Here is a 143,678-nt window from a genome sequence, read left to right as displayed (position 1 = left end):
GTGGACAGTCGGATCACCGCTGGATTCCTCATTCAGCGATCATCACCAACGAAATTTGGAAACAATATAATGTCATACAGTCATTTTTTTGACAATTTTCGCTCCCAAACTGAGCAGATTTTATGTGAAACACAATACATTTTGTATACACCTTTCCAGATTCGTAGCACAAACCATCCTGCGCCAACTCCATAAGCAAACTCTTTGGCAATCAACAAGACAACAAGAACAGATCTGCTTAACAAACTCACACGCATGCAATTAAGGGGGCAAAACGGCAAAGCCTGTCCTGTATTCTACAGAGGTAGATCAACAGGCCAGAAGCCAATCTCATTACCTCGTAAATGCTAGATATCAAACTCACCCCAAAAATAGTGTGTACCCAGTTAATAGACATTTGTAATTTTGTACAGAAACAATTTCTTTGGGCTGTGCCCACAAAAAATTAATTCCAAAAAGAAGGAGAAGAGTGAGACATGAAGGAAGAGAACAAAGTGTTAGTTTCGTATTGAAGCCCGGTCGCATACCAAGCCTAAACCAGGCAAACTCCCGAGATCGACAATCTTATCATCATGGGACTGTTCCAGTTGCTGATGTGTTGCTGCAATGCAAGATGATGCCCGCTGGTCCAGGAGATTCTTGGAGTATATTGCTTGTATTGCGGGAGTAACCTGGAGCTGATAGCAGTTAAAAGGTGTGCCATACATACATGCTCCACATCTCTAATCATCTGGATCCATCTCTTCGTCTTGCTCCGAAGATTTATTTGCATCACTTCTGTCAGATTCCTACTGCGTGTCTGGGCTAGAGTCATCTTGAGGCAACTCATCCTTGCAGTCCTCGTTTTGAGGTTCACTATTCTTGGCAGACGCCATTGCCAGGCTGTGTGCAATCCATTCAGGACACTCTTCCTCACCTCCAACCCAAGTCTGGCTTCTGGAAGCCAGATAGGGCCTTGTTTAGTTGCCTGATTTTGGGTGTCCAAAATCACTGTTGTAGCACTGTAGCACACTGTAGCGTTTCGTTTGTATTTGTGAATTATTGTCCAAATATTGACTAATTAGGCTCAAAAGATTCGTCTCGCAAAGTACAACAAAACTGTGCAATTAGTTTTTGATTTTGTCTACATTTAGTACTCCATGCATGTATCGCAAGTTTGATGTGATGGAGAATCTTCTTTTTGCATAGTGTCAAAGTTGGGAGTTTGGGGGAACTAAACAGGCCCCTAGGAATACCGCGCGAGAGCAAGGCCTGAGCTATCTGCCAAAACCAGGCCGGGCCCCATATTGCTTCCTCTCCCAAATGATGATTATTTCCAGCCACTCATCGCGGTTCTCAGTCCTCCCCCCATCGTGAAGCCACCTCTGCCCTCCGGCGACTAGGGCAACCCTCCCCGCCCCAACTCCTGGCCGCCACCGCCCCGCACCCCGCACCCCAACCCATTCTCTCGAATTCAACTGCTTATCTGAGGATATTTTTCTTCTGATCCGGAAAGATTCACCCGGGAAAGATTCGATCTTTTTCGTATTATAAGAAGATCCAAGTCGGAACCGGCCTGTGGTAATGCATCACATTTGTGATATTTGGTCATTAGTTCCTCTCTTGTTATTAACATGACAGTTTGTTGTTCTGTTGCTTTTTTTAAATAAAAAGAACCTTTGGTGAACTGCGGCATCTTTTCCTATGGCGAAGTTTGGAACATATTTCTTGGTACTTTAGAGTTGGGATCAGCATCTGTTGGCTACATTCCTCAAATCCGATGCTGTTTCTCATGTCAATACGTCAAATCTGAACCTTGGACTGAACCCGAGCTTAATTTTTTTGCACCTCGTTTTGTTGGCTCAGTCTTTAGTCTCAGTTGCTACCTAGCCATATATATATGTACTCTGCGAGTTGTGTATTCTTTTTTTTTTGTTTTGTTGGTTTGGTGCCGTGTCTTACATGCCAAGTTCTCTAATTGTGCTTCAAGTGGAATCAGCAAGGGCAAGTTAGTTATTCGTGCAAGTCAGTGACCAGTGAATATCTTTCACTTCTTGTTGAACTGAAACATCTAATTTAGCTTTTGGTTTCTGATTTCATAATTCATATGCATCAGAGTTTCTAGCACCTGGGTTCAACTGGTATGTTATAAAGTTGTTTGGCCCTTCATTTCACATATATCAATCATTGTTACATTTCAGGATTTATGCAGTAAATACAATGTTTTCTATTTGCAGCATATGTTTATGTTTCAGTGGTGTGTGATCCATTTTAGATAGAATGCCTCGTTTTATTTCATGGTCTTCTGAGTCATTGTTTGACCATTGTGTGCCTTGTAGTAATCTTCTTTGGAGCGTAATTCGAGATCAAACTTCCTTGTTTCAAAAAACGCAAGGATGGAATTGAAATTGAAGGCACCTGCCTGTGACAAAGATAATGGTAATGGCAATGATGGATCTATTACAGTGAGAAACAAGTATCCTCGGCAGCCTGCCCCTATTGTTTACCTTACTAAGGACCGCGGTTGGAGTTTCTATGAGAAGGTCGATAACTGTCCATCTGTGTGATATTCCTCTCCCCTTCTATTTTCTTCCTGTTGTGCTGACTCTTGACATTCTCTCTTTCAGTTTCTGTTACAAAGGTACGCTGAGATGGCCAGGTCCGTAGTAAATGACATAATCATCCAAGACCCTACTCCTGAGGTAAGTTACCTTAGAATTCAATTGATGGATCATTCCATTAGTTATGTTATTTAGTTTAATCCTGTAATATATATGGTGCTTCTACTGAAACAATATGTTTAGTGTTGTCATATATGAACCTTTGGATAGGAACATGTGGATTCACATACCTGAATCATGATAGGCTTTAGGTCCCCTTATATTCTCTATTCCCTTGCTGTTGATGCCTCATGTTTGGTTTCATCTCTAGGCTACCACAACTTGCTTGGTTTACAAGGTTCTGTTGTTGTTATCACATATGCACCTCCATAGACAGTTTGTTGAGCTCTTTTATATATATAGCTGATGCCTTTCACCTTTTTCAATTCTAATGGATCCATCTAGTGGGTGTGTAATACATTCTTCGACAAATATGACCAAATGGAGCCCATCCTTGAAAAGGATAGCGCCCAGTGCTTCCTCCAATTTTTCAAGAAATGCGCAGGCAGGGGCATGACATGGAATCTTACCATCACTTCACAAACCTTAACCCACATGATCAGTTTCAATGCCCTGCGGTGTGCAGAAGTTGTATTGGAGGGCAAGGCACCTGAGCTCTCTGGGCTGCATGCCAATCCCAACTGCATAAACAACAATGGATACTTCCCGCTCCACGAAGCTGCTGAAAGGTTCTCTGTTGAGATGATCGAACTGCTCTTACGCCATGGCGCATCAGCCAATGTACGCACAGTTGGCAATGTTGTCATTGAGAACCTACTCCCGCTCCATGTTGCAGTTGAGAATACTTGCCTGCATAAGTATCTGGCGGACAATCTTTCTTCCTGCCGGAACTATCTGGATTACATCTACAAGCTTATCCATCTGCTGTATCTGCCTGAAATGGTTTGTGCCCCCCCCCCCCCCCCATCTGCTGTATCTCGTGTGAACACAAAGTTCTTTTTCCAGCTAGCTGTGATCTTGCCATAGATCCCAGGCAACTGCTAAAATGAATTAGTGATACTATGGACTGAGCACCCTTTCCATCTCGATTTGGCGGAGAAAGTATATAGTTTCCCGTTGTTAAGCTTTTGGCTTACTTCATGTGTCCGTGCATGTCTTCAATAAAATATACACTAAATATTGCTATTACCTTTTTTTTTCCTTGGAGTTTTTCCTTAATCCATATTTACTTTGATAGGAGGAAACAAAGCGATATATAGAAAGTTATTCAGCACAACTTGCTTTCATACAAATGTTAAATGACACTTTAATTGTTGTTCCTTGCTGTTTTACAGAAGATCTTCTTGGATACAACTAGACTGCTTGCAGAAAAGACAAATAATCTACTTGAAGAGGTCTGGATTTACATTGAGGGTGGAAAACTTATCCAGTCTGCAGTTCTACTGCTTGCTGCTCAGGAGCATATCCGTGGGAGCTGCTCCTCCAATATAAATGGCAGTAGTAAGAAAGATGGGTTTGACATTATCAATAAGCGTCTACTGAGGCAATCCATTGCCTTAAGATGGGGAAAAGGCTCAAATGAAATGGCACAGAAGCTTCTGGAGGAAAAGAGAACACTTAATGATTGTGCAAGGCTGCTTGTTGATGTAATTTCCCATGTTGTTGAACCTCTTTCAGCATACATTCAGGCACATTCAGAGGTAGGCGTTTTTCTGTCTATTGCCGCTGCAGTGCCGATGCCTGGTTCTTAGTATTTTATTTTTTTTATTTTACTACAGTTAGCATTGCTGTTAAGAAAATACATGCCCTAATCTTAGTAGCATGAAGAATGTTAATAGTTCTTACGTTGAATGAAAAGATTGATATATATGTTATATTTGACAGACTTGTAATAAGGGTTCGTTCTTTTTAACGGAGCTATACAGAAATGAACTTAACTTTTGCAAAATCACTGGTTGAGTTCATTATTTTTAATGAATCTAAACAGAAATGAACTTAACTTTTGCAAAATCACTGGTTGGTTTGCAACCTGTTGACTCTGGTTGGATTTGCATAGACGGCATAACTTGCTTTGTTCTATTTGGTGGAGTTTCAACTTCGCCTTAGAAACATCTCAATTTTATACTTTCCACAGTGTTGTGGCTTCTCATTAAAGTTTAAGAGAGCCCCTCTTGTGTTGAGAAACTGGAGGTCTTCTCAACTAGTGCTTGGACCATGGGCTTAGCCCAGGAGCAGTCATACCTTCCTAGGTTTGTTCCAATAGTAGTACTCATCCTTAAGATAGAATATATCGTACTCTTGTCTAGTGAGCTAGAGATTGGATTGCATTAGTTATGAGAGTAGATACCATCTATTAGGGGTATTCCATCCCTACAATCTTCCAAGTAAATTTAATATCTGAATTCCAGAGTTGGTATTATATTAATAAGATTGCAACACATTTACTAATCATATTGATATGTGGTACATATGTCACGAGGTTTCTTTGGTATAATTTGGACTATGGAAGTGTTGTATTACGTTGAACATATGCCAATTTCGTTTTAGCCTCTTGCTGCAATGTTTTAAGAGGTGTCTTGCTTAGACCAATGAACTTTTCTTACAGCAAGTATATATGAACTACACCTGTCTTTTTCCATAACTCGGAGAACTACACTTCCAAGCTCAAAATTATCAATGAACTAACTACTACTTCTTCGAACCCTTATCCCAGAACTGTACTTATTGTGCCCATATTTCCGCAAAGATACACATTTTACCTGCTGATGACAACTATGACCCACATGCCATGCACATATGGCTCTACTGACCTCTGAGTGGTTGACATGTGGGCCTAGTATTGCAGCTCATGCTAAAAATAGATGCAGTTTTCTGAAGTGTAGTTTCTGATAATTTAGCAAAGCTCACTGAAATCTATTCATTCTTTCTTGATGTTATAGGTTTGTGAACTCATAATTAGGGAAAAAACATGACGATATGCCTCCATTAAAGTTATTTATCTTGCTCCCTCATTGAATGTCTAAACCACCCATAGTAAGCAATGGACAAAGGAATTAGTCTTGTAAAATTGTCGCTAGCACTAAGGGCTTGTTTGGATGCTGCCTGCCAGGCAGCTTGTCAGCCCAGGCAGCAGCGCCAGCCGCAGGCGTCCGAAATTGGACCCCTGAGATCGCTGCCTGCGCCAGGCAAATTTGGCAAGACTCGAAGCAAACAGGCCCTAAATGAGGTAGTGAATTCTCTTCTTGGAATCATAGAACATCAAATAAAAAGGATCACTTTTCATCTATGGAATTAAAATAATCTAAGGGAGTATGCCTTAAAACTTTCTCTTTTGTTTAATGTAATAAACATGAACTATAAACAGCAAAAACCTCTACAATTTCTGTTGTAAGTCGTAACTTGGCCTCATATATGGAGTAACTACTCCCTCCGTCCCAAATTATAGGTCATTTTGGCTTTTCTAGGTTCATAGGTGTTTGCATGCATCTAATGAAACTTTTATACACCTTGTAACTGATTACTATATAATTATGCCATAGTAGTGAATATATTTTTTAGTTTGTATCAGATGCTATATGTAAGACGGCTAACAAGTCTGTGTTAATCTCATTAATATATTGTTATGAATTCAAGTTATGGCTATGTAGATACAGGTCATTCTATGTTAGGGTACAGATAATGCTGACCTTGTTTGTTTACAAATGAATAGACATATTTATAAAGAGCTTCTGTAACTATGCTGAATGTTCGCAGCTGGTGTTAAGTTTCATATTAGATAGCCGCTTTCTAAAATTTAACATGTTTTCTAAAATGTCTGCCCCACAATTTTGTTCTTGTTAACATTCTTATTATGTAGTTTATAGAACAAGTAGTAAATTGAATGTGATTCTATGTTTGTAACTGTTTTTTGCACGCTGTTCTATTGTCTTCCAACTCTTATTGCAAACAATTCTTTCCATCATCTCTTTGGTACCATTGTTTATATGATCGCTACATTGTATGCACAATAGCTTAGCAACGTATTGCCTTCTCTGTTTATTTTGCTCTACCTTATGCAACAGTTTGTATGTCATGCAGGTGTCCCGAATGGAGGTCTTGGAACATGTTTCATCTATCCTCAAAGACTATGGGTTTCTCCCCACTGAAGAAATCATGGACGCTATAAACCTGTATTACTCTTTGTACTGCTTCACACAATAATTTTCTTGGCAAATACATGTTTATTTTGTTGATTATTTTATTTTGTCTTGGACTTTTTCTTGAAGCCAACCTTATGACTGCAAAATGTCAGACAAAAAGTCACGTCGCAAAGGTGTGTTGGGCGCAAGTGGTTCTTTATCCATTTAACAAAAAATCAGCCCTAACCTTTTTTTTTCATGGACTTGTAGGTGCAAAAAGAGCAGTTATGAAAACGGCTAGTCTGCATGCTGCAGAGGAAAAGGTAAAGATAATTAAATGTTGTTGTATTGGAGAATCTCTATCTTCGCTTCTTGATCTTTTTGCAAACTGCCTTGTTTTGTTGTGAGATGCCGTTCACGAGGTGTTCACATAAACAATATTGTGGGTAATGTAGCATACTATCATCAGATTAGTCACTTGCATGTTTAGTTTGGTATCAAGTTAGATTTGGTTGCTAGTTCATTATTATGGGCTGGTGCTTATAAGTTATTATAAGCCATGACATTTATCTCTTTATTAGAGACGCAAAGCTGTTGTCAATTTCTCATCTGTAGTCTCACCCCCCCCCCCCCAACACACACACACAGAACAAAAAAGATCTTGGCCTTGGCAATGTTTACTCTGTAATGGTCTACATGCTTCAATTCAGTACTTTAAATTTTATTATGGAACAATACAAACTGTTTGAAGTCAGGGATTGTCCTAGAACTTACCCTGTGAACAAATCTGCAAGTAATAGGTAGACTAGATGTTAAATGTATTTGCTTTACTTGCATTATGCTAACATCTATTTTCCCGTTTTTTGGTGTGTGGATGCTTGATCTTGTGATAACTGCTTTTGGTCTTGTTTCAGTTAGAACGGTAATAAGTAATATTGTGGTCGCAAAAAGAAAGAAAGCTACAGGAATTTATGCCTTTTTCCTGTTCCATTTTTTTATTTACATCAACTTCAAAATTACTTAAGGAAAGTTATGTCCCAACTCGACAAACTACATTGTTTTGAATTGCTTCCAAATAGACAAATACACATCATATTGCAATGCCACAGCATTCCAACTACGATTCGTCTCTGCCATGCTAATGTGATGGAGAACGTCAGTCTGGCACATTATTGTTATTTTTAACACCTTAGTGTTGTTGAATAATTTGTTGCATCTGGAATTTGTTTGGTGCCTGTGAGAAAGATGCTGATAAAGGAAAGTGCAGTGCAACCTCTTTCGAGGCAATAACATAAGTATGTTTTGCTTGTTATGTTTGTGCCATGCCTTGTCCTGGTTCAACAGCTTATCATGTGTTATTTGAGCATGCTATTTGATTGTAACTTTATTGAAATATGTTACAGGCTGCAAGAACAGAAGTAGGTGGCGGATGGGATCCCACATATGCAAGGAGAAGTTATTTCCCATATTGGAGATCACTGTTACGAACCCGTTGTCCTGTGAGAGTGTATCCAGCCTATGCAAGCGCAGAGGCTAGGTTCCCAATGGTCAATGGATGTACTCCAATTACAGATCATAAGCTTAGTTCAGTGGGAAGAATCACAGCACTTACAAGCAATCAACCCAAAAGGAGCTTTAGCACTGCTGCTATTGGGGCGTTCAGGCTCTTGAAATTGCTAAAGCATGCATGAGTAGAAAGGTATGCCACAAATTTTGTTTCCCTGTCCCAATTTTTCTGAACATGTCCCACATGACCGCAAGAATTAATGCGGTGAAGTTGCTAGTAAGATCAATCGATAGAACTTCTGTAACTTGCTTGGTAGGGTTAGGTATTCTTTTACCGTGTCTTGTTTTCTGCTGTTTAAGTTTGTATGACACCATGCTCCAACATACCTTTGTGCCACCATGTTTTTGTTTGAGCAGGTGCCTGGTGGCAAATGGGTGTTACAACGTGCAAGTTTCTCCAAGATCGAGCTGGTTGGTCACTGAGTGTTGCGTTTTTTAGTGGATGTTCCCAATTAAATGGCATTGACGTGGCTAAACCTTATGCTACTATGGCCTTTGTGTGTTAATGGCCGTGTAATACTAACTGACTATAATAATTGTGGGTGACCTGGACCTAGACAATGCCCTAGGCTTAATGCAATGGGAAATGTGCTTTTTTTCCCAAACGTGTCGGTTTGTGTCTCAGACTCCAAAATGCGAATTCCACCCGCCTCTGAAATTACATACTATAGGGAAATGTTCATCGTGCCATCAAATTCGTTCGCGAGAGGTGGTTATCAAAGAATAACTAAAATCTTACAAATTTGGCTTCTTTTCTGAACTTCTGTATATGTGCTACGAAACATGTTTAAAGAGGACTAGGATCGTGCCCGTGTGTTGCTACGGGCGGTAAAATTTTGGCAAAATTTTTATTATATTATGATACATTGAGTATTCAATAAGATGATAATAATGTATTAAATAAACAAAAAACTCATAACAATAGTATAAAAATATAGTGCTTTGTTATCATACGATTCTAACAATTTGTTGTTTTTAGCCGTATTGAGATACACAAGGATCAATTCTACATAAGTGTCAAAGCAAATATGAAAACAAATAAACTGGCTCATATATGAGCCTTAACTATCAGATTAAGTGCATAAAGTGTATAGGACTTTAAATAAGAAGGCATGAAGCACTTAACATTTAAGTTCATGCCTGCCATCTGATGCTAACAAACAATTATTTTGCAAAGGAAACTAAGACTAACACACTGATCACTTGAGTGCCATCTTCGACCTTCCCCATGCTGCAATTCTACAGAATTATATTCACCTTTGCCTGTACACGGTTTCTACTAACTCGAGTACTAAAGTAGACATGTAGAATTGCTACAATAGCACTGATTGATCTTCTATATACCTATCTCATCAGCAGCATAAGCTACGAAGAGTATTCATTCTTTTCACTAATCCATACTAAATAATAATGTATAGACCGCATTAGAACACATAAAAGGAAGCAGAGGCAAATAATATGGGACCAATCAATATACTGTAGAAACCCTTGTGACTCCATCGGCTAGGCCTCTGTCTTCCTCTATCGGCAAGGCTTTCATCATCATCGGCCGATCTCTTATAGCTTCATCGGCTAAGCTCTCTGCAACCCCATCAGCCGATTCCACTAGCCGTTGTCTTTCCGCTATGCATCGGCATCTCGGCTTCCGACGCCATTATGTTAAAAAACGGTGTCAACATTATGGTATTGTATCACATATAGCAGGAACTAGATGCCTCAATTTCTGTATTTCTCTTGCATGTTCAGAAAATCCTTTGGCTGTAATAATGGAAACCTTTCACAAAAGGGTATCGTCCAAGCTAGATCTTAGTATTCTGTGAATTAATCTGAAAGCAATTGGTCAGCTAGAGAGAAAATGTCCTATTAAGTTATACTAATATGCACAGACCTATTTTACCTCTTATCTCTCTGTCTGTCTTGTTTAGTCATTTTGATTATAATTTGGAGATGATATATGTGTAATATTTATCAAATCCATTGTTATGACTAATCATATTGCGAATTTGCGATGGCAAAAAGAAAAGAGCAGCCAGAGTATCTGTATTTTGTCCTGATTGGAAATGTTTACATTTTCCTTCATTTCTTTTTTTTTGCAAGGATATTTTTCTTCATTTCGAATCCTGTAAAGAACAGGAAATTTCTAAATTGGCAATGTCATGTCCTCTGCGCACGCCTTTGAATTGCCTTTAAAATCAAGTGGTATATTTGCAATCGCTAGTACTCCAATGACAGATGATTTACATCTGTCAGACTGTCACACACTAATATAGTAGAGAGACTACAATGTTCCCATCTGGCGTTTAACCAAAGAAAAGGGAGAAACAGAATAAAACGTTAAAAGAAAATTAAAGTTGGCTCAGCCATGGCTGAATTGTGTAGATTGTTCAGATTCGCCAAATACATCCAATGTGAGACTTGAAAATGGGGCTCGGTACATTTTGTTTTTCTCTAACTAGCATGATCTTTGACTGCTTTTACTGTTATTGAACAATTTTTGCAATCAGAAAAAATTACTGGGTGCTTGTAAGATAGATCCTGATGAAGCAAACTTGCACTGTGAATAATCATCAGAGGCAATAGCAGAAGCATGTTTCAGTTGCTATGTTATGCATGCAGATTGCTCGTTCAGCAGTGTATCATGTGCCTTGGGCGTGGTAATCAGCTACTATCCTACATTCTGGTAAACACCCTTTGTATCTGATGTTTTATTTTTAAGTAATAATTTTGAGTAGATTATGATATCTTTTGAACTAGTAGTGCAAAATAACATGTATGTACCATTTGAAGTGAGTGTGTTCCTGGCTAGTCGCAAAAATAAGGATGCTATGGGTTTCTAGTTTCTACGATGCTTAATTATTTTTACTGAACTCTGCCACAAGCTGCGCGGAAGAAAATCAGAGGATGGGATCCAACATACAGGAGGAGAAGTTTCTTCCCGTATTGGAGATCGGTGCTGCAAGCCAAGTGCCGTGTGAGGATGTATCCAACCCTATGCATGACGAGAAAACGAAGGCATGTCGGAGCTTTCTCTCGAACAACTCCGTAACGCTTCAAGCAACTCATCAATGGGCAGTGGAAATCGTAATAAAGTTGGCCAGTCGGGAAGAATTCCCCAGCAACTGGCGAGCAAACATCAATCGAGAAGGCTCTTCGGGCACCGCTGCGTTCACTCTATTGAAGGTGCCAAAGAAAGAGTGAATAGTAGAATAATGGTATGTGTTGCGTGGTTTTTTTTTTCCTGGTTGATGATTATGTGCGTTCAAACACAAAGTGCATGAAAGGAAAGCTTTGAAAACATATCATTGAAAGCGAATTGCTGAAGATATAACCTCAGCAAAATCCACGTCGATTGAGAATTCATCAAAGTTTGCTGGCCGAGTGCCTTTTTTTTTCAATTGAACAGATCGACGTGTGAATTGTGGCTTGTTGTACACTTGTACTATTGCTGCTGTTTTTTCTTTTTTGCAGCAATCACCTCGGCTGCACGCAGTGTTTGTGTGTGAGCAGAGAGATGCCTCTGTGCCTGTGGTTATTGGGCAGAGCTGTGTATTATTGGGTACTGCCCCGCCGTACTGGAGCACCGTACTAGGGGAGAATTGTTGGCTTTGATCTGAAGAAGGGTGTCGTTTGGTTTCGTTGCTTATTTTTAGCACGTGTCATATCGAATGTTTAGATACTAATTAGAAGTATTAAATGTAGACTATTTATGAAACCAATTATATAGATGGAGGCTAAATGGCGAGACAAATCTTTTAAGCTTAATTAATCCATCATTAGCAAATATTTACTGTAGCAACACATTGTCAAATCATGAACTAATTAGGTTTAATAGATTCATCTCACCGTTTAGCCTCCACTTATGTAATGGGTTTTGTAAATAGTCTACGTTTAATACTCTTAATTAGTATCTAAACATTCGATGTGACGGGTGCTAAAAATAAGTAAGAGTAACGGCCGAAGTAACATTTTTGTTGCACCTTATCATGCGCAAATCGGCAAATGGTACATGCACGTTGCTGGTCTGCAGAAAACGCTCGAGGCATGACCTGACTGAAACTTTGGACCTGTTTGGTTGCCTGGACGAGGGTAGCCTGGCTCATACCAGCCAGCTAGGCTCCCCGAAGCCAGGTCGAGCGCATGCAACACCTCCTTGTTTGGTTGACTGTGTGCAATGAGCCAGGCTCATCGGAGACGGTGTTTGGTTGCCTGAATGTACTCCAAATTTGAAAAACTAGATGCAGGGAACGGTGTTTGGTTAGTCGCATGCAACAAGTTGAGGTTACCTCCTTCATGCAGTGGTAAGAATACCACTGCCTTGTTTAGCACAAGGAGGTAACCATAACTAAAATGACAGTAACTTGCAAACATGATCGACATTACAACAACTTGCAAACTAAAAAGGCAATGATTACAAACTGAACAACTATAATTACATTTTTAACATTCCATAATTCCATCTTCTTCAGATCAGGTGCAACAGGTTCATGTGATGCAGTTGGCTTGACCTCTTTGTTTTGAAGACCGTAGAAGGCTGCAAATGCTTCTTCACTTGACTTGTACTTCTTGTGGCAAGCACCCTTGTAGCCACTGACCTGAGCATGGGCATCAACCCAATTGGAGTAAACTCCAGGTTATCGGCTAACATGAACAACATACGAGGCCATAGATGTCTACAATTCATGAAACATTAGTAACGTATATAAATATAAAGATGCTGTTGGTGCTAGAAACCAGCCGATTGAATCTCTAGCGTCGGACACACGACCCGGGAGAATTTGCTTAACTCCTGTTCGGATGATCGCCCTGGTGCGATTCGCGCGGTGTGCCAGCCAATCTGACCTGTTGATTGGCAAGGAAGAAACGTGTCAGATCCCAGAGGTTGCGATCGGCTAAGGTTCCGATCTCGAGGTAGCTTATCAGCAAATCAACCGATTTGCTGTAATAAAGAAATCAGCTATAATACAGCCGATTACCAGATAACGTTGGTGGAGAACACTGCTAGAGTAAACTAAACAACGCTACAGTAGCAACGCTAGGGACAGATCTTAATCGGCTATGCAAAAAGTAATAGATTAAGCAACAAGATATAAGTAAGCCGAAAGTCCTAATTCCAAGCTGGATAACTGGTGATAAAACTAGAACAACAGGTAAAACCTAGAATTCTAGTGAATATCGATAACTGGTGAATAAATCTAAACGAAACGACAGCGATGCGCCCGAAGTTAAAGCTTAGATATTACTCGATAAACGAAACTTACAAAATCGGCTGGAGATCAAGCTGATGCAGCCCCGCCAACCCGCACGAACTCGTGAAAGTAAGAAAAGTACTGGCGAAGTCGCCTGAAAGTAAAGTGCGAGGAAATAGTAGGTTGTTGTATTGATTTAATTTATGATTACAGATCTCTAAAGATGGCTATTTATAGCCTGTTACAACCAATCCCTTAACCGATTAGGACTCTATCTCTAAACTTAAACGAAAACAAATATTTACAAGCATAACTCGTATCGGAGTTGGTCATTGCGCTCCCATGGGCCGATCTCCTTTTTATCTTCATAGTCCACTTCAGGTCCATATTGGCCCAATTGCTCCAGCCTCCCAATCGGCCGATCTCCACCAACTCCATCCGCCGAAATACTGCAGCACCAATCGACCGATCTCCAACTGTAGAACCAATCGGCCGACTCCCAATCGTGACCTCCGTGCCTCGCCGCATCAGCTGATTCTTTCCCTTCTTGACGCCGATTCCATACGTGTCAAAATCTGGCGTCAACACATGCCCCCTAGTTTCGGAGTAAAACATAATCTTTACTTCGAAATTCCTTTCAACTTCCCATCCGAAACAAACGCATTAAAAATACCCTTCCGTTTCGCGGTCTTCTGCCTGATGATTGCAATCTTTTCGAAACGGACGCCCACGACAACCACTCCTCCTGAAAAAATCGAACTGCCGGCGTGGTAAAAATCTCACTTTACCCCTTCTCAGACCACCCTTAAATATCAACACATCCCGTACTTCTTTTTCACGAGCCCACGTCTTCCTTCTTTGGCGCACTGATCTCCTTCTTCCTCCGGCGTCTCCTTAGCCTCCAATCTTTCTCTCCGGTGACCTTTTCCATCTACATTCCATCCCATCTCTCCGATGGCGACACCCTCAGGCACTTCACCAACATCCGAAGTCCCGGAGACGACTCCACTAGCAGCGGCTCCAGCGGCAATGGCGGCGGCTCCATCGGCAGGAGCGGGAGCTCCATCGGCGGGAGCGGGAGCCTCGACGGAGGTCCCACCAACGGCTTCAGCACCCGTAGCTCCGCCGGTGATCCCGTCAACCATGATGAGCTTCATACCGGAGGTTTTTACCGAAACTTCTCTTTCTTTAATACCAATGTATTTACGTTAGATCCGTTCTTACTTCCGCCCCCCTTTTTTTTCTTTTTTTTAGGCGGTTAGACACCAGATTACCATCCGCCTTATCGAAACCCCTGGTCTTATCTGCTTTGGTCCCATGGGGAACCCAGATCCAACTGACTTTATCAATTTGGAAACCCATAGAATTCCATTCAAGCAATCAACCATGGACCTAGACCACTGGTCAGGCACTTTCAGATCATGGCCGAATGAAACCCCCGGTTGGAGGGAATGGTACCAACGGATAGCCGCCTCCAAAAGAGTTCAATGGGATGAGCACAAAATCGGCCAGTGCATCGATCTGTCTTTGTCCCAAATGGAAAGGAATGAGCCCTTAGTAATAGCAGCTTCCTACTTCTGGTCCGACGCTCTCAACGCGTTTCTCTTCGGACATGGGCCTATGACTCCCACCTTGGTCGATGTGGTCATGTTGACCGGCCTTGACATTTCCTCCCCTGATACTCCTTTCCGTTACCTGGCCAAAACGTCCCATCGGCTGGAGATGAAAGGAATCGGTGGGTGGAAAGGATTCATCAAGTGCAATAGGAGGGCCGGGACAGTCGCAGAAAGGGAGCATGCGGCATTCCTAATGATGTGGCTAGAGAAACACCTCTTTTGTGGGAGGGCAGCCGGTCCATCTACTAACACACAGGCTCTGGCTGAGGTGCTGTCGATAGGAGCTTCTGTTCCTCTTGGAAAGCATTTACTGGGATCAGTTTATCATATGTTGCACCAGATTGGCGTAAAGCTATCCAAAGGAGAGCCGATTGGAAACCCAGGTGGACCCTGGTGGTTCATCAACTTGTGGCTCAACCTGTATATGAGCAAGATTTCCCAGCAGCGAGTGGAGTACATGACCTTCCCCAACATTGAATCGGCAGAGAATCCTACTGTACGGCGCCGGTGCACTTCCTTCGGCAAAGCAGCATCGGCCTTCCCTGGTTGCCCATATTCTACCTCCAAGGTGGCCGAGTACTTCAGATACTTCTACAATGGCTTCAGTGAAGATGCGACCAGCTGGTTTCCTTATCAAAGGGAGGAACCACTCTTTGAACTCCCCTCTTGCTTTGACTCGACGACCGGTACATTTGATGAGGAGCTCACGGATGAATTGATCAAGCCAGGGATCCTGCCGGCGAACTTCTTTTTGGGGAAGGATGCCCCCACCTATGAGTTCTACAACCCTTCTGTTGCAGCACGACAATTCGGCCTAGGTCAACTGCCGATTTATGCATATTTCGCCGGCTGAGTAAAATTCAGAAACGAGCTCACTAAAGGTCTCGATTACAGTCGGCTGTAGGATCGGATTCCAGACTCCAGTACTATAGACCTGACCGATTGGATAGTGGCTCCTTTTGCCGTCTAGCAATTCAAGCTATGTTGGGCAGAATGGAAACAACATCTATTCTGTGCTTCTGCGGCGATATATTGCAATATCCTGGACCCCGACTACATCGACCCGAACACAGAGGTATTGCTCCTTGTTTAGCCGATTTCCAACCCCCTCCTTTTATATGCTACTGACTCTTATTGTTTCTTTCAGTCTGAGAGCCGTACTCCTCCGAAACGTAGCCGGAGCGGTCGGCCAATAGAGGACCGTTACCCGTACATGGAGTTCCCCCTTATCGGCTATCATGCTCCCTTTGTTGACGACATTGCCAGCCGGTTGAAGCAAACACAGAAGAAAGTTGTCAAGAAAACAAGCCGCCGGGTGCGTGCTCGCACAGAATCGGCCGATCCACCCGCGGCTGTATCGGCGGAAACTTTGGCTGCACCGACCCTCCCGGTCGCTGAAGAAGTTGACCTCCAAGCTGCTACAGAAGCCGGAGCGGCTGCCGCATCATTATTGGTGGAAGCCATTCAGGTAAACTCATCATCTGATCTCTCCTGGTTGTTATTTCAATACTGACCCTTCCTATATTAGGCCGCACAGATTACCTCAGTAGATCCACAGTAATCGGAGATGCCCCAAGCAGAAGTTGAAATACCAGTCCCCCCTCCCGTTGAGGTACATGATCTCTCAACTCAATTCTTTAATATTTGAATGATGATCTTACCAACCTTGATGCAGGTCATCGGCACATTAACTATGCCATCCGACCAGCCACCTGTCAGAGAAGTCCCTCAAGAGGCCGGCCCGAGCAGAACGCCGATCATTGTCGAATCCTCTTCTTCCGATGAGCCAATTGCACCAGTCCCCGAGTTGAGAGTAGCAGTTCCGCAAACACAGATGGAAGAGATCCGCTTCAAAGAAGTAAGAAGTCATTTAAACCGCATTGGCCGATTTGCTACCACCATTGGCTGACTTATTTCCTTTTATTTATCATTTTGCAGGAACAGGATACTCCCAATAATAGCCTCTTCTCATTCGCGGTCGCGCTTTCTGATGATGAGGAAGTCGCTTCTCGACAAGTTACTTTGAGTTCCGTCCCCGATGATGTCCGCGCTAAGCTTGAAAGTATATGGTCCCTTCTTCAAGAAGACATCGGCTGATTGGTGGAGGACGCCTCGCCGATTCAGCAGCTCTTTGGTGACATCAGCGGCCGAGTCCCAGAGGAAGCAGAAGAAGCCTTGGCACCCGCTGCTTATATTGAATCGATGCGGATCCCGGTCTTCAGGGCTCTGCGTCACATGGCCGATCGCGCTAAGCTGGCCAAGACTCGCGAGGAAGAGGACTCGTACAAGCATCGGGCCCAGGAGGTACACCATCGGATTCACTTCCTCGAGAACTCCCGACCCGGACTCGTCAGTACGATAGATCGTCTCAAGCGCCGAAGGGCGGAACTTGCCAAGGAGATGGAGCAAGTAACCAAAGAGATAGCCATTGAAGAGAAGAAGCTTCAGGAACTCCCCTCCGTTATCGCCGATTTAAAGCAGGAGAGGCAGCATCTGGCCCATAAGGCCCTCAGACTTCATCGCCATATGTCAGAAGTTCCAAGGTCGGCAGAGGATGACCAGCGAGTCTTAGACTTGGCCGATCAGATCAGGCGTCGAGCGATCGCGGCCATTAACGCCCTTCTGGGATGATCTGTAAAAGTACTGGCTGTTTTGTAAGAACATTAATGTCTTTTAACCATCCGTCGTGGCGCCCTCTTATTTATTACTCCTTTTACTCTGACGGGATGCATCTTACCAAACCCCCACCCTTTCTCTTCTTATAAATACCGGCCCTGGTTTCGCTCTTGAGAATACCTGCTCCACTTGATTCCCTTCTTCCCGATTACGTTTTTATTGGAACATTCGCAGTCATGCCTTTGTCTTTCTCCTCCTCTTCTGTCAATCAGGTACGAGATCCGTCTCCGCCTCTTTCAGTTTGATTCCTTTAAACCGTCCTAACTTTTAGGGAGTTATATGTTAACCTTTTGAGACAAGGCGCCTTAGCCCCGAACTCGAACGGGCGATCGAACTCATGCACTCTAACGAGCCATTGTCGCAAGAGGACAGGGACTTGATCAAGGCACACCGTGAAGAACTCAGAGATCACGTCCCCGCCGATGTCCAACAGATTTGGGACTTCATTGACGGCAACGGTTACAGGCGACCGCAAGTTGACAGGAGCCACCCACTCCCTCATCCGGTTGTCCTTGAAAATGCCGCAGCGGGGACATCTCGCCCGCTGTTGGATCGGAGCCATCCCCTTCCTCGCCAGGTTGAGGCGGAGGCCGCGATGAGAGATGTGGAAGAACGAAGCACCCGCCTCTTAATAGAATTAGGTCGGATTGAGAGGGAACTCAAGAAGAAACGCAGTTGAGTATTTTTTGTTCTAAGGGCGACTTGTACCGCGTCGGCCATGTAAATCATCGTCCGTACCGAATGATAAATCGGCCAATTTGAACGATTATTTTTCTCCTTTAGGCGATTCCTTTTTCTGCATCGGCCACATGATTATTCAGGAAACAACCGTTCTGTCCTGCCATGCCTCATAATGATTTTTATGCATCGACCCATATACTAGGGTAGTATATTTTCAAGTACCTCCCGTTCAATGCCCTAGTAAATTCTTCCCCTTCGATTATCTCCAGAATGTACGCGTTTCCTGGAGCGCATCGGCCGATTCTATACGGCCCTTCCCAAGTGGGAGACCATTTACCGAATTTAGGATCTTTAGATCCAATCAGCAGCACTAACTTCCATACCAAATCCCCTTGGGAGAACTGCTTGACTTTGACCTTCTTGTCATACCATCTGGCCACTTTCTTTTTATTTTTCTCGATACTGATCAAGGCTCTCAAACGCTGACCCGCCAAATCATCGAGTTCCCTCTTCATGAGCGAGTAATCATCGGCCGTCAGCTGATCTTGAAGCGACGTACGTCTTGATCCTGTTCTCAACTCCCACGGCAATACCGCCTCATGACCGTACACCAGTTGATAAGGAGACACCTCGGTAGCCCCGTGGCAGGCCATCCTGTATGCCCATAGAGCTTTGGTTAGATATAAGTGCCATTTTTTGGGTTGTTCCTCAATCTTCCTTTTGATCAACTTAATTATCCCCTTATTGGAAGATTCGGCCTGGCCATTAGCCTGAGCATAATACGGGGAGGAATTTAGCAGCTTGATCCCCATATCGACCGTGAACTCCTCGAACTCTCCTGATGTGAACATCATCCCTTGATCGGTTGTGATAGTCTAAGGGATGCCGAAACGATAGACAATATGGTCCCTTACGAAATCGACCATAGCGGTCGATGTTACGGCCTTTAATGGAATCGCTTCCACCCATTTGGTGAAATAATCTGTGGCTACCAGAATGAATATATGTCCTTTACTTGACGGATGATAAATTTGTCCGATGAGGTCTATTCCCCAACCTCTGAACGGCCACAGCTTGATAATTGGATTCATAGCCGATGCGGGTGCGCATTGCACGTTCCCATATTTTTAACAATCTTGGCATCCTTTATAATATTTGAAATAGTCCTCAAGGATTGTCGGCTAGTAATATCCATTATTCCTAATCATCCACTTCATCTTATGCGCCGATTGGTGGGCTCCACACACCCCTTCGTGGATTTCTCCCATCAGGGTCTTTGCCTCCTCCGTTCCTAGGCATTTGAGTAGAACACCATCAATCGTCCGATAGAATAAGTCATTTTCCAGTAACACATATTTTGTGGCCTGAAATCGTATTCGCCGATCCACTTTCTTAGACAGGTCTTCTAAATAATCGGTGATCTCTTTTCGCCAGTCGTCAGCCGCGAGTTCCAGAACCATGGCGCCTTGAATCGGCCGATACCCGGACGCGTGCTGGGCAAGCCTGTTGGCCTCTTCATTATAATCCCTGGGGATATGCTCAATAACTGCACTCGGATCTTCCTGTCAACTGGTCCACGATGAGCATGAAATCTCCAAAAATCTCGATGGCGTCATCCTTAATCTCTCTTAGCAATTGTAACCCTTTTAGAACGGCCCGGTACTCCGCCTTGTTATTGGTGGCGGATGCTTCTATCGGCAGAGAGAAATCATAACTTGCCCCCCGAGGCGATATGAGAACGATGCCGATTCCCGATCCGGCCCCACATGACGAGCCATCAAAATATAAGGTCCACGGTACTGGTTCCACGACGGCAATTTCCGGTCCGCAGTGCTGGGCGACGAAATCGGCCATAACCTGACCTTTGATGGCTTTTGCCGATTCGTATCGTAGATCAAACTCTGATAAAGCTAAAATCCACTTTCCGATCCGCCCTTTCAAAATCGGCAATGACAGCATGTACTTCACTACGTCGTCCTTGCATACGACTACGCATTCTGCCGATAATAAGTAGTGCCTGAGCTTGGTGCATGAGAAGTAAAGACATAAGCATAGCCGCTCTACCGGGGGATATCTTGTTTCGGCGTCCAAAAGTCTTCTGCTAACATAATATATTACCCGTTCCTTTCCCTCAAACTCCTGGATTAACGCCGACCCGATAGCTCGCTCATCAGCCGATAAATACAACTTGAACGGCTTACCAGTTTGTGGTGGGACCAACACGGGAGGCGAGGCCAAGTACTGCTTGATGTCTTCTAGAGCTTTGCGTTGCTCTTCTCCCCACACAAATTCCTTGTCGGGTTTTAATTTTAATAACGGTGTGAAGGCCTCGATACGTCCGGACAGGTTGGATATGAATCTTCTGATAAAATTGACCTTGCTGATCAAGGATTGCAACTCGGTTTTGCTCTGCGGGGCCACGACTTTATTGATAGCCGCTATAGTCTTCCGGTTGATCTCTATTCCACGCTCATGAACCATGAAACCCAAGAATTGTCCGGCGGATACGCCGAAAGCACATTTGTTTGGATTCATTTTTAACCCATGCCTTCTCGTGCATTCCAACACTTGCCGCAAATCGGCCAGATGTTCCTGGTGTCCTTTTGATTTGACCACGATGTCGTCGATGTAAATTTCTACCAGTGTGCTGATAAGTTTGTGAAATACGTAATTCATGGCTCGTTGATACGTAGCGCCGGCGTTCTTCAAACCGAAAGTCATTACCACCCATTGGAACAATCCGAGGTGACCTGGGCACCTGAAAGCTGTTTTTGATATGTCCTCTTCGGCCATTAGTATTTGATTGTATCCGACGTTTCCATCCATGAAACTGATAACTTTGTGACCTGCGGCGGCGTCTATTAACACATCGGCCGACGGCATCGGGTATCCATCCATCGGCATAGCCTGATTAAGGTTCCTGAAGTCAATGCACACGCGTAGCTTTCCGTTCTTCTTGTATACGGGCACGATGTTGTACATCCATTCGGCATAACAGCACTGCCGAATAAATTTTGCTTCAATCAGCCTTGTGATTTCGGCCTTTATATCAGGTAAGATTTTAGGATTACATCGTCGCGCAGGTTGCTGATATGGTTGATATCTCGGCTTTATGGGCAACCGGTGTTCGACAATGGACCGGTCTAATCCCCGCATTTCATGATATTCCCAAGCAAAGCAATCCTTAAACTCTTTCAATAAATTTGTCAATTTACATTTGCATTCCGGATCCAAATTAGCACTAATGTACATCGGCCTTGGCTTGGTGCCATCGCCTAAATCTATCATCTCTAATGAATCGCCCGACGTGAACCTGTGCCCTAGCTTCCCGTCTTCCCGGACGAACTGATCCATTTAATCTGAATCTTCGGAGCCGACTGCTCGAATCGGCTGTAGACCAAAATCGGACACCTTCAGGAAATCAGTGTCCCAAATTCTCCTGGATATGCACTTGATGTTCTCGCAGCTCCATTGCTGTGCATCGGCCGCCGTGACGCTGTACGCGGAATCGGCGGTGACCACCTCGATGTTATCGCCGACCCCTTGCACGAGGCATTGGTGCATTGTAGATGGGATGCAACAATTTGCGTGTATCCAATCTCGGCCGAGTAGCGTGTTGTAAGACCCTTTGCCATTGATAATAAAGAAAGTGGTGGGAAGAGTCTTACTGCCGATGGTGAGGTCGACGCAGAGCGCGCCGCGGGCGAGAGACACGTTGCCTTCGAAGTCTTTGAGCATCATGTCCGTCTTGATCAGATCGTCGTCACTTTTTCCTAGCTTCCGGAACATGGCGTATGGCATGATGTTGACAGCAGCTCCTCCATCTACTAGTAATCTGGTGATGGGTCGGCCGTTGACATGTCCTTTGAGGAATAATGCCTTGAGGTGTTGCTATTTTTCATCCTCGGGTTTCTCGAATGTGGCTGTCATTGGCTCCAAAGCCAATTGCGCCATCTGTTCTTCTATCACCGACATGTTATGTCGGTCGGAAGGAGTCATGAATTCCATCGGCAGAATGGACACCATGCTGACATCGGCTGCCGATCCTTGGTTGTCATCGCCCTCCCTGTCGTTTCTTCTGGGGCGCCATACCCGAGGCCTGTCGTTTTTCTTGTTCATCACCTGTTGTTTCTCCTCTTCCTATTGTTCCCATTGGCGGAGGTGCTGGATTCTTCGTTTTTGTGATTTGGTCAATCCGTCAGGACACCACCTGGGGTTTACTGGTTTAGCCGACGGCCTGGCTCGTTCCCATTCTGGTTCCCGTCCCAAGGTATTTTCATCTGATACCTGAGCGTCGGCCATCTCTTCCAGCCGATCGTGTGCGCTGGCTCTGCCCTCTGGTTGGTCATGTCAATCAAATCTGCCCCCCGGCCTATCATTTCATTCACACCTGTCTTCCGACCGATCATATCGGTCACTTCTGTCCCCCAGCCGATCACGCACTGAAAGGCGCCGATCCTCTCGCTCGCGCCAGTTTCTGCTGATCGGTTCTGGCCTTCCATCTCTGGAGCAAGATCTTCTAAATGGCTGATTGTTACGATACGGGCCGTTGCACTCGGGGCAATTGTCGGCCGACGGCAATCTAAGGTTACTTTCCAAGCAGTGGATGAAGAACAGGCATCGCCAGTGATCTTCATGTCGTCGCATCATCTCTTCTCGGAATCTTGAACTTTCTTGTTGCCATTGATACTTGTTGAGCAGAAATTGGGAGGTGATGGGCCGGTGTGGTTCTCCCGATCCTTCGCCTTCATCTTCCATCCGTCGTTTCCCTCTGACGTCTTCGGGCGCCGCTTGATTCCTGGTGTCTACGGCGCCGCTCTTTTTAGCCGATTCCGACGTTAGCACCTTGGTCTGGAGTGAGTTCTTTCCTGTATCAACCATGTTGGTGGGGAAGGGATGCTGATCGATCTTCATCGGCTTTGCTGGCTTTGTCGGGACTTCGAACTTGAGCCTGCCTTGCTCAATGGCCGATTGTATTTGTTGTCAGAAGATTTTACATTCGTTCGTATCATGGGAGGTGGCATTATGCCACTTGCAATATTTCATCTTCTTTAGCTGTTCGACCGACGGGATGGTATGGTATGGTGAGAGCTTGATTTGTCCTTCCTGGAGGAGGAGATCGAAGATTTTATCGGCCTTTGACGTGTCGAAACCGAATGCCTCCGGCTCCTTTTTCCCGAATGGACATGATATCGGCTTCTTCCCTTTAACCCACTCCGCCAGGCCGACTTCTGTTTCTTCTTCGGACTCAGCCCCTTCTAAGTACGCCACCTTTTTCTGAAAATTTCTCTGCGGATCAAAGGGTCGTACTTCCTGACCAGATAATCGATGTACGATTTGGCTCAGGCTCTCGAACTCCTGTGAAGTATATTTCTCTTTGATATGAGGCAGGAGACCCTAGAAGGCTATATCGGCCAATTGTGCATCGGTTAGGACTAGGGTGTAGCATTTGTTCCTGATCTCCCTGAACCTCTACACGTATGTGGACACCGGCTCATCACTCCTCTGTCTGGGGCTGGTTAAGTCTGAAAGCTTCATCTCATGTACCCCCGCGTAGAAGTATTTATGAAACTGCTTCTCCAAGTCGGCCCATGTAATTATGGAGTTGAGTGGCAGTGTAGTAAACCATTGGAAGGCCGACCCGGACAGGGATGACGAGAAGAGGCGTACCCATAGAGCGTCTTGTGCAGCTGCCTCCCCACATTGGATGATGAATCTATTTACGTGTTCCACAACTGAGGTATCATCAAGCCCCGAAAACTTGGTGAAATCAGGAACTTTGTACCGATGGGGAAACGGCAGCAAGTCGTAGGTAGGCGGGTACGGCGTTCTGTATGTGTAGGTTTGCACCTTTGGCTTTAAACTGAATTGCTCTTGAATCACTTCTGGTATCCGTGCCGTCCAGTCTGCTTGTTGTTGATGAACTATCGGCTGGGGAATCGGCACGTGTTGGTAGATCGGCGGTGGGATGACAGGGTGGTGGATGAAGGCATGCGGCGCCTAGGGTGACGCGGTCGGCTGTGCAGTCAGCATCGGCTGTTTCAGTGAACCGGCTGTTTCATCATATAGTACAATCGGCGCAGCGCTCCGAAGTGCTTCCATTGTTTCTGCCCCCCTGCCCATCTCCGGCGCGGCTAGTTGATATTGTGGAATCATCGGCCGTACGGCCGATTGGAAAGGTGCCTGGATCGGAGAGCTTCCATAGCTAGCCGATTGATCTTGGACGGCCATCGCCGATGGTGCCCCCCAAGGCACTGAATTCAGAGAAGACAATTGCGCGGAGGACAACTGAATGGATTGGGGTGGCGCATGTGGCTGGAGATATGGTGCACCGTTATGCCCCAGATGCATTGACGACGAAGGGGCGCTGGTACCCCCAGTTTGAGCTTGGGTCGGCTGAGGAGCCGAGTAGTGTATACTTGGAGAACTCCTGACCGGGGCTGTGATAGGTGGGGCGTACGCCGACCCCTGGTATCCTTGGGACACGCCGTTGGCCAAGGAGCTGATGACGACATTGTATACCGTATTAGTTATCACCGGGGATTGATCGATGAAAGCTTGATAGATGGACTGTTGAACCATCTCGGACATCTTGCCCGAGTCCTCGACGATTGTGATTTGGCGGGGAGTTGGAAAAGGAGCTTTCCTGACAGTTTTCCCGCTCCTGGTACGACTGAAGGATTGTAAGCACGTCTTCCGGTAGTATGCTATCTGCTTCTCTAACTCTTCCTTCTGGTTGTCCTTGAGGTCTGCTTCTGTCACCTTGATGACGTTGTCTTCAGAGATTTCGGTAGCTTTCGACATGGTAGTGGTTGTATTGGTTCCACCGGGCGTGCCAAAAGTGTGTTGGCGCTAGAAACCAGCCGATTGAATCTCTAGCGTCGGACACACGACCCGGGAGAATCTGCTTAACTCCTGTTCAGGTGATCGCCCTGGTGCGGTTTGCGCGGCGTGCCAGCCAATCTGACCTGTTGATTGGCAAGGAAGAAACGTGTCAGATCCCAGAGGTTGCGATTGGCTAAGGTTCCGATCTCGAGGTAGCTTATCAGCGAATCGGCCGATTTGATGTAATAAAGAAATCGGCTATAATACAGCCGATTACCAGATAACGTTGGTGGAGAACACTGCTAGAGTAAACTAAACAACGCTACAGTAGCAACGCTAGGGACAGATCTTAATCGGCTATGCAAAAAGTAATAGATTAAGCAACAAGATATAAGTAAGCCGAAAGTCCTAATTCCAAGCTGGATAACTGGTGATAAAACTAGAACAACAGGTAAAACCTAGAATTCTAGTGAATATCGATAACTGGTGAATAAATCTAAACGAAACGACAGCGATGCGTCCGAAGTTAAAGCTTAGATATTACTCGATAAACAGAACTTACAGAATCGGCCAGAGATCAAGCTGATGCAGCCCCGTCAACCCGCACGAACTCGTGAAAGAAAAGTACTGGCGAAGTCGCCTGAAAGTAAAGTGCGAGTAAATAGTAGGTTGTTGTATTGATTTGATTGATGATTACAGATCTCTGAAGATGGCTATTTATAGCCTGTTACAACCAATCCCTTAACCGATTAGGACTCTATCTCTAAACTTAAACGAAAACAAATATTTACAAGCATAACTCGTATCGGAGTTGGTCATTGCGCTCCCATGGGCCAATCTCCTTTTTATCTTCATAGTCCACTTCAGGCCCATATTGGCCCAACTGCTCCAGCCTCCCAATCGGCTGATCTCCACCAACTCCATCCGCCAAAATACTGCAGCACCAATCGACCGATCTCCAACTGTAGAACCAATCGGCCAATTCCCAATCGTGACCTCCGTGCCTCGCCGCATCAGCTGATTCTTTCCCTTCTTGACGCCGATTCCATATGTGTCAAAATCTAGCGTCAACACATGCGTATGATATCAATGTTAAAAAGTATATCAGGAACATGTGCTCAGACAGACAGAAAGGATCAGGAACAGACCAGAATCAGAGAGCAGGAACCATGAATAGATAGTATCAGGAACAGGCAACATATGAATCAGACAGGAAGCATATTATGAGCAAGGAATCAGGAACTAAAAGCATATCATGAGCAAGGAATCAGGAACTAAAAGCATATCATGAGCAAGGAATCAGGAACTAAAAGCATATCATGAGCAAGGAATCAAGAAGAAGAAGCATATCAATAGCAAGGAATCAAGAAGAAGAAGCATATTAATAGCAAGGAATCAAGAAGAAGAAGCATATCATCATTGGCATGTACATGTGCTTAGACAGACACAATAGGCACAATAGACACATGCTCAGTTTAATATCTCACTCAGACATAATAACATGACTTCATAGTAGGCCAATCTAAGTCAGGCAACTATATGCTACAGTTAGCCATATAGTTAGGAGACAGGATCAAGTCAACTGTCCAAAAGAATGCAGGGTCATGTCAGCTGCACAAAAGACCACCAGATCAGCCAACAGGTATGCACAAAAGAAGCCACAACTGCACCAGATCATCCAAAAGAGTATCACTACACAACTAGACTAGCTCAACCGCCATGCCTAGGCCCTCACATGTAGTAGTTTTTGGCCAAGTAGGTACTCAGCCAAAGAACACGGTGTGAGTCAGACATCTTCACAAAAGCAGATCCCTAGGCCTTATTGTCAAGCAGGTGACCATATGCAATTATTAGAGCTTCCTCACTGAACCCTGGCATGTACATCAGTGCACCATACAAGTCAGGGTGGGAATCCTCAACCTTGGTAGAACGTATAGCATCTGCAACATTGTTCACTGCATCAGTCATGCAAGTGAACACAAGGACATCCTCATCTGACAGCATGGACCTCTTTCTCTTTCTTCCAAAAGGTGGTTCTGACTTGGAAACATAAGCTGCCTCAGTCTTGCCACTCTTAAGCTCCTCAAGCAGTTCATGCTTCATTGGGCTCTCAGCAAAGTCAGAAGGACTACTAAGAGCCTCATTTGACCCCATAGCATACTTGCCTGTTGCCTGACCATTACCAAAGATGACCATCATCTCCTGGTAGTGATGAATTGGCTTGTTCAGGTACTCAGCATCTTTGGGGTGTGCCTGCCATTACAACAACTTAAGTTAGATACTTTAACTGCTGAACATTGAAGAAAGAAAATAGCAACATTAGTACATACCTTGATGTGGCCATTGTAGTGCTCCTCCTCAAGTACAATCATGGAATTGTCCCCATCCCACAAAGCTCCACTCAGCTCTCTCAGCTTTGAGATTTTAACCCACCTCTGCCTCCACTTCCTCAAGTGGTTATACACCTGTGTGCCAGTGACTTCATTGCCACTAAACTCATGCAGAGCCTTGGCAACCTGGTTGAGATGGACTTCTTTGAAACCTTTATCAGTCCTGACACCGGTTGAAATCAGCTGGCACATGCGGCGAAGAATAAATCCAGACATCACATCTGTCCACCTCATAGCAGGTCTCTGCTGAGCACCACCAGGAACAACCCCAACAGCCCCATCAGCCTCAACAGGCCCATCATCCCCATCAGCCCCAACAGCCCCACCAGGGAACACAAGTTCATCAGCAGCAAGGATGTCAGCATTCATCTCCTCAGCCATTCCTATTTCCAGTTGCCACACCCCCACTCAGAAATAGGAACAACATAGTTGGTGAAACATCATTGCATGTGTCATCTGGCCTATGTCATCAATATGCATTGCACTCAAGAGGAAAATAGGAATAAAAATGCATCACTACACATGTGTCATGCCTCAGTTCTAAAGAAGTATCAGGGAAAATAAAATCATCACTGCAAATGTCTCAAGCCTCAGGTCTAGTGTAGTATCAAAATTGGTGTAACATCATTGCACATGTCCAATGCCTTTGCTATATTGTGTAATGAAATAAGTAAAATCATCATTGCAATTGTTCAATGCCTCAGAACACAAATAAACAATAGTGTTCAACATAGATAGAATACAAAACAGATACATCTTAGATGTGAGAGTTGCCCCTATTGGACCACATGTGATTAGCCCATTCATCCCTACTTTGATCCCAAACAGCATTGTCATCCATCTGGACCCCATGTCTAGGACTTGCATTATTGTTGGGCACCCATGAGAACTCAGCAGGAACTACCTCATCAACCCCATGCCCAAGTATCCAATTGTGCAATATGCAACAAGCAAGTACTAACTTCACTTGTGTCTTGTAGGGATGAAATGGTTTATTATCAATGATGCGAAAACGGTTCTTCAACACACCAAAATCCCTTTCAACAGAAACTCTTAGACTTGAATGCCTCAAATTAAACAACTCCCTTGGGTTGGTTGGGTAGTTCCTACCACCATACTGTTTCAGATGGTACCTAGTGCCACGGTAAGGAGGAAGGAATCCAGGACGACAAGCATATCCAGCATCTACTAAGTAGAATTTTCCTATAACAAGTACAGAAATGCATTAAGTCCATTGTTATGAAGTTACAATTTTTATTTAGGTACCCAATTCAGCTAATTACCTGGTGGAACCCTTAACCCATCCTCCCTCTCTAGTGCATCAGGAAGAACAGTAGCATCATGAGCAGACCCTTCCCAACCAGCTAAGACATAAGTAAATTTCAGATCAAAGTCAACAACAGCAAGAACATTTTGGGGTAGTGCTTCCTTCCCCTAAATGCTGCTTGCATCTTGGCTGGCACTCTAGCATATACATGAGTCCCATCTATTGCCCCAACACAGTCCTACATGAAAACCCAATACATGCTTGTTACATGATATGCACCCAAGTATGCAGCAATAACCTACAAACTACATGACAAATTTATTACCTTGAAATATGGGTACCATCTTGGGCTATTGCTTATCTTAACTGGTGTCTCATTAGATGGAGCTCTAATCATTTCTTGCCTAAGTTCCCCAATAGCATACAAGACCTCCTTGAAATATCTATGCACTGTTTCTATTGACCTTCTCCAATGTTGGTGAATAACTCTAAAGCGTTGGTTGTGGCTGACAATATGTAGAAACATTGCTAGTTGCTCTTCAACACAACTATGAAGGCTATCTGTCAGCAAATTCCTTTCCCTAAGCAAGTTGCATAGTGCAAAAAAGGTGCTTTTCTCATGCGAAGCATAGCAACACACTCTATATCATTACAATTGTAAATTTTGTCCAGGTTCTTTTGGTGTTCCTCATCCATGGTGCTCAAAGGGCCATAACTGATCTGTGGCCTTGAACTATGTTGCATTCTTATCCTGCTAAACAAGAATGCATACATAGCCGTGATAAGAGCAGCAGCTCGGGCAATCAGCAAGCGTTGCTGGTCCTCCAAAGCCATCTAAGCAAGCAAGACAATTACCATGACTAACAAAGCAGCAAAATGGTAACAAACATCATTGCCATTTAACACATGCTTAGATTTAAAGGTATAATGAGACAACATCATTGGCATTGAACAAGTGCTCAGATTAAAACAAGCATCAGCATTGGCATGGACATATGCTCAGATTAAAAGAGAGAACATCATTGACTTGGACATAAGCTCAGAAAAAATAGCATTATCAGATCTATAGCGCACGCAATCAGCATCGATAGCACCCGCATTCATCAAAAATGGTGGAGAGGGAGGGGAGGATTGCTTATACCGAACGAGGATGGCAAGCACCCAAACAATGATGCAAAGGAACAAGCAACCGACAACAGATCTACAACCTGGCACCAACAACATGGATTCATACCTTAGAACCCTAAGCAACATGGATTAATACCTTAGGAAAATGATAGAAATAAACAGGAAAATATAACCCTAACCAAGAACATGGATTCTGTAGGGATACGAGGTAGGCTACGCTAGCGCAAATCAAAATTTTCTACCGCGTATAACCAGGAAGAACTGCCGTATAAGGATCACGGGATTACCACTCGACGCACTACTGGTGCGGAAGATGTAGATATGCGTCGGTGCAGAGAAGACGATCACGTAGTCGTACGTAGTCGATCAACGTAGTCGTACGTAATCGATCATGTCCAGCAGCTCCTCAGCAGCTCGTCCACGTGCAGCAAGATCGCCTCCGGTGCCGCGGCTCGTCGTCGGCTCGTCGTGGCTCGTCGGCGGCTCGTCGATGGCTCGTCCAAGTGCTGCAGGCGCAACACCTCCAAGGTATCCACACGTGCAGGGAGGAAGCGTCGCAAGCCGGACTGCTAGATCCGCGAGTTGCAACAGGCGAGGGCGTGGGAGGCGCGGCAAGTGTGTTCAGCCAAAAGGTGTAAACCCTAGGGCGCCCCCACCCCTCTATTTATAGAGGTTCCTGATGGGCCTCTGGATCCGAGGCCCATTAGTACTCCTAAACCTAATCCAACTCGGATCAGATCCGAATTGGGCTTCCAGCCCCTTAAGTGTGTGACCCTATGGGTTCGGATACGTATAGACATGGCCCGAGTACTCCTACTCGGCCCAATAGTCGGTAGCGGCCTCTAGCAAGACGTGCCAACTCCTATATGCATACGAAGATCATATCAGACGAACCATCACAACATAATATACATGCTATTCCCTTTGCCTCACGATATTTGGTCTAGCTTCAAGCCGACCGCTCTTTCTCGATCCTGTGATTCGGAATCCCTTTGTAGGTTAACTCTTAACCGTACGTAGCATGGCCATGCATTTTTGGATCCGATCACTCGAGGGGCCCAGAGATATCACTCTCAATCAGAGAGGGGCAAATCCCATCTTGATTGACCATGTCTCATAGCATGCTTCTTGACAAACCCGAAAGCTACCTTTATAACTACCCTGTTACGGCGTAGCGTTTGATAGCCCCTAAGTAGGTCGATCCACATCTAGAAAACATGCGACAATCTCAGGTCTAAGGACAAAGCGTATATGTTGTTTAAAGAGAGAACTACTTCTCGTGTTGGGTCAGTCCTAACACATGTCTCCACATGTGTCCACATTATTAGTTCAACATCTCCATGTCCATGACTTGTGAAACATAGTCATCAACTAATACATGTGCTAGTCTAATATTCATGTGTGTCCTCACATGAACTCCGACTAGGGACAACTTTAGAATAACCATACAAGTAAAGAGTTTCACATACAATTCACATAATTGCAAATCAATTCAAGTAGCCTTTAATGGATATTCAATGAACACAATATACAAATCATGGATACAAATGGAATATCATCATCTCTATGATTGCCTCTAGGGCATACCTCCAACAGTCTCCCACTTGCACTAGAGTCAATCTAGAAGGTACCTAATACCCATAGCTCTTACATGCGCATCATGCTTAGCCTGCGGGAGTGGTTTTGTCAACGGATCAGAAATGTTCAGATCCGTGTGTATTTTGCATATCTTGATCTCACCCCGGTTAACGAAGTCTCGAATGAGATGAAATCACCGCATTACGTGTTTGTTCTTCTGATGGTTCCTTGGCTCCTTTGCTTGCGCAATTGCCCCATTGTTATCACAGTAGAGATTCAATGGGCTGGACGCATTCGGGAACACACCAAGCTCAATGAGGAAATTCCTTATCCAAACACCTTCCTTCGCGGCTTCCGAAGCCGCGATGTACTCGGCTTCTGTCGTAGAATCGGCCACCGTCTCCTGCTTGGAACTCTTCCAACTAACAGCACCACCATTTAGTGTGAACACAAATCCTGATTGTGACTTTGAGTCATCTCTGTCGGTTTGGAAACTAGCATCGGTGTAACCTGTTACAACGAGCTCCTCCTGACCTCCATAGACGAGGAACATATCTTTAGTCCTTCTCAAGTACTTAAGAATGTTTTTCACCGCTGTCCAGTGACTCTCACCTGGATCAGATTGGTGTCTGCTTGTCATACTTAGTGCATATGAAACATCTGGGCGAGTACTTATCATTGCATACATGATAGATCCAATAGCCGAGGCATATGGCACTCTACTCATGCGATCCCGCTCATCAGCAGTCGAAGGACACTGAGTCTTGCTGAGATGTATGCCATGTGACATAGGCAAGAACCCTTTCTTTGCCTCTTCCATGCTGAACCGCTTCAACACTTTGTCAATATAAGTATCTTGGCTCAAACCTATAAGCCTTCTCGATCTATCTCTATAGATCTTAATGCCCAGAATATATGCCGCTTCTCCCAAGTCCTTCATTGAAAAACTATTTTTCAGTGAAGTCTTTACGGACTCAAGCATAGGAATGTTATTTCCAATCAGTAATATGTCATCCACATATAAGATTAGAAATACTACAGAGCTCCCACTAACCTTCTTGTAAACACAAGACTCTTCTTCGTTCTTGGTGAAGTCAAACCCTTTGACCACTTCATCAAAACGAATGTTCCAACTCCTAGATGCTTGCTTCAATCCATAAATGGATCTCTGAAGCTTGCATACCTTTCCAGCATTTTTCGGATCGACAAAACCCTCGGGCTGTATCATATACACGTCCTCAGCTAGGTTTCCATTCAGGAAAGCTGTCTTGACATCCATCTGCCATATCTCATAATCGAAATATGCAGCTATAGCTAGAATAATCCGAATGGACTTAAGCATCACTACGGGCGAGAAGGTCTCGTCGTAGTCAACTCCTTGAACTTGTCGAAAACCTTTTGCGACAAGTCGTGCTTTATAGATGTGAACATTTCCATCCATGTCCTTTTTCTTCTTATAGATCCACTTGCACTCTATGGCTTTAACACCATCAGGCGGGTCAACCAAGTTCCAAACTTGATTGTCTCCCATGGACTCTATTTCGGATTGCATGGCACTCTGCCATTTTTCGGAGTCTGGGTCCATCATTGCTTCTGCATATGTCGCAGGCTCATCATTGTCCAACAATAATATTTCTCGCATTTCGCGGAGCCTTGCTGACCTTCGTGGTTGTGGCGGTGCTTCTCTTGCCATGGGTATCTCAACTTGTTCTGCTACGTTAGCATCACTCATTGATTCTTGCCCGATTGGCTCATCTTGAACTTCTTCAAGATGCACTGTCTTTCCACTCTTTTCTCCTTTGAGAAAATCTTTCTCTAGGAAAACCCCGTTCCGAGCGACAAACACTTTGCCTTCTGATCAGTTGTAGAAATAATATCCCAAAGTTTCCTTTGGATATCCCACGAAAATGCACTTATCCGACTTGGGTGTGATCTTGTCCGACTGAAGTCGCTTGACAAACACTTCACATCCCCAAATCTTTAGAAAAGACAAACTAGGAACCTTTCCAGTCCACATCTCATATGGTGTCTTAACTACGGATTTAGATGGTACCCTATTAAGTGTGAAAGCTGCTGTTTCTAGAGCGTATCCCCAAAATGACAACGGTAGGTCCGACTGGCTCATCATTGATCGAACCATGTCTAACAAAGTTCGATTACGTCGCTCGGACACACCGTTTCTCTGAGGTGTTCCAGGCGGCGTAAGTTGTGGAACAATTCCGCAACTCTTTAGATGATTGCTAAACTCGTGGCTCAAATACTCGCCTCCATGATCAGATCGTAAGGCCTTAATTTTCTTGCCACGCTGATTTTCAACTTCATTCTGAAATTCCTTGAACTTTTCAAAGGTCTCAGACTTGTGCCTCATCAAGTAGACATAGCCATATCTACTAAAATCATGAGTGAAAGTTATGAAGTATTGGAATCCTCCTCTAGCCGTCGTGCTCATTGGTCCACATACATCACTATGTACGAGTTCCAACAAGTCTACTGCTCTCTCAGGAAATCCTATGAAAGGCGTCTTGGTCATCTTGCCTAGCAAGCAAGCCTCACATGTCTCGTATGATTCAAAATCAAACGAAGTTAGAAGTCCATCAGAATGGAGCTTCTTCATGCGCTTATCACTTATATGACCCAAACGACAATGCCACAAGTAGGTAGGACTCAAATCATTAGGCCGAGGCCTTTTAGCACTTACATTACAGACAGGTGAACCATCAAGATTTAAAACAAACAATCCATTCACAATGGGTGCAAAAGCCATAAACATATTATTCTTAGAGATCACACAACCATTGTTTTCACTCGCAAATGAATAACCATCCTTCATCAAACATGAAGGAGATAAAATGTTTCGACTTAAACTAGGAACAAAATAACAATTATTCAACTCCATAATAAATCCTGACGGGAGGTGGAGTTGCATCGTCCCGACGATCAAAGCAGCAACTCTTGCATTATTGCCCACGCGGAAATCAACTTCTCCTCTTTCCACGCTTCTACTTCTTATCATTCCCTGCATCGAATTGCAAATATGAGCAACCGATCCGGTATCAAATACCTAAGAATTAATAACTGTATCAGCGAGAAATATGTTGTCTATAACATAAACAACAAGCGTACCTGAGGTAGAAGTACTCTTACTTCCGCCGTTCTTCAACGAAGCTAGGTACTGCTTGCAGTTTCTCTTCCAATGACCAAGTTCATGACAGTAAAAGCACTCTTTGTCTGGAGCAGGTCCAGGTCCAGCTTTAACCTTGGGCGGTGGGTTTGGCTTGGACGTTCCAGCCTTGCCCTTCTTCTTCCAAGAATTGCCCTTCTTCTTAAAGCTGGGCTTGTTCTGTATCACCATCACATGGCTGGTACTAGCGCTTTTCTTTATGTCAGCCTCTGCTGTCTTGAGCATACCACACAGCTCATTCAGACCCTTCTCCGTCCCATGCATATGGTAGTTCGAGATGAAGTTCCCATAGCTAGGCGGAAGAGACGAAAGAATGAAATCAGTGGCCAACTCTTGGCCCAGTGGGAAGCCTAGCTTCTCCAACCGTTGAGTGTAACCAACCATCTTGATTACGTGTGGTCCTACTGCTGCGCCTTCTGCTAGCTTGCTCTCAACAAAGGCCTTAGACACATTGAACCTTTCAGTCCTGGCCTGTGTTTGGAACATGTCTCTAAGCGCCACGATCATATCGTGCGCCTCATGGTTTGTTTCAAACTGCATCTGCAGCTCGGGTTCCATGCAAGCAAGCATAAGGCAGCTTACTTCGAGGTTAGCATCACATGCTTTCTTGTAAGCATTCTTAGCAGCAGCGGGTGCATCCTCAGCAGGTTCTTCTGGTAGTGGGTTGTCTAGAACATCTTCCTTTTTCTCAGCCCTGAGAACAATTCTCAGGTTGCGGATCCAATCCGAGTAGTTTGTTCCATTCAACTTGTCCTTCTCAAGGACCGAACGCAAAGCAAACGATGTGGTGGTGTTGCTAGGTGCCATTTAATCTACAACAAAAGTAATGCAAAATACACTAAGACAAACGTATCCATGATAGAGCAAATTACATTAAACTATTTTAACAGAATCTACTCCCACTAAAATCAATATCCCTCTATTGAAACTTAGTGATTCAGGATCCACAACTAACAAGTCTACTAGTGAGCTTTAGCATCACCGCTAGCAAACGAGGTAGATCGGTAAGCAACTTTTGCTAATCATATCACATATGACTCCTGTTGTTGGGTGACATATCTATGTCTCGGCGCCCAACCTTCATGCCCCAAGGTCCTTAACCGTTAAGATATCCTTGTTAAGTAAACCAACCCTTATGCGTGTAAGTGTCCGACACAAACCCGTCTAGTCAAGGAAAACTAGTGGCACCCTAATTTTATAGACCCACCACTAATTGTACAAGACATGGGACGGTGCAAGTTTTAGTTGGGAGGGCATACTAACTTAAACTTTGTGAGGGATCGTTCTACTTCTAACATCACAGCATGCAGAAAGTAAAACATAAACAGAATAGCATTCACATAGTTGTGACACAGTATGGCCCGTTTTCATATGGTGATCTCCATCTCCATAGAACCTGTTCACCATGGTGATCTCCATCTCCATGTTCCATGTGCGCCATCCTCCTGGTGATGAGTCCTCCAAGAACTAGAGCATGCTATTACACCTAATAGCTAGTAAAGAATCTAGTAATGAAGATTACATAGTTGCTTGGATCATCACAGATTGGTACGCAGACCATTAAATACAATAAAGTGACAACACATATGGCTCCTGCCGTGTTGCCGTACGCGTGACACGCAGGTCACGAAATGAGTTACACACATGCATCACATACACAAGGGGGCCATACTGATCACAAGATACATACATACATCCTGCAAAAGAGAGTTAGGCGTCCTAACGTTCCAAACTTCGGAGGCCCGAAACTCCATCTTCCAAGCCGAATTTGGGAAATCTAATTTCGCCGAAAACGGCAAAGCGGTTGAATTTCATGTGTAACTTTTTCTGTAGATCAATTTTCGTATAAAAATCGCCTCGATCCGAGATCGTACCGAAAAGTTACGGCTGATTTACCGAAGCATGCGCATACGGCAAAATCCCGACCCCGGCAGTAGATCACATCTACTATTGCACATCTAATGCGCCTGGCGTATGACCCTGGATCTCGATTCGACCAATCATATTGATCTTCCCTCACTGCAACTGGATTTACGTGTATCACTTAACTCCGATGGCGGAAACCGACCGGTAGGAGTATGTCGTTACACTACCATTGCAGCAAGGGCATGAAATCAGGACATAGATCAAACAGAGAACTCGCATATCTCCATATGCACACATCCCGAATCCAAAACTAAGCAGCTACGGCTCTGATACCACTGTAGGGATACGAGGTAGGCTACGCTAGCGCAAATCAAAATTTTCTACCGCGTATAACCAGGAAGAACTGCCGTATAAGGATCACGGGATTACCACTCGACGCACTACTGGTGCGGAAGATGTAGATATGCGTCGGTGCAGAGAAGACGATCACGTAGTCGTACGTAGTCGATCAACGTAGTCGTACGTAATCGATCACGTCCAGCAGCTCCTCAGCAGCTCGTCCACGTGCAGCAAGATCGCCTCCGGTGCCGCGGCTCGTCGTCGGCTCGTCGTGGCTCGTCGGCGGCTCGTCGATGGCTCGTCCAAGTGCTGCAGGCGCAACACCTCCAAGGTATCCACACGTGCAGGGAGGAAGCGTCGCAAGCCGGACTGCTACATCCGCGAGTTGCAACAGGCGAGGGCGTGGGAGGCGCGGCAAGTGTGTTCAGCCAAAAGGTGTAAACCCTAGGGCGCCCCCACCCCTCTATTTATAGAGGTTCCTGATGGGCCTCTGGATCCGAGACCCATTAGTACTCCTAAACCTAATCCAACTCGGATCAGATCCGAATTGGGCTTCCAGCCCCTTAAGTGTGTGACCCTATGGGTTCGGATACGTATAGACATGGCCCGAGTACTCCTACTCGGCCCAATAGTCGGTATCGGCCTCTAGCAAGACGTGCCAACTCCTATACACATACGAAGATCATATCAGACGAACCATCACAACATAATATACATGCTATTCCCTTTGCCTCACGATATTTGGTCTAGCTTCAAGCCGACCGCTCTTTCTCGATCCTGTGATTTGGAATCCCTTTGTAGGTTAACTCTTAACCGTACGTAGCATGGCCATGCATTTTTGGATCCGATCACTCGAGGGGCCCAGAGATATCACTCTCAATCAGAGAGGGGCAAATCCCATCTTGATTGACCATGTCTCATAGCATGCTTCTTGACAAACCCGAAAGCTACCTTTATAACTACCCTGTTACGGCGTAGCGTTTGATAGCCCTAAGTAGGTCGATCCACATCTAGAAAACATGCGACAATCTCAGGTCTAAGGACAAAGCGTATATGTTGTTTAAAGAGAGAACTACTTCTCGTGTTGGGTCAGTCCTAACACATGTCTCCACATGTGTCCACATTATTAGTTCAACATCTCCATGTCCATGACTTGTGAAACATAGTCATCAACTAATACATGTGCTAGTCTAATATTCATGTGTGTCCTCACATGAACTCCGACTAGGGACAACTTTAGAATAACCATACAAGTAAAGAGTTTCACATACAATTCACATAATTGCAAATCAATTCAAGTAGCCTTTAATGGATATTCAATGAACACAATATACAAATCATGGATACAAATGGAATATCATCATCTCTATGATTGCCTCTAGGGCATACCTCCAACAGATTCGTACCTTGGAACCAAGTGGGGAACACAGATCTGATATCCCTGCATCGATTTGAACAAGAACCAGTGAGAGATGCATCTAGGGTTAGGAGATCAAGAACACAAGGGTGGGAGGGGGAGGCGAACCAGATTACCTGCGCAAGAACTCAGATCCATAGCACCTAGGAAGCAACGAAGGAGGGAGGGGATCAATACAACGTGAATCGATGAACCGAATCAATGAAAACCAGAGGAAGAGAGGAGAGAGGAGCACCTTAGATCTAGCGAAGAAGATGAATGGTGACCGATGGGGAGCGGAGGCAGCGGGGAGGGGGATATATCTGCGGTGAGTGGCGCGAAAGGGCGAGGTAACCCTAGCGAAATGGCGCGAGCTCCCGCTAGCCAACTTTTCACCTCCCGCGCGCCCATCGTCGCACCGCGGGAGCCAGGCCCGGCGGAAACGGCTGCTCACCTCGTATCCACGGAGCCTGGCGCGGGGGGTGTTTTGCATGCGTAGGGCCTGGCTCGCGGGGTCGACCAGGCAACCAAACTAAAGGAGGGTGCATGCGGTGAGCCAAGCTCACGCCGATGCTGTGGTGGATCCACTTCGGATTACCTTGATTAAAGCACAGTTCGGTTGCCTAACATGCAACACTCGTGCCTTAGTCAAGATAATTCGAAATGCCGTCGGATTTCATCCGATTAAACCACTTAACAGGACCGAGTTTAGCAAACTTTGTTGGGATACGAGGTAGGCTACACTAGCACAAATCAAAATTTCTACCACGTAAAACCAGGAAGAATTGCCGTGTAAGGATCACGGGATTACCAATTGACGCACTACTGGTGCGGAAGATGTAGATTTGCATCGATGCAGTGAAGACGATAAACGTAGTCATACGTAGTCGATCAACGTCAACGTCCAGCAGCTTCTCAGCAGCTCGTCCACGTGCAGCAAGATCGTCCTCGTGCCGCGGCTCGTCGGCGGCTCGTCGTGGCTCGTCGGCGGCTCGTCGTGGCTCGTCTGCGGCTCGTCCAAGTGCTGCAGGCGCAACACCTCTAAGGTATCCACACGTGCGGGAGGAAGCGTCGCAAGCCGGACTGCTAGATCCACGAGTTGCAATAGGCGAGGGCGTGGGAGGCGCGGCAGGTGTGTTTCGCCAAAAGATGTAAACCCTAGGGCGCCCCCACCCCTCTATTTATAGAGGTTCCTGACGGGCCTCTGGGTCCGAGGCCCATTAGTACTTCTAAACCTAATCCAACTCGGATCAGATCCGAATTGGGCTTCCAGCCCCTTAAGTGTGTGACCCTATGGGTTCGGATACGTATAGACATGGCCCGAGTACTCCTACTCGGCCCAATAGTCGGTAGCGGCCTCTAGCAAGACGTGCCAACTCCTATACGCACACGAAGATCATATCAGACGAACCATCACATAATATACATGCTATTCCCTTTGCCTCACGATATTTGGTCTAGCTTCAAGCCGACCGCTCTTTCTCGATCCTGTGATTCGGAATCCCTTTGTAGGTTAACTCTTAACCGTACGTAGCATGGCCATGCATTTTTGGATCCGATCACTCGAGGGGCCCAGAGATATCACTCTCAATTAGAGAGGGACAAATCCCATCTTGATTCACCATGTCTCATAGCATGCTTCTTGACAAACCCGAAAGCTACCTTTATAACTACCCTGTTACGGCGTAGCGTTTGATAGCCCCTAAGTAGGTCGATCCACATCTTGAATACATGCGACAATCTCAGGTCTAAGGACAAAGCGTATATGTTGTTTAAAGAGAGAACTACTTCTCCTGTTGGGTCAGTCCTAGCACATGTCTCCACATGTGTCCACATTATTAGTTCAACATCTCCATGTCCATGACTTGTGAAACATAGTCATCAACTAATACATGTGCTAGTCTAATATTCATGTGTGTCCTCACATGAACTCCGACTAGGGACAACTTTAGAATAACCATACAAGTAAAGAGTTTCACATACAATTCACATAATTGCAAATCAATTCAAGTAGCCTTTAATGGATATTCAATGAACACAATATACAAATCATGGATACAAATGGAATATCATCATCTCTATGATTGCCTCTAGGGCATACCTCCAACAAACTCACACGAAGGTGAGTGGTTCCAGAGAATACAACAGATCCACTGAGTTAAACAAGTTTGACCATTTAGTTCGACATCACAACGAAAATCAGAGTTTTACAAGATTCAAAAGCAGCGGAAAGGTAAAGTAGTGGAGGCTAGCGCCGGGGTCGGATGTCCCTGATGAGGCCGATTGGGACATCAGAGATCCCTCTCCTCACCGTCTGAGGAAGGGTCCCACTCAATCGTCCAACCCGGAGGGAGCTGGGGCAGCCAAGTGCCAACGGGAGCAAACTCAGGAGCTGCGGCTTCACCTGAAAAGAAAGCCACAAACAAGGCTGAGCTGCTAAGCTCAACAAGACTTAACCGACCGGTGGTAAAACTACTCCACCACGCCTAGACATGCAAGGCTCGTTGGCTGTGGGGTTTATTTGCCAAAAGCGACTATGTTAGATCCTTGATTTTAAGTTTTAGCTCAAATTCTTCGTTCATTAACCAATCTACGTTGGCATCTTATTCTAAGCAAATATGGATCCAACCTTATGTATATAAACTCATCATCAAGACCATGTCATCATCAGACTCATTTATTACTCAGTGTAGCATAGCGATCAAGCAGTCTCAAACTGTGAGAGGCAGACGAATCGATTCGGGTTTCTTAACCATGCATGGTGAACCTAACCTCACGACATCCACGCACCACTAGGGTCGCTTCCTGTGTTGGTCGTCCCCATCAATTCCCAGGCACGTGTTAGGTCCAAACTTCCCTTGGCATGCAATGCTCCACAGTCCCAGCCTCTACCGTACTGTGACCACACTTGCACCCACATGATGCACCATGGGAACCTCGTTCCAGGGACAGCAGGGGTATAAGCCACGCCCTAGTTCAATCAGGTACTAGGCTTCCCCATCCCATAATAGTTATGAGATTAGTACTTTCAAACACTTGATCACGAACACCACCACTGTCGGGCCTTAACAAGTTCCATAGACAGACGGGATGATCAGCCGACCACCAAAGAGTTAACCAAAACCCTGCCCCGTCCATCGTCCTTATAGTTGTAACAGAAGGGAAACAAACAATTCCTATAACTTGCGAGTGACAGGAAATCACTCAACTTTTACCGCTTTCCTATTTAAGCATAGCGACTACTCGGTCCAACAGCTAGTGTTCAGATCAGGGAACTATGTCATGCATCTAAGGTTGCAAACAACTCCTATACGTAAATGCACAACCACAAGAAAGAAGGCATGCGCAAGTTTGGGGAAAACTTTGGGATTCATGCTCCAGGGCTTGCCTTCAAGCGGAGGGGAGGGAAACGGGTCTTCAGCTGGTGCGACTTGTACTAGGTCGATTATTTCCTTGTTTACACCGGCCAAGGGTCTTCAGTGTACTATCTCTAACTTTAAACAAAAAACGAATATTTACAAGTACGACTTGTACTAGGTCGATTATCGCGCTCTTTATGGGCTGATTCCCTCTTTATCTTCATAATACTCTTTAGGCCCACACCGGCCCAATCGCTCCAGCCTCCTAATCGGCCGATTTCTACTCACTTTATCGGCAAGGGACAGCCAATTAGGGCCCACATGTCGGGGGCTCTGACTACTCTGGCCCTGGGACCTAAGGTCGGGTGAGGCGGAGATGAACCCTTAAAGGGTAATCGGCCGATCCCTGACTGTAGCACCAATCGGCCGATTTCCAACCGTGACCTCTGTATCTTACCGCATCTCCTGATTTCTTCCTTTCCTATCGCCGATTTCACACGTGTCAAAATCTGGCGTCAACACATGCCCCCTAGTTTCAGAGTAAAACATAGTCTTTACTTCGAACTTCTTTTCAACTTCCCTTCCGAAACAAACGCATTGAAAATATCCTTCCGTAACAGGGTAGTTATAAAGGTAGCTTTCAGGTTTGTCAAGAAGCATGCTATGAGACATGGTCAATCAAGATGGGATTTGCCCCTCTCTGATTGAGAGTGATATCTCTAGGCCCCTCGAGTGATCAAATTTTAAAATGCATGGCCATGCTACGTACGGTTAAGAGTTAACCTACAAAGGGATTCCGAATCACAGGATCGAGAAAGAGCGGTCGGCTTGAAGCTAGACCAAATATCGTGAGGCAAAGGGAATAGCATGTATATTATGTTATGATGGTTCGTCTGATATAATCTTCGTGTGCGTATAGGAGTTGGCACATCTTGCTAGAGGCTGGTACCGACTATTGGGCCGAGTAGGAGTACTCGGGCCATGTCTATACGTATCCGAACCCATAGGGTCACACACTTAAGGGGCTGGAAGCCCAATTCGGATCTGATCCGAGTTGGATTAGGTTTAGAAGTACTAATAGGCCTCGGACCCAGAGGCCCGTTAGGAACCTCTATAAATAGAGGGGTGGGGGCGCCCTAGGGTTTACACCTTTTGGCGAAACACATCTGCCACACCTCCCACGCCCTCGCTTGTTGCAACTCGTGGATCTAGCAGTCCGGCTTGCGACGCTTCCTCCCTGCACGTGTGGATACCTTGGAGGTGTTGCGCCTGCAGCACTTGGACGAGCTGCCGACGAGCCGCCGACGAGCCACGACAAGCCGCGGCACGAGGGCGATCTTGCTGCACGTGGACGAGCTGCTGAGGAGCTGCTGGACGTTGACGTGATCGACTACGTACGACTACATTGATCGACTACGTTGATCGTCTTCACTGCACCGACGCAAATCTACATCTTCCGCACCAGTAGTGCGTCGAGTGGTAATCCCGTGATCCTTATACGGCAGTTCTAACTGGTTTTACGCGGTAGAAATTTTGATTTGTGCTAGTGTAGCCTACCTCGTATCCCAACAGTGGTATCAGAGCCGTAGCTGTTTAGTTTTGGATTCGGGATGTGTGCATATGGAGATATGCGAGTTTTCAGTTTGATCTATGTCCTGGTTTCGTGCTCTTGCTGCAATGGTAGTGTAAGGACATACTCCTACCGATCGGTTTCCGCCATCGGAGTTAAGTGATACACGTAAATCCTGTTGCAGTGAGCGAAGATCAATGTGATTGGTCAAATCGAAATCCAGGGTCATACGCCAGGCACATTAGATGTGCAATAGTAGATGAGATCTACTGCCGGGGTCGGGATTTTTGCCGTATGCGTATGCTTCGGTAAATCAGCTGTAACTTTTTGGTACGATCTCGGATCGGGGCGAATTTTATATGAAAATTGATCTACAGAAAAAGTTACACATGAAATTCAACCGCATTGCCGTTTTCGGTGAAATTAGATTTCCCAAATTCGGCTTGGAAGATGGAGTTTCGGGCATCCGAAGTTTCGAACGTTAGGACGCTTAACTCTGTTTTGCAGGATGTATGTATCTTGTGATCAGTATGGCCCTTTGTGTATGTGATGCATGTGTGTAACTCATTCGTGACCTGCGTGTCGCGCGTACGGCAACACGGCAGGAGCCATATGTGTTGTCACTTTATTGTATTTAATGGTCTGCGTACCAATCTGTGATGATCCAAGCAACTATGTAATCTTCATTACTAGCTTCTTTACTAGCTATTAGGCGTAATAGCATGTTCTAGTTCTTGGAGGACTCATCACCAGGAGGATGGTGCACATGGAACATGGAGATGGAGATCACCATGGTGGACATGTTCTATGGAGATGGAGATCGCCATATGAAAACAGGCCATACTGGTCACAACTGTGTGAATGCTATTCTGTTTATGTTTTACTTTCTGCATGCTGTGATGTTAGAAGTAGAATGATCCCTCACAAAGTTAAGTTAGTATGCCCTCCCAACTAAAACTTGCACCATCCCATATCTTGTACAATTAGTGGTGGGTCTATGAAATTAGGGTGCCACTAGTTTTCCTTGATTAGACGGTTTGTGTCGGACACTTACATGCATAAGGGTTGGTTTGCTTAACAAGGTTATCTTAATGGTTAAGGACCTTGGGGCATAAAGGTTGGGTGCCGAGACATGGAGATGTCACCCAACAACAGGAGTCATATGTGATATGATTAGCAAAAGTTGCTTACCGATCTACCTTGTTTGCTAGCGGTGATGCTAAAGCTCACTAGTAGACTTGTTTGTTGTGGATCCTGAATCACTAATTTTCAATAGAGGGATATTGATTTTAGTGGGAGTAGATTCTGTTAAAATAGTTTAATGTGATTTTCTCTATCATGGATACGTTTGTCTTAGTGTATTTTGCATTACTTTTGTTGTAGATTAAATGGCACCTAGCAACACCACCACATCGTTTGCTTTGCGTTCGGTCCTTGAGAAGGACAAGTTGAATGGAACAAACTACTCGGATTGGATCCGTAACCTGAGAATTGTTCTCAGGGCCGATAAAAAGGAAGATGTTCTAGACACCCCACTACCACCAGTACCTGCTGATGATGCATCTGCTGCCATTAAGGCTGCTTACAAGAAGGCATTTGATGCTAATCTTGAGGTAAGCTGCCTTATGCTTGCTTGCATGGAACCCGAGCTGCAGATGCAGTTCGAAACAAATCATGAGGCACACGATATGATCGTGGTGCTCAAGGACATGTTCCAGACCCAGGCTAGGACTGAAAGGTTCAATGTGTCCAAAGCCTTTCTGGAGTGCAAGCTAGCAGAAGGCGCAGCAGTAGGACCACATGTAATCAAGATGGTTGGTTAGACTCAGCGTTTGGAGAAGCTGGGCTTCCCAATGGGCAAAGAGTTGGCCATTGACTTCATTCTTTCATCTCTTCCGCCTAGCTATGGGAACTTCATTTCGAACTACCATATGCATGGGACGGAGAAGGGTCTGAATGAAATGTGTGGTATGCTCAAGACAGTGGAGGTAGACATTAAGAAAAGCGCTAGTACCAGCCATGTGATGGCTATACAGAACAAGCCTAGCTTTAAGAAGAAGGGCAATTCTTGGAAGAAGAAGGGCAAGGCTGGAACGTCCAAGCCAAACCCAACGCCCAAGGTTAAAGCTGGACCTGGACCTGCTCCAGACAAAGAGTGCTTTTACTGTCATGAACTTGGTCACTGGAAGAGAAACTGCAAGCAGTACCTACCTTCGTTGAAGAATGGCGGAAGTAAGAGTACTTCTACCTCAGGTACGCTTGTTGTTAATGTTATAGACAATATTTTTCTCGCTGATACAATTTTTAATTCTTGGGTATTTGATACCGGATCGGTTGCTCATATTTGCAATTCGATGCAGGGAATGATAAGAAGTAGAAGCGTGGAAAGAGGAGAAGTTGATTTCCACGTGGGCAATAATGCAAGAGTTGCTGCGTTGACCGTCGGGACGATGCAACTCCACCTCCCGTCAGGATTTATTATGGAGTTGAATAATTGTTATTTTGTTCCTAGTTTAAGTCGAAACATTTTGTCTCCTTCATGCTTGATGAAGGATGGTTATTCATTTGCGAGTGAAAACAATGGTTGTGTGATCTCTAAGAATAATATGTTTATGGCTTTTGCACCCATTGTGAATGGATTATTTGTTTTAAATCTTGATGGTTCACCTATCTGTAACGTAAGTGCTAAAAGGCCTCGGCCTAATGATTTGAGTCCTACCTACTTGTGGCATTGTCGTTTGGGTCATATAAGTGAAAAGCGCATGAAGAAGCTCCATTCGGATGGACTTCTAACTTCGTTTGATTTTGAATCATACGAGACATGTGAGGCTTGCTTGCTAGGCAAGATGACCAAGACGCCTTTCACAGGATTTCCTGAGAGAGCAGTAGACTTGTTGGAACTCGTACATAGTGATGTATGCGGACCAATGAGCACGACGGCTAGAGGAGGATTCCAATACTTCATAACTTTCACTGATGATTTTAGTAGATATGGCTATGTCTACTTAATGAGGCACAAGTCTGAAACCTTTGAAAAGTTCAAGGAATTTCAGAATGAAGTTGAAAATCAGCGTGGCAAGAAAATTAAGGCCCTACGATCTGATCGTGGAGGCGAGTATTTGAGCCACGAGTTTAGCAATCATCTAAAGAGTTGCGGAATTGTTCCACAACTTATGCTGCCTGGAACACCTCAGAGAAACGGTGTATCCGAGCGACGTAATTAAACTTTGTTAGACATGGTTCGATCAATGATGAGCCAGTCGGACTTACCGTTGTCATTTTGGGGATACGCTCTAGAAACAACAGCTTTCACACTAAATAGGGTACCATCTAAATCCGTAGTTAAGACACCATATGAGATATGGACTGGAAAGATTCCTAGTTTGTCTTTTCTAAAGATTTGGGGATGTGAAGTGTTTGTCAAGCGACTTCAGTCGGACAAGATCACACCCAAGTCGGATAAGTGCATTTTTGTGGGATATCCAAAGGAAACTTTGGGATATTATTTCTACAACCGATCAGAAGGCAAAGTGTTTGTTGCTTGGAATGGGGTTTTCCTAGAGAAAGAGTTTCTCAAAGGAGAAAAGAGTGGAAAGACAGTGCATCTTGAAGAAGTTCAAGATGAGTCGATCGGGCAAGAATCAATGAGTGATGCTAACGTAGCAGAACAAGTTGAGATACCCATGGCATGAGAAGCACCACCACAACCACGAAGGTCGGCAAGGCTCCGCGAAATGCGGGAAATATTATTGTTGGACAATGATGAGCCTGCGACATATGCAGAAGCAATGATGGACCCAGACTCCGAAAAATGGCAGAGTGCCATGCAATCCGAAATAGAGTCCATGGGAGACAATCAAGTTTGGAACTTGGTTGACCCGCCTGATGTTGTTAAAGCCATAGAGTGCAAGTGGATCTATAAGAAGAAAAAGGACATGGATGGAAATGTTCACATTTATAAAGCACGACTTGTCGCAAAAGGTTTTCGACAAGTCCAAGGAGTTGACTACGACGAGACCTTCTCGCTCGTAGTGATGCTTAAGTCCATTCAGATTATTCTAGCTATAGCTGCATATTTCGATTATGAGATATGGCAGATGGATGTCAAGACAGCTTTCCTGAATGGAAACCTAGCTGAGGATGTGTATATGATACAGCCCGAGGGTTTTGTGGATCCAAAAAATGCTGGAAAGGTATGCAAGCTTCAGAGATCCATTTATGGATTGAAGCAAGCATCTAGGAGTTGGAACATTCATTTTGATGAAGTGGTCAAAGGGTTTGGCTTCACCAAGAACGAAGAAGAGTCTTGTGTTTACAAGAAGGTTAGTAGGAGCTCTGTAGTATTTCTAATCTTATATGTGGATGACATATTACTGATTGGAAATAACATTCCTATGCTTGAGTCCGTAAAGACTTCACTGAAAAATAGTTTTTCGATGAAGGACTTAGGGGAAGCGGCATACATTCTGGGCATTAAGATCTATAGAGATAGATCGAGAAGGCTTATAGGTTTAAGCCAAGATACTTACATTGACAAAGTGTTGAAGCGGTTCAGCATGGAAGAGGCAAAGAAAGGGTTCTTGCCTATGTCACATGGCATACATCTCAGCAAGACTCAGTGTCCTTCGACTGCTGATGAGCGGGATCGCATGAGTAGAGTGCCATATGCCTCGGCTATTGGATCTATCATATATACAATGATAAGTACTCGCCCAGATGTTTCATATGCGCTAAGTATGACAAGCAGACACCAGTCTGATCCAGGTGAGAGTCACTGGACAACGGTGAAAAACATTCTTAAGTACTTGAGAAGGACTAAAGATATGTTCCTCGTCTATGGAGGTGAGGAGGAGCTCGTTGTAACAGGTTACACCGATGCTAGTTTCCAAACCGACAGAGATGATTCAAAGTCACAATCAGGATTTGTGTTCACGCTAAATGGTGGTGCTGTTAGTTGGAAGAGTTCCAAGCAGGAGACGGTGGCCGATTCTACGACAGAAGCCGAGTACATCGCGGCTTCGGAAGCCGCGAAGGAGGGTGTTTGGATAAGGAATTTCCTCATTGAGCTTGGTGTGTTCCCGAATGCGTCCAGCCCATTGAATCTCTACTGTGATAACAATGGGGCAATTGCGCAAGCAAAGGAGCCAAGGAACCACCAGAAGAACAAACACGTAATGCAGCGATTTCATCTCATTCGGGACTTCGTTAACCGGGGTGAGATCAAGATATGCAAAATACACACGGATCTGAACATTTCTGATCCGTTGACAAAACCACTCCCGCAGGCTATGCATGATGCGCATGTACGAGCTATGGGTATCCCTTCCGAACTTCTTTTCAACTTCCCTTCCGAAACAAACGCATTGAAAATATCCTTCCGTTACGCGGTCTCTAACTTGATGATTGCAATCTTTTCGAAATGGGCGCCTTCCTCAGCTTCCAGCCTTTTTCCCGGCGTCTCTCTCCATCCTCATGTTGGAGGTATGCTCTAGAGGCAATCATAGAGATGATATTCCAATTGTATCCATGATTTGTATATTGTGTTCATTGAATATCCATTAAAGGCTACTTGAATTGATTTGCAATTATGTGAATTTTATGTGAAACTCTTTACTTGTATGGTTATTCTAAAGTTGTCCCTAGTCGGAGTTCATGTGAGGACACACATAAATATTAGACTAGCACATGTATTAGTTGATGACTATGTTTCACAAGTCATGGACATGGAGATGTTGAACTAATAATGTGGACACATGTGGAGACATGTGCTAGGACTGACCCAACACGAGAAGTAGTTCTCTCTTTAAACAACATATACGCTTTGTCCTTAGACCTGAGATTGTCGCATGTATTCAAGATGTGGATCGACCTGCTTAGGGGCTATCAAACGCTACGCCGTAACAGGGTAGTTATAAAGGTAGCTTTCGGGTTTCTCAAGAAGCATGCTATGAGACATGGTCAATCAAGATGGGATTTGCCCCTCTCTGATTGAGAGTGATATCTCTGGGCCCCTCGAGTGATCGGATCCGAAAATGCATGGCCATGCTACGTACGGTTAAGAGTTAACCTACAAAGGGATTCCGAATCACAGGATCGAGAAAGAGCGGTCGGCTTGAAGCTAGACCAAATATCGTGAGGCAAAGGGAATAGCATGTATATTGTGTTGTGATGGTTCGTCTGATATAATCTTCGTGTGCGTATAGGAGTTGGCACGTCTTGCTAGAGGCCGCTACCGACTATTGGGCCGAGTAGGAGTACTCGGGCCATGTCTATATGTATCTGAACCCATAGGGTCACACACTTAAGGGGCTGGAAGCCCAATTCGGATCTGATCCGAGTTGGATTAGGTTTAGAAGTACTAATGGGCCTCGAACTCAGAGGCCCGTTAGGAACCTCTATAAATAGAGGGGTGGGGGCGCCCTAGGGTTTACACCTTTTGGCGAAACACATCTGTCGCGCCTCCCACGCCCTCGCTTGTTGCAACTCGCGGATCTAGCAGTCCGGCTTGCGACGCTTCCTCCCTGCACGTGTGGATACCTTGAAGGTGTTGCGCCTGGAGCACTTGGATGAGCCGCCGACGAGCCACGACGAGCCGACGACGAGCCGCGGCACGAGGGCGATCGTGCTGCACGTGGACGAGCTGCTGAGGAGCTGCTGGATGTTGACGTGATCGACTACGTACGACTACGTTGATCGACTACGTATGACTACGTTGATCATCTTCACTGCACCGACGCAAATCTACATCTTCCGCACCAGTAGTGCGTCGAGTGGTAATCCCGTGATCCTTATATGGCAGTTCTTCCTGGTTTATGCGGTAGAAATTTTGATTTGCGCTAGTGTAGCCTACCTCGTATCCCAACACCTCATTTCTCCCTACTTCCCCAATGGCGGCACCTTCAGGCACTTCACCAACGCTCGAAGCTTCGGAGATGGCCCCAGCGGCGGAAGTTCCAACGGCAACAGCAGCGGCTCCATCGACGGGAGAAGGAACTCCATCAGCGGGAGCTGGGGCTTCAACCGAAATCCCATTGGCGACTTCATCATCTGCAGTCCCACCAGTGATCCCGCCGACTACGATGAGCTTCATCCCGGAGGTCATTACTGAAACTTTCCTTATCAGTAATGCATTTACTTTAGATCTATTCTTACTTCCGCACCCCCTTTTTCCTTCTTTAGGCGGTTAGGCATCAGATTACCATTCGCCTTACAGAGACTCCCGGCCTTATCTGCCTTGGTCCCATGGGAAACCCAGATCCAACCAAATTAATCAATTTGGAAACCCATAGAATCCCTTTTAAGCAATCAACTATGGACCTAGATCATTGGTCGGGTACCTTCAGGCCATGGCGGAATGAAACCCCTGGCTGGAGGGAATGGTACCAGCGGATAGCCGCTTCTAAGAGGGTCCAATGGGAAGAGCGTAAAATCAGCCAATGCATCGACCTATCTTTGTCCCAAATGGAAAGAAATGAACCATTAGTGATAGCAGCTTCTTACTTCTGGTCGGATGCTCTCAATGCATTCCTCTTTGGACACGGACCCATGACCCCCACCTTGGCCGATGTGGTCTTGTTGACCGGCCTTGACATTTCCTCTCCGGACACCCCTTTCCGCCTTTTGGCACGACATCACATCGGCTGGACACAAAGGGAATCGGCGGATGGAAGGGATTCATCAGATGCAACAAAAGGGCCGGATCAGTTGAGAACAGAGAGCACACGGCTTTCCTGATGATGTGGCTAGAGAAACATTTCTTCTGTGGCAGAGCAGCTGGTCCGTCCACCAACACACAGGCTCTAGCCGAGGTATTATCGACAGGGGCCTCCGTTCCCCTTGGAAAGCACCTACTGGGGGCAGCCTATCATATGCTCCACCAAATTGGCGTTAAATTATCCCAAGGGGAGCCGATTGGAAACCCTGGTGGACCCTGGTGGTTTATCAACTTATGGCTTAACCTGTACATGAGCAAGATTTCTCAGCAGCGAGTGGAGCACATGACATTTCCCAACATTGAATCGGCAGAGAACCCCACTGTCCGACGCCGATGTACATCTTTCGGCGAAGCGGCATCGGCCTTTTCTGGTTGCTCGTACTCTGCCACGAAGGTAGCCGAATACTTCAGGTGTTTTTATAATGGCTTCAGCGAAGATGCAACCAGCTGGTTCCCTTATCAGAGGGATGACCCAATCTTTGAGCTCCCTTCTTGCTTTGACTCAACTACTGGCCGATTTGATGAAGACCTCACAGACGAATTAATCAAATTGGGAATTTTACCGGCAAACTTCTTCTCGGGGAAGGATGCTCCTACTTATGAGTTCTACAACCCCTCCGTCGTAGCACGGCAATTCGGCATGGGTCAATTGCCGACTCAAGCATACTTCGCCGGCCGAGCAAAGTTCAGAGATGAACTCACCAAGGGTCTTGACTGTTGGAGGTATGCCCTAGAGGCAATCATAGAGATGATAATATTCCATTTGTATCCATGATTTGTATATTGTGTTCATTGAATATCCATTAAAGGCTACTTGAATTGATTTGCAATTATGTGAATTGTATGTGAAACTCTTTACTTGTATGGTTATTCTAAAGTTGTCCCTAGTCGGAGTTCATGTGAGGACACACATGAATATTAGACTAGCACATGTATTAGTTGATGACTATGTTTCACAGGTCATGGACATGGAGATGTTGAACTAATAGTGTGGACACATGTGGAGACATGTGCTAGGACTGACCCAACACGAGAAGTAGTTCTCTCTATAAACAACATATACGCTTTGTCCTTAGACCTGAGATTGTCGCATGTATTCTAGATGTGGATCGACCTACTTAGGGGCTATCAAACGCTACGTCGTAACAGGGTAGTTATAAAGGTAGCTTTCGGGTTTGTCAAGAAGCATGCTATGAGACATGGTCAATCAGATGGGATTTGCCCCTCTCTGATTGAGAGAGATATCTCTGGGCCCCTCGAGTGATCGGATCCGAAAATGCATGGCCATGCTACGTACGGTTAAGAGTTAACCTACAAAGGGATTCCGAATCACAGGATCGAGAAAGAGCGGTCGGCTTGAAGCTAGACCAAATATCGTGAGGCAAAGGGAATAGCATGTATATTATGTGATGGTTCGTCTGATATGATCTTCGTGTGCGTATAGGAGTTGGCACATCTTGCTAGAGGCCGCTACCGACTATTGGGCCGAGTAGGAGTACTCGGGCCATGTCTATACGTATCCGAACCCATAGGGTCACACACTTAAGGGGCTGGAAACCCAATTCGGATCTGATCCGAGTTGGATTAGGTTTAGAAGTACTAATGGGCCTCGGACCCAGAGGCCCGTTAGGAACCTCTATAAATAGAGGGGTGGGGGCGCCCTAGCGTTTACACCTTTTGGCGAAACACACCTGCCGCGCCTTCCACGCCCTCGCCTGTTGCAACTCGCGGATCTAGCAGTCCAGCTTGTGACGCTTCCTCCCTACACGTGTGGATACCTTGGAGGTGTTGCGCCTGCAGCACTTGGACGAGCCGCCGACGAGCCGCCGACGAGCCACGACGAGCCGACGACGAGCCGCGGCACGGGAGGCGATCTTGCTGCACGTGGACGAGCTGCTGAGGAGCTGCTGGACGTTGACGTGATCGACTACGTACGACTACGTTGATCGACTATGTACGACTATGTGATCGTCTTCACTGCATCGACGCATATCTACATCTTCCGCACCAGTAGTGCGTCGAGTGGTAATCCCGTGATCCTTATACGGCAGTTCTTCCTGGTTTTACGCGGTAGAAATTTTGATTTGCGCTAGTGTAGCCTACCTCGTATCCCAACATTGACTATAATCGGCTGAGAGACCGGATTCCAGACTCCAGTACCATAGACTTGAATGAATGGATAGTAGCCCCTTTCGCCGTTCAGCAATTCAGGCTATGGTGGGCCGAATGGAAACAATACCTATTCAGCACTTCTGCATCGACATACTGCAACCTCCTGGATCCAGCCAACATCGATCCGAACGCTGAGGTACTCTTCTTTTCCCTGGCCGATTTTCATTTCCCCTTATTATCTTTTACACATATATTCTAACTCTTGCTGTTGACTTAGTCTGAAAGCCGCGTTCCCCCAAAACACAGCCGAAGTGGTCGGCCGATAGAGGACCGTTATCCATATACCACATTCCCCCTCATCGGCTATCATGCCTTTTCTGTGGACGTTATTGCCGGTCGAGCGAAACAGGCGCAGAAGAAAGTTGTCAAGAAGACCAGTCGCCGAGTGCGTGCTCGTATAGAATCGGCCGATCCACCTATGATTACATTGGTAGAACCTTCGGCTGCGGCGACCCTTCCGACTGCTGAAGAAGTAGACATTCAAGTTGCCACAGAAGCCGGAGCAGCCGCCGCGTCATTACTGGTGGAGGCTATGCAGGTAAACCTGTTGTCCGATCTTCCCGATCGCTATCTCCATACTGACTCCTCTTATATTAGACTGCACAGATTACCCTTGTGAACCCTCAGCAATCGGCAGTAACCCAAGCAGTCGATGAAATGCCAACGCTTCCTCCTGCTGAGGTATACTATCCTTCAACCCGATCTTCTAGTATTTGGATGATGCTCTTATTAACTTTGACACAGTTCACCGGCACACTAAACACATTGCCTGATCAACCATTGGCCATCCTTCAAGAAGCTGGCTCGAGCAGAGTGCCAATTGTCGTTGAGTCCTCTTCTTCCGACAAGCCAATGGCACCAGTCCCAGAGTCGAGGGTGACGGTCTCACAAACGCAGCTGGAAGAAATCCGTTTTAAGGAGGTAAGAGGTCTCCCACCCTTAATTGGCCGATTTGTTACTACCATCGGCTGACTTGTTCTCTTTTTATTTACTATTTTGCAGGAACAGGTGTCCCTAATAATAGCCTTTTCTCGTTCGCGGACGCACTTTCTGATGACGAGGAAGTTGCTTCTCGTTAGGTCACTTTGAGCTCCGTCCCTGACGATGTCCGTGCCAAGCTTGAAAGCATACGATCCCTTCTTCAAGAGGACATCGGCCGATTGGTAGAAGATGCCTCGCCGATTCGGCAGCTCTTTGGTGACGTCAGCGGGCGAGTACCGGAAGAGGCAGAAGAAGCCTTGGCGCCGACCGCATATATTGAGTCACTGCGGATTCCGGTCTTCAGGGCTCTGCGTCACATGGCCGATCGCGCCAAACTGACCAAGACTCGTGAAGAAGAAGATTTGTACAAGCGCCAGGCTCAAGAGGTGCATCAACGGATTCATTTTCTGGAGGACTCTCGCCCTGGAATTGTCGGCACGATAGATCGCCTCAAACACCGAAGAGCAGAACTTGCCAAGGAGATGGAGCAAGTGACCAAGGATATAGCCGCCGAAGAGAAGAGGCTTCAGGAACTTCCTTCCGTCATCACCGATTTGAAGCGGGAGAGGCAGCATCTGGCTCACGAAGCCCTTAAACTCCATCGCCACATGTCAGAAATCCCGGGATCGGCAAAGGATGACCAATGGGTCCTGGACTCGGTCGATCAGATCCGGCGTCGAGCGATTGTGGCTATCAATGCCCTTCTGGGTGACCTGTAAAAGTACTGGTAGTTTTGTACGAACATTAATGCCTCCTTTGACCGTCCTTCGTGGCGCTCCCTTATTTATTACCCTTTTTACTTCTGATGCGACGTGTCTTACCAAACATCCACGCCTTCTTCACTTATAAATACCAGCCTTGGTTTCACTTTTGAGAGCACCCATTTAACTCGATTTTCTCTTCCCCTGACTTATTTCCGTCGGCGCGCCCTGCAGTCATGTCTTCTTCATCCTCTTCTTTTTCCTCTGTTAACCAGGTAAGAGACCTGCCTCCGCCTTTTTTCTCAGTTCGATTCCTCCGAAAAAAATCTCATCTTCGGCGGTTACATATTGTCTCTTTTCCCAGCCGCGGCGCCTTAGCCCTGAACTCGAACGAGCCATCGGGCTCGTGTACTCTGACGAACCATTGTCACAAGAAGACAAGGATCTAATCAGGGCTCATCGTGAAGAACTCAAGGAGCACGTCCCTGCCGATGTCCAACGGATCTGGGACTTCCTTGACGGGAACGACCACAGGCGACCTCGAGCCGACAGGAGTCACCCGCTTCCCCGTCAAATCGTTCTTGAAGATGCAGTGGCAGGGACATCACATCCGGCAGTGGACCGGAGTCATCCTCTTCCCCGTCAAGTTGAAGCGGAAGCCGCGATGAAAGATATAGAAGAACGGCACATCCGTCTTCTGATAGAACTAGGTCGGGTCGAGAGAGAACTTAAGAAGAGGCATGGTTAATTGTTTTTTTGTTCTAAGGGCGACTTGTACTGCATCGGCCGTGTAACCCATCGTCCGTATCGAATAATAAATCGGCCGATTTGGACGATTATGTTTTCTTTTTAGGCGATTTTTCTTGTATCAGCTGTGTGTTTGTTTATCATGGTCGATCCTTATGCTCCGACCCATATACTAGGGTAGTACCTTTTCAAGTATCTTCCATTCAAAGCCCTAGTAAACTCTTCTCCTTCGATCGTTTCCAGAATGTAAGCGTTTCCCGAAGCACATTGGCCGATTTTATACGACCCTTCCCACGTAGGGGACCACTTACTGAATTTAGGATCCTTTGACCCGATCGGCAGCACTAACTTCCATACCAGGTCCCCTGGAGAGAACTGTTTGACCTTGACCTTCTTATCATACCATCTGGCCACTTTCTTCTTGTTTTCTTCAATACTGATCAAAGCTCTCAATCGTTGGCCTGCCAAGTCATCAAGCTCCGTTTTCATGAGTGAGGAGTAATCATCGGCCGTCAACTGATCTTGGAGCGAAGTGCGTCTCGATCCCGTCCTCAATTCCCATGGCAGTACTGCCTCGTGACCGTACACCAACTGATAAGGGGACATCTTGGTGGCCCCGTTGCAAGCCATCCTATATGCCCATAAGGCCTCGGTCAAACATAAATGCCACTTTTTCGGCTGTTCTTCTATCTTCCTTTTGATTAACTTAATTATCCCTTTGTTGGAAGATTCGGCCTGACCATTAGCTTGAAAATAGTACGGAGAGGAGTTTAACAATTTGATTCCCATATCGGCCGTGAACTCTTCGAATTCTCCTGATGTAAACATCGTTCCTTGATCGGTCGTGATAGTTTGGGGAATGCCGAAACGGTAGACGATATGGTCCCTTACAAAGTCAACCATAGCGGCCGATGTCACGGCCTTTAGCGGAATCGCTTCCACCCATTTGGTGAAATAATCTGTGGCTACTAGAATGAATTTGTGTCCTTTGCTTGACGGAGGATAAACTTGCCCGATGAGGTCTATTCCCCAACCTCTGAACGGCCACAGTTTGATAATAGGATTCATGGCCGATGCGGGCGCACGTTGGACATTCCCGTATTTCTGACAATCCTGGCATCCTTTATAATATTTGAAGCAGTCTTCGAGGATTGTCGGCCAGTAGTACCCATTATTCCTAACCATCCATTTCATCTTATGCGCCGATTGGTGGGCCCCACACACTCCTTCGTGGATTTCTCCCATCAGAGTCTTCGCCTCCTCTGTTCCTAGACACTTGAGTAGGACGCCATCAATCATTCGGTAGAACAAGTCATCTTCTAGTAACACATATTTTGTAGCCTGAAATCGTATCCGCCAATTCACTTTCTTAGATGGATCTTTCAGGTAATCGGCGATCTCTTTTCGCCAGTCATCGGCCGCGAGTTCTAGAGCCATGGCGCCTTGAATCGGCCAATATTCGGATGCATGTTGGGCGAGCTTGTTGGCATCCTCGTTGTGATTCCTAGGGATGTGCTCAATAACCGTGGACTTGAATTCTTTTAGAAGCTGCAGGCAATCTTCGTAATAAATTCTTAACACATCGTCCTTGCATTCGGACCTTCCTATTAATTGGTCCACGATAAGCATGGAATCCCCAAAAATTTCGACAGCATCAGCCTTGACTTCCCTCAATAATTGTAACCCCTTCAACACAGCTCGGTATTCTGCTTGATTGTTAGTGGAGGATGCTTCTATCGGCAGAGAGAAATCATAGCTTGCCCCCCGAGGCGATATGAGGACTATGTCGATTCCTGATCCGGCCCCACATGACGAACCATCAAAGTATAAGGTCCATGGCACTAGTTCCAAGAAGGTAGCCTCTGGTTCGCAGTGCTGGGCAATGAAATCGGCCATGACCTGACCCTTGACGGCCTTTGCCAATTCATATCGAAGATCGAATTCCGATAAAGCCAAGATCCACTTTCCGATTCGTCCTTTCAAAATCGGCAATGACAGCATGTATTTTACCACGTCGTCTTTGCATACGACTACACACTCTGCCGATAGCAAATAGTGCCTGAGTTTGGTGCATGAGAAGTAAAGGCATAGGCATAGCCGTTCTACTGGGGGATACCTTGTTTCGGCGTCCAGAAGTCTTCTACTGACATAATATATTACCCGTTCCTTTCCCTCGAACTCTTGGACCAGAGCCAACCCGATAGCTCGTTCATCGGCTGATAAATACAGTTTAAACGGCTTACCAGTTTGAGGCGGGACCAATACTGGTGGTGAGACTAAGTACTGCTTGATATCTTCCAGTGCCTTGCGTTGCTCTTCTCCCCATACGAACTCTTGGTCGGGCTTCAACTTTAACAATGGTGTGAAGGCTTGGATACGCCCAGACAGATTAGATATGAACCTTCTGATGAAATTCACCTTGCCGATTAGAGATTGCAACTCAATCTTATTTTGCGGGGCCACGACTTTATTGATGGCCGCTATGGTCTTCCGGTTGATTTCTATTCCCCGCTCATGAACCATGAATCCTAAGAATTGTCCGGTGGATATGCCGAAGGCACACTTATTCGGGTTCATCTTCAACCCATGTTTCTTGGTGCATTCCATCACCTGCCGCAGATCGGCTAGATGCTCCTGGTGTCCTTTTGATTTGACTACGACATCGTCGCTGTAAATTTCTACCAGTATGCCGATAAGTTTATGAAATATGTAATTCATGGCTTGCTGATACGTAGCACCGGCGTTTTTCAAACCGAAAGTCATTACCACCCACTCGAATAAACCAAGGTGACCCGGGCATCTGAAGGCCATTTTGGATATGTCCTCTTCGGCCATTAGTATCTGATTGTATCCAGCGTTTCCATCCATGAAACTAATAACTTTGTGTCCCGCGGCGGCATCTATCAGCACATCGGCCGTCGGCATTGGGTATCCGTCCATTGGCGTGGCCTTATTAAGATTCCTGAAATCGACGCATACGCGGAGCTTTCCGTTCTTCTTGTATACGGGTACAATGATGGAGATCCATTCGGCGTAACAGCATTGCCGAATAAAGTTTGCTTCGATTAGCCGCGTTATTTCGGCCTTTATATCAGGTAGGATTTTAGGATTACACCGCCGTGCAGACTGCTAATATGGCCGATATCCCGGCTTTATGGGTAACTGATGTTCGACAATAGATCGGTCTAATCCGTGCATCTCATGGTATTCCCAAGCAAAGCAATCCTTAAATTCTCTTAATAAATTTGTCAATTTACATTTGTATTCTGGATCCAAATTTGCACTAATATACGTCGGCCTTGGCTTGGTGCCATCGCCTAAATCTATCATTTCTAATGAATCGGCCGACGTAAATCCGTGTCCCAGCTTTCCATCTTCCCGGGCGAACTGATCCATTTAGTCTGAATCTTCTGAGCCGACTGCTCGGATCAGCTGTAGGCCAAAATCGGACACCTACAGGAAATCAGTGTCCCATATTCTCCCGGATATGCACTTGACATTCTCGCAGCTCCACTGTTGCGTGTCGGCCGCCGCGATGCTGTATGCGGAATCGGCGGTGACCACCTCGATGCTGTCGTCGACCCATTGTACGAGGCATTGGTGCATCGTAGACGGGATGCAGCAATTTGCATGTATCCAGTCTCGGCCGAGTAGCATGTTGTAGGACCCTTTGCCATTAATAATAAAGAAAGTAGTAAGAAGGGTCTTACTGCCGATGGTGAGGTCGACGCAGAGTGCGCCGTGGGCGGGGGACACGTTGCCTTCGAAGTCCTTGAGCATCATATCTGTCCTAGTCAGGTCGTCGTCACTCTTCCCTAGCTTCCGGAACATGGCGTACGGCATGATGTTAACCGCAGCTCCTCCGTCTACTAGTAATCTGGTGATGGGTCGTCCGTTGACATGCCCTTTAAGGAACAATGCCTTCAGGTGTTATCGTTTGTCATCTTCGGGCTTCTCGAACGTGGCTGTCATTGGCTCCAAAGCCAATTGTGCCATCTGCTCTTCTATTGCCGACATGCTCTGTCGGTCGGCAGGGGTCATGAATTCCATTGGCAGTATGAAAACCATGCCAATGTCGGCTGCCGATTTGTCGTTTCCCCTGTCGTTTCTTTTGGGACGCCAGACCTATGACCTGCCATTTTTCTCGTCCGCTGTATGCCGTTGCTCTTCTTCCTGCTGTTCCCACTAGCGGAGACGTTGGATTCTTCGTTTTTGAGACTTGGTCAACCCATCAGGGCACCACCTGGGGTTCACTGGTTTGCTTCGTGGTCTGGCGCGTTCCCATTCTGGTTTGCGTCCTAAAGGGTTCTCGTCTGATACCCGAGCATCAACCATCTCTTCAAGTCGATCGTGAACGCTGACCTTGTTTTCTGGCTGGTTGTGTCGATCGAATCTGCCCCCCGGCCTATCGTTCCGCTCGCGCCTATTTTCCGACCGGTCATATCGGTCACTTCTGCCCCTCAGCCGATCACGCACTGGAGGGCGCCGGTCTTCTTGTTCACACCAGTTCTTGCTGATCGGCTCTAGTCTTCCATCTCTGGAGTGAGACCTCCTAAACGGCCGATTGTTACGATACGGGCCATTGCACTCAGGGCAATTATCGGCCGATGGCAACCTGAGGTTGCTTTCCCAACAGTGGATGAAGAACGGGCATCGCCAGTGATCTTCGTGTTGCCGCATCGCCTCTTCCCAGGACCTTGAGCGTTCATGTTGCCGTTGATATTTGTTGAGCAGAAATTTGGAAGTGATGGGCCTGCGTGGTTCTCCCGATCCGTCGTCATCGTCCTCCATCCGCCGTTTCCCCTTGACGTCTTCGGGTGTCGCTTGATTCCTGGGATCTATGGCACCACTTTTCTTAGCTGACTCAGATGTCAGCACCTTGGTCTGGAGCGAGTTCTTCCCTGTGTCAACCATGTTGGTGGGGAAGGGGTGCTAGTCGATCTTCATCGGCTTGGCCGGCTTTGTTAGGACTTCAAACTTGAGTCTGCCTTGCTCGATGGCCGATTGTATCTGTTGTCGGAAGATTTTGCATTCATTTGTATCGTGGGAGGTGGCGTTATGCCACTTGCAATATTTCATCTTCTTCAGCTGGTCGGCAGACGGAATCGTATGGTACGGTGAGTCCTTCCTGGAGGAGAAGGTCAAAGATTTTATCGGCCTTTGATGTGTCAAATCCGAACGTTTCCGGCTCCTTTTTTCCGAATGGACATGATATCGGCTTTTTCCCTTTAATCCATTCCGCAAGGCCGATCTCTGTCTCTTCTTCGGTTTCAACCTCTTCTAAGTATGCTACCTTCTTCTGGAAGTTCCTTCGTGGATCAAAAGGGCGTACTTCTTGACCAGACAGTCGGTGGACGATTTGGCTTAAGCTTTCAAACTCCTGCGAAGCGTATTTTTCTTTGATATGAGGCAGGAGACCCTAGAAGGCTATATCGGCCAATTGCGCATCGGTCAGGGCTAGGGAGTAGCACTTGTTCCTGATCTCCCTGAACCTCTGCACATATGAGGATATCGGCTCGTCGCTTCTCTGTCTGAGGCTGGTTAAATCGGACAGCTTCATCTCATGTATCCTGGCGTAGAAGTATTTGTGAAACTGCCTTTCCAGATCAGCCCACGTAATTATTGAGTTAGGCAGTAATGTAGTGAACCATTGGAAGGCTGACCCAGACAGGGATGACGAGAAAAGGCGCACCCGTAGAGCATCTTGCGCCGCTGCTTCCCCGCATTGGATGATGAATCTGTTCACGTGTTCCACAGTTGAGGTGTCATTCAGCCCCAAAAACTTAGTGAAATCGGGAACTTTGTACCGATGAGGAAACGGCAGTAAGTCATATGTAGGCGGGTATGATGTCTTGTATGTGTAGGTCTGCAACTTCGGTTTTAAACCGAATTGCTCTTGAATCACCTCCGCTATGCGTGCCGTCCAGTCTGGCTGTTGCTGATGGACTATCGGCTGGGGAACCGGCACGTGTTGGTACACTGGCGGCGGGATGACCGGGTGATGGGCAAAAGCGTGTGGCGCCTTATGTGTCGTAGTCAGCTGCGTGGTCGGGGTCGGCTGTTTGAATGAATTGGCCGCTTCGTCATACAGTATGAGCGGTGCAAGGCCCCGAAGTACTTCTGTTGCCTCTGCCCCCCTGCTCATCTCCGACGTGACGGGCTGATACTGTGGCATCGTCGGCCTAACAACAGATTGGAAAGATGCCTGGAGTTGAGGACTTCCATGGCTGGCCAATTGATCCTAGACGGCCGTCACTGTTGGTGCCCCCCAAGGCGCTGAATTCAAAGGAGGAAACTGCGCGGAGGTCAACTGAACGGGATGCGGCCGGAGATATGACGCGCCGTTAGACCCCAGAGGGATTGATGATGAGGAAGCGCTGGGACCTCCAATTGGAATTTGGATCGGCTGAGGAGCCGAATAAGGTGCACTTGAATGACTCCTGGTCGGGGCCGTAATAGGTGGAGCATATGCCGGCCCCTGGTACCCTTGGGATACGCCGTTGGCCAAGGAGCTGATGATGGCATTGTATACCGTATTAGAAATCACCGAGGATTGATCAATGAAAGCTTGATAGACAGATTGTTGAACCATCTCGGACATCTTGTCCGAGTCCTCGGTGATTGTGATCTGGCGGGGAGTTGGAAATGGAGTCTTTTTGACAGTTTCCCCACTCCTGGTACGACTGAAGGATTGTAGACATGTCTTCCGGTAGTATGCCATCTGCTTCTCTAATTCTTCCTTCTGGTCATCCCTAAGGTCCGCTTCTGTCACTTCGATGACATTGTCTTCCGAGACTTCGGCAGCTTTTGACATAGTGGCGGTTGTATTTGTCCCACTGGGCGTGCCAAAAGTGTGTTGGTGCTAGAAATCAGCTAATCGAATTCCAGCGTCGGACACACGACCCGGGAGAATCTGCTTAACTCCTGTTCGGGTGATCGCCCTGGTGCGGTTCACGCGGCGTGCCAGCCAATCTGACCTGTTGATTGGCAGGGAAAGAAACGTGTCAGATCCCAGAGGTTACGATCGGCTAAGGTTCCGATCTTGAGGTAGCTTATCAGCGAATCGACCGATTTGCCGTAATAAAGAAATCGGCTACAATGCAGCCGATTACCGGGCAACGTTGATAAAGAAGACCGCTGGAGTAATCTAAACAACGCTACAGTAGCAACACTAGGAACAGATCTAATCGGCTATGCGTAAAATGAATAGATTAAATGACGAAGTACAAGAAAACCGAAATTTCCAATTCCTAGCTGGATAACTGGTGATAAAACTAGAACAACAGGTAAAACCTAGAACTCTAGTGAATATCGATAACTGGTGAATAAGTCTAAATGAAACGACAACGATACGCCCGAAGTTAAAGCTTAGAAATTATTCGATAAGCGGAACTTACAAGATCGGCCGGAGGTCAAGTTGATGCAGCCCCGCCAACCCGTACGAACTCGTGAAAAAGAAGAAAAGTATTGGCGAAGTCGCCGGCTTGAAAGTAAGTATGAGGAAATAGTAGTTTGTTGTATTGAGTTGATCATGATTACAGATCTACAAGGGTGGCTATTTATAGCCTGTTACAAACGACTCCTTATCCGACTAGAACTCTATCTCTAACTTTAAACAAAAAACGAATATTTACAAGTACGACTTGTACTAGGTCGATTATCGCGCTCTTTATGGGCTGATTCCCTCTTTATCTTCATAATCCTCTTTAGGCCCACACCGGCCCAATCGCTCCAGCCTCCTAATCGGCCAATTTCTACTCACTTTATCGGCAAGGGACAACCGATTAGGGCCCACATGTCGGGGGCTCTGACTATTCCGGCCCTGGGACCTAAGGTCGGGCGAGGCGGAGATGAACCCTTAAAGGGTAATCGGCCGATCCCTGACAGTAGCACCATTCGGCCGATTTCCAACCGTGACCTCTGTATCTTACCGCATCTCCTGATTTCTTCCTTTCCTGTCGCCGATTTCACACGTGTCAAAATCTGGCGTCAACAGCTGGGAAGAAAACCTTGGAATAGCTTGTTCAGATATTCTTCTATTTCCCATGTTGCTTCATCCTCTGTGTGGTTATTCCATAGGATTTTGTACATTTTCACCACTTGTCGTCAGGTGCGTCTCTCCTTATGGTCAAGAATTTTGGCCGGGTACTCAGCATAGGTCAGGTCAGGTTCAACTTGAAGTTGCCCTTGCTCTAAGATCTCGGCTGGGACTTGGACACATTTCTTCAATTGGGAGACATGGAAAACATCATGTATGGCCGAAAGCTGTTCTGGGAGTTGGATCCGGTAAGCAACGGGTCCGCAAATTTCTACAATCTCATAAGGGCCAATGTAACGGGGAGCCAATTTCCCTTTTACTCCAAACTGTTGCACTCCTTTGGTCGGAGAGACTCGAAGATACACATGATCACCAATATCAAACTGCAGGGGTCTTCTTCTCCGGTCGGAGTAACTCTTCTGTCGAGACTGGGCGGCTTTGAGATTCGCTTGAATTATCTTTACTTGTTCTTCTGCTTCTACTACTAAGTCAGGGCCATAGGTTTGTCTTTCGCCAACTTGCGACCAATTCAACAGTGTCCGACATTTCCGACCATATAAGGCTTCAAATGGTGCCATCTTCAAGCTAGTCTGGTAGCTATTGTTATAGGAGAACTCTTCCAATGGTAAACACTTATCCCAATTTTTGTCATAATGGATAACACAAGCTCTCAGCATGTCTTCAAGGATCTGATTTACCCTTTCAGTTTGACCATCGGTTTGAGGGTGATAGGTCGAGCTACGAATGTGCTTGGTGCCCATTGATGCTTGCAGCTGTTCCCAAAAACGCGCTACAAACTGAGCTCCTCGATCAGATATGATCGTCCTAGGCACACCGTGCAGGGAAACAATGCAGTCAAGATACAACTCCGCATATTTCTTGGCCGTGTAGGTGGTGTGAACCGAAAGAAAGTGGGCAGTCTTGGTAAGACGATCCACGATCACCCAAATGGAATCATGCCGCTGAGATGTAAGGGGCAGTCCAACAACAAAGTCCATGCTGATGTCTTCCCATTTCCAAGAGGGAATGGGTAGGGGCTGCAGGGTACCTGCTACCTTTAAATGACTGGCCTTGACACATTGGCAGGTGTCGCATTCTGAAACATACCGTGCAATCTCTGGTTTCATTCCACTCCACCAGAAGATTTGACGGAGATCATGATACATCTTATTGCTGCCGGGGTGGATTGAGAACTTGGAGAGATGGGCTTCATCTAGGATTCGCTCTCTCATATTGGGGTCAGATGGTACAACCAGTCGATTTCCATAATACACTCTCCCATTCTCATCCTGTCGGAATTGCTTATGCCCTTCATCTTTCAAGGAAATCTTATTTTTGATCCGCCTTACTTCCTCATCCTCTAACTGTGCCGTCCCAATTTGGTCCTCCAAAGCAGACTCAAGGGAGACGTGTCCGAGGGTTCCATGGGAAACAATTTCCAAATTAAGTTTTCCCACCTCATGGCACAGAGTTTCTGTGAAGTTGGTTGCCGACAAGCAATTGCAATGGGTCTTGCGGCTAAGAGCATCTGCTACTACGTTGGCCTTGCTGGGGTGATAGTGCACTTCCAAATCATAATCCTTAATCAGCTCTAACCATCTTCTTTGTCTCATATTGAGGTCGGCTTGAGTGAAGATGTATTTGAGGCTCTTGTGATCAGTGTAGATGTTGCAGTGGGTGCCTATCAAATAGTGTCTCCATATTTTTAAGGCATGTATCACTGCTGCCAACTCAAGATCGTGGGTCGGGTAGTTCAGCTCATGAGGTCGTAACGCCCGTGAGGCATAGGCAATGACTCGGTTTCCTTGCATAAGAACACACCCAAGTCCAGTGCCAGAGGCGTCACAGTACACGTCAAGTGGACTAGAAGGGTTAGGTTGAGCCAAAACCGGGGCTGAGGTCAGCAACTGTTTCAGGGCGTTGAAGGCTTCTTCACACTTGTCGTTCCACACAAATTTGACCTCTTTCCTCAGCAGCTCAGTCATCGGCTTAGCTATCTTGGAGAAATCTGGAATGAAGCGCCGATAGTAGCCTGCCAGTCCAAGAAAACTTCAGATCTGGTGAACTGAAGTGGGAGGCTTCCAATCCATGACCTCCTATACCTTGCTGGGGTCAATGGCTATGCCATTCCGAGAGATAGTGTGTCCCACTATCTAGCCAAAACTCACACTTTGAGAACTTGGCATAAAGCTGATGATCCTTCAACCGTTGAAGAACCACATGAAGATGATCGGCATGTTCTTCTTCGTTCTTCGAGTACACTAGGATATCATCAATGAACACCACCACAAACTTGTCCAACTCGGGCATGAACACCGAGTTCATGAGATACATGAAGTAAGCGGGGGCATTGGTGAGTCCAAAAGACATAACCAGGTACTCATAGAGTCCATATCTTGTGGAGAAGGCAGTCTTGGGAATGTCACAGGGTTTGATCTTGATTTGGTGATAACCTGAACGAAGATCAATCTTGGAGAATACTCTTGCTCCAGCTAACTGATCAAACAGGTCATCAATGCGGGGAAGGGGATACTTGTTCTTGATAGTCACCGCATTGAGGGGTCGGTAGTCCACACACATGCATAGACTCCCATCCTTCTTCTTCACAAACAGGGCTGGGCAACCCCAAGGTGAAGTGCTGGGTCGGATAAAGCCTTTTTCCAACAGATCCTTCAGCTGGTCCTTTAACTCGGCCAGCTCAGCGGGTGGCATCCAATAAGGTCTTTTGGAGATAGGGGCGGTGCTAGGAATCAACTCTACGGAAAACTCCACATCTCTATCGGGAGGCATGCCCGGCAAAACATCGGGAAACACGTCGGGGTACTTACAGACTACAGGGATGTCCTTCAATCGGGTTTCCATTACAGGATATGCACAAGAAGTTACATCTTCTTGGCGAGGCAAAAGGACAACAGAGGAGCTTTGGTGGGGTGAGTTGACGTGGATAGCTCGGGCTGGGATATCTAACACAACCTGGTGCCTAGTCATCCAATCCATTCCTAGGATGACATCGATTCCCTCCAGATCGAGAATAACAAGATTCTCCTTAAAAAGGGTTAGGCCTAGCTGGATAGGCACATTGACACTCATCCTATCAGATGTGATCACCCCACCCGGGGTGGATATCCTAAAAGATCCTCTTGTTTGGCATTTCTTTAGCCCCCATGTTTGTCACTAGTCTTTCTTCGAATAAAACTATGTGAGGCTCCTGAGTCAAACAAAACTAAAGTTGGAAGACTGTGAATAGGAAACGTACCCGTCATTATCGGTGCACCTTTAGGAAGCTCTGCTGCGGTGGTGAAGTTCAGTCGACCTTGGCGAACTTGCATCTTGGGCCTCTTCCCTTTATTGAGCATCGCATTGCTCTGCCCCGAGCGCTGATTCTGATTCCTGGGGCAGTCCTTGGCGAAATGCCCCACATCGCCACAGGTGAAGCAGCGGTTACCATTTGCTGGGCGCGGTGGCGGCGGTAGGGTCGGTCGTGGTGCCTAAGGTTGATAACCCTGGAAACGAAGTGCTGCCGAAGGCGGGGGTCGGGCAACCCATCTTCCCGGCTGCTAGGGTCGGCTGGGTGCCTGTGGTGGAACCATTCTGAAACATTGTGAAGGTGGGCTGGGCGTTGGCAGTGGAGCCTTCCTCTTCCTCTCGGCTGCCAGAGCCTTCATGCAGTCCTCTTGTAAGATGGACAAGTTGACCAACTCGTTGTACGTATTCACCCTTATCGGGTTTAACCTTTCCCTGAGCTCCAAGCTTAGCCCTCTGCAAAACCTGTCCCGCTTCTTCTCATCTGTGTCCGCATGGTATCCAGCGTACCGGCACAAATCATTGAAGGCCTGCGCATAGTGCAGGACATCTCAATTTCCTTGGGTAAGGGCCAGGAATTTGTTGAGCTTGCGTTCCAGGAGACCTTCAGGGATATGATGGCTCCTGAACGCTGTCTTAAACTCTTCCCAGTTGACGACGTGGTCGGCCGGCTGCATGGCGTGGTAGTGATCCCACCAAAGGAGGGCAGAACCACGCAGTTGCTGCGCGGTGAACCGAGCCTTGTTCTCCTCCGGGCAATGGGCGGTGAGGAGGGAGAATTTGGATTCGATGGCACGAATCCAGGCGTCAGCGTCGAGCGGGTCTTGTGTCTTCTGGAACAGAGGGGGTTGCGTGCTCAAGAAGTCCTCATAACAAGCAACTTGGGGTGGTTGATGGGCTCTTCCCCCATGGGGCTGCTGTTGTTGTCCTTGTACAATGTGCCTTAGCAGCTCAGTTTGAGCCGCTAGGAGGGCTTCCAGTGAAGGTGGGGGCGGAGGCAGAGGTAGATCCTGCCTCTGCTCGCTACCACTGGGCACCGAGCCAGATCGGGTGCGAGGCGCCATCTGCAAGAGTCAACGTTCCATTAACTCCATATCCTCAGAAGTATTCCAATTAGGTGGGAACGTATAAGTTAAATCCTCGAATGCGACCCTTGCCATCAAGGCAACACAACAACATCTCGTTACTAAAGAGATACACACTTTCTCTTATCATCTTTAATTAGCAACTATCTTAGTTCTGCACACACTTCGGGCAAACCATAACCATGTTCCAGGAGTTCCATCATATCCGATCTTAGGCCAAGGGGTCGGGCTAAGCGAGACAGTGAAACCAGTGGTCGGCGAAGCGAACTGTTCCACACGGGGTCGGGCGAGGCGGAGGGCTGCCTCGAGGAGTCGAGCGCATCCGACCTTGCGACTCGGGGTCGGCCAAACTTTGAACAGACCCACCGAAAGGGTCGTGTGGTTATAGCAAAAACTCCCACCACTTGGCTTCGAAGGCGTGTCACAAAAAGGGTCAAAAGTCAAGTCAAGATCTGATTTCACTAAGAGCATTTCATTGTTGTTCCCCAAAACACAGGAGGAATACTCAACTCAAGGCTAACCTATTACATCACTATCCAAAACTTAGGTTGCCGAGGAGTACAATGAAAGATTAGCTCCCTACAGCTCTCAATCTATGAGGGTACACTGTGAGTCGGAGAAGGGGCGTCGCCATCCTCAATGTCCATGCTGGCTGCTCCCATTACTTCCTCGGGATCTTCTTGTTCGTCCAGCTGCATCTCAAGGGCATGTATAGCATCAAGCTCTGCGTGGTGCTCGCTCAGATGAGCATTAGCAACTGCTAGCTCCATCTCAACCTCCATTTTCTCTTCGGAAAGCTCGATCATGCCATCCACAAGATTCGTCACTTCCCCCTCGAGTTCAGAGATTCGGTCTTGCATGTCATGGATTTGGATGCCTCTCTGGATGAGTTGATAAGTCTGTCCCGCCAAGTCTCTCTTGGCGACGTTGAAGAGCCCTTGGGTATCTATGGCTATCCAAGCCAAGACAGCCATTGCTCGGCCCTGGAGCTCAATCAGCCGATACAAGGCTGACATGCATCTGGTGGTGGTGGAGATGGTAACCAGCGAATGGGAGGCTGCCAACACTTCCATGTTGTTGACACGATCCAGCCACGCTAGGTCTAGCCGATCCCTGGAGGGGAACAAGCCGATTGGGTCCAAGGTGACCTCCAGCGGGTGTAGTTGACAGAACTGGGTGAGGATCTGCAGAGCAGCTGATTCCCACGTATCCTCCAGAGTGTGCCCACAAGTCGAGACTCCAAGCTGGGGCCACTCGGGCTGCACAGGGGGTGGAGGTACCACCACCTGCAGGTTGCACCTCTGTACCCCGTGCTCCTGGTACATCCGTCCCATGTACAAAGGCGGGGACTGATACCCGAACCACCTTAAGGTGTCCCATAGAATAGCAGGAAAGCCCTCAAAGTGTAAGCACGTCGAATGGGAAATGCCATCAGCGCCGTACAGCACGTGTCCTGGAGCAGCCATCTGGAACCAAAACCGAACCGACGTGAGATAGAAACTCTAAGAAGAACAGGTCGGATAGAAAAGTACTCGGATTTGACCAAGCACAAGCTGGAAGGAAGCTAGAAATCCTTAAAACCGAAGAAGGGCTTTAGCCAAGGCAAGGTTTCTTCGAGAGGTGGGTTCAAAGATTACAGCTCATGTTGCATGCACGACCTACTTCGCCCTCTCAACCCAAACAACTGCCAAAACCTTGGCCTTACGCAGTCAGTGCCGGTGGCAAGGCAACAAGTACGTCTCTCCCTATAATATCTAGTCAGTTTCTAGTAGCGTCTCCTAGCGAGCGCAGTTAGTGTACCTGCAGAAAACACAACCACATGAACCTTTCGTGCCAGCACCCACGAGAGCGTCCCCAAGCATTACCATTCACTATAGAAACAGCACCCATGCGTTTAAGGCTGCATGGATAGCGCAACAACCGTGGAAATAGGTCCCTTTTGAATGGAACCGTATAACCCTTCGCATACTCGAGATGCAGAATCAGCGCACGTTTAATAAACGTGGGCGAACAACCGTGATGATAGGCTCGTTGGAATCGAACCATACCACCCTTTGTGTGAATTAACACACGGAACCTGCACACGTGTGATAGACGTGGGCGAAACAACCGCGATGATAGGGTCCTTTGAATAGAACTCCCTATCAACCCTCGCATACTCGTGATGCGGAACTCAGCACACGTATGATACACGTGGCGAAGTGCTGGGGGGTTAGCAAGATAACCAATAAGTATTAGCCACCTAAAAACAACCCCAAAATCCCCTAGGGCCTCTCGTACTAAAGACATCCTTAACGATCGTACGAGATTTTTCAACATTTTTCTTGCAACTTTTATTTAAAAGAAAGTGTTTAGAACCTATTGTTTTCTCTGTGCTAAACCTGCTCTGGTACCAGCTGTGGCGGATCCACTTTGGATTACCTTGATTAAAGCACAGTTCGATTGCCTGACACGCGACACTCGTGCCTTAGTCAAGATAATTCGAAGTGTCGTCGGATTTCATCCGATTAAACCACTTAACAGGACCAAGTTTAGCAAACTCACACGAAGGTGAGTGGTTCCAGAGAATACAACAGATCCACTAAGTTAAACAAGTTTGACCATTTAGTTTGACATCACAACGAAAATCAGAGTTTTACAAGATTCAAAAGCAGCGGAAAGGTAAAGTAGCAGAGGCTAGCGCCAGGGTCGGATGTCCCTGATGAGGCCGATCGAGACATCAGAGATCCCTCTCCTCGCCGTCCGAGGAAGGGTCCCACTCAACCGTCCAACCCGGAGGGAGCTGGGGCGGCCAAGTGCCAACGGGAGCAAACTCAGGAGCTGCGGCTTCACCTGAAAAGAAAGCCACAAACAAGGCTGAGCTGCTAAGCTCAACAAGACTTAACCGACCGGTGGTAAAACTACTCCACCACGCCTAGACATGCAAGGCTCGTTGGCTGTGGGGTTTATTTGCCAAAAGCGACTATGTTAGATCCTTGCTTTCAAGTTTTAGCTCAAATTCTTCGTTCATTAACCAGTCTACGTTGGCATCTTATTCTAAGCAAGCATGGATCCAACCTTATGTATATAAACTCATCATCAAGACCATGTCATCATCAGACTCCTTCATTACTCAGTGTAGCATAGCGATCAAGCAGTCTCAAACTGTGAGAGGCAGACGAATCGATTCGGGTTTCTTAACCATGCATGGTGAACCTAACCTCACGACATCCGTGCACCACCAGGGTCGCTTCCTGTGTCGGCTGTCCCCATCAATTCCCAGGCACGTCCAAACTTCCCTTGGCATGCAATGCTCCACAGTCCCGGCCTCTACCGTACTGTGACCGCACTTGCACCCACATGATGCACCATGGGAACCTCGTTCCAGGGACAGCAGGGGTATAAGCCACGCCCTAGTTCAATCAGGTACTAGGCTTCCCCATCCCATAATAGGTATGAGATTAGTACTTTCAAACACTTGATCACGAACACCACCACTGTCAGGCCTTAACAAGTTCCATAGACAGACGGGACGATCAGCCAACCACCAAAGAGTTAACCAAAACCCTGCCCCGTCCATCGTCCTTATAGTTGTAACAGAAGGGAAACAAACAATTCCTATAACTCGCGAGTGACAGGAAATCACTTAACTTTTTACCACTTTCCTATTTAAGCATAGCGACTACTCGGTCCAACAACTAGTGTTCAGATCAGGGAACTATGTCATGCATCTAAGGTTGCAAACAACTCCTATACGTAAATGCACAACCACAAGAAAGAAGGCATGCGCAAGTTTGGGGAAAACTTTGGGATTCATGCTCCGGGGCTTGCCTTCAAGCGAAGGGGAGGGAAGCGGGTCTTCAGCTGCTGCGACTTTGGCTTCTGGAACTGGTAGCTCAGCTACAGCTTCGTCTTCTAGCACCGGGTGTAGTTCATAGACGCTGTCAGCAAGACGAAACTCTACACGCATGCAATGTAGGGATTAGTGTTTAGACGGTTATTTCAACAGCAACACTTGCAAGTCTTAGCCTAAAAACTTGTAGCAAAGCTACGGAAAGAGTGTGGGGTTTCAAGCTTCAGTGGAGAGAGAACAAGACCAAGGGTCAGATTGGGAGAAACTTATGATCTGACCCTTAAACCTTAAGGAATAACTGTGTTTGGGGTCCTCGGATCTATTATAGAGAAGTCCCCGAAATCTTACACAGATACCCTCGGGTCAAGAAAAAAGATACATCCGAGTCCTCGGGCGAGGCAGATAGGGGTCGGCTAACAGACAGGGTTGGGCGAGACGGAAAGAGGGGTCGGGCGAACAGCTAGGGTCGGGCGAACCGGTAAGGGTCGGTAGCTTATCTTCGGTTTATAGGTGAAGCCTTTTTGGGGTCGGGAAGGAGTAGACGTGGGCGGAAGGTCTTAAGCACTAAGGCTTTGGTGGCGGCGATATCCGGCGGTGCTCCGGCGGCGGCGAAGCTTCTTGTGAACAACAAGGAAGCTCTAGCACAGCGTGGAGGAGCAGGCGGCTGGGTGGATTGGGGAGGTGCGGGTGTCGAGCAGAAAGAGAGTTTCTTAAGAACTTAGGTGGCGGCGCTCAAGCACGAAACAGGGGAAACAAGGCGGCGAGGCAACAATGACGAAGGGGACTCCAGTAGGACTCTGGCATTCCCTTTTATAGTTGCGCGGAGAGAGGGGGAGTTGGAGTAGCATGAAGACCGGAAGAAAAGGATGGAGTGCGCTGCTATGGCGGCGACTGGGCAGCGATGGGCGGCGGAACAGGACTTCGGAGATAGCGTCCTCGGCTATTGGGCACTGGAGACAAGGCGGCGTAGGCGCGGTTTTGCCAGTGGTTGAGATTTGGCGGAGGTGGGCGTCGTCGTGCGGCGGATCTGATGGGTGTGACAGAGGGAACGGCGCGGCAAGCGAGGTTGCACAGGTGACAAGACAGGCGGGCTGCGGCTGCGCGGGCGAGCGCGAAGCAGCGGTTTGCTGGGCACAGTTCTGGCAAGGTGGAAAAGAACTATCGCGGCCGGAGTCGGAGTTGGCGATGGAGGAATCGTCGCGTAGCGCATTCGGGGCGGCGCGACTGTGAAGAGGCGGCGGAAAAGCCGAAAGGCATCGGGCCTTGCAGCAGGGGATCCGGTGAGGTGATGATGGGCACGAGCTGCGAGGCAGTTTGGACGCAGCAGGTGGCAAAGCTCTGCCATAGCGGCGTCAGAGCACCAAGGCGCGGTTGGTGAGGGCGCGAGCGAGACAAGGCGCTGCAGAAAGGGGTGCAGAGGGGCTTCTGCGATGATTGGGGAGAAGGGCGCGGGAAACCATTCGGTCGTGGCTGGTGACTGGGCGAAGCGGCGGGCGTCGGAGAAGCTGAGCCACGCGGCAGGAGAGCTCTGAAGCGATGCAGGCCGCTCGAGTGCGTCTGCCTCGGGAGATCTGGGAAAAAGATTTGCGGGTCCACCCGTCCGTCCACCAGTCATTCTCGGTTTCTCCTCTGCTTAAGACTGAAGGGACACTGCCTTGGGGAACTCAGAAGGAACCGACGGGGTGGGTCGGGGTCTCAGGGGTCAGGACTTAGGAACGGAGGTGGAGCACTCCTGCTCGGGAAGAGCTAAGACAGAGGAATTTGGGGGACTCGGATTAAGATTTACTCGAAAGATTTGCCCAGGGTCGTTACAGATGCAGGACACCAAACACGCCCTTGGGGACTGGATGTGGTATGAGAGTTGGGCTTTGGTAAATGATGGCAATCTTTCCTTACTGAGGCATACTGATCATCCGTCCTGACAAAGAGGCCAACTGATGACGTCTGCCTGAATGTAGGGCTATTGGGTCTTCGCTCCTAGGGTCGATTATCATTCTCTTTTGTACACCAACTAGCCAGATGTCTATCTTCTCCACACTCGAGGCAATTTAAGCCAGTATCACAGGACCTAGTTAGCTTACTCTTTGTCGAACGGTGGTGGAACAAATGGAACCTGATGGTCATTACTGGTGACAGGGTTGTGGTTCCGAGGAAGTGAGGCTGGCTCTGTGATATATTGATGGATATGGATCATGGTTTGAGACATTGCTTATAAAATCAAAGTTTGTGTTGCCATATACTCTAACATCTTGCGTTCGAATGATGCGGCTATAGGTGGAATGTTAAGGTTTCCTTCATTGGCTCTATCTTCATGATTTCCATTGGGACTTCCCATCTTCATCTTTTCTTGGGTTGTCATCAGAGCGAGGTAGGTGGAAGGATAGAAAGCAGCAAGGTGGCAAAGAAACTAGATTAGGGCTTTTTTCCTTCGACTTGCTTCTACTCTGATGGTGGTGGTGGCGATGGCATATGCTTGTTGACATTGGTATCGCCTTCACTTTCTCTCTTGATGTCCGTCAGAATTGGGAAAGGTTACAAGGATGTGGGAGGTACAAGCGGATTCAAAGAGAGAGAAAAATAAAGAGGAGGGAGACAACAAGATTCTTATGGCAGAGTGGATGGTCTTTCATCTTTGCTTGTCGCGAGTAGAATCTCCCTACTTTCTTTATCTTCTTGGTTCTTGTAATCATCATTAGAGTAGGATGGAGATCAGAGTAAAGCCTTCTATTCTTCAACTTGTGTAACACCTCATCCTCCAAAGCCACACCGCCCAGTCCTTTCAAGGGCGGGCACGCGTACACATAGCACCCTGCTTACACTTTCGTCCTCGCTTCGTGTAAAAGGGTTAACCTGAAGGTGCTATGGCTGGTTGACAAAGGCCTATAAGTTGGCTCCACCCTTACTCAACTAGCAAGGTGGTACTAAACATGCGCACCTGCGCTCATGGGCCACACTGGGCCAAACAAATTGGGCCGAGTGTCACAACTTGCTTCTAGTGAGATGGTGGTGGTGATGTTAACTCCTGCTTATTGACGTTGGTGTTGACTTTAGTTCCCTCTTTTCTAATGCCCTCTACTGGCTCGGTTAGAAAGGAATGGATAACAAGGATATGGGAGATTCAAAATAAGAACCCAGCTAAGCAGCTGATGTCATTTTAGGTAGAAGACCCACAATACACCAACAATCATTAAAAAGAAATAAATCAGGCAATTTCATAAAGACAAGCATCATCATGCAAATACAGAACTTCACCAGTCAACACACAGTTAAGGAACGAAGCTAATCATTGTTAGTAAGGCTACAAAGGGGTATTCCTAAGAAGGGGTTGTTTGGTAAGGCTTCAACATTCTTGAAAGGGGCACCCTTTTTCTTGTCCAGCATTGGCTCCAGCTTCTTGGTGCGTGCTTCAGTTGCTACGGCTTGACTTTTGGTGGTGAACTGGTAGCTCCACTAAATCAGATGTAGGTTCCAGTAGAATTGCTCAAAATTATTGCAAAATTTACCAGGTCGTGACTCACTAAATGTTCAAACCAACCCAACTGGAATCATCTCAATCGGAGGTCTAGATCTTAAGATATGAATTAAACAAGCTAACAGTATCAAGTACACTTATCAGATTCTGATTGCTTCACAAACTCGTATGTATATCCCATACAGAATATCCAAAAATTCTGAAAATTTGACAGAAAGTAATCCACGAAATTCTAGAACTAACCCAACTGGTTTCATGTCATTTGGAATTCTGTAGCTCGAGATATGAGCAAAACAGTACTGACTGGTCACATGATGACGAGAACAGATTTGAGCAACACATATCTTGCATGAAAGATGGATATAGATAAATAAATTATCAAGATCAAGCAGTGATCAAGGAGAGAGGAAATAAATAGATAAGGATCGAGGGTCTAACATTTGCAAAACAAGAAGTGCAAATAAAAATGGCTCAAGTTATCAAGGAGGATGACAAAAGAAAGTGATCAAGGAGTGAGAATATTCATCAGAGAGGTAAAGGATAAGGTAGGTGTAGATTTTATATCAAAAGAAATTTTAGAAAATGACCATTGCCATCTAGACTTACGTCCTCCAGTCGAACCTGGCTCTGATACCACTTATGTCACACCCAGTTTTAAAACAAAACTAAGTGCTAACAATATGTATGCCAGGATCAAGTTTCATACATATAGTGACATCATTAGTGAATAACATCAACAGTATCACGTAAAGAAAAACAAATAAAGACTTACGAGTCTATCAGAGATATACAAGTTAATTTCAGAAATGGAGGCTCCAAACTTCATAGGCAATCGACTGGGGGTTGTGTACGCCTAGAACTCAGCACCATCTTCAAAACAACTTCATAGCAGCTTCTTCTTCTGAGCAACGTTGGTTATAGTAAGGGTGAGCACTTGTCGTACTCAGCAAGTATGAGGAGAATATGAATGCAAGGCTTAAACAAGGAAAGGCTGACTGGTTGACTGCATTAAGCATTTTTAGTTGGTCAAATTTTATTAGCACCTATTTACTAAGGTATAAGTATATGCCAACCTACAATTAATATAAACATGGACATAACCATAAGCCATAAGCATATGACAGAACATAATCATAGCATAGATCACGATTTAAATCCATCTTCAAGTATATTAATCAGTGAGGGTCTAGACCGCTCTTAACCGTGAGCACGGCTGATCGATCAGTTTTACACTCTGCAGATGTCGCACATCTTTACCCACAAATCGCGTAAAAGTTTAAAAGAATATTAGACCCAACCATGCTTGTGCTGATCAGGCATAATACCACACTTTCGAGGTGTGATTGCATAGAGACGCTACGAGGCCTTTACAAATATTTATTAGTAAGTGGTAAGCCGCTAAGGTTTCGGTGTCTGGCGTGCACAACCTATCACAGGCCGATGATGCAACGACTCAGTCCCCCCTCTTGCCTCATCACGAGTAAGATTACCCCATACTAAGGTTTCTAATTATTCAGCCAAGACCAGAGCCATTTAGTGTTGTGGTAGCACTGTTTTCCTGGGTGGTCGCTCCATGTTCTAATTAATCACAATGATCTTGTATTGAAAAAAGGTGTAGCATGAATAAAATAAGTTTATCATATTGTTCATTAGGACCACCATAACCTAAGTATTGCAGCTAAGCATAACTACCCAACAGAAAGGTAAACCCAGGTTGACAAGGAATCATCATAAAAACTAGGCAAACCTTAATAGGACCCATCAAATTTAATACAAGCATATGCAATAGTGACTAATAATGTTATTGGGATAGAAGCATAAGGACACACTTGCCTTCCTTTAAGTAGTGTTTCTGCTTAGAATATCTTCAACTTCTTGCTCTTGAATGTCCTCAAAGCATGTTCGTTCTACTCGCATCAAACATCCACGACTTCTAGAGCACGCACATACAAGCAAACCAAAGAACTAAATTAAAAACAGTACACCAATCATCAGAAAAAGGATTGAAAAGTGGTACAAACTACTCTACACATTGAGACAAATGCGTGAGTGAAAGAATCACTCAAAACGGAGTTAAAACGAAGAAGTTATGAGATAAATAAGGTTGCAAGGACCTAGTTGTGATTAATTATAGATTGGGAGGGTTAGAAGGGAAGATTTACATGTCACCAGAAATAGTGCTCGCAAATAACAAAAATAGAAAGGTTAGATCTATAAAAGTGTGAGGCTCGTCTTAGATTGAGAAGAACCGAAAAGATTGAGGGGTTTGATGTAAAGTTACGAAGACACAAGAAAAGGATAACTAATTACCTATTAATTCCGGGATCTATTTGCAAAACTAGCTTGTCTTCTTCCTCCAAACTCCATCACGGATCAAAAACTCAGATTGAAAAGGCAGGGGTCGGCCAGAGGCGTTGCTAGGCGGCGGTGGCTAGGCCACGGGTCAAGGGTGCGGCCGGTGACGGTGTGGCGCAGTGCAGTGCTAGTGGCGGTGCGCGTTAGCTCGCACACGCAGGTGCGCGCAGGTGCAAAGCCACGGGAAGCAGACCGTTATAGTCGTACATAAACAGGTCGTAGAAATATGAAAAGAGAGAAAGAGGGGATAGCTGGAACGAAGTCCGATCTCGCGTATGAACGGCAAAATGGAATGAGAACGACGAGACAAACGAGATGCTGTGCTCACCTTCGACCGAGGATGAACAATGCCGACGGAAAAGCTCGCCGGAGTTTGGGAGGAGCTCGCCAGAATTGGGGAAGATGACGGAGCCGACATTGGATTGGCACAATCCACCACACCACGACGTAGAGCTTGAAGAGAGGAAGTCTGTGATGGTATCGGTTTTCGCCGAAACTCCACGGTTTCTCCGGAAAAACTTGCCGGAGTTTGGTGAAGACTGGACTTTGACTTTAGATCTATGGAGCTAGGAGAGCCAACTCGAAAAAAGATTTTTAGATCTGGAATCTTCGCGTCGAGGTGAACACAGTGATATATATGTAGGCCAAGTTGGGAAAAAGTTATTTTCGAGTTGACTTTTCTATTTTCAGAATTTCTGATTTTATTTATCTGCGCGAAAACAAATCCAGAAATAGATGGACTCATTTTCTAAAGCGAGAAAAATATCTAGAAATTTCTAAAAATTCCGAGATAAATCTCATAGATGGATTGGGATGCAAGGAATCCAAATAAAATACTTGGAGCTCATGAAAAGGATTTTAGAACCTTCCAAAAATTGGATTTAGCTCTAGGAAAAGGAGAATAAATTCCAGAAAAAGCTGAAAAATTCTCAAAAAGATATAGACAATGTCTAAACGTATTTTTAAAACTTTTTACACTCAAAAAACTCCAAGATGCATTAGCATGAATGCACAGACATAGAACATCATTATTTAATTTAGAAAAATAAACAATTATTTTCCTATACTAAATTTCCTGTGAAGGAAAAAAATAAAGGTGGGGAAAATTTTAAAATTATGAGAAAATTATTATTTATTTATTTCTTTTATTCACATCATGAAATTCAAAAATTTCAGGGTGTGACACCGCTCAAAGAGAGATCAAAAATCAAAATTTCATGGATGCGCCTTCATCGATCAAAATTGAAATTTTCAGAAGCCGCGGCCTCCTTCCATCCGGCCTCTGATCCCTAGCCTATATAAACCCCGCCATGGGTTTATGGAAGTCCGTCAGTTCACCCATCGCTAGCAGCTTCCTCCAATCCATGGCCTCACCAGCCCTCGACCTAGACTAAGAGCCACCAGCTAATGATCTAGATCTAAAACATCCCATCCCCATCGATTGGGATGGCATTGAAGAGTGGGATGGTCCTACCCATGAGCTCGGCCTTGACGCGAGCACGGATGGGAGGCGAAGTGAACGGGGCTGGGCGATGCATTGAAGAGGTAGACGGCGTGTGCGCGGAACTTGCGCGATCGGCCCGAGACGGAACAGACTACAACCGGGAATACACAGATCATTCTAGAACACGTTTTATTTTGTTATACACATATCAAATCTGGACTGAGGGAGTACTCTATAACATTTTCATCCATATTTATAATCATTAACTTTTCACTTTGCATCGCATGTATACGCTTGAATTTGTTTAATAGACCCTAAGTTTGAGCTATAATTTTAATATAGAAATCTATATTCTCATCACTTCCTCTACATCTTTATAAATGGTGACACATCATGTGTATATACCTTAATTGTTATATCACATACCAATAGAGTAAGAAATAAATGAATCATATATTGGTGTATACTTTTAATTAATTAAGGTGTTTTGGATTAAAATTTAGAGTTACCTCATGTTATTGTTAGTAATGGCATATATGGGTAATGTAGAAGCAAACTTAAGGGGTTACTTTAATTTATTTTTAAGTATTAGTATCGGGCAATTTAGTTACAAATTTAGGGGGTTATTTTAAATTATTTTTATAATAGTATAGGTGGGTAATTTTGATGAAGATTAGGGGTTACTTTAGTTTATATTATATAATAGCAGAGGTGGGTAATTTAGATATAAATTTAGAGGTTACTTTACGCTATTTTCATAATAGCATAACATAACAGATCCAATAGCTTGATGATTTGAGTCTACCGATTGATAGCTAGATATTTTGTTTTTTTAAGAATTTCTCTCTTTTTTTAAGTGTCCACCGATTGATGGCCAGATATTTTGCTTTTTAAAAAAATTTCTCTCTTTTTTTTAAGTGTCCACCAGGATCTTAGGTGGCTTCAAAAGGAGCTTTTTTAAGTATTAGTATTAGGCAATTTAGTTGCAAATTTAGGGGGTTATTTTATTTTTTTTATAATGGTATAAGTGGGTAATGTTGATGAAGATCAGAAGTTACTTTAGTTTATATTATATAATGACAGACGTTGGTAATTTAGATATAAATTTAAGGAGTTATTTTAGTTGTATGAGCTCTTTAGGCTATTTTCATAGGTTATTTAAAGTTTTAAGTGGCTTCATCTGAGGCTTAAGATAAGATGCGAGCGGGAGCAGCAAGCCGAGCCGGCCGGCCGGCACCTGGTGTTTGGTTGGTGAGGAGATGGCGTCGCCGTCGGCGTCGCGGCGCGTGACCGGAGGCGGCAGCTACATCGCGTCGTGGCTCGTCAAGCTCCTCCTCACCTGGGGCTACGCCGTGAACGCCACCGTCCGTGATCCAGGTGAGTGTTGGCTGCCGCCTCTGCGCGCTGTTGAATCGGGTCGATGTGCAGAGAGTAATGGCGGCGGTGGACGCTGTTTCAGGCGACCCCAAGAACGCCCACCTGGGCCGGCTGGACGGGGCAGCGGGGAACCTGCGCCTGTTCAAGGCCGACATGCTTGACCCCGACGCGCTGGCGACCGCGGTCGCCGGGTGCGAGGGGGTCTTCCATGTCGCGTCTCCCGTGCCCTCGGTTAAGGCTGTCGACCCTGAGGCAAGAACCTATCTGAACTCGGTCCATTTGCTTTCAGACCGTACCTAGTGTTTCCTTCTGAACTAGGATGTGTTGAACTAACTGTTGGTGCAGTCAGTGTACATGAGCCACATTTCGTAGCAGAGTTTTTGTGGCTTTTGACCGTCATAGTTCCCTGATACACTACTGTGAAGATGCAAGTTTCTTACCGGAATTGTGTATCCTATTGAGTTTTACTCATTAAGCATCGGATATTTCTAATTGTTTGCCTTGACCCTTAACAATGCAGTCAGAAGTATTGGCACCAGCTGTTAAAGGCACTTTGAACATTCTTCAGGCTTGCTCAGCTAACAATGTTCAGAAGGTGGTTGTGGTTTCATCCACTTCTGCCGATCATTTTAACCCGAATTGGCCTCAAGGCAAGCCGAAAGATGAAAGTTGCTGGTCAGACAGAGATTTATGCTTGAAGAACAAGGTTAGTTTGTTGGGGCACTGAATTGCTGTCAGTAAAGGAAGTTCACCAGAGCACCACAAAGCACATGCTTGAAGATGAACATCTTGCTTATTAGACAGATGCACCCAATTGATTTTCTAGTTTCTGATTATAAGTATATTTCAGTTAGCACTTCTTGTTACTACTGATTGCTACTAGGGAGGATTAGGCTAATGCTAACCTAGTTCGGCTGGCTGGACTGGTATATGGCTGCCAAGACTCTTGCCGAAGAGACAGCCTTGGAGTATGCAGAGAAAAATGGACTAAATGTTGTTACAGTTTGCCCTTGTCTGGTTTTAGGCCCACTCCTGCAGCCAGCTGTTAGTGCCAGCAATGAATTCTTCATCTATGTTATAAAAGGTTGTGTATGTATTTTTCTGTTACTTACCATTCATTGTTCTTTATTATCAGGATAGCTAGCCCATTAACACATGCTCCTGCACAAACTAATAACTGTAAACTTAGGCCACGTTAGTATTAGAAGTTCATATATAAATTTAGACTCACAGTTAACCAAATTTGTTTATCCTTGTGCTCCTTTTATTTATTTTAACACAATACCCATATAGATACTTTGTAATCTCTATCCGGTTATGATAAGCTTTGGCTACCAATTACTCGGTTCATTATCTTCCCATTCATATTCTTTTTTTCTTCGCATGTTAATTAAGTTGAAACTCTAGTGCTTACTATACCTCTTGTTAAAGAAATCTTTATATATTTTACTAAGAATATGGATTCTAGGTCCTAGACTCACTCTTTGTTACTGTGATAGCATAAACAGGCATCTCAGCCTGCACCACAACGCTTAAGATGTTGGATTTGCTCTATCAAAGAATTATGAGTGTAATGGTATTTTTTTTCTTATAGAAGTATACCATTGAACTAGCAACTAACATAATTTATTGTCATGGAGTACTAATATAATTATATTTAAAATGCATTGCTATAAACTTATAATTATATTTAAGAAACAGTTTTATGATCGCTAAACTATGAAAAATATATTTATCGTTCATGCATCATGTGTATATATGGTCTGAATTGTGAATTGCGGCACATAGCATTACCGGATCAATGGTTGGATGTTTCTGTTTTTTTTTTCATAATTGCTAGGATTTATCTCTTTTTATAATGCATTTTGTGAGGACTAACGTGGAGGCTTTATAAGGAATATCCATTTAGTAATAGTAAGAATACATGTATGTATGGTGATTTCAGTGTCTTTGATTGGAAAACATACTGGTATTAATAACCAAGTGTATGGTTGAAGTTTTAGATGGGATCAGAGTACACTGGCAGTAGTGTTAGTTTCCTCGCTTGAATTACATTGAAGGAAGATCCTTCATGGTATTGTCATCATCTTGGGTTACTGACTTACTGGGGCCTTGAGTACTGGATGGACCCTAGACGCCGACGTGTTCTACACCTACAATGTGTACACAGTTTCTCTCTCATGTAAATTATCAGGAAAAACAATAGTTTATTTCAGAAAAAGTAACCATTCTCTACCTCCTGATTTAAACTTCTAGCATCTGATATCTTTTCAGCAGTGACTGTAGGTATCTCTATTCATTGTTAATTCTAATATTAAATCAAGTATGTTTTTCTTTTCTATTTTGTCGCGGTTCTGCTGAATCATACTCATTCCTCTTAAATGCACGCTAAACTACAATAGTTTACATCGCTTAACTACAGAAGTTTACGTAACACTGCTGGATTCTCTTAGCTTGATTATATCAGGGGGCGTTTGGTTCCTCGAGCTAAAGTTTAGTCCGTGTCGCATCGAATATTCGGAGGCTAATTAGGACTAAATATAAGTTAATTATAAAACTAATTGCACAGATGGAGGCTAAACGACGAGATGAATCTATTAAGTCTAATTAATCCATCATTAGCAAATGTTTACTGTAGCATCACATTGTCAAATCATGGACTAATTAGGTTTAATAGATTCGTCTCGCCGTTTAGCCTCCAGTTGTGTAATGGGTTTTGTAAATAGTCTACATTTAATACTCCTAATTAGTATCTAAACATTCGATGTGACAGGTGCTAAAAATAAGTCAGAGGAACCAAACAACCCCTTAAGGAGGTCCTGCTATAATGAACAACTTGCTGTGGCATGTAATTAATGTCCGTGATGTGGCTGATGCTTTGCTCCTGGTATACAAGAAAGCGGAATCATCTGGGAGATACCTCTGTGCACCAGATCGAGTTAGCACAAAAGATCTACTGAACATTTTGAAGAAAACTCACCCTAACTACAACTGCATAAACTGGTGGATCTCTTGCCATAACTATGTTGTTAGAACTTGACTGCTTATTAGCACTTATTTACATGGCTTACAATTGTCTTCTGCAGTGACAATGATTCGGATCTTAAATCTATAATCACACCAATTACGTCGGAGAAACTGAAGAATCTGGGCTGGAAACCAAGGACAATAGAGGAAAGATTGTCTGATAGCATTGAATACTACGAGAAGGCGGGGCTTCTGCAGGATGTGGAGGGATGTCCTTGCCGTCTTCCTCATCCTTTTCATCTGGATATAGATAAATGAAACAAACTGGCTATTGCTTCTCCTTTTATCTAATTACACAGAACATTGTTGATTGATACATTATATCATACACCAATAATGCATATGTGTTGAGGGACTTGCTCTTTTAATTGTTCACTGTCAGCTAGATGTAGTTGTGTACAACGATTGTTCACATCACCCATTCAATATAGAATGAGTTCTCTGTATGTACTCTATTATCCTTGCTACGGAAATTCTGATTTTGGACTGTCTACTTGTCTCCTGCGTTGTGCTTGTTTTGATACTCACCTTGACTTTTTTTGCTTTGCTAGTTTCTTTCAGTGATTTAATGATCGAAGAAGAAACCTTGGGATACAACAAAAGTAGTAGTCCTAATGTGGCAGACATGCTCATGGAGTCATGGGTGATGTGATTTGGTTTGTCAGTTTTAAAACCTACACAGTCAGTAGTCAATGGTGAACCGTCAAAAACTAAGGTGGTTAGTACGAATATCACAAGTAATTTATTCCTACTTCAAATCACTCTTGGCTACTAAAATTTTCACTTCATTTTCTGTGAGCATATTGAAGGGACACCGTACCTTAAGTATTACTGGGAGTAATTTTGCGCATGGCATGCAAGCTGTTTATGTGTAACGCCGCACTGCTTAACTTGCTATGATACTAAGTAGAGAACTCACCTTCCATGTGTCCCCTTTTATCCCAGTTTAAAGTTGGCCTGTTACTAAAGGCGGGGTGTCACGGTAGGCTGAATTGGTGGGGGGAGGGGGAGTGGAGCTTTAGTCCTGGTTGTAAATACCAACCGGGATTAAAGCCCCCCTTTAGTCCCAGTTGTAACAGCTAGTTTTTTTTCCCACCGATGGTCCTACTTTTGTCCCGGTTGGAAGCTCTAACCGGGACAAAAGGTTTTCTTCTGGTTGATAATTCCAACCGGGACAAAAGGGGGAGGCTTTTGTCCTGGTTGGTGTTTCCAACCGGGAGTAAACTTCCAACCGGGACAAAAGGGGTTTGTTTTTGTCCCGGTTGGAACTTCAGTCCGAGCCACTCCACTCCACAAGATAGAGAGCTTCATCGTCCTCTCCATGGCGCCGAAGCAAGCCTAAGGGAGGTGCTGCCCAAATTTTTTTCCTTATTTTCGTGGGGATTTCACTAATCCAAAATGTTGTGAAGGTTAGTGTTGGCGCTAGAAATCAGTCAACCGAATCCCCAGCGTCTGACACACAACCCGGGAGAATCTGCTTAACTCCTGTTCGGGTGATTGCCCTGGTGCGGTTCGCGCGGCGTGCCAGCCAATCTGACCTGTTGATTGGCAAGGAAGAATACGTGTCAGATCCAAAAGTCACGATCGGCTAGATTTCCGATCTCGAGGGAGCTTATCAGCGGATCGGCCGATTTGCCGTAATAAAGAAATCGGCTATGGGGCAACCGATTACTGTAGCAGTGTGGACGAAAACTATTGGAGTAATCAGTACAGCGCTACAATAGCAACACTAGGAACAGACCTAATTGGCTATGCGTGGAATTAAATAGTAAAATATGAGGAAAGCCGAAACTGCCGATTCCTAGCTGGATAACTGGTGATAAAACTAGAAAAACAGGTAAAACCTATGATTCTAGTAAATATCGATAACTAGTGAATAAATCTAAACGAAACGACAGCGATGCGCCCGAAGTTAGAGCTTAGAATTTACTCGATAAACGGAACTTACAAGATCGGCCGGAGGTCAAGTTGATGCAGCCCCGCCAACCCGTACGAACTCGTGAAAAAGAAGAAAGTATTTGGCGAAGTCGCCTGCTTGAAAGTAAGTACGAGGAAATAGTAATTGGTTGTATTGAGTAGTTGATGATTACGGATCTACAAAGGTGGCTATTTATAGCCCCGTACAGACGACTCCTTATCTGACTAGAACTCTATCTCTAATTTAAACAAAAAACGAATATTTACAAGTACGACTCGTACTAGGTTGGTTATTATACGCTTCATGGGCTGATTTCCTCTTCATCCTTCTGATCCTTCTCAAGCCCATACCAGCCCAATTATTCCAACCTTCTAATCGGCCGATCCTGTACAGTAGCATCGGCCGATCCTGGACTGTAGCACCATTCGGCCGATTTCCAACTGTCACTCCTATATTCTATTGTACCTTCCCATTTCTTTTTCTCCTGACGCCGATTTTACTTGTGACGAAATCTGGCGTCAACAGTTAGCTACTTCATCCTCCTTTCATTTATTGTTATTATGCTTTGTTTTATGCTTTAAAGAGGGAGAAAAAATGGGTTGGTTAAAATGAGGAAGAATGGAGAGGACGTGTGTATGCAAGCAGTGCTAAGGTATGAATTTCTGTACATAGAGATGGCTTCTACTGTTGGAGGTAGTGGCGATGGTGGGGGCGATCGTCATTCTTCTTGCGGCAAAGGGAAAATCATAGTTAGCTCTCATGATAAGCTGAAGAAAATGAGCATGTGGGAGAAAGCAATGCTTCGTTATTTGCAAAGATGTCATGAAGATGCTGTTGCGGCGGGTCAGGAACCTCCTTTTGGTGGTCATTATGCTCCATCGCCAGTTCTAGGTGTTTCACATCTACTTAGTACTACCGTTGCAGGAGGCACAAATAAAGCAAAGGATGAGGCTGGGTTAGCGAAACCTTCGTCTTCGTGGCTCAAGGATGCATAAAGTCCTCTTAGATAGTAGTCAATGGATGGTTTGTCGTAGTATATCATGTTGTTTGGATCTGAAATTTAAATATATATTTAAATATATGTATTTCTATCTATATCTAAACTTTCAGCATCATTTGCACTACAAAGTTTAACATGCTTTCAATCATGATAGCATGCAGATAAGTCGTAGAGCATATCAAATAACCATCAATAGGCACGTAAAGATGAATTTTGATGCGAAATGAAAATGACACACTTATTCGCAACAAGAGAACCTGATATTTGTAATCATAGAAGGATGAAGAAACAATATATTTGACATATAACCTAATATTTATAACGTTGGCAAGATATTAAAGATCTGCATGCGAAAAATCATATTAAAATTAACTGTGTATAACAGAAATAAAAAAGGAAAAATATGTAATCCATTTTCATGCGTAATACGATGCAGATGGACCGGTAATGAATGTATAATGCGGACAGACGGAGCAAGGAGTTTGTTGATGGCTTGCATTATTTTCTCGAAGTGGCCAAAGCGAACAAGCTAGACAACGGGTTCATATGTTGTCCATGCTTCCAATGCAGCAACAAGAATGACTATTCACAGGCTTCCAGGGGACTATTCACAGCCACTTGTTTAGATACGGTTTCATACCTAACTATTTGGTTTGGATCAAGCACGACGAAAGAGGGGTTGTAATGGAAGACGGCGAAGAAGAAGAGGATAATAACAACATTCCGGACTGGGCTGCAGGCCAAGCTTTTGCAGATACTGCAATGGGCGAGGTTGATGAAGATGAGTTTGCAGAAGACGGTCCTACTGATAGCCTTGGTCAGGTGCTACAGGATGCACATAGAGATTGCGAAACTATGAAGGAAAAATCAGAAAAGTTGCAGCACATGATTAATGATAAAAAAAGTATTGTACCAAGATTGCAAGTAGGGTCATAAAAAAATGGGTACTACACTAGAATTTATGCAATGGAAGGCTAAAAATGGTGTGTCCGATAAGGCATTTTAGGGGATGTTAAAAATTGTCAAGAAGATTCTTCTCGAGAATAATGAATTGCCGTCCACAACATATGAAGCTAAACATATTGTTTGCCCTCTTGGATTGGAGGTTCAGAAGATACACGCATGCTCTAATGACTGTATCCTCTATCGTAGTGATGGATACGAGAAATTGGATGCTTGTCCTATGTGCGGAGCGCTTTTGTATAAGATCAGGCGAGATGATCCTGGTGATGCCGAGAGGCAGCCTCCCAAGAAGAGAGTTCCCGCAAAGGTGATGTAGTATTTCCCGCAAAGAGAGTTCCCAAGAAGCTTCCACACGGGTCCCCAATCCGCAGACGCCAAGATTACCCGTGGACGAGCAACGGTTCCCTAAGGATGTCATCATGCAACGCACCTCATGTGCACTGCATAAACCGGTCGACAACATCACCATTAAAGTATACTTATACATAATATTTATGCAATCTTCTCAATCCATTCACGCCTCAGGAGTTTAATAACTTCTTTATTTCTACTATATGTACAAGTGGCGTACGGGAGTGCCTTACCAATCCTACTAGGGCAGACAAGCCAAGGCATGGAGATTCCACCTGGCTATGCCAGTGTCAGCCTAGAGCAGCTCGTTGATAGCTAATATGAAGGCCTAGATCTCGACCTGCTGGGAGCTGACGGGGAAAGGACACTAGGAGATGCGCTTCACGGGATCATTCTATGGCGCAAACGCTACATCATCATCCCAGCATGGAGGCATCACCACTCCCCGTAGATCACTAGCAGCGAACATTCCTCAAAGCTCAAGACCGTCATCTCCACCACGGCCTACTCCAGGACCATCATCTCCAGCACAACCTGCTCCAGGACTGTCGCTTCCTACTCGATCACGGTCTCCATCTCCAGCACATCCTGGTGGTGCGAGCGATGATGACAACAACATCCCTCCCCGATCATCATCGCCGGGACTAAGAGCCGCATCGAGTAAGGAACCTGCAACACCACTTAAGATTGCGACCACCGCCTCCCAAGCCAAGACAGAGAAACAAGAAAACAAAGTAGCCTAAATTGACTCCTGAGGAACGCAGGGATGCAATGACTCATGAGGAACGCTAGACCCAAACCAAAGCAGAATGCAGGGAGTGGTTCAAGAAAATGGTCGAAGAAAGAAAGGCAAAGGCAATGGAGCCACCACCAGTAGATCGAAGACAATTAAATTTTTTTTATAAAGATGTTAGAAGAAGCTAAGAAGACGCTGTCACCACTATCGACCGAATGTTAGTCAAGGCTGATGAGAGGCAAAAAAGGAAAGGAAAGTCATCTTCAAGGGGTACTGTCCCCCACCTCAGCCATATATTAGAAAGAGACGCTCAAAAGATAGCAGCAATACCCTTGGATCAACAAGAACAAGTAGTGAAATTCATCCAAGAAATATGAATGTCCCTTTCTGAATGTCTAGGGCAAAGTGAGCTGCCAACTGCATAGCCAGTTGAACCGAAATGGACCTTTGAGCTAGGCAAGTCTCTGGTATGGCCTGAGTTGGTATGGAAGCTATCAACAAAGATGTACGAATTCCATGAATGGTACATGAAGCAGTCCGCCATTGACAGGGAAATGTTCACCCTTAAGGTAAAACCGATAGATTTTTTTGATGAAGGCGAGAAAGTCCTATGGCTGGAATTCAAGGATATATATGAAGTGTACCATCATGATGCCCTTGACGTCTCTCTCATTAGCACCTGGGCTCTGTAAGTGTCCGTTTATCTATATGTAAATTTTGGCTCATATTATTATTATTTTTGCATGTGTCACCCTACTAACTTCGTCTTCCATTTTATAAAGGATGCTAATTCAGACGTGCGGACGAGAAGCGTACTTCCATGTTGGCTTCATGGATCCATGCCTAGTTAACCAACACCAGATACCAGATTTTTCAGATGTTGGTGGAAGTATACAATTTCCTGGTCAAACTAAATTATAAGAAATGCATACTACTTCCTTGCAACTTCAAGTAAGTGTGTGTATACCATCTATTTTCGTTTTCTTTTTCCTTACCTGATTAATGTTAGTTAGCTCTAACATGAACATTTACGTACGCAGTTTCTACTGGATCCTCCTAATAATTAAGCCGGATAGAAGCCACGTCACTGTCTTTGATTCATTGAGGAAACCTCCGAAAATTACCAAGACATTCAAGACATGCTAGACTTGTAATAATTGTAGACCTTTATCTCTGTGCAAAAATTTATTTCTTAAATTTTCACCTAACACTGTATCATTCATTATTTTAATCTGCAGCGTATAGGGACAATTCATCAGGAAATACAAAGGTCCATTCAAAGAAAAACTTATATGGAACACAGACCTCCCGGTACGTATGAAATTTGCACATTTTGTACATTCTATAGCACAAATATATCATAACTTATTTTTTCCCTACTGAAGTGCTTAAGAAAGGAACCCGGGAATAATCTATGTGGCTACTACGTCTGTAAGCACATGCATAGTTTTGTGGGACCCAAGGGACTAAAGACGACGCTGCACAACTTTAAAGTACGTAAAATAAAACTATTAATAATTAATTATTTTCTAGCTCCTTATATTTAATTGTTCATGTAACATTCACATATTTCCAAACTACATATGCATATAATTCAACAAAGACTCTTGGAGAAGGAAAGAATAAGGGGCAATATGTGAAGGTCTCATAGGATTCCCAGTGGACAAGGTGGTAAATCTACAAGAAGAATTTTATTACGATGGATGAAAATTAGACGCACCAAGCAACACCATAACGGGAAGATCCAACGAATGACTGGGGCAAATTTTTGTATATATATATACTAATTGTATAAATACTATGCTAAGATTTGTATAGTATGCTAAGAATTGTATATATAGTAATTGTATAAATACTAGTTTGATTTTATTATAAAAAAAGTCTTAACTACTAAAGGGTAACTAAAGGGTACGTGATGCATGAAATTATAGGCAGCATGCAGGCAGGCGCTTTCATGCATGCCCTTTAGTCCCGATTGGTTTTTTTAGGGTTTACCCGGTTGGAAAAACCAATCGGAACTAAAGGGTACCAACCGGGACTAAAGGGTGTCTTTAGTCCCGGTTGAGCGATCCGGGACTAAAGACCCCCTTTCATCTCGATTGCTTAATCTTGGATAGATTTTCGGGAGATTTGGTCCCTAACAACTGGGACTGAAGGCGAGTTTTCTACTAGTGTACCTCCAATATCATATTTGGAACATGATCATATGGAAAGGAGAATAGAACCTGTATCATAGAGGCAGATGAAGCACCCAGCGCTTCTTATTCCAAAAGAGTGTCCTTCTGGTTTTTTATTGGCTACACGCGACCTTGCAGGCAAAACTCTCACCCTTTCTTCTTTCTTTACACGATCTTGTAGATCTCTGGCTGCTACTTCTTTATTGAAAGATAAGAACTTTATTATCATAGGACAAAATAATATAGCTGTGAAGCATAAATGGGCAGATCTTGATACAAGGGAATCTCTCGTTCAATGTAATATAACTTATCAGGAGCTGCCTCCAGTACTAGGGATGCCTGGACGCACATGCTATTCTTTAGTTTATGGTTCAGAAATGTTCAAAAGGTCCAAGCTCGTGGTGCGCACATCACTACAAACAATCCGGCCTTTTTATTGCCAATTTGCGATCTGTGACGATCAAAACAGTCCCAAACAGAGTCAAGTCATACCCCTCCTCGTGCCTGACCATCGATCGAGCCAAAGGCGTACGTGAATCTAGAGGAAAACTGCTTTGATTAATTGACTTGACTCGTCGCTGGCGCAGGTAGTAGCTCCTAGCCACTCCTCTGGTGCCCGGTGTTTCCTTTGGAAAACAACGACGGGGCGCGTGTGATCTGCCTTATATCAGCAGCTGCCAGTGGGGCGTGGTTTCTTGCTCACAGCCACAGCCACACCTCGCGGGCACAGCACAGCCCAGCTCATCGACGACGAGCGAGGGCAGCAACTACGCAGGAGCAGGATGGTCGGACGCACGGAGGAGGGCGCTGCCGGGAGCGGGGAGACGGTGTGCGTGACCGGCGCCGGCGGGTACATCGCCTCGTGGCTCGTCAAGCTCCTCCTCGCCCGCGGATACACCGTCCACGGCACCGTCCGCGACCTGGGTAACCTAACTCCCTGATGCTCTGAATACTTATAACGTTTGCTGCCATATTTGCTTGCAGTAGACAGCTTTGCAGCTCGAGAAGAAACGACAGAGACAGCTTGAGAGTTGCTGGTCTTATTTTGTGTATTTCTGTTTCAGGTGAGAAGAAGACCGCCCATTTGAGGCAGTTGGAGAAGGCATCTGAAAACCTGAAGCTTTTCAAGGCCGATCTCCTTGACTATGACGCCATGGCAGCTGCAATCGTCGGATGCCAAGGTGTTTTCCATGTTGCCACTCCAGTTCCTTCAGGGAAAATAACCGATCCAGAGGTAACTTTGCTGTGGGATATTATATTTGTAATAAACTTTTAGTTATTATAGGTGGAGTACATGGGATCTAAATATAATTTTTTTCACGCCTCCTAATCAACTGAAAATCTTGGATAGTTAGTCCATGCCGACAACGAGGGTTAGGATTGTTTTTTTTTCTAGGAGGAATTGTTATCGGGCATGGAAGGGAGATGGATGAAGAAAAAAAAAATTGTGATTGAACTATATATAACATCACCCATATAATTCTTAAAGAGATATGAATGGGTAAATCCTAGAGAGGGCAATAGTACCTACGAATATATCACCATCAGATGACAGCTAGCGATCATGTGAAGATAGCGACATCCTACTGGACAAAAAGAAGGTTGTGTTCTTCATCCTCATGTGTGTTTTTATCTCAAAAACAACTGCATGCAAGAATTCAAGAACTATGCGCACGCATTAATCCGATGTTGAAAACCAAAAATGTTCATTGTCCGACAACGATAGATGTCCATTCCAACTTGCCATAGCTTTCTGCTCCTCTTTTTTCATATTTTCTTCTCCACATATATCACGCCGTGCACAACTTTTCAGCGAGAAATGTTGGGTCCTGCTGTTAATGGCACCACAAACGTACTCAAGGCTGCCTCGGCTGCGAATGTGCGTCGAGTGGTCGTTGTTTCATCCATGGTGGCTGTTGAGATCGACCCGAAAGATTGGCCCAAGGACAAGATCAAAGATGAAGGTTGCTGGTCAGACAAAGAAGCCTGCAGGAATAACGAGGTAACTAGCTAGCACCGTAAACTAGCAGCAGTGATGGAAGCAAGGAACGCCTAAACAACTCATGACCTGATTTTAAAATGCCAACTTGATCAGTCAATATCTAGCAAATTTGAATTCGTCACATCGCCGCGTGTGACTACAGGATTGGTACTCTGTTGCCAAGATCACTTCGGAACAGGCTGCGCTTGAGTATGAGAAGCAAACCGGGCTGGATGTTGTCACGGTCAACCCAGCCGTGGTCTTTGGTCCCCTTCTGCAATCAACGCTTAACACAAGCTGCCAGTTCCTCGTCTACTTCCTGAAAGGTTTCACTCATCACACATGACCTAAATATATGTTGGATTCCTTTTTCTTTAACTAATAAAAAGGAGATCCAGTAGTTGCAGTTTATTGTACTATTGATTTCAGTTGATCATCTTATGCTCACAACTCAGTTACCTTTCCTAGAGTGATAATTACAGCTACACAATCTTTTATCTTCATGCAGGAGGCCCTGATCAAATGAGGAACAAGCTTTGGCACATCGTTGACGTCCGGGACACGGCCGATGCTCTTTTGCTGGTCTATGAGGCACCTGAAGCCTCCGGTAGGCACATTTGCGCACCTCATTTCATCAGTGCCCGTGACCTGCTGGACTTACTGAAGAGCATGTACACTGAATACCCTTTCATGAGCAAGTAAGCTTTCTCTTACGTGACAATTCTCTTGTCCTTTCGTTCTTTTGTATACTGATAAAAGAACCTATTTTTGACGTAAATACTGATAAAGAACCTAGCAAAGTTTAACTTTGACACGATCTGAAATTGGCAGGGAGAGCATCTGTGACATGGATCACCCAGCTCCAATGACGTCTGACAAGCTGAAGAAGCTGGGGTGGAAGGTCAGATCGTTGAAGGAAACTATCGCTGATACAATTGAGTTCTGCAAGAAGGCTGGATTTCTTGAGGACGTGGCGGGGAATCCCTGCCGTTTTCCTGATATTTACAACAAAATCTAGCTTAGCAAAGAATCCAGGACCAGAGGAAGCACATGTATGGGCATCAGTATGGCAACTATTTAGCTTAGCTGCTTGATGCTGATTGTTTAGCAGCAAAAATAATGGTCTTGCCTCAGAAACGCCAATAAAGCCCCCTTCTCTTTTTTCAATATGTTTTTATGTATTCTGATTTAAACTATGAGAAAAGCCTCAGTGTTATCCTATCTGTATCGTGGCTAACTGGTGATGGACATAAACCTAAAAGAAGTAAGTCAAGGTAGGACCAACAAGATCCTCAAACAGAAATCATTTTACTATTATTGTTGCTACTATTACTACTGCATCTTTTTTTTTGCTGTTTTTATCTCTAATCTATCCTAGCTTGCTTGGAACTAGAAGGCTTTGTTGTACAGTATGTTATTTGCATGTGTTCTATTGTTCTTGTTTTATCTTACTATTACTAACTAGAGAGATTTCACATTTATCCTGATGAGATGCAAAAATAGATAAATTTTGGAAATTCTCACAAAAATCATAGACATCTGGACATCAATCTAGTAGACTCTAAACATCATATAGCTAAGATCATGGAGAAAAAATTATGAATAATCTCACTGGTACGGGTCATCCGGCCAGACATTTATAATTGAGAGCTAAACTTTTTCAAAAAAATATTCGTGGTATACTTATATTTGAATCTCTAACAAAATAACTCTTATTGCAAAAAACGTACCACTCGATAATGGAGAGATAAATTACACAATTCACGCTGCATATACTTCGTTATTGACCTCTTGATTAAGACAACCTTATCATGCTATCATCAACAGCAAAGTTAATTGAAATTAAGGTATTTGGTATACAAAGTTGCCTTACTTTTATCTGACGCTCACTCGAACCAAGCAAACCACAAACCAGCAGGGCCTTCATACAAATAAGCATATACATTTTCAGTGCGAAAAATGGTAATCAAGCAAATGGCTGATGTTTAAATTTTTTAGCTATGTTCAGTAAGCAAGCTGAGAAAAAGAAACAATAGATACGAACTTTCATCATGACAGCAAGCACACTTGAAAGAAGCTGTCCGCCCTCTCATGCTAGCAGAATCAAACAGGTTGACAAAATCACCAATTGGCAATGACGATGCCAGTTCCATATACTAGCCTATCAACCCGTGCTCCGGGTTAATGCTTTTAAAAGTTATTGTATTTGAAAATTATTTAGAAATTAAACTTCTAATTAATAGTTAAGATTGTTTACCTATTACTCTCTCATTTTTTAATCCTTCGACATAATACTCATATAGATGTCTACTTATATTTTTCTAGTTGTGATTGATTTTTAATTAATAATTACTCTACACCTTTCATCCAAATCCACACTTTTTCATTTTGTATCGCACCTCCATATATTATGTTTAGCATAAAAATCAATATTTTTCATCACTTCTTCACATACATGTGTAAATGGTCGATATGGTGTCACTCATCATGTGTGTATACCATAAGTTAGTATTTGTATATTAACAATGACATAATAGGTAATTTAGAATCATCTATTATCTTACTTTGGTACATTTATGTATGATGCACATGAAGATAATTAGATTACGATTTACATGCTTACTTTAGATTATTTTTAATAACAACATACGTGGGTAACTTAGATATAAATTTAGAATAACATTTTAAGTTATGCTTTATAATGATATGCATAAGTAAATTAGATTGGAAGAGCTCGGCAATTTATATAAAGGTTTAGTGTTTATTTTAGAATATTTTCATAATGAAAGTGGTGGGTAACTTTTTTAAAGATATAACAGACCAATGATTATGAGTATTAGAGTTTACTGGATTGATGTTTGATGTTTCTAATTGTGAGAATTTTAGGATTTGTCCTTTTTTCTAATGTGTCTCATAGAACTTAGTCTCCAATAGGAAAAAAATTGAGGCCGCATTGCTACAAAACTATTACCTTGATCTACCTCTCATTTGTTAAATATTCGAACACAATAGTTATATAACTATAGATACATACTTATTATCTTTATACGATTGTGATAGATTTTAGTTAGTAATTACATTACCTTGATCTACCTCTTATTTGTTAAATATTCGAACACAATAGTTATATAGATATATACTTATTATCTTTATTCGATTGTGATAGATTTTAGTTAGTAATTATTCTATAATATTTTCATCCACATTTACAATCTTTAAGTTTTCACGTTGCATCGCAGTTATGCGCTTCAATTTTTTTAATAATGGATCCTAAGTTTGAGCCATACTTTTAACATAGAAATCAATATTCTCGTCACTTGCTCCATATCTTTATAAATTATGATACACATCATGCATATGTACCTTAATAATTATATCATATACTAATATTTGATTTAGAACCATATATTGGTCTATATTTCTAATTAAGATGATTTGGATTAAAATTTAGGTTACCTCATATTATTTTTAATAATAACACGTGTGGGTAATATAGATGTACATTTATGGGTTACTTTAAGATATTTTTATTTAAGTATTAGTGGTGGATAATTTTGTTACAAATTTAAAAGGTAATTTTAAATTATTTTTATAATAACATAAGTGAGTAATTTTGATAACGGACCTTGCTAAAGTACACCTCTTACCTAAGACCTGAATTAAATCTAGACCCTTGATTATTAAGAAAAACTAATTAGAAAATAGAAAAAAACTACCAACCCACTTCTTTCCAACTACCGGTGACATACATGCATGCATCCATCTAGTCTTTATCTCTTTAAAGTCCTATCAGCATGCGTGCATAGCATCATAAACATTTTAATTTTTTCCAATAATTTTTTTCTCTACTACCGTGCAACGGCATATAGGTCCCATGTCTGCCATGTCTCATAGTATGATTTTTATTCATCACATCTGCATATGTATGCTATTTCTGATGTTGCTAACAATTTAATCTCATGTCAAAGCAATTTTTTGCTACAATGTTACGTACGATACAATTGTCACGTCCCCTAAAAATTTGACCTGCCACATCTCATTTGAAATATGTTGCATATAACGCAATTATTATTTACCTAAAGAAATAATCTATTAGATGTCAAAAGATATATTTACGTATGTACATTGCAACTCACATACAACAATTAGTATATTTTTTTAAAAAAATAGATTAAGTACATATGTGCATCTGTCACGTAATGGAATTAGATTTGCATAATATTTCTTGAAGTTTTTGTATACATCATGTTAGGGTAGTTAGATTAGAGGTTACTCACATGCAACCATTAGTATATTTTTTTAGAAAAAATAGACCATGTATGTACGTGCATCTGTCACGTAAGAAATTAGATTTACTTACATCTGTTTTGAATTTTTTGTACACATCATGTTAGGGTAAGTTAGATTAGAAGTTACTTTAGTTTATTTTATATAATGGCATGGTGGGTAATTTAGAGGCAGATTTAGGGATTACTTTAGGCTATTTTGATAATGGTATAGGTGGGTAATTTTTTTAGAAAACATAATAGATCCAATAGCTATGATGATTCGAGTCTACAAATTGATGGCTAGATGTTTTACTTTTTTGTGAGAATTTCTAGAATTTCTCTCTTTTTCTAGAGTGTCTACCTATGATCCTAGGTGGCTTCACCTGGAAGCTTCAAAAACAGTCTTCAATTAGTAATAGTAAGATACAATACAAGTGCAGGGCCGGCCCGGGGGGGGGGGGGGGGGGCTGCCCTGGCCCCCCAAATCCTAGGGGCCCCACCCCAGGTGTCAGGTAGCAGGAGGTACTCAAGTGCTTTTGGGCTTTGGGCCGGCCTAAAGCTAAAGGGCAACGCAATTAGCAGCTAATAGGTGGCAGGCTACCGTACCAATTAGTAGTTGGAGTTCTAATTGGAGTTCGGATGATAGGTGCGCCGTGCGCAGCAGATCGCACACGATTAGGCAGGTAGTAGATTGCGTCCTAGCCTCCTGGTACCGCAGCGCCGCCGCCGCACGCGGCACGCCGCACTACCGTAGCGTCGGCCAGGGACGCCACCGCACGCGTGCTGCGCGCCTGCGCCCGCTCTCCCAGCGCATGCACACGCGATCCTTGTCATGACTCGTGCCATCGTGCGCGTGTTCTTCTTGTTCGACTGCATCAGCACATAGGTACACTGCTTGATTACCAATTCCCCAATTCTCCATATCATTAATTATTAATTCACAAGTTATTTAATCTCAACTGATTTATAACTATTGTATATTTATAATAATTTTAGCACTGTGGGAATTGGGATATCATGTCGTCTAGAAAATATGAATCAGGCTGCGAAAAAATGAAAAGGAAAAGACGTGTGGATGAGTTGATAGAATCACACAGAGGAGCTATGGATAAATTTTGCAAGAGTTATCATGGCTCTAAGAGTAATACGGGGGCCTCGACGAACCCAGATGAGTTGGCAATAGTTGTTGCGGATGAACCAACTAATGGGAATCAGGAAGAAAATGTTAACATCAACGTCGATGATAACAATGTAAGTGACTCTCAGACCACAGTAAATGCATCAGGTGCACATGCACAGTCTGCTAGTGTTGATGAGGAACCAATTTACACTTCAGATATTTATGATCCAAGAAATTGGGATAATCTTGATAATAAAGCAAGAGACATATTAGTCGAGAAAGGGCCTATAAGAGAAGAAAATATCAAATTTCCTCTAGATGCTGCCTCAAGACATTTTTCATATGCTCATTATTCTAGAAAATTAAGCAATGGAGAGGTACATGATAGAAAATGGTTAGTTTATTCAAAGCATGTTGACAAAGTTTTTTGTTTCTGCTGTAAGATCTTCAAGTCTAGCACTAGCAAGAGTCCTAGTTCCTTAGCAGGTGATGGGTTAAGAAATTGGAAGCATATCAGTGAGAAGCTTAAAGAACATGAAAATAGTGTTGAGCATATTAGTAACATGAATAGTTGGAATAAATTAAGAGCTAGACTGCGGAAAAAGGAAACAATTGACAAAGAATTGCAGCAGCAAATCACAAAGGAGAAAGAACGGTTGAGGCAAGTTTTGTTAAGAATAATAGCCATTGTGAAATTTCTTGGTAAACGCAATTTGGCTTTCAGAGGAAGTAGTGAGCAGCTTTATAACAATAGTAATGGTAATTTCTTAGCTTGTGTTGAGATGATTGCAGAATTTGACTTGGTAATGCAAGACCACCTTAGACGTATTCAGAACAAAGAAATTCATTATCATTATCTTAGTCACAAAATTCAGAATGAGTTGATCTCTCTTTTAGCTTCTGATATCACAAGTTATATCATAAAGGTTGTTAAAGAGGCCAAGTATTTCTCTGTTATCCTAGATTGTACCCCTGATGTCAGTCATCAAGAACAAATGACTTTATTAGTTCGATGTGTTAATTTGTCTGATGGCAAGATAAAAATTGAGGAGTACTTTTGGGGTTCTTGCAGGTGGATGACACATCTGGTATGGGGCTTTTTAATGTATTGCTTGAATCTATGGAGTCCTTTGGCCTAACTATTAGTGACATAAGGGGTCAAGGATATGACAATGGTTCTAATATGAAAGGAAAATACAAAGGGGTACAAACACGGTTACTTGATATCAATCCAAGAGCATTGTATATGCCATGTGCTTGCCATAGTCTAAATCTTACTCTTTGTGATATGGCAAAATCTAGTGGGAAAGTTGTTTCATTTTTTGGAATTGTTCAACACATATATGTGTTATTTTTTGGTTCTACGAAAAGATGGAATATTTTGCTTAAACATGTTCCTAGTCTAACTGTGAAATCATTATCCAATACTCATTGGGAGAGTCGAATCAAAAGTGTTACAACAATAAGATATCAAGCTACTGAGTTAAGATCCGCTTTGTCTGAGTTACATCATGATTCTGATGTTGAATATAAGGATAGAAGTGATGCAAAAAATTTATTTGATGCACTTGGCAGCTTTGAGTTTCTACTTGGTATGGTTATCTGGCATGATATTTATTTGCTGTAAATAAAGTGAGCAAGAAGCTGCAGTCACCAGCCTTGTGTATTAACTCTACTTTGAAGCAAATACAAGGTATAATGCAATACTTTGAGAATTACAGAAATGAGGGGTTTTCTTCTAGTCTGATCATCACCAAAGGTATTGCAACAGACATGGGTGTGGAGGCATCATTTCCTGAAAAATGTCGTGCTACGAGGAAGAAACAATTTGATGAAAGTAATTGCCAAGAAGAAATTCCTGAAGCTGATAAGGCTTTTGAAGTTGAATATTTTTTTTGTTTTGGTTGATATGGCAATCGCTTCTTTGAAGAACAGATTTGAAGAACTCATGGTGTTTAAAGATATATTTGGATTTTTGATGAGCTCAAGCACTTTGAAGTCATTAAATGATAATGAACTTGAAGAATGTTGCATTAAATTTGCAGAAACCTTTTCTTTTGATGGTTCATCTGATGTTGAGGTATATGATCTTATTTCTGAATTGAAGATTATGAAATTCACTTTGCCAGATGACGTAATGTCTGCTATGGAGATTTTTAAGCATGTCAGAGATGTGGATTGTTATCCTAATGTCTCCATTGCTTACCGACTCTTATTTACTGTGCCTGTGACTGTCGCATCGGCTGAAAGAAGCTTTTCAAAGTTGAAGTTATTGAGGAACTATTTGAGGTCAACAATGACTCAGGAGAGGTTAAATGGTTTGGCAACATTATGCATCGAGAAGAAATTGTTGGATGAGATTGACATAAACTCTATCATAAGTGACTTTGCATCAAGGAATGTTAGAAGAAACTTTTAATGTAATATGTATAAATAATTTAATATGAATATTACTTTTAGATACATTCAATTATTTATTGGTAATATTTTATATATATTTGTATAATGTTTATATTAAAAGGCCCCAAATTTTACTTTCGCCCCGGGCCTCCCAAATCTTAGGACTGGCCCTGTACAGGTGATGTGCAGTAGGAAATGTTATTAAATTGCTTCCAGGTTAGGAGAGAAATTAGCATCATTAAAGTTCAAAACAGTCACATAATAATAGAGTTCCATGTTTTTTTTATACACATGCAAAGTCTTGCAAGCTGCAATGAACTTGACACATAGTTGTAGCGTAGCACCACCAAATACAACAACATTCAAATCAAAGTCGGTACATGTCGTCCATAATAAGAGAAGCAAATTAAAATGCACACAGAATCACGACCGATGCTGTTGCCGAGACTAGATTTTGTTGAATAGAGGAGGGAAATGGCAAGGAGCCTCTCTGTTAGAGTGCGCAGCAGATTCCGGCCCGGCCTGCTGTACCCACGAGCCGGCACCGGAATCCGCTACGCACTCTAACAGATGATATCAGAGTCAAAAGGTCAAGAAACTTGGAACATCTCTTGGGTCACGTGATGACGGGGGAGCTCGTGAACATCTCCGGAGGGTCACACGGGGTTGATGTGACTGGAGAGTTGACTCGGGACCTAGGATGACGTTTTCGGGAGATCGCATGGGTTGTATGTGATGGAAGAGTTGGGCTCGATGTGTGACGGGAAGATTGTTAGGTTTAGTCCCACATTGGAAATTGATGGTGGGGAGCACAACATATAGGTGGGGGCAGCCCTCACCCATCAAGCTAGTCTTTTGGGTTGAGTTAGGCTCAAGACCTTGTTGTTGTGAGCTCCGGTGGACCTAGGCTTTGTGTGGTGCCGGCTTGTGGGTATAGCGGGTCGGGCTGGAAATCCGTTGCGCACTCTAACACTCTTCATCCAGATCCTTAAGAAACCCAGCCTGCTGGCAGAACTCGACCGTGTCCGCGATCGTCTCCTCGAGTAGCCGGCAGCTCCGACCGAGCTTCTTTATTTTCTCAGACGTCATCGGAGCTGGGTGATCCCTATCACATATGCTCTCCCTGCCAATCAATTCCCAAACAGGAACTGGCTCAGATTAGAAACCAAGATTCGGTGTTAAAATTAAAGAAAAGTGGAAGAGCATAGTGCAAATAAGTGTTTTAATTACTTGGTGATGTAAGGGTAACCAGGGTACTTGCTCTTGAGCGGCGATGGAGCCACATACATTTTCGTTACATTTGCTTCCACCCGATGTATATCCTTTACACGGCTGACGATTGATTTCCTTTCCCTTTTGATCAATGGTTGGACAAATCAGAATACACGAGAGTCGGACCGGAGATGAGTGACTCTCCTCCCCTCCCCATGGGTGACGCCCCGTGCATCGCCCCCATCCACCCGCCCCTCCCCAACCAAGCCCCATGGGTAACTCCGACAACCCCCGTCCGGCGGTCGCCGCCACCCTGGCTCCCAGCACGTCCGGTGACGCCACCAACCCACCAAACAACTCCGCTGTTGCCTCCAGCCCCATGGTTGCCTCCGTCCCGCTCGCGGTTGCAGGCGACGTGGGCCCGTCATCCTACCACCGTCGCCAGTGCCGCCCCCTGCCCTCGTGTGGTCCCCATCTTCTCCACCGCGCCATCGGTCAGCCGGACCCCTCGTCCTCAAATTTCGTCTCCCCCCATGACCCTTCCTAGGGCTCGAATGGCAGCGACCTCGATGACCCTAGCCTCTCCCCGGGAGAGGCTTTCCACAACTTCGCGCTCTGGAATTTCCACGCCTATGTCTTCGCTCAGGTGCTCTCGCCCTCACCGCTGCTGGTTCCCTCCCGCCTCTGGGTCTTGCCGTATCCTCGCCTCCCCTCCTACAACTTGGCTTGGGTCCGCAACACCCTCAATTTTTGGCTGGATGGTTCAACCCCCACCGCGCCAGTCCACCAAGTTGCCCCGACCATCTTCTCTATCACTGTTGTACGACCCTCGCTTGCACGGTTCATCCTCACCCTTGGGGACCTCCACCATGGCCACGTTCGTCTTAGGTTCTTCCCTGACTTGGAACGGCTCTCTCCTCCATCCCCTATTCAAATTCGTCTGAGATCCTTTGCGCGGGATCTCCCGTGGGCTTTCCTATTCCAGATGGCCCAGCTGCGGCCCAGCCTGCCTAAATCATGGCTGCCGAGGGCGCGACCTTGACAGGTGGGTGTGGCCGTCCTATCGGCTCTGTCCCGCCAACTTCACACTCCGTGCATCCACGCTCTGCTCCATGCTCGTGGTGTTCTCCACCTACTGGAGACGCCCCCCCTCTGTCCACTTCGCCACTTGGCGAGCATCCGTTCTCTGGCCCTTGCACCGCATGCACCGGTATCCTGCTGTTTCCCCCGGGCGGAATGTAACGCCCATAAAAATCTACCAGTTAAATCACTCGTTAAAAATGCATTCCAAAATTTTTCTGACCGCTGAGCTCCGTCAAATCTTTTCCCTTCCGTCGGACCCGTCGTTCTGGCCCCGACTCGTCAACCCTCTTTTTCCGCTCCCCGTATTTTTTGCCGTGTGCCCGTCCAATCCATCACGCGAGCCATCTAAATCCCGCAACTTTCGCCGAGCTGCCCCTCTCCTTTTTCCCTTTTTCTTCTTCTCCCTCCTCTTCTTCTTCCTTCCTCCTCCTTTCTTTCTCTCTCCTTCCTTTTTCTCCTGCCGCCCCCTTCCTTGCTCCTGGCACTTAGCGTCTGGCTTCTAGCGCCAGGCCGCGCCGCCCGACCCCACCGGCTCGGCCACCCGCGCCCGACCCCCCGCGCCGCCCGACCCCGCCGGCTCGGCCGCCCGCGCCCGAACCCCCCGCGCCGCCCGACCCCACCGGCTCGGTCGCCCGCGCTCGGCTGACTGCGCCCGGCCGACCGCGCCCGGCCACCCGCTTCCGGCCGACCGTGCCCGGCCGACGCCGCCGCACGCGCGCCTGCGCACGTGTTGGTCCGGCGCCGCCGGCCGCGCCGAGCCATCCGCCGGCCGGTCTTCGGCCGTCCCTTCCCGGCGCGCTCCCCCATAAGGTTGCCGCCCCCTGTGCCTCCTCGACGACCACGCCGCCACGCCATCCACGCGCAAGCTCACTCTGGCACACCACCGGCCGGAAAAATCCCGGCCACCATCATTACCACCGGCCGCCTCCCCCCTCGCCGGCCTATAAAAGGGGGCAACACCCCGGCTCTCCACACCACCACCGCCGCTAGCCTCGCCGTCGCCCCTCCCCTGCTCCCTCCCGTGCGCCCAACCGCCACCTCCGCCGTGCGCCGCCGCCCCACACCATTGCCGGCCGCCTCTTCCTCCACCTCCCCATCTCCAAGGTAAGCGGCAAAATGGAGCCTCCACGCCTCCCCCGGCCCCTACTCATCATCAGGGCCCGCTGCCGGCAAGGCCCGGCCGCCCGGCCGGCCACCGTCAGCCAAACCCCCTCCACTTCCTGTAACCGGCCAAAGGAAGAAGAAGGAGCTCCTTCAATTTCAATCTACCCCTCTACTCTCACTTATTTGCAATCCGGCCCTCCCACCTCTCTCAGAAAAGTTTCATAGATATGCCCTTCCACCTTTCAGAAATAATTACAAATAGGTCCCTGGTTCTCGCGGTTTAGCCTTAAACCCTATTTTAAAGCCCCTAATACTCCTTTAACCCGTCATTTCATGCGCCAAACTTCCTCCAATCGATCCCAAATTCGACCACGACCTCCTCTCATATATTTCCGCCGAAGCATATCCAAATTTCATGAAAATACCCCTCCTACCTAATTTCCGTTCATATTTCCTGTTCGGAGCTCAACGGGTAAAATCTTTTTCCTTTTTATCTATTGTGTGCTCGTTTGTGTGTGCCGTAGATCGTGGAGTACCCGAGGAGGAGCGCGAGGAGAAGTTCGACTGCGAGCCCGAGCCCGAGGACCAGTACCGCGAGCAGGAGCTCCTGGAAGGCTTTGAGAACGGCAAGTCCAATCTCACCCTTTGATGCATATTTAATACCCAGTTTTTCAGACACAACCTACTGGCCTGTTTTATAAAATGCATATTGTTTTATCGCAAGACATGGTTGGATAGCCACCCCTTGATTGTTATGATTATTCCTTGCTGACCCATATTTATCTCTAAATATGAGTTGCTCTGTTTAGATGATGAATACTGCTAGAATGCTTAGGAACTCATTATCCAAATTCAATCATGATTACATCTGTTTATTCGGAAAATAAATGTGTGAGTGTGTTCAACCGAGGAGTTGGGTTTTCGGGTGTAAAGACGTGTGGTGGATGAGATGGATGGGCGTTTCTTGTGTGGAATGCCAGATTGTTGGGCTCGTACCTTAGTGGTTGAGCAGAGTTGGGAGATATCCATCTTGTTATGGCTAAGGACCGAGTTGATGTGTCATCTTGCCTAATTCCATCATCGTGCAACCACTCGACCGTTGTATGGGCAACGGCTTAGCATAAACCCCACTAGCTAAACTGCTAGGCTTCAGTTGTGCTGGTGAGCAACGGGAGCCCTTGGAAAAGGACTAAGCTCTTGGTGACTTAGGTCCCGGTTTTGGCCCCGTGGATGGGTTGCTAACCCCTTGGGTGCTTCCGTGTTGACTAGTCAGTGTTGGCTAAGGTGGGTAATGGCTTTGTTAGGATCCGTACCGTCACTAAGGTGATCGTGATACGGTACCCTACTTGTGGGAAAAGTGTACAACCTCTGCAGAGTTAAAACCTATCCGGGTAGCCGTGTCCACGGCATTGGACGAGTTACGGCTTGGTCACACAACTAGCTTTTGGGGGATGACGGGTATTTACGGTGTGTGTGTGTGTGTGGGATTTTGGAAGTGTCCGGCAGTTGTGCCGTGCGCTACGGCGGACGGGGAGTCCAGTAGCGATAAAACTTGGATCCTTTGTGTAGGATCAACCCCACTTGATATATCGTTTATTAAGAAAATGTTTTTTATGAAAAATTCTTTAAAATGAAACCCTGCATATGTCAAAAATTCAGCTTTATTGCAAATAAACCTTAGCTATATCCTTGTTGATTCATATGCATATTCTTGTTGTATCCCCTCCGTGGATGGGGTTGGACTTGCTGAGTACTTTTGTACTCACCCTTGTGTTGTTGCTTCAGAGGAGGATCCGGACTTCGTCGCCGAGGACTTCGAGTAGGAGGTTGCGTCTGCACCCAACGCTGCCTGCGGTGTTGGCCCTTTTGCAGGATGCTTCCGCTGACGCATAGTTCCGATTGCAGCCCGGAGTCCGACTGGACTGCAACTTGGATTTGTATTGTTATCTCTTTAGTCTTGCTTTGGGTGTGGCTTGCCCGCCCGCTCCTTCGGGAGTTGTACGGTTTCTGAACTATCTGTTGAATAAATGTGTTATCAGCCTCCTGGGACTGATAATTGGATCACATTTAGTCTCTACTTATGTGGGGACGCTTTAGGTGGTATCAGAGCCGTCGTTGGCCGTAGGACGTAACCATTAGGACCGTAAAAACCTTTTTGACCATATTAAATGATTTACAAAAATTTCTTGCTACCTCTGCTCATTTGCAAAACTGATTTACACCTCGATTCTTTCCAAATGGCCGAAGAGGGTTGGATCAACAGCCATTGCCTGGAGGAGCCCGGTTTTCCCAGGTTGTTGTTCGCCTGCATGGACCGCCTCGGGATTTACAAGCGTCCGGAGTACTCTAGCCGGGAGTATGAAGACTGTGGGACTCTCCGGTGTGAGATGACCATCTTTGTGGGCAGGAGCAGCCGCTTCCCCGACATTCAGCCTTGGAATGTGTCTGCCATTGGTTTCCGGCGGAAAGACACTTACCAGCCGGCAGCTCGGAAAGCCCTGCGCTACCTGTGCCAAATTTATGAGAGGCACATCAGACGCACACCGATGAGGTTCTACCCGCCTGTCAAGAAGAACCGCCCGGTTTGGCTGGCCCGGGTGAGGACTTTGGAAGGACGTGGACAGCGCGAGGATGACCCCACTGTGCTCCATATGGCTGCCTATCTCCTCACTTTGGATGAACTCTACGATGAGCAGGCCGCCCATATGAAGCAGCAGATCCGCAGAGCCGAGGACGCCGAGGTTATGGTGAGGAGGCTCCAGGTGAGATTGGCAGCAGCTGAAGCCCGAGCCGCGGCCGCCCAAAGCAATGAGGCCCTCGCCATCGAGGCCCTCAAAGAGGCTGAGGACCGGCATGCACAGGCAATGAAGGAATTCCACCACTCGAACCGCACGAGAAGGAAAATGCGGGTCGTGGAGGACGACGAGGCCCCAGTATTGGAGGGAGTCCCTGTTGCCCAGGGGTCCGGAAAGCGGAAGAGCCCCGATGCCCCACCAGCACCACCGCCTTCGGAAAGGGACTCTGAGGTGGCCAATGGAGAAGCCTCGGAACCCCCTCCCGCAGGTGGGACCCTAAGAGACGAGGTGCTGGCCCTCCTTATTCCGCCAGAAGACCACTCCGCGCAGTGTGCAGATTCGTCCCACGAGTAGAGTGCCCCACCTAGAGTTGTACTCCAGAAGCTGTCCCGAGTCTAGATTTGTACCCCCAGTTGTGTTGTTGTACCGGTCGTGTAGCGCGTGTTTTCGCCCTACCCCCAGTGTTGTAACCGCCCCGGCAAAATAATAAAATCATTTGTGCTTGTTGTTTGTTAGTCTGTGTGCTTGTCGACAGGAGGTGGATTCTGTCTCTTCGAAAATTCGAATTAATTAACTAAACATCACCTTAATATCCAAATCCAAGTCTCATGAAAGTTCACTCAATCTGCAGATGCCTCCCAAGCGTGCCACCAGGACCTCCCCGAGTCAAGCACGTGCCACTCCTAGTGCAGAAAGACAGCTGGAAAGGCAGGGACCCCCACCAGTAGTGCACCATGAGGAGCAAGAGGTGAATCAGCCCGAGGGCAGGGGAGAGAGTCAAGTGGGAGCACAGGAGCCACCGCCCCCACCGGTCATTAATTTGGTACAAGTCATGAACAACTAGACCCTTCTGCTGGAAGCTTTGGCCAATGCCATCACTCGCCAAAGGCCCCGCAGACAGGGCATGAATGAGAAACTGACAGACTTCCTCCGGACCAAGCCACCCATTTTTGGCGGGTCCATCAACCCCCTGGATGCAGATGATTGGCTGCGGGTCATTCAGAGGAAGCTAGAGCCATTCGGCTGTGAGAGCAGGGACAAGGTTCTCCTGGCTGCTCATCAACTCACTGGGACTGCTTTAGCTTGGTGGGAGAACTACTGCACAGCCACCTAGGATGCCTCCACTATCACCTGGGATGAGTTTGTGACAGAGTTCCGCCGCTATCACATTCCTGCGGCTACCATGAAGCGCAAGGCGGATGAATTCCGTGAACTGCGCCAAGGCAACAAGTCCGTGGAAGAGTACACCTATCAGTTCATGGAGTTGGCCCGCTATGCTCCAGAAGAAGTAGACAAGGATGAGAAGAAGCAAGACATGTTCAAGAAGGGTTTGAGTGCAGAACTGAGGACCCTGCTTACTCCTCAGATCTACCCCGATTTCAACACTCTGATGAACATGGTCATTCTGACTGAGAGAGCCAAGGCAGATGAAAGGAGGGACAACAAGCGTTGGTTCCTGGACAGCAAGGCCCACCAGCAGGACAGGTTCCAGAAACCCAGGAGCTTTGGTCACCCTATGCCCAGGTCCCAAGCCCCCATGCAGTACCGGACCCAGTCTCAAGCCTCCGGTTCCCATCAGACTAATGCCCCATTCAGAAGCCAGAACCCTATCAAGGCCCCACAGAACAGCGCCAGTCAAGTCACCAACAACGGCAGGGCATGCTTCAACTGCCGTGAGCCAGGGCATTTCATTGCTAACTGCCCCTACGCCAACAAGCCGGCTGCATCGGCCTTCTCCAACGCAGTGACTGGGCCAAGGGCAGCAGTGTCAGGAGCCAACCGTGTTCCCGTCCGCAGCAACAACCCTGGCAACAACAACAACAGCCAGCAGATAAGGCATCCCTAGCAGTCGTTTGGACGAGCCCGCGTCAACCACATCAGCGTGCAAGAGACTCAGGAAGCTCAGGGCGTTGTACTCGGTGAGTTTCTAGTTAGCTCAGTTTTGGCAACAATACTCTTCGATTCTGGAGCATCACATTCATTTATATCATCAAGCTTTGTGGATAAGCACCACATACCTACAGTACTACTAAAGGTACCCCTAATAACCCGGACGCCTGGAGCCGACATCCAGTGTCGACTAGGTTGTTCCCGGGTAAGGATTAATTTAAGTGGGGTAGAATTCCTAGCCGATTTGGTAGTACTTGAGTCTAAGGGGATAGATGTGATCCTTGGAATGGATTGGCTAAGCCTACATGATGGACACATAGGATGTGCTGATAAGGTAGTGCGCCTAATTAACCAGGATGGCGTGCAAGTGACCTGTCACACCTGGGGAAGTGGGCCCAACCCAATGGTTTTTAGCATGGAAGCCAAGGCCATAGAAGGAGTCCCGGTAGTGAGTGAATACCCGGATGTCTTTCCTGAAGAACTACCTGGAATGCCCCCGGACAGGGATATAGAGTTTGTGATCGACCTTATCCCTGGAACCTCCCCTATAGCCAAGAGGCCCTATAGAATGGCAGCATCTGAGTTAGCAGAGCTGAAGAAACAGTTAGGTGAACTGCAACAGAGTGGCTTTATCAGACCTAGCTCATCCCCGTGGGGAGCCCCGGTGCTCTTTGTCAAGAAGAAAGACGGAAGCATGAGGATGTGCGTGGATTATCACGCACTAAATGAGGTCACCATCAAGAATAAATACCCCCTTCCCAGAATAGATGACCTATTTGACCAGTTGAAAGGAGCCAAGTATTTCTCCAAAATAGATTTGAGATCAGGGTACCACCAGCTCAAGATCAAGGAAAGTGATATCCCGAAGACAGCTTTTGTTACCTGATATGGCCAATTTGAATTCACAGTGATGTCTTTTGGACTGACCAATGCTCCTGCTTATTTCATGAATCTCATGAACAAGGTGTTTATGGAGGAGTTAGACAAGTTTGTCGTGGTCTTTATCGACGACATACTTATTTACTCCAAGAGTGTCCAAGAGCATGAGCAACATCTACGAGTAGTGCTGGAGAAATTGAGAGCCCACCGACTTTATGCTAAATTCAGTAAATGTGAATTTTGGCTAGAGAAGGTGGCATTTCTTGGTCACATCTTGGCCGCAGAAGGAGTAGCAGTCGACCCCAAGAAAGTTGAAGCCGTCTCCAACTGGCAGCAACCCACCAATGTTAGTGAAATCAGGAGTTTTCTTGGTTTAGCTGGGTATTATCGGAGGTTTATTGAAGGATTCTCTAAGATAGCCCGACCCATGACAGAGCTACTTAGGAAGGACAAGAAATTCAATTGGACTGAGTCATGTGAGAGGAGTTTTCAGGAACTGAAAAGAAGATTAACAACCGCCCCAGTGTTAACCCTACCGGATATCCAGCGGGACTTCGTCATTTATTGTGATGCTTCCCGACAAGGGTTAGGGTGTGTCCTGATGCAGGATGGGAAGGTAGTAGCATATGCCTCCCGCCAACTTAAGCCCCATGAACAAAATTACCCCACCCATGATTTGGAATTTGCAGCCGTAGTGCATGCTCTCAAGATCTGGAGGCACTACTTAATCGGGAACAAGTGTGAGATTTACACGGACCACAAGAGCCTAAAATATATCTTCACCCAACCGGATCTGAATTTAAGGCAAAGAAGATGGTTAGAGTTGGTCAAGGATTATAATCTGGAAATTCACTACCACCCCGGTAAGGCCAATGTGGTAGCGGATGCGTTAAGCAGGAAATCCTATGGGCAGATTGGACCTAAGGACCCCCACTTACAAGAGGAAATGGCCCGATTAAATGTGCACATCATCCCTCAGAATACCAGCCGCAAGCTGAGTGTTCAGCCCACCCTGGAAGAAAGGATCCGAGAAGCCCAAGGCTCGGACCCGGACCTGGTGAGGATTCGCAGGCAAACTGGAGAAAATAAAGCCCCAGACTTCAGAGTGGATGAAAAGGGAACCTTGTGGTACAAGTATAGGATTTGTGTGCCCAAGGAAGGTGAATTTCGGCAAACCATCATGGATGAGGCCCATAACTCAGCATATTCCATCCACCCGGGATCCACCAAGATGTACATGGACTTAAAGCAGCAGTACTGGTGGAATGGGATGAAAGCAGACATAGCCCAGTTCGTCGCTCATTGCGATATTTGTCAAAGGGTTAAGGCCGAACATCAGAAGCCAGCCGGTTTACTACAACCACTACCCATTCCAGTTTGGAAATGGGACGAGATTGGCATGGATTTTGTAGTGGGATTGCCCAAGACTCAAAAGGGGAATGACTCCATATGGGTGATAGTGGACCGACTCACTAAAGTTGCCCACTACTTACCCGTACGGACCACCTATGGTGGAGAAAAGCTGGCTCGACTCTATGTAGACCACATAGTGAAGCTGCATGGTGTGCCTAGCAGAATTGTTTCGGATAGAGGGACCCAATTTACCTCTAGATTCTGGAAGAGTCTGCATAGGGCTATGGGCACCAAACTGGATTTTAGTTCAGCTTATCACCCCCAAACCGATGGCCAAACAGAGAGAGTAAATCAGATCATGGAAGACATGTTGAGGGCATGTGTCCTTACTTATGGCAAGGACTGGGAACAGAGTCTACCATATGCAGAGTTCTCATATAACAACAGTTACCAAGCCAGCTTAGGCATGTCACCGTTTGAGGCTCTCTATGGGAGAAAGTGCAGGACCCCATTGATGTGGTCGGAAGTAGGAGAGCGCACCCTAGTAGGACCTGCCTTCATTAAAGAAGCAGAAGAACGAGTGGCTAAAATACGAGAGAAGTTGAAAGTAGCACAGTCTAGACAGAAAAGCTACTCAAATAAAAGAAGACGAGAGTTGATTTTCAGTGAGGGGGACTTCGTGTACCTTAAGGTCTCTCCGATTCGAGGTACCCGAAGGTTCCAAGTGCAAGGAAAGTTGGCCCCTCGGTATATTGGACCATACAAGGTGTTAAAAAGAGTTGGAGCGGTAGCATACCGTATTCAGCTGCCCAAAGAAATGTCGGACATCCACCCGGTATTTCATGTGTCCTAGCTAATAAAATGCCTGAGAGTGCCAGAAGAGCAAGTACCGGTGGAAACCATAGATTTGCAGAAGGATCTGCGATATCAGGAGGTACCCGTCAAGATTCTGGACACCGTCACTAGAAGGACAAGGAATTCAGTAGTGCGGATTTGCAGAGTCCAATGGAGTAGGCATGGTGAAGAAGAAGCCACTTGGGAATGCGAGGATGCGTTAAGGAAGGAGTTTCCCCATCTGTTCAGGATTCAGCCGAATCTCGAGGACGAGATTCAATTTAAGTGGGGTAGGTTTGTAACGCCCATAAAAATCTACCAATTAAATCACTCGTTAAAAATGCATTCCAAAATTTTTCCGACCGCTGAGCTCCGTCAAATCTTTTCCCTTCCGTCGGACCCATCATTCTAGCCCCGACTCGTCAACCCTCTTTTTCCGCTCCTCGTATTTTTCACCACGTGCCCGTCCAATCCATCACGCGAGCCATCTAAATCCCGCAACTTTCGCCGAGCTGCCCCTCTCCTTTTTCCCTTTTTCTTCTTCTCCCTCCTCTTCTTCTTCCTTCCTCCTCCTTTCTTTCTCTCTCCTTCCTTTTTCTCCTGCCGCCCCCTTCCTTGCTCCTGGCGCTTAGCGCCTAGCTTCTGGCACCAGGCCGCGCCGGCCGACCCCACCGGCTCGGCCGCCCGCGCCCGACCACCCGCGCTACCCGACCCCGCCGGCTCGGCCGCCCGCGCCCGAACCCCCCGCGCCGCCCGACCCCACCGACTCGGTCGCCCGCGCCCGGCCGACTACGCTTGGCCGACCGCGACCACCCGCTTCCGGCCGACCGCGCCCGGCCGACGCCACCGCACGCGCGCCTGTGCACGTGTTGCTCCGGCGCCGCCGGCCGCGCCGAGCCATCCGCCGGCCGGTCTTCGACCGTCCCTTCCCGGCGCGCTCCCCCATAAGGTCGCCGCCCCCTGTGCCTCCACGACGACCACGCCGCCACGCCATCCACGCGCAAGCTCACTCCGGCCCGCCACCGGCCGGAAAAATCCCGGCCACCATCATTACCACCGGCCGCCTCCCCCCTCGCCGGCCTATAAAAGGGGGCAACACCCCGGCTCTCCACACCACCACCGCCGCTAGCCTCACCGTCGCCCCTCCCCTGCTCCCTCCCGTGCGCCCAACCGCCGCCTCCGCCGTGCGCCGCCGCCCCACACCATTGCCGGCCGCCCCTTCCTCCACCTAGCCATCTCCAAGGTGAGCGGCAAAATGGAGCCTCCACGCCTCCCCCGGCCCCTACTCATCGTCAGGGCCCGCCGCCGGCAAGGCCCGGCCGCCCGGCCGGCCACCGTCGGCCAAACCCCCTCCACTTCCTGTAACCGGCCAAAGGAAGAAGAAGGAGCTCCTTCAATTTCGATCTACCCCTATACTCTCACTTATTTGCAATCCGACCGTCCCACCTCTCTCAGAAAAGTTTTACAGATATACCCTTCCACCTTTCAGAAATAATTACAAATAGGTCCCTGGTTCTCGCGATTTAGCCTTAAACCCTATTTTAAAGCCCCTAATACTCCTTTAACCCGTCATTTCATGCGCCAAACTTCCTCCAATCGATCCCAAATTTGACCACGACCTCCTCTCATATATTTCCGCTGAAGCATATCCAAATTTCATGAAAATACCCCTCCTACCTAATTTCCGTTCATATTTCCTATTCGGAGCTCAACGGGTAAAATCTTTTTCCTTTTTATTTATTGTGTGCTCGTTTGTGTGTGCCGTAGATCGCGGAGTACCCGAGGAGGAGCGTGAGGAGGAGTTCGACCGCGAGCTCGAGCCCGAGGACCAGTACCGCGAGCAGGAGCTCCCGGAAGGCTTTGAGAACGGCAAGTCCAATCTCACGCTTTGATGCATATTTAATACCCAATTTTTCAGACACAACCTACTGGCCTGTTTTATAAAATGCATATTGTTTTATCGCAAGACATGGTTGGATAGCCACCCCTTGATTGTTATGATTATTCCTTGCTGACCCATATTTATCTCTAAATATGAGTTGCTCTGTTTAGATGATGAATACTGCTAGAATGCTTAGGAACTCATTATCCAAATTCAATCATGATTACATCTGTTTATTCGGAAAATAAATGTGTGAGTGTGTTCAACCGAGGAGTTGGGTTTTCGGGTGTAAAGAGGTGTGGTGGATGAGATGGATGGGCGTTTCTTGTGTGGAATGCCGGATTGTTGGGCTCGTACCTTAGTGGTTGAGCAGAGTTGGGAGATATCAATCTTGTCATGGCTAAGGACCGAGTTGATGTGTCATCTTGCCTAATTCCATCATCGTGCAACCACTCGACCGTTGTATGGGCAACGGCTTAGCATAAACCCCACTAGCTAAACTGCTAGGCTTCAGGTGTGCTGGTGAGCAACGGGAGCCCTTGGAAAAGGACTAAGCTCTTGGTGACTTAGGTCATGGTTTCGGCCCCGTGGATGGGTTGCTAACCCCTTGGGTGCTTCCGTGTTGACTAGTCAGTGTTGGCTAAGGTGGGTAATGGCTTTGTTAGGATCCGTACCATCACTAAGGTGATCGTGATACGGTACCCTACTTTTGGGAAAAGTGTACAACCTCTGCAGAGTTAAAATCTATCCGGGTAGCCGTGTCCACGGCATTGGACGAGTTACGGCTCGGTCACACAACTAGCTTTTGGGGGATGACGGGTATTTACGGTGTGTGTGGGGGGGGGATTTTGGAAGTGTCCGGCAGTTGTGCCGTGCGCTACGGCGGACGGGGAGTCCGGTAGCGATAAAACTTGGATCCTTTGTGTAGGATCAACCCCACTTGATATATCGTTTATTAAGAAAATGTTTTTTATGAAAAATTCTTTAAAATGAAACCCTACATATGTCAAAAATTCAGCTTTATTGCAAATAAACCTTAGCTATATCCTTGTTGATTCATATGCATATTCTTGTTGTATCCCCGCCGTGGATGCGGTTGGACTTGCTGAGTACTTTTGTACTCACCCTTGTGTTGTTGCTTCAGAGGAGGATCCAGACTTCATCGCCGAGGACTTCGAGTAGGAGGTTGCGTCTGCACCCAACGCTGCCTGCGGTGTTGGCCCTTTTGCAGGATGCTTCCGCTGACGCATAGTTCTGATTGCAGCCCGGAGTCCGACTGGACTGCAACTTGGATTTGTATTGTTATCGCTTTAGTCTTGCTTTGGGTGTGGCTTGCCCGCCCGCTCCTTCGGGAGTTGTACGGTTTTTGAACTATGAATAAATGTGTTATCAGCCTCCTGGGACTGATAATTGGATCACATTTAGTCTCTACTTATGTGGGGACGCTTCACGGAACCTCTTCCCTCCCCTACCCAGCACTTCTGCTTCTCCCTCCACCATTGCCCAAAAAACCCCAACTCACCCCTCCTTCACCACCGTTGCCTCCTCCCCTGTCAAGTCGCCACCCTCTCGCTCGCCACACCCACCTCGCTCGCTGTCGGGGATAGATCCCCAGTACTCGCAAGGAAGAAAGAAGACAGACTCCTACTAGGTTTCCTCTATAATCCTACTAGGACTCATACCATGCAATCCTACTAGGACTCCTCCTTATAACCGACTAGTAATCCTGCCCCCTGGAATATATAAAGGAGAGCAGAGGTCCCTAGATTGGTAGGCCAAGATCTCATAGAACCACAACAGAGGACCGGCCCGAACCTGTATAAATCTTTGTCTTGTGCCCTCGCTTTTACCATCAAGTTCCAGATCCAGCAATCCCCCACCAGCCAATCTACTACCTTGGGATACCCTTGGTAGGTTGCCGAGTGTAAAACACCGACATTTGGCGCGAGGTGATCGTCGAGATCATCAGGCAAGCTTGAAGGACCTCATCATCCAGATCAATCCAGTCGAAGCGGCACGTTTGTTGTCCTATGCTGACTAGCAAGCAAGATCGGCGAATTGGTCTGCCTCAAACTGGTGGATTTTGCATCGTGGGTAGCGTCAAGTCCAAGATGGAGTTTGATCCGATCAGAGCTCTGAGTACAAATCCTGGTAACCGGCCAACAGTGCGAGGTCAAGCTGATTACCGTGTTGAGTTCGAAAAGGAATAAATCTCACGGAGTACTGTAGCAACTTTGAGTCAGTATCGGTCAACACACACAAGGATCAGACGGAATAACCTCTTCACATTTTTGCTGGCTCCCGTGCCAAGGAAGGAAATTCGTGGAATTATGCTACACGCACACACGGGAGGCCACCAGAAGACTTCAAGTGCTGCGCGGCAATACCAACAATTGGCATCGCCGACTCGCCGATGACTACTTTGACTACTCGCCTCGGCTAGAAAACTAGTCGCGGTAGACTTCTCACCGATGATGACTAGTCAAAATTAACTCCGACTAGTCAGCTTCATCAACAAATTGTCGAGGCTTCATCGACGACCGCCACAGCTTCATCGGCAATCACCCATGAATCAAGCTAAGTCACTTTTTAATAATTATTTTTTCTCTAACTTGTTTTCAGCATGGTTGGCCAATACGCCGACTACCTATCTATGTACGTCTCTCGATAGGAATTACCCTTCAGAGCTACACTTCACCAACTACTCTTGGGGGATATTGACCGATAGCCACGTGCTTGATACACTGAATTACGGAGGCTATGGCCACGGGTTTGGTGCACTAAGTTCCGGAGGCACCTCCACAGGTTTGGTACATTGAATTTTGGAGGCTATGGCCACGAGTTTGATGTACTGAGCGCTGGAGGCTCACATCAACTGCACCCTAAGGAGGCACAAATATTGTACGCGGCAACACGCGCTATCCTCGCCAAAAGGCAGAAAACTCTTAATGACTACTTTAAGCGCAATCGTGCTCTCTTTTTATTGTCACCATGTCGACTACTTATTTTCAATGTCTCCTCTTAGTGGTCGCTAATCTCCTCGAGCAGAACACACCTTAATTAGTGAAAGCCTCGGATCTTTTGTCATGCCTAAACGCTAGGACGCGAGACAAAGATCTCCGTAGCAGCAGTGCCAATACGCGTACACGAGATAAAGATCTCACACACAGTGGCAATGGCTAACCAGGGACTGAGAGCCTAAACGTAATAGGCTAACTACTTAGGAAAAATATGGCTGAAATAAGAGCATGACACACAACATTTATATTATATTCCTCACTGAATAAATTCCAATAGTTCTAAAATTCTACAATATGCTACATAATATATGCATCTTTGTTTTTCAGGTCAAGCTTCGATGACGACTCTCCAGGACGCTCAGCGTACCTCCAATGGCTCAGCTAGTTCCCAAACCCGGGGGCTAAGCACCAATTAGTACTCAGGAATATCTTTAGTGGCTCCGCTAGCTTCCAAGCTCGGGGGCTAAGTACCAATAACTACTCTATATGGCTCCTATGGCTCCCCTTGTGCATAAGCTCAGGGGCTGGACGCTACAAAACTATTTAGACGACGACTGGCGTGAAGGCTAAAGTTCGCTAGACCCTTGAATTGATTATTTAATCATTCCAAGTCTCGGGAGCTGATAAGCTACACCTAACAATTGATCTTTTTCAAAATGAAGAAAGAAGATTCAAGATTTTATTGATCCTCAGCCTGATTCTTCAATTCAACCTAAGATTCGAGGGCAACTCCATATGGAGTGCGACTTCCGCTGCCCTCCATATCAGATTCCAAAGATGAAGATTACAAAATAAAGACGATCAGGGGCTTAGCACACCATAGCCTCATGGCAGCTGTGGCGGAACCGCTCAAATTAACTTAGCTAAAGCACAATTAAGTCACCTAACATGCGATCATGTGCTTTAATCAAGTTAACTCGGCAGTTCGTCAGATTTCATCCGATAAACCACTTCACAGGACCGGAAAAGCATAGCTCACACGAAGGTGAGTGGTTCCAGAGATTACAATAGATCATCCAAATTAAGCAAGTGCAGCAAGATTATTACAATATTGAGTTCGAAATTCAAACATAGTTGTAGAGTTTAAACATCAGAAATAAAAAAATGGAAGCTAACGCCGTTGCCGGACATCATGACGAAGCCGATCAAGACATTAGTGATCCCGGTCCTCGCCATCCGAGGAGGGATCCCACTCGACCGTCCACCCAGGAGGAAGCTGGGGAGGCCAAGTGCCACTTGCGGCAAGCTCAGAGGCGTCAACATCACTTGAAAGAGATATGCCACAACAAGGTTGAGCGACTACGCTCAACAAGACTTAACCGACTGATGGTACTAATCCACCAACACCTAGACATGCAAGCTTTTTGGCGAACTAAACAAATATAGTTTTCAAAACAATTTATGACAAGCATTAATATTAACATCATTATCAAGTTCCATTCTTACTCAGCGTAGAATAGAGATTAAGTAGTCCCAAACTGTGAGAGGTAGACGAATCGATTCAAATTTCTTAACCATGCATGGCGAACCTAATCTCACGACATCCGCGCACCACGAAGGGTCACTTCACTTGTCCGCTATCCCCATCAATTCCCAGACCCATGTTAGGCCCACTTCCCTTGGTACAAGGCTCCATAGACCCAGCCTCTACCGTCCTAAGACCGCACTTGTCACCACATGCGGCCGCAAGGGAACTCCGTTCCAGCGATAGTGGAACAAACCGCTCACGTCCTGGTTCAATCAGGTACTAGGCTTCCCCATCCCATACTAGGTATGAGATTAGTACTTTCAAATACTTGATCACCAACACTATCACATCTCGACCTTAGTCCAATTTCGTGTAGACAGACGGGGCCATCCACCGACCACCAAAATAGTTCACAGAGCCCTGCCCCGTCCATCGTCCTTATGGTTGTAACAAAAGGATAACAAACAACTCCTATAACTCACGAGTGATAGTCAATCACTCGACTTTTACGAGTCCTATTAAGCATTGCAACTACTCGGCCTGTCATACTAGTGTTCCAAATAAAGGGGTACTATGTTCATGCATCTATGGTTTCAATCAAATCCTAGAAACGTAAATGCACAATCAAAGCAACCAAAATATATATTGCAAGTAGTTAAAGATAGGAGTTTTATGCTCCGGGGCTCGCCTTCACGCGGGGAGGTAGCGAACGAGTCTTCGGCGTGCTCGGGTGCGGCTCCAGCGGGCTACAGCTCAGCTACGGCTCCTTCTTCTGGCGCTGGGTGAAGCTCGTAAGTTCTGTCTGCGAGGTTCAGCTCTACACGAAATGCAATGCATCAAGTTAATTCCTCAACTTTTTCATAGGATGTAAACACAAGTTAATGCTGAAGAAGAAGAAGTTATATTAGGACCACATTCACCTAAAAAAGATTTTATACTTTTTTTTTTCTAAGGAGGAAGGTGGGTTGTGGTACAAGCTGAGGGTTTGTTTGATGGAGATTGTGTACATATATACATCTCCACTTTATTAAACTTTAGATCGAAAAGTTATCCTATTTCTGAATGTTCTTTTTTATCTCTTCAAATATTACCTTTATTACCTAAAGGTAGCTTGTATTTAAACAATTTTTATAGCAGCAACCTTAATGAAACTGGTCATGAAATTTCAATAGCAGGTTCCATATGTGGAACAGAGCTTCTCGTGAAATTCTCACAATTTTTAGCGAAGGACATCTTTTTTGATGCATTTACCCTATTTATTCTTCTCTAAATAGGAAAGTGGTACACCTATTTATTTCTGGTGGTTTTCATATTTTTCCCATAATTTACATTACACCACTAACTTAAACCAAAAGGTTTCATATTTTTCTCAGTTCTAGCTTAATTGTTATGCAAAAAGACAAAAACACTCTTAGATTCTCATGGTAAAACTAAAATAGAGATTTAACATCTGAGATGGGCTCCAAAACATTTTTCCAAGCTTCTACTATTTGAAACAGACATTAGAGAGTTGGAGTTAACTTTTTATCATTTTTCTATGATTTGTTATGATTTCAATGGCTTAAACAAGAATTAAAACATATAACATTAATTCCAGTAGTGACATATGCCAAAAGTATTTTATTAGGAACTAAACTTTATACTGAGTCTAGCAAAATTAATTTGACATTTTTTTGAATTTTCTACAAATTTTAGTGAATTTCCAAAGTTAAACATATATTCTGCCGATTTAAAAAGATAAGTCGCGGTGAACTTTCGAACTAGCCCCTAGGTCTAGGGTTTAATCACACAAAGGTCCTAGGTTTTAACACTAAGGCCCCTGATTCAACTTTCCCAATCGCAATTGGGTCCTCGGCGGCGCACAGCGGCGGGTGGGCAAAATCCCGGCGATGCGCCGGCGGCCTAGGGATGTTGAGTGGCCGGGAGGGCTTACGGGTTCACCTTGGGCTGGTTTGAAGCGGTTGGGACGACGGGAAGGCTTGGTTGGGGCAGAACGGTGGAAGGGCGGGAAGCTTTGGGTGGCAGTGAAGTCCAACAGCGGTGGCGCTTTCCGCGGGCAACAAGCAAGCTCTAGAGCTGCGCGAGAGGGTGGCGAAGCGGCTGGTGGTGTTGGCAAGGCACGGGGTTGAGTGGAAAAGGGAGCTCCACGGTGAGCTCGGGCGGCGGCGTGTGAGCGCGGATTAGAGGAGCTTGCGGCGGCGGAGCTTTGGCGAGTAGTGAGGGTCAGGACGGGGTTAGCTGAAGCGGAAAGAGAGGCGAAGGGGAGCGCGGTAGCACCGGCGGGGTTTTTATAGGCGCCGGGGACTCGCGGCTGGCCGGTGGGCCGGAGAAGAGCGGGCGCGTGCTGTCGCAACCATTAATAGAGACGACGCCATTGGTGGACAGAGGGGAAGGAGAGGCGCAGAAGGCGAGGCGACAGGGCGAGCGAAGCGATGCAAGCATGCGCCGGACGAGCGGCTTTGTCGGGGCACGCTGCTGGCGAGGCGGGGGAGGAGTTGTCGCGGCCTGTGCGATGGTTGGCGGAGGCAGCGGCGTTGCGGGGTGCGAGCGGGCAGCACGACTGGTGGTCTTAACGGGAGGGCCGGGAGGCGTTGGGGCGCAGCCGGAGATCCTGGTGGGGCGGATTGTGCGCAGGAGGTGAGATAGCACCGGGCGCGGCGGCAGCCAGCTTCAGCCGTCGAGTGGCTGGGGCGGTGGCAGGGTTGCAGGCAGAGTGCCAGGCGCGGCTGGTGAGGCCTCGGGCGAGACGAGACGGGGCAGAGAGGTGGCAGGACGACGTCACTTGCGACTGCGGTACGGGGCGCGTCGACCCATCCTGTCGCGGTCGGCGACTGGGCGAGGTGGCATTGCCGGTGAGGCCAAGACACACGGCGGCGGCGCTCTGGGCGCACGGCGTGCGTGCTCTGGCACGCCCTGAGCCGACGGATTCGTGGGATCCCTTCGCCGGGCCTATCTTCAAGCGCTTAGATTTCCCGATTCTCGAACCGCACCACATTAACTCCCTTTACAAAAGTTGTAGTACACAGACCAAAGTCCAACTTTTGTCATTGGACTGAGTTCAAAATTGTGGTGGATTCGGAGATTAAAAACTCCAAAGTTTGGAGGAACGCCGGTTTCCGGGACTTAAGAGAAAACGGCGGCTTGGCTGGTTTTTAGGGTGTTTGGCTGAATTGAGCTGCAGTTTTGAAAAGCTTCGGAGGCGAATTGGACCAGGGTCCAATTAACAAAGTTGTTGTAAAAATTTAGTTTTCAAACTCTTATAAAGGATTTTTCTGATGTTCTGTTCAACTTTTGAGAGATAAACCCGCACTAAGGTGCCAGTTCGAGCTGATTTCCAGACTTAGCCTGGATTGCCGAAGAGGCTGGATTGACCAAACTAGGTGACTTTGACCTGGATTTTGAAGGCTTTCAGGGTAGATTTAGAACTTACTCCTTAAAGCAAAGTTGTTAAGGTCCTGAAGTTCTAAAACTTTGGTATAGAGATCAGCTTGAGTTCATATTAGAAATTTCAAAATAGAGAGCCTCAAAGTTTGGGCTTCGCCTCTTTTAAAACAAATTAACACAGATTTGCACTTCGGGTTTTTGAAGGGCTTCTACTCAGATCCAAGCAAAACAACAAAAACAAAAGTTGTTGGGAAAGTTGAATTCTATGACTCTTAGTTGGATAGATTTTTAAGTTCTTAAGCAAAAACTCAAGTTACTAGTTGGGCAGCGTTTAAGCGTGTGAGGGGCAAAAGTGTACTTTCACTTGCCTTTATTATTGTCAAAGTTCTTCTTCTTCAAGCACTAATGACTTGTTTAAGATTTAAATATGGCTTAATTAAGCTAGGTTGTTACAGTAGCTTTGAAGAACTTTGAAAATTCAGCTAGACAAAGTACTCGAGAAGCACTAAACTACTCGGCGAGGTTCTGAAAAGTACTCGAAGACTATGAAGCGCTCGGGGGCTTGTCAAGCATAGATCCCTGGTACCCACAAGGAAGGAAGAAGATGGACTCCTACTAGGTTTACTCTATAATCCTACTAGAACTCATACCATGTAATCCTACTAGGACTCCTCCTTGTAACCAACTAGTAATCCCGCCCCCTAGAGTCAGGCAGTCCCTAGATCGGTAGGCCAAGACCTCATAGAACCACAATAGAGGACCAAATCTTCAACACCAAACAACACCCAAGCGCAGGACGTAATATACAATACCCCAAACATGACATAGGGTATTACGCTACTCTAGTGACCCGAACTTGTATAAATCTGTGTCTTGTGTCCTCGATTTTACCATCAAATTCCAGGTTCGGCGATCCCCAACCAATCAATCTACTACCTCGGGATACCCTCGATAGGTTGCCGGGTATAAAACACCAACACCAGCTGCTCCCCCCGAACCACCGCCACTGCTTCCACTGCCTCGCCTTGGATCACCACCGCACCGCATGTAGGGAGCTAGTGCACTGCTGTTGTTGCTGGGTAATTGAGCACACCCAACGCCACTGCCGCACCTGCCCTCATCCTCTTGCTGATGGTATGCTTGGTCTCCCCTTCGACGGCTCGCCGATGCAGGCAAACCCGCCATCACCTGCGCCGGCCTCGCCGCGGTTGGCCGCCGCCACCTCCAGCTCTGGGTTGCCGACCTTCCCACTGGTCCTTGTCATGCCCATTTTGGCAGAACTCACAACAGATCTGGAGGCGGAAGAGATTCCCCTCTCCGACTCAATTCTGGAGGCCATTGCTAATGCTGAAGACATGGAGGATCCGCAGCGGCCTGACTCGATCAACATCTTCATGCCGCCCATCCACATGGCATGCTTCACCTACCTCGCCTTCGCCGTCGTCGACTTTCCGCTGCCCAATCCTGGTACATCTATCCACGAAGCGCTCATCTCTCAAGGCGGGGACCCTCAGGTCACCCTCACCATTTCTTCCTACGGCGCCGCCCTCGTCACGTTCGAGAGCAATGCCGCCCGGGAGGGTGCCATGCAGCTGGCCTCCTTCCTAGGACGTGAACACGTCATCATGCTGGAACACCATGAGGAGATGCCAAACCGCTTCCACTTCGACCATGAAGCTCTCGTCAGCCTTGCTATGCGCGGCTACCCCATGGAGCACTGGAATCGCGAGCGTATCGTCTTTTCCGCCAGCCCCTACACCAATCCACACTTCATCAACCCCAGTCTCTTTGGTGTGGACTTCTCTGCAACTCTTCTGACTGTCAAGGCTGAGGGCGCCGCTGACATTCCTCTAGAGGAATTCATCAAGAACCACAGCAGCCTCGGCTCCTTCGCCATGATTGAGATCATCCACTCTGAAGACTTAAAGGACTCTAACTCCGACAGGGATGGCTTGCCCTCGCCTGGTCCTAGCTAGATCTTTGGTCCGCCATTACATGGGCCTGCCCACACGCATGGCGGCGGTGGGCCAGCCCCCGCGGTTGGGGAGCCTAGACCCACTGGTTAGGCCAGGTGCTCTTGGAGGGCAGCAGCTGAACCTAACGTTGGTCTGCCACGCCTACCTCGAAGGATCTCCCGACCACGTCATGGCGATGGCAGCATGTCCATCGATGACATCCTGCCCGTGCCGGTCGGGAGGCTCCGTGGTCGGACCATCCTTCCTGACGTTCGTGCTCAGCCCCTCCTCACCAAGCCTGCCAAGGTCGACATCGCCCTACGTCACAAATCCTACTTCGAGATCGTTGCTACAGCTGCTGATGGCACACAAGGCTACTTCAAGGTCCCCGTCCAACCTTTCCGCACAGATGTGCGTGGTGACCGAGGTATACTAGTCAACCTATGCTCCGCCTCTATTGGCTTCCTCCACCAGATCTGCGTCGTCGTCCAAGAGCCCTGCCTGCTTGAATTGGAGTGCGCTGCCGCTCCGTTCATCGACGCTCTTGACTGATGATGCCCAGCTTGGATCACCTGCTCCTCTACACCTTTTTCTCCTCAATTGCGACCTTGTCACCTGTCATGTAATGTATGGCCGTTAGCTTGAACTCTGCCTCACCATTGAATGGGCTAGCATAACTGTGCGCTGCTAGAACTATCGGCTATGGTTGCCACCAGGCACCACTATCAATCCTAGGAGGTGGATCCGCTTCTCCTACTTGTTGGCTTGTGCACTTTTTCTTCTCTCATGGGATTACTCGTGATTCACTCAGGTGGTTTGCTGGTTCCATAATAGCTAACGCTTTAAGGGTTGTATCCATCTTGTCCTGGAACGTGCGTTGCCTAGGTGACAAGATTAAGTGTAACAACATCCAACTTGCCCTCCCTTCTCCTTGCCCTCTATCATTTGCCTACAAGAAACCAAGCATACCACCATTGACTGCTTTAAGGTAGCCACCTTTCTCCTAGCTCCACATTCAACCTCTTTCACCTTCCTCTCCTCCACTAGTGCTGCTAGCGGCATCCTCACCGCTTGGGAGCCCTCCTTCTTCTCCCTCAGGCGCCACTCCACCACCACCCCACACTCCCTAACCACCACCTTCCTAGCCACTACCTTCCTAGCCACTGCCACTAATATGCAATTCACCATTGTTAACTACTACAGCCCTTGTGACCGCCCTAACAAACCAGGATTCCTTGATGAACTAATCGCTCTACATTCCGCAGTTGTAGGTGCTTGGATGCTCTTAGGTGACTTCAACCTTGTACGCTTCCCTGGCGAGCGCTCCAATGACAACTTTGATCACAACAAAGCCCTCCTCTTTAACACGGCCATTGACAACATGGCCTTGCAAGAGCTGTTGTTTCTTGACTGCCGTTTCACTTGGTCCAACCACTAGGAGCTATCGATCATGGTGAAACTGGACCGCTTCCTTGTTAGCACTGAGTGGAGCCTCCTACTGCCAGACTCCATGGTAACCTTGGTGTCAGCTCCTGTTTCGGATCACTGTCAACTGCTGCTCACAGCGACCTCCAAGGTTCCCAAATCCAACATTTTCAGATTCAACAATCATTGGACAAGGATTCCAGGCTGCGCAGCTGTCATTCCGGCCGCTTGGAGTAGCGTCCATGGACAATCTGGCACAGCCAAGCTCGCTCTCAGCCTCAAGCATTGCCGGGCTGATCTCAAGGCTTGGCAACAGTCCTTGCGCTCACCACACGACATCCTTCACAACTGCAACTTGGTGATTTGAATGATGGATCTCCTTGAAGAGGTGCGGCCACTCTACCCAGTGGAGTTTTCTCTTTGCGCCCTGGTCAGAGAAGCAGCTCAGGAGCAAGCAACCCAGCTTGCTTTCTACTAGCAGCAACGTGCCAAAGTGAGGACTTGCATCCTCGGTGATGGCAACACCATTCCATCACCTCACTGCGATCGTCCAAAGGCGCCGCCACCAGATCAAGGTCCTCCAATCGGAGAATGGCACCCTCATCACTGATCATAAGACCAAAGCCGCTCCCTTGCATGCTTTCTACCAGAAGCTCCTTGGACAGACGGATTAGTGCATTCCCCCGCACAACTTGGGTCATTTCTTCACCACCAGCCATCTCTCCCCCATGCAAGCTGCTCTCCTTGTTGAACCATTCACAATGCCCGAAGTAAAGGCCAGCCTTGCAACCATGCGCAAGGAATGTGCTCCAGGCCTGAATGGGTTCCCGCCACTGTTCTATCAATCAAATTGGGATCTCATGAAGGATGACCTGCTCCGCCTACTCACTCACTTCCATAATGGTGCTATTGATTTGGTGCGTATCAACAAGGTATACCTTGCCCACCTGCCCAAGAAGCCTTCCTGCCTCTTACCCAAGGATTACCGCCCCATCTCATTGCAGAATTGTGCAACCAAGCTGTGCACTAAAGGCATGACAATGCGCCTCCAGCCTTTGATGCCGCAGCTAGTACATGTTGATCAAACCGGCTTTCTCAAGGGCAGATGCATCGCTAAAAATTTCCTCTATGCTGCTAAAATTGTAGAATGTTGCCACAAGTGCAGCGCCCTGCTGTGGCCCTCAAGCTTGACTTCCAGAAGGCCTTTGATTCTATTGATTGGATAGTAATGGAAGCCATCCTAGCAGCTAAAGGTTTCCCACCGCTATGGCGCCACTGGATCCACCTCCTCAACATCCCAAGCTAAACTGCAGTGGTGTTGAATGGAGTGCTAGGCGAATGGATTTAGTGCAAGAAAGGATCCGTATCTCTTCATTTTGGTTGCTGACCTCCTCCAATAGATGGTCATTGCCGCCTCAGCTCAAGGCCACCTACACCACCCACTCGTGCCAGATCTGCCATGTCCGGTCCTCCAGTATGCTGACGACATGCTCATTGTACTCAAAGCCGATCATGGTCAATTGCTCCACCTTGAGGCCATCTTGGATGAATTCTCTCTGATTACTGGATTGCACATCAACTTTGACAAGAGCACCTTTGTTCCAATTGGTGTCAGCCTATCACAAGCGGATCTCATGGCTGCCACTCTTAGTTGCGTTGTTGCCATGTTTCCTCAGACCTACCTAGGGCTGCCCCTCTCCATTCACAAGTTACGTCTCGCAGGAATGCAACCCTTGGTCTCTGCTGTGGAAGGTTACATCCGGGCTGGTGTGGGAAGGTCCTCACTCCCAGTGGCCGCACCGTTCTAGCCAACGCTATCCTTGGCGTCCGAGCAGTCTATGCTATGTGCTCCATGTTGCTTCTCAAGGGCACCATTGAAGCTATTGACACTCGTCGTCGGGCATTCATTTGGATAGGTGAATCTTCCTGCAATAGGGGACAATGTAAAGCCACTTGGGAGCTGATCCGTTGGGATAAGCAACGCGGCGGCCTTGGTGTCAAAGATCTTGCAATCCAAAACCAGGGGTTGTTCTCCAAATTCCTCGCTAAATTGCATCAACAACCGTCCACCAATTGGCAGCGTTGGTTCCAACGCTTCTACAGCCCCCCCAGCCAGCCAGGACTTAGGCAACGCCCACTGCCTTGACACGCCTGTATGGTCCTCTTTGTCCAACTCCTGCCGGACTTCCGATCGAGCACTTGTGCTCACCTGCACAATGGTAAGTTCACGGCATTCTGGTTGGATCACTGGATTGGTCCCCAACCTTTGGCGGCGACCTTCCCCGTGCTCTACTCCCACTGCCAACGCGCCAACATGACAGTCTTGGATGCTTGGGATGGCACTACCTGGGTTCTACATCTTCACCAGGGCATCTCTACCGCAGCAACGGCCGAACATAACGTCCTGCAGCAAGCTCTACAAGTGGTTCACCTAGCTCCATTGACCTCAGACATTCGAGGCATTGGTGTTTCCATGATTCCCTTCTCCTCGTCTGCGTTCTACCACTACCATATGGAACAACGACCGCTCAATCTGTTTGCGGACAACATCTGGTACAATACCGCCATCCCCCAATGTAAGCATTTCCTCTAGCTCGTCCACCACCAACGGCTCCCTCGGCTACTCTACTACACCACCGAACATTGTTGATTCACCTCTCTATGCATTCTGCAATGGCCACGAGGACCAAGAGCACATCCTGCTCCGATGTCCTTGCGCAGCAATGGCCTGGAACGCGCTTGGATGGGACTGTTCCCCGTATCTCACCTCTGTCAGTGAACTTTGGACTATGCCGCAGCTACCGGATGACCTCCTGGCCAACCTTCGCTCGGCGATCATCACTGCCATCACCTGGAATATCCGGAAAGGATGGAATGCCATTGTGTTCCAACCAAGCTTCAATCCACCACTAGTGCTCGTTCGCAATGCAGGGGCAGATCTGGCCCTTTGGGCTTATCGTGTGTGCCACGCCCCTCATCGACATCGTCTTCTGTTGTGGAGTAGTTTTACTATGTAATACGACCTAGTTATCTAAGCTCCTCAAAACCCTCCTTTCACAAATCCTGTATACACCACTTCGTATATCAATATAATGTTCAAGCCAGCTCCTTGCTTGCCATAGCACCCTTCAAAAAAAAACTTGCTCTTGAGCAACTGCTGTGGTGTTGTGGAGTAGTGTACTATGTAATACGACCTAGTTATCTAAGCTCCTCAAAACCCTCCTTTCACAAATCTTGTATACACCACTTCGTATATCAATATAGGGGCCGTTTGGTTCCTCAAACTTATTTTTAGCACCTGTCACATCGAATGTTTAGATACTAATTAGGAGTATTAAACGTAGACTATTTACAAAACCCATTACACAGCTGGAGGCTAAACGGCGAGACGAATCTATTAAGCCTAATTAGTCCATGATTTGACAATGTGCTGCTACAATAAACATTTGCTAATGATGGATTAATTAGGCTTAATAGATTCATCTCGTCATTTAGCCTCCATCTGTGCAATTAGTTTTATAATTAACTCATATTTAGTCCTCCTAATTAGCCTCCGAATATTCGATGTGACACAGACTAAACTTTAACTCAAGGTACCAAACGCCCCCGTAATGTTCAGGCCAGCTCCTTGCCGCCATAGCACCCTTAAAAAAAAACTTGCTCTTCAGCAAGTCCAGGAGTTCGTGGACGCTGATGACATGAGGTGCACAGATGTGCCTACCACAGACTTGAGGCACCTCATAGACCAAGAGCAGCGCCTCGGCAAGGTCACGGACGTCGACGATGTGTCACAGCTTGTTCCTCACCTTGTCAGGGCCTCCTGCATATGTCAGTGCTCAAAGATAAGCTCTCGTGTGTTAAAAGAAACTACAATGATCTTTGGAATTTATTTTTTGATTGAGTTGCTGAAAGATGTGTGATGCATGGTCCAAACCTTTCAGTAAGTAGATGAGGAACTGGCTGCTTGCGTTAACAGTCGGCTGCAGCAGGGGACCGAGCACCAATCCGGGATTGACGGACACCACGCCGAGGCCGGTTTGTCGCCCGTATTCGAGCGCCGCCTCTTCTGCTATGATCTTGGCAACCGGGTACCAACTCTGCAGTTAGCGCGGGGTAGAAAAAGTGAGCAGCCCAAATTTGGCAACGAATTATTCGACGTGTGATCAGAGCTTGTCTGTGTGTGTGAGTGTGACGCTTTGGTTCTAGAAGTTAGCAGCACAAGCTACCTCATTACTCCTGCAGAATTCTTCGTCTAACCAGCAGTTCTCATCTCTGAATTTCTGTCGAGCCAACCTTTCGGGTTGATCTCGACGGCAACTATGGATGACACAACCACCAGTCGCTGGGCATTCGCGGCCGAGGCAGCCCTGAGCACGTTCGTGGTGCCGGTAACAGCAGGGCCGGCCCATCGCTCGTCGTCGTTCGATTTGACGGGCCACGAGCCCACCTGACTTGCTCTGCGCGCCATCGGGCTGTCCGACGCTGGGTATGATGATGGATGGATAAAGGATGTCCCGTCCCGTGCGAGTCGCGCACTCACACTGTCGCTGCGCCGCACCAGAACTCCAGAGCTGAGCCGAACGCCATGGCCGCGCGTGCGGAGGAGGGAGCTGAAGCCGCCGCCGCGAGCGGGAGGACGGTGGTGTGCGTGACCGGCGCCGGCGGGTACATCGCCTCGTGGCTCGTCAAGCTCCTCCTCTCCCGCGGCTACGCCGTGCACGCCACCGTCCGCGACCTCAGTACGCAGTCGCACGCATCCCCCCCCTTGCCGTGGCCGATTCCTTGGCCAATTACACGCCGCCGCGGCGAAAAACCCATCCCCTCCTGCCGTCGTTTCAGGTGACGAGAAGACGGCGCACCTGAAGCGGCTGCCGGGCGCCTCTGATCCCCAAGGCCTCAGGCTTTTCAGGGCCGATCTCCTCGACCGCGGCGCCATGGCGGCCGCGATCGCGCGGTGCCAAGGGGTTTTCCACGTCGCGACCCCGGTTCCATCCGGGAACCTGACCGATCCAGAGGCAAGTTTTCTTCTCTGATCCTATGAACACCGTACCTGCAGTAATTCGAGAAGCAGTCTGCGGAACTTGATTCAGCAAAATGAAACATTTTTTTTGTGAAACTGCAAATTAAAACAGTTGCTGGTATGCAACAGTATGGTAAGAGATCAAGTTAATGTAAAATCAAACAACTGTCAAGCAAGATTTGTTAATCTTGGAAACAAATGTAGCAGTACAAGTTTCAGTGACTCCGTTCTGGCAAACCAACTGTTGAGGACCTAGGCAATAATCCTGAATGTGACATAAAAGGCAGATGAATCTGGACCATGTGTTTTGCTGTAGTAGCTAGGAATACATGGACACTTGGACAGCAGAAGATGAAAGGTACTATCAGAAGTCCAGGTTGTGCCGTTGTGGGTATTGGCCAGTTCCATCTGACAAGACAATAAGAGCTACTAATAATGTGCATTTCGATTGTGTATGCACGCGCTAATTGACAGAATTTTAGTGCTTTTTGTTCATTATAAGTTGTTCAGCCCGACCATGGTAACGCGTACAATATTCCATTATTAATCGGACGTTACTATATTGTGACAGCGGGAAATGCTAGATCCTGCTGTTACTGGTACCAAAAATGTACTCGAGGCTGCTTCAGCAGCGAAAGTTCGACGAGTTGTGGTTGTTTCGTCCATGGTCACCGTCGAGATCAACCCGAAAAACTGGCCCAAAGACAAGATCAAGGATGAGAGCTGTTGGTCAGATAAAGAATTCTGCAGGAACAACGAGGTAATTGGCAACATATAACGGGAGTTCGTTTTGTTTTTTTTTCCACCTCTGAAACAGAATGGAGATTCACTGTCTGTAAAATACGCAGGACTGGTATTCAGTAGCAAAGATCACGTCAGAAGAGGTGGCGCTGGAATACGGGCGGCGGATCGGGCTGGACGTCGTGACCATCAACCCGGCGCTGGTGCTTGGTCCCCTGCTGCAGCCGACGTGCAACACCAGCTGCCAATTCCTCATCTACTTCCTGAAAGGTTCTGAACTTTCTGATCAGTGATCACCACGCACCACCTGACAAATGCTCTGCCCCCGCATTCTTCTGATCCTTGGTTCTGGTTCACTTCAATGCTTTGCGGCTGATATCTGAATAAGGCCTGGTTTGGTTAGTTTGCTTATTTTTAAGCACCCGTCACATCGAATGTTTAGATACTAATTAGGAGTATTAAACGTAGACTATTTACAAAATCCATTACATAAGTGGAGGCTAAACGGCGAGACGAATCTATTAAGCCTAATTAGTCCATGATTTGACAATGTGTTGCTACAGTAAACATTTGCTAATGATGGATTAATTAGGCTTAATAGGTTCATCTCGCTGTTTAGCCTCCACTTATGTAATGGGTTTTGTAAATAGCCTACGTTTAATACTCCTAATTAGTATCTAAACATTGATGTGACACTTGCTTAAAAATAAGCAAAGGGAACCAAACGTCCCCTAATGTTCTGAATGCCGATGCAGGGGGGCCTGACCGGATAAGGGACAAGCTCTGGCACATCGTCGACGTCCGCGACGTCGCCGACGCGCTGCTCCTGCTCTACGAGGCGCCCGCAGCCTCCGGCAGGCACATCTGCGCGCCGCATTCCGTCGGCGCTCGTGACCTGCTGCGCTTGTTGAAGCGGATGTACCCTGGCTACCCTTGCGTAAACGAGTACGTACACCTCTCCATCTCTGAAAGAGACTGGAACATCCTTTTGGTGTGCCAACTGCCAAGGTTTCAGATGCTGGAACTCAGGAAAGCTGATGCATAGCTTGTTCGGCGATTGGCAGGGACAGCATCATCGACATGGACAACCATGCTCCGATGACGTCCGACAAGCTGAGGAAGCTGGGGTGGAGCTGCCGGCCGCTGGAGGAGACGATCGCCGACACCGTCGGGTTCTGCGAGCAGGCTGGGTTTCTTTGCGATCTGCAGGGAGCGCACTGCCGTTTCCCTCCCGTTTACAACAAAATCTAAGCTAGCTTCACAAAGGGAGAAGAAGGATCGTAGGCTCTACTTTCATGTTGCAACGCATTCTGCCACGGATGCTTTGATGCCTGCAGATTGTGGTAGTAACAGTAATGAGGTAGAGCTCCTTAGCATAAAAGACAACAGTAAGATGCCATTTCGCTGCCGGAGATTGTGCCAACTCAAAAGGGATGGCTAGAAAGGCCGAATATTTCAGGGTGTAGTACAAAAAATAATAAAATGTCAGAAATCGATCAGATTTATCATGTTTGTGCTAGGCCTCTAGAGCTGTAGAGCACAATATGCTAGCCTCAGTTTAAAGGAGAAGCTTTGACAAAATTTTATCCCAATTTAACACTGATTTTCATTTTTTTCTTAATGCCGTGATTAATGACGTCTAGATCATGGTTTTATTTGTACCAGACGTGCCTGTTTCTGCAACAGGTGCATACCACCATTATTGTTTTGCAAGAAAGAGATGGCGGTAGTTACCATTCAAAATGGCAACGGGTAGAAAATACCCGCAAATCCGCGGATATGAAACCCGATGGGCACGGATATGGGTCAAAGTACGTGCCCGCGGGCACGGATTCGGGCATGACCCTAAACCCAACGGATATTTTCTCGCGGGCGTGAAAAAATGATATCCGCACCCGCAAACCCGCCAAACCCGCTCCAATATCTGACATGTGGCCCCAAGCCAATACTCGGAATCTAGGGTTTCATTTATCTCATAGTCTCACTCTCAATCTCTCTCCCTCGGCCGACCGCACACAGCACACTCGCATCTCTCATTCTCTCGGGCTCCCGGATCCAGCGCCGCCGTCCCCATCTCCCCCACGGATCCAGCGCCGCCGCCGGCCCGCCGCCCCTTACCACCGCCAGCGCCGCCGCCGCCCCCATCTCCCCCCAGCGCCGCCCCCATCTCCCCGGCTCCCCGCAGTGCTGCCGAGTGCAGAGTGCCGCCTGCTAGCGCCGCCCGCCCGCCCCCATCTCCCCCCAGCGCTGCCGGCCCGCCACCATCTCCCCCCAGTCCCGCCGCCAGCCATCTCCCCTTAGCGCCGCCGGCCATCTCCCCCCAGTCCCGCCGCCCCCATCTCCCTCCAGTCCTGCCGCCGGCCATCTCCCCCAGCGCCGCCCCCATCTTCACCTGAAGCATGGAAGGTAAGACTGATGATGTTTGATCTTAGTCTCTTAGATATATATCTAGTGCCTGTAGTTTAGTGTTGTTTCATGAGCAATCTAGAGACATATGAATGATGCAAAATTGTAATTTGTTGAACTGAAAAACTGCATGTTTCTTGTATGTCAAAATTAAAATATATTTGACTTTAGATGGAATTCAAAACAATTCTAATTTGGTACTTGAGATTTAATATTCAGAGTTTCTAAATTTCTAATTTGCATTGTACTTATATGGATCATCTGCACTTGTTTTGCAGTTGCCATGGCTAGTAGCTCGCGTGTGCTACCCTCCCAAACTTCTGGTGCTATTGTGGCTGATACTGGTACTGACGGTGATGATGTTGTGCACATATCATATGGTGAGGAAGAAGCTCGTACTGGTACTGGTTCAAAGAGGAAGCTCACTTCAAAAGTGTGGAATGACTTTGAGAAGGTGTGTGTTGATGGAGTGTGGAAGGCCAGATGCAATCATTGCGGCAAGAAGCTTTCAGCTGTTTCAAGAAACGGTACAACACATCTAAAAACCCATCTGAAATCTTGCATCTACTTCAAAGAGAAGGCAGGAGATAAAATTCAAACTAATTTAAGATTTGGAACCTCTGAAACTGGGGCAGTGAGTGTAGAAAACTATGTGTTTGATCAAGAAGTAGCTAGAAAAGCTCTCTATTCCATGGTCATACTACATGAGTACCCGCTGTCTATTGTTGATCACCATGGCTTTCGTAAGTTTGTTAGTGCACTGCAGCCTTTGTTTAAAATGGGCACTCGAAACACTATTAGAAGGGACATCTTGCATTTCTATGAGGGTGAGAAAAGGAAAGCTAGGATATTCTTGCAGAGGACCAATTGTCGTGTTGCTATGACAACTGATTTGTGGACAGCCGATAATCAAAGAAGAGGCTACATGGCAGTAACTGGACATTTCATTGACGATACATGGACGCTTAAAAGCTGCATTTTGAGGTGACTGTCAATTTTTTCATTTTGTTGCTTGCTGTTCAGATTTGAATTTTCTGTAACTTGGGACTAGAAAAATGGTAACTCAATATGGCAACGGGTAAAATCCGCGCGGATACAAGATTCACAAATTACAGAAAATTCAAATCTGAACACCAAGCAACAAAATGAAAAAATTGACAGTCACCTCAAAATGCAGCTTTTAAGCGTCCATGTGTCGTCAATGAAATGTCCAGTTACTGCCATATAGCCTCTTCTTTGATTATCGGCTGTCCACAAATCAGTTGTAATAGCAACACGACAATTGGTCCTTTGCAAGAATATCCTAGCTTTCCTTTTCTCACCCTCATAGAAATGCAAGATGTCCCTTCTAATAGTGTTTCGAGTGCCCATTTTAAACAAAGGCTGCAGTGCACTAACAAACTTACGAAAGCCATGGTGATCAACAATAGACAGTGGGTACTCATGTAGTATGACCATGGAATAGAGAGCTTTTCTAGCTACTTCTTGATCAAACATATAGTTTTCTACACTCACTACCCCAGTTTCAGAGGTTCCAAATCTTAAATTAGTTTGAATTTTATCTCCTGCCTTCTCTTTGAAGTAGATGCAAGATTTCAGATGGGTTTTTAGATGTGTTGTACCGTTTCTTGAAACAGCTGAAAGCTTCTTGCCGCAGTGATTGCATCTGGCCTTCCACACTCCATCAACACACACCTTCTCAAAGTCATTCCACACTTTTGAAGTGAGCTTCCTCTTTGAACCAGTACCAGTACGAGCTTCTTCCTCACCATCTGATATGTGCACAACATCATCCCCGTCAGTACCAGTATCAGCCACAACAGCACCAGAAGTTTGGGAGGGTAGCACGCGCGAGCTACTAGCCAAGGCAACTGCAAAACAAGTGCAAATGATCCATAAAAGTACAATGCAAATTAGAAATTTAGAAACTCTGAATATTAAATCTGAAGTACCAAATTAGAATTGTTTTGAATTCCATCTAAAGTCAAATATATTTTAATTTTGACATACAAGAAACATGCAGTTGTTCAGTTCAACAAATTACAATTTTGCATCATTCATATGTCTCTAGATTGCTCATGAAACAACACTGAACTACATGCACTAGATATATATCTAAGAGACTAAGATCAAACATCATCAGTCTTACGTTCCATGCTTCAGGTGAAGATAGGGGTGGCGCTGGGGGAGATAGCCGGCGGCAGGACTGGAGGGAGATGGGGGCGGCGGGACTGGGGGAAGATGGCCGGCGGCGCTAGAGGGAGATCAGAGATGGCCGGCGGCGGCGCTGGGGGGAGATGGCCGGCGGCGCTAGGGGGAGATGGCTGGCGGCGGGACTGGGGGGAGATGGCGGCGGGCCGGCGGCGCTGGGGGAGATGGGGGCGGGCGGGTGGCGCGAGCAGGCGGCACTCCGCACTCAGCAGCACTACGGGGAGCCGGGGAGATGGGGGCGGCGCTTGGGGGAGATGGGGGCGGCGGCGGCGCTGGCGGCGGTAAGGGGCGGCGGGCCGGCGGCGGCGCTGGCGGCGGCCGGCCGGCGGCGGCGCTGGATCCATGGGGGAGATGGGGACGGCGGCGCTGGATCCGGGAGCCCGAGAGAATGAGAGATGCGAGTGTGCTGTGTGCGGCCGGCCGAGGGAGAGAGATTGAGAGTAAGACTGTGAGATAAATGAAACCCTAGATTCCGAGTATTGGCCTGGGGCCACATGTCAGATATTGGAGCGGGTTTGGCGGGTTTGCGGGTGCGGATATCATTTTTTCACGCCCGCGAGCAAATATCCGTTGGGTTTAGGGTCATGCCCGAACCCGTGCCCGCGGGCATGTACTTAGACCCATATCCGTACCCATCGGATTTCATATCCGTGGATTTGCGGGTATTTTCTACCCTTTGCTATTTTGAGTCCCAACCGAGAAGAGGGAATCCTTACCCACGATGGGCACATGATTGACAAGTCTTCAGAGCCCCAGCCCAGGTCGGACGGAGGCGGGTTGATGCCGTCTAGAAGCTTCCGCCCACCCCTCGTGGCCCACCGTCAGCCTCAGACTTGGCCCGCCGGGAATCACAGAAATGCCCCTGGCCACCGTTTCTTTCCCCTCTCGCAAGCCAGTGCCGCGGACCGCGAGGGGGTTTAAGAGGAGCGCACGCTTGACGCCGCCGCCGCCCACTAGGGTTTTTCGGACCTCGCCTCCTCTTCCTCCCCGCCGCCCCCTCAAGCCGCCGCCGCCGGAGCCGCGCCAATCTAGAGCGCCTGCCATGGCCTTCGGGGCTCTCGTCGCGTCGAGGCTGGCCAGGTCCAGCCGCACCCTCGCCTCCGCCGTTGCCCAGGTCCGCGCCACCTCTGTTCCCCTGCACCTGACCGTGCCCCTTTGGCCGAGGCCAAGTTCCAATCTTTCGAGATTCTTGCAATTTTTTGGTGGTGTGCTTTCGTCTGATGATGTTTTGGGTTGATCCGATGTGCTGATCTGTTCTGCTTGTGCGATCTGATTAGGCTCCCGTGGCCCAGCGAACGGCGCCTCCTCTGCTCTCCAGGCTTGGAGCTGTAGCTCGTGCTCTCAGGTAATTAGGAATTGGAGATGCCATATCATCAACCATCAACCGTTCTTCATCCATGACATTTTGGTTCTTCACTTTTCGGATGTCTGAGTGAGTGTTCTATGTGCAGCACAAAGCTGGCGGCGGCAGATGTCATCGGGATCGATCTGGGCACAACGAATTCCTGCGTCTCCGTCATGGAGGGAAAGGTGTGTTTTTTCCCCTGTTCACCAAGAAATTCGCAACGTTCTGTTCTTTGTAAGTCGGTTGCTGTATCTATCTGTAATAAATGTCATGACTTGAATGGCTGCAATTGGTTAAAGTCATTTTCTGTATCAGTCTGTAATCAATATTATGTCTTGAAATTGCTGGAATAGGAGTACGTGTTCAATTGGTAGTTGGTTGTGGTACTGGTAGTCAGGATGTGATGGATGAATTTGCTTGTGCAGACGCCACGGGTGATTGAAAATGCCGAGGGTGCGAGGACAACGCCATCCATTGTCGCCAAGAATCAGAATGGTGACCTGCTAATCGGTATCACTGCGAGCCGGCAGGCAGTGACCAACGCCCAGAACACAATTCGTGGGTCAAAGCGTCTGATCGGTAGGACCTTTGATGACCCGCAGACTCAGAAGGAGATGAAGATGGTGACTTACAAGATTGTCAGGGCACCGAACGGTGATGCCTGGGTGGAGATGGGTGGCCAGAAGTACTCCCCTAGCCAGATTGGTGCATTTGTTCTCACCAAGATGAAGGAAACTGCAGAGTCTTACCTTGGCAAGACCGTCTCCAAGGCTGTTATTACCGTCCCAGCCTATTTTAATGATGCTCAGCGCCAGGCTACCAAGGATGCTGGTAGGATTGCTGGACTGGAGGTGATGAGGATTATCAACGAGCCCACGGCTGCAGCTCTGTCATATGGAATGAACAACAAGGAGGGCCTTATCGCTGTATTTGACCTGGGTGGTGGCACATTTGATGTGTCAATCCTTGAGATATCAAATGGAGTTTTTGAGGTAATTTTCTTCTCACATCTTTTCCAGATTCTGTATGCAGATGTTGAAATAGGTGTTCTGATTCTTAATTCTGACACCTTGTTCAGGTCAAGGCAACCAATGGTGATACTTTCCTTGGTGGTGAGGACTTTGATAGTGCACTGCTTGAGTATCTGGTTGCTGAGTTCAAGAAGTCTGACGGCATTGATCTGAGCATGGACAAGTTAGCGCTGCAAAGGCTCAGGGAAGCTGCTGAGAAGGCCAAGGTCGAGCTTTCCTCCACTATGCAGACTGAAATCAACCTTCCCTTTATCACTGCTGATACCTCTGGTGCGAAGCACTTCAACATTACCTTGACCAGATCGAAGTTTGAGTCTCTTGCGAGCAATCTCATTGAGAGGACTCGGATCCCTTGTGTGAACTGCCTCAAGGATGCTGGCATCTCCGCAAAGGAGATTGACGAGGTTCTACTGGTTGGTGGTATGACAAGGGTGCCAAAGGTCCAGGAGGTTGTTTCTCAGATATTCAACAAGCCACCAAGCAAGGGTGTCAATCCAGATGAGGCTGTCGCCATGGGTGCTGCTATTCAGGGTGGCATCTTGAGGGGTGATGTGAAGGAGCTCCTGTTGCTGGATGTCACGCCCCTCTCCCTCGGCATTGAGACTCTTGGTGGCATCTTCACAAGGTTGATTAACCGGAACACCACAATTCCAACCAAGAAGAGCCAGGTCTTCTCCACCGCTGCAGATAACCAGACACAGGTTGGAATCAAGGTTCTTCAGGGTGAGAGGGAGATGGCCACAGATAACAAACTTCTTGGCGAATTCCAGCTTGAAGGCATTCCACCAGCTCCAAGAGGCATGCCCCAGATTGAGGTCACCTTTGATATTGATGCCAATGGCATTGTGAAGGTGTCAGCGAAGGACAAATCCACTGGCAAAGAACAAGAAATCACGATCAAGTCTTCTGGTGGTTTGTCGGAGGGTGATATCGAGAAGATGGTGAGGGAGGCTGAGCTGCATGCTCAGAAGGATCAGGAAAAGAAGGCCCTGATTGATCTCAAGAACTCTGCAGATACCACAATCTACAGCATCGAAAAGAGTGTCAGTGAGTACAAGGACAAGGTCCCTGCTGAAGTCACCAAGGAGATCGAGTCTGCTGTCTCTGATCTGAGGGCGGCTATGGCCGAGGACGATCTGGACAAGATCAAGCAGAAGCTGGAAGCTGCAAACAAGGCAGTGTCGAAGATTGGAGAGCACATGCAGCAAGGAGGCGGTGGCAGCGCAGGCAGTGGTGGCACCAGCAGTGGAGACCAGACTCCTGAAGCTGAGTACCAGGACGCAAAGGAAGCCAAGATGTAGACTGAACCTGCATCAAGTCTCCACTTTTACATGTACCATTTAGGAAGTTAACTAGAAAACCTGCCTGCGCGCACCTAATTGCCATGGTTTTTATATTATTTGGGGCTCGTTATTATTTTGATGTTGATGATTGGAGAGGTTATACAACAGAATAATCTGGAGTTTCGATCTGGTGCTGTGCTAATGGGAAGGTTCAGCTCACAGATCGACTTCGCTGGACTTTGCTTTCTTCTTGTCTTGGTAGTGCATAGCCGTATCCCATTGTATGCCCACTCGTCATCTTTCTGTGCATCAAGACCCAAACAAAATAATACGTGCACTTCTATACATATAAGATTCAGGATGTCACCTTAGAATATAATATTTTGAAGTCTAAAGTGCTTAACTCAAGATAATACACAGGTTCCCTCACTGGAAAGTATGCATGTTCATTACAGGTTTGATGAGAAATAAAAAAAACAAAGACATGCAGTTATAAAAGAGTTGTAGGACATATCATTTCATCCATAACACACGAGTAATTGATATATATAAGTTTCAGTTAGTTATAGATTGTACAATAGCTTATGACTTTAGGAATTTAATAAACTCTCTTGTCCAATATAATAACATAAGATTACATTTGTTTTTAGATTTATCAAGAGCTCCTAATCTTAAATGTGTAGAGAAGCTCTTGATCAAACTGGGTCATATGTATACCAAAAGATCAGCCATGGAGTTAAAGTTTCTACTGGTTCGCATATGTATACAAAAAGAGTAACTATGTGGGTAACTTCCCACATGGAATGATCAGCCATGGAGTTAAGTAATCCCTGGTTCATATGTGCACCAAAAGCGTAACAATGGTGTTAACTTTCCACATATGTATACAAAAAATCAGCCATGGAGTTAACTTTTCTCTAGTGCACCAAAAGAGTAACCATAGAGTTGACTTTCCATTTCTCCATCTTGTGTTTTGTTTTTATTGGTACTGACCTAAAAAAATAAATATGAGTAGCACCTTATTATGTTAAAATTGAACATGAACACAAGTTCAACGTGAAAATGACAGTAATGCTATAAGAGTAAATTGCACGTACCATACAACTTGTTATGTGGGTGCAGATTGGTCCAACAACTTGTAAAATGCTCAATCTAACACAGTAACTAATCATGTGGGTGCAGATTAGTCAAACAACTTGTAAAATACTCAATCTAGTGCAATAACTTGACATGTGGATGCAGATTGGTCCAAGAACCTGTAAAATGCTAAACTTAGTGTAATAACTTGATAAATTGGCACATCTACAACCCAAATGTTATAACTAACAACATATTTACTAATGTCGGGTTAGCATATATTCGCGTTAGAACAAACTATTTAACATTATTTGACTATTGATATTCGCGTCGCAATAACAATTTATTTGACGAAGACTAGAACCTTCAATGTTTTAGAAAATTAACGTTATGTCTTCATATTAGTTATCCTTTTATACAATGATTTAAATTTTATTAGTAATATTTAATTTCATATTCAATATTGATAAGTTCACCCTCCCATTTTTTACATGTTTGATTATATGCATTATTCAACTAAAAAATCAATATGTTAATACATACTAACATTATATTTTAGGAGTTTGGCATATATATTTTTAAATCCTCATGCACTTTTTTATAAAAGGAAAATAAGATAAACTAATAGAAACAAATATGTTTTGATACGCTTGTTGAATATATGAGAAGAAGCGTAAAAAAACATAAAGTCCTAGGGTATTTCTTATGGACTTCAATCTTTCGGTAATGCCAATGGCGTAATTTTAAAATTTGATTCAATTTTAACGAATGAACAAATAAGTTATGTAGACAGTTAAGAAGCAAAACCCTGACCATCACGATCAACAATTTTTATTGATAAAAATTAAGAATTATTGAACGGAAGAACACATGTTCATCTACTTACGCACACGATCAACAATTTTTTATTGATAAAAATTAAGAATTATTGAATGGAAGAAATTCACATGTTCATCTACTTTGCGTAATACGTTGTTATTGTAATATTTGGACTGTAGGTGCAATAATTTTCCAAGTTATTGCACTAAATTTAACATTTAACAAGTTGTCGGACCAATCTGCACCCACCTATCAAGTTATTGTACTAAATTAAGCATTTTACAAGTTGTTGGACCAATTTGCACCCACTTGCCAAGTTGTTGTATGGTGGGTGCAATTTGCTCATGCTATAAATACCTCAATGCTTAGCTCGTCCTTGTGAACCTCCTCTTTTCTTATGTTGAGTGTCATCGTAGGCTTCATCATTAATCTCCTGTTAATATTTCTTTTATGCTTAGCAAATAGGATAAAGGATAACAGGGCATAGGCCAATCGATGGAAAATAGATGACAATCTCATCACAATATATGCGTTAAAGTAGAACATATCTGTCATAAAAGATTGAAAGAGGCTGAACCTTCTTTTATATAACTGTTTTTTTAATTCAGCTTGTTTTGATTTTTTATCAACAATGATAATGAGTATGTAATCTTAGTGTTTTCTAGCGCGGTGTTTTAAAACAAGCACTACTAATTGTATACTGAGCCATGCAGAGAAGAAAAAAAGGAGGCTGTCACAGTAGAGCTACAGGTTGCTAATAAGATCTTCGACTCTGAATATATCAGAAAATATTTACGAATTTCATTAATAATAAATTTTCAAGATCTATCTGAAAGTTGAATATACTTGCATTACCGGTAACTACTAAGAGTCCAAGTTAAAGCTGTATGCAGTATAGGACTCACACACCAATTAATCGCAGGAAAGAAAAGCAACAGAGAAGGGTGGATGTTATGATGCAGACTCACAGAGGCAACAGGGGACAGGAGTATGACCACCATTATATTATAAATAAATTGCAGAGCAGGTGCTCATGGGAAAGGACCTGGACTGGAAGAGCACAAACTAGCTACTGCACAGTAGAATCCATCCCATGGCATTCAGCCTATACCAGTTCGAGTACAAGACAAAGCATAGAATATTCAATTGACAACCATTTAGGATGGGATTGCTTTAATGTTGTTTATGGAGCAGTCTAGTATGCTTTGGACAGTGCTATGCTAAAATTGGCATACACTATGGTCGATTGCCTTTGCCCAAAGAAAATTCAGTTCAGCATCCCACAAATGAAATGAAATCTAGATGCTTGGAGCTGGAATGGTACGATGTAGTAAAGGCTACAAACCAATACTTTGTCCCATTCCAAATTTTAGGTGATGCTAATGTATAGAAGCATTTCACCAAACACCTACCGATCAAGATCCCAAAACAACATTAGGAACAACCAACTTATAAATTCCAATGGACAGAGGCCACAACCTTTCTCATCAAAAGCAGAGCAGGGAATTGAGAAGCTTTTAGTGACGATTCAATCAATCAAGTAGAGAAAGCGAGGTACAGGCTGACCTGCACTCAGCGTACCGTGGTCCGCTCCCTGCTGTAGCTCGTTGCTGCTGCCCCTTGCCATCCCGCGCCGGTGCGGCGAGCCCCCCTCGTTCGCCTAGCACCAGGGAGACACGGGCGGCGCTGCAGACCGAGCAAGGTGTGGGCGGCAGGGCAAGCGAATGGCGCCGTCACGGGCTTAGTCCGGCAGCCGCCGGCTAGAGCATATCGAGGCGGGCGGCGCAAGGGGAAGCGGCGAGGTTTCGGCGGGTGTGGCAGCGTAGCCTAGCGACGACGATGGATCGTGAAGTGTCGAGAAGATGGCGACGGACAGCCCGCGCCTACGCTGCTTTCCGTAGATCGGTAGATGCCTGATCCGGCGGCTGGGCTTTTGCAGGCGACGTGGACCAATCCGGTGCCCGATCTTGGAGGCAGGATTCGGTGTTTAGAGATATCTTTACCTGCCTCCAGTTCCATAGTTTTCTGTGAGGGTTACGAGAACTGTAATATTTCTTTTGTCAAATTTTGGCTGCTAGATAAATTGTGAGGGGGAACAAACTCATCTGTCAACTGAGCCATTCACGTAACATGGTCGAATCCATTCTGATATTTTGTCGGGTTTGTTAATCAAGCTTCTACAGCGATGCCTTGCGCTGAATTGATTCTCTGCTTACAACGGTGGTTTGCCCGCTGCTGCCACTTGTGAGATAAGCTAGATCATGTGATTCTTTTTTGCTTATTGAGGAGCCTGATTGCTGCAGCAGTGAGCTTTCGAAAGTTTTTATAATATGAATCTTTTCTTCTGTTCTCATTAGGGAAGGGCACTATGGCTACCAAACAAAGATGGTTTATATTGACACCTGACAGACAGATCAAGCTCTCTCATACATACTGAAGGTAGATGGCAAATATCATCCACTTAATGTTTGTGTTTTTTGTGTGAGCTGGTAATTCCCAGTTACTTCTGTAACGAACCAAAAACTAATGGCTATCAATAAAAGCATAGTACATCTCCTTTCAGAAAAGAAAAAAAAAATCATCCACTAAAAGTCTCAACACTCTTCGGAAATCCTCCCCCATTCAAGACATTTGTCAATCATCAGAAGATGTGCAATCATGCGATCCACTGGAAGGGCCAAACAATGGAAAACTGAACGCAGGAACTGCTAACTGCTTCGGTTCACAGTAGATTTTGTCAATGCCTGAAGGCCGAGGACGGTTTGGACAAGGTCAAGCAGAAGCTGGGAGCCGCAAAAAGGCGGCTTCCTAAGATTGGAGAGCACATGCAGGCAGAAGGTGGTGAAGGCCAGACCCCTGAATCTGAGACCAGGACGCAAAGGAAGCAAGATGTAGGCTGAATCTACATCAAGTTTTTACATTTTTCATGTACCCATTCAGGAAGCTAATATCTTTGC

At 46.1% G+C, this 143,678-nt stretch overlaps 6 protein-coding genes, 1 long non-coding RNA gene and 1 pseudogene across 10 annotated transcripts in view; 5 read left to right on the top strand and 3 right to left on the bottom strand.

The window, feature by feature from the left end:
- Positions 1 to 8,889, top strand: part of LOC117842536 (uncharacterized) — a 10,524-nt gene extending 1,635 nt beyond the window's left edge. Inside the window, exons 2-10 of one of the 2 annotated variants that reach the window (XM_034723010.2) lie at positions 2,319 to 2,522; positions 2,607 to 2,681; positions 3,045 to 3,542; positions 3,935 to 4,300; positions 6,678 to 6,769; positions 6,866 to 6,912; positions 6,989 to 7,041; positions 8,122 to 8,417; positions 8,642 to 8,889. In XM_034723010.2, coding sequence (XP_034578901.1) covers positions 2,376 to 2,522; positions 2,607 to 2,681; positions 3,045 to 3,542; positions 3,935 to 4,300; positions 6,678 to 6,769; positions 6,866 to 6,912; positions 6,989 to 7,041; positions 8,122 to 8,409 — 1,566 coding nt within the window. In that variant the 5' untranslated portion in view covers positions 2,319 to 2,375 and the 3' untranslated portion in view covers positions 8,410 to 8,417; positions 8,642 to 8,889. Of the gene's footprint in view, positions 1 to 1,479; positions 2,523 to 2,606; positions 2,682 to 3,044; positions 3,543 to 3,934; positions 4,301 to 6,677; positions 6,770 to 6,865; positions 6,913 to 6,988; positions 7,042 to 8,121; positions 8,418 to 8,641 lie in introns of those variants that run through there. The other variant, XM_034723011.2, reaches the window with a different exon arrangement.
- Positions 8,890 to 27,080: 18,191 nt separating this feature from the next.
- Positions 27,081 to 28,039, bottom strand: LOC117844315 (uncharacterized). Its single transcript, XM_034725050.1, has 2 exons — positions 27,599 to 28,039; positions 27,081 to 27,521 (listed from the first exon to the last, which is right to left on the bottom strand). Exons 1-2 carry the CDS (start codon positions 28,037 to 28,039, stop codon positions 27,081 to 27,083), a joined length of 882 nt encoding a protein of 293 aa, XP_034580941.1.
- A 52,354-nt stretch (positions 28,040 to 80,393) lies between these two features.
- Positions 80,394 to 83,958, top strand: LOC117846393 (cinnamoyl-CoA reductase 1). 2 transcript variants are annotated; one of them, XR_004638292.2, is made up of 5 exons: positions 80,394 to 80,563; positions 80,646 to 80,815; positions 81,084 to 81,269; positions 83,337 to 83,566; positions 83,650 to 83,692. XR_004638292.2 is itself a non-coding variant. In XM_034727548.2 (5 exons), the coding sequence occupies exons 1-5, from the start codon at positions 80,446 to 80,448 to the stop codon at positions 83,846 to 83,848; spliced, it is 780 nt and encodes a 259-aa protein (XP_034583439.1). In that variant the 5' UTR covers positions 80,394 to 80,445; the 3' UTR covers positions 83,849 to 83,958. The 2 variants fall into 2 exon arrangements, 1 of the variants encoding a protein (XP_034583439.1); XM_034727548.2 differs by having other exon boundaries at positions 83,460 to 83,566; positions 83,650 to 83,958.
- Positions 83,959 to 91,203: 7,245 nt separating this feature from the next.
- On the top strand, positions 91,204 to 94,048 carry LOC117845746 (cinnamoyl-CoA reductase 1). The gene is made up of 6 exons (XM_034726813.2): positions 91,204 to 91,659; positions 91,800 to 91,969; positions 92,549 to 92,737; positions 92,880 to 93,042; positions 93,225 to 93,414; positions 93,548 to 94,048. Exons 1-6 carry the CDS (start codon positions 91,518 to 91,520, stop codon positions 93,732 to 93,734), a joined length of 1,041 nt encoding a protein of 346 aa, XP_034582704.1. The 5' UTR covers positions 91,204 to 91,517; the 3' UTR covers positions 93,735 to 94,048.
- A 7,268-nt stretch (positions 94,049 to 101,316) lies between these two features.
- LOC117845747 (cinnamoyl-CoA reductase 1-like) lies at positions 101,317 to 129,256 on the bottom strand (annotated as a pseudogene).
- A 61-nt stretch (positions 129,257 to 129,317) lies between these two features.
- On the top strand, positions 129,318 to 132,048 carry LOC117845745 (cinnamoyl-CoA reductase 1). The gene is made up of 6 exons (XM_034726812.2): positions 129,318 to 129,527; positions 129,628 to 129,803; positions 130,380 to 130,568; positions 130,657 to 130,819; positions 131,305 to 131,494; positions 131,614 to 132,048. Exons 1-6 carry the CDS (start codon positions 129,374 to 129,376, stop codon positions 131,798 to 131,800), a joined length of 1,059 nt encoding a protein of 352 aa, XP_034582703.1. The 5' UTR covers positions 129,318 to 129,373; the 3' UTR covers positions 131,801 to 132,048.
- A 4,032-nt stretch (positions 132,049 to 136,080) lies between these two features.
- On the top strand, positions 136,081 to 139,071 carry LOC117844678 (heat shock 70 kDa protein, mitochondrial). Its single transcript, XM_034725431.2, has 5 exons — positions 136,081 to 136,280; positions 136,444 to 136,511; positions 136,618 to 136,696; positions 136,937 to 137,503; positions 137,590 to 139,071. The coding sequence occupies exons 1-5, from the start codon at positions 136,209 to 136,211 to the stop codon at positions 138,841 to 138,843; spliced, it is 2,040 nt and encodes a 679-aa protein (XP_034581322.1). The 5' UTR covers positions 136,081 to 136,208; the 3' UTR covers positions 138,844 to 139,071.
- Positions 139,072 to 139,341: 270 nt separating this feature from the next.
- On the bottom strand, positions 139,342 to 142,646 carry LOC117844680 (uncharacterized). 2 transcript variants are annotated; one of them, XR_004637908.2, is made up of 2 exons: positions 142,288 to 142,646; positions 139,342 to 141,154 (listed from the first exon to the last, which is right to left on the bottom strand). It is a non-coding gene; the product is annotated as an uncharacterized lncRNA (long non-coding RNA). The 2 variants fall into 2 exon arrangements; XR_004637909.2 differs by having other exon boundaries at positions 142,303 to 142,646.
- Between the last annotated feature and the right edge of the window lie 1,032 nt (positions 142,647 to 143,678).

Source organism: Setaria viridis, chromosome 2 (assembly GCF_005286985.2).
Source record: "Setaria viridis chromosome 2, Setaria_viridis_v4.0, whole genome shotgun sequence".
NCBI lineage: Eukaryota > Viridiplantae > Streptophyta > Magnoliopsida > Poales > Poaceae > Setaria > Setaria viridis.
This window is presented reverse-complemented; position numbering and strand designations above follow the sequence as displayed.

What these genes read in the sequence shown, in the direction of transcription:
- LOC117845745 (XM_034726812.2), top strand. Translation starts at nt 129,374, where the DNA reads ATGGCCGCGCGTGCGGAGGAGGGAGCTGAAGCCGCCGCCGCGAGCGGG. An exon ending in CGCCACCGTCCGCGACCTCA is followed by an intron (nt 129,528 to 129,627) that starts GTACGCAGTCGC and finishes CCGTCGTTTCAG; the next exon opens with GTGACGAGAAGACGGCGCAC. An exon ending in AATTCTGCAGGAACAACGAG is followed by an intron (nt 130,569 to 130,656) that starts GTAATTGGCAAC and finishes TAAAATACGCAG; the next exon opens with GACTGGTATTCAGTAGCAAA.
- LOC117844315 (XM_034725050.1), bottom strand. Translation starts at nt 28,039, where the DNA reads ATGGCTGAGGAGATGAATGCTGACATCCTTGCTGCTGATGAACTTGTG. An exon ending in ACTACAATGGCCACATCAAG is followed by an intron (nt 27,522 to 27,598) that starts GTATGTACTAAT and finishes TTGTAATGGCAG; the next exon opens with GCACACCCCAAAGATGCTGA.
- LOC117845746 (XM_034726813.2), top strand. Translation starts at nt 91,518, where the DNA reads ATGGTCGGACGCACGGAGGAGGGCGCTGCCGGGAGCGGGGAGACGGTG. An exon ending in CGGCACCGTCCGCGACCTGG is followed by an intron (nt 91,660 to 91,799) that starts GTAACCTAACTC and finishes TTTCTGTTTCAG; the next exon opens with GTGAGAAGAAGACCGCCCAT. An exon ending in GGAAAATAACCGATCCAGAG is followed by an intron (nt 91,970 to 92,548) that starts GTAACTTTGCTG and finishes ACAACTTTTCAG; the next exon opens with CGAGAAATGTTGGGTCCTGC.
- LOC117844678 (XM_034725431.2), top strand. Translation starts at nt 136,209, where the DNA reads ATGGCCTTCGGGGCTCTCGTCGCGTCGAGGCTGGCCAGGTCCAGCCGC. An exon ending in TCGCCTCCGCCGTTGCCCAG is followed by an intron (nt 136,281 to 136,443) that starts GTCCGCGCCACC and finishes CGATCTGATTAG; the next exon opens with GCTCCCGTGGCCCAGCGAAC. An exon ending in TCTCCGTCATGGAGGGAAAG is followed by an intron (nt 136,697 to 136,936) that starts GTGTGTTTTTTC and finishes TTGCTTGTGCAG; the next exon opens with ACGCCACGGGTGATTGAAAA.
- LOC117846393 (XM_034727548.2), top strand. Translation starts at nt 80,446, where the DNA reads ATGGCGTCGCCGTCGGCGTCGCGGCGCGTGACCGGAGGCGGCAGCTAC. An exon ending in CGCCACCGTCCGTGATCCAG is followed by an intron (nt 80,564 to 80,645) that starts GTGAGTGTTGGC and finishes ACGCTGTTTCAG; the next exon opens with GCGACCCCAAGAACGCCCAC. An exon ending in ATTTATGCTTGAAGAACAAG is followed by an intron (nt 81,270 to 83,459) that starts GTTAGTTTGTTG and finishes CTGGTATACAAG; the next exon opens with AAAGCGGAATCATCTGGGAG.